We start from the raw sequence: 144,179 nt of genomic DNA on the forward strand, positions 1-144,179 counted from the left end.
TGTTTCAAAATACAAAGGTACTTACTAAGAATGAGGCCTCATCCCTCAAATTTCCATTTTGCTTTTAGATGGCCACATTGCACATTGAGTGACTGACTTTGTGTTATTGCAAATGAAATAAAAGAGCACATTGTGGGGTTCTGGATGTAATTAGAAGGGGGAAGAAACTGCTTTTTATCTAAAACAGTCGCTCTGACGTTGTAAGATAGAGAGACTCCTCCCTTTTTCAGCACAAAGACAAGGTAAGGAGAGAGTGACTTTTTCTGACCAGGAAGTTCAGAAGCTGGGAAAGAGTCATGGCTCTGAGGCAGAATAGGCTGGCTTGCAAGGCCTCCAAAGGTCACCATGCTTTCAACATAGAGGATGCTGTGCCGGGTGTTTGAAGACAAGCATAAGAGTGAAGTGTCTTCAGAAAAAGTGGTAACATAGGTCTGGCTAATTATTTAAGATGGAGTGATAAAGTAGCAAAGAAAGTTGGTTGGCAGGAATTAAAAAAAATAAAAAAATCAATGGAATTATAAATGAACCTAGCATGGCAGGGACAAAGCTTTGCAATGCTTTTTACAGTGGAAATGCTTCTTTGGTTTTCTTAGATATCTTTGGGATTGTCAGTAAAACTAGCTAAAAGAGAATTGTCTAATGCAATTTAGTTAGACTTTCAGAAATCTTTGACATTGTGTCCTGGTCACAGGGCACACTGAGCTGCAGTAGCCTTGCAGTGCAGAAGTGTAGCCCTCTGGTGACAGGTTTCCTTCTCCTCTGTGGAAGAGCAGAGCCCTGGAGCCCTTCACCCCTGGACTGGGCCTCCACACAACAGCCTCTCCACAGCCAGCTGCGGGCACAAGCAAAGCAGGCCCTTGCCAACATCATCTGACTGCAGGGCAATAAAACAGCTGCCAACACATTGCCTAATTTTGCCTGGAAAGTCAGCCTCACTGCCCTGCGGGAGGGCATGGCGCACAGAGGTGGCACTAATGGCTGGGTAGGTGGCAAGTGGCAGATCCGGGCTGACAAGCGTGACTGCATCCCTAACCCCATTTTCCTGCCCACATGTCCTGGATCAGCACCACAGGCTGAACTCTTCAGCACTTAGAAACCCTTTTACTTGAGAACGGGTGGCCAGTATCCAAGTGAAGTGACTCATGTGCATCCTCCTCCTTATTTAAACTGAAGTCTTCCCCTTCAAGCTTTGCTTGTTCCATGAAGCCAAATTGCTGTGTTTCTGGAGAGGGGAGAGCCAGTCCCCTGCCCGTATCTGTCCTCTATGTTGCCATCTTCACTTCTTCCCAAGTAACTACCTCATCTGCCTCAATATTTTCCTTCATCTTAAATTTGATTGGGAGAAAAAATTATTAGCCCACTCAAAGCCAGGACTGAAATATTTCCCAGTATGGATTTTCCTCACTGTGTTCCAAGGAACCACTGGCACTCGCTATTTTTGGCACCATCTCTTCCTTATGTTCACCTTCTGGTGGTGTCCCTCCTGCACCTGGCTCCCTTGGACTGAGCTCAGACACCCACTGGACAATGTCAAGCAGGCTATCTGACATGCACAGGATGGCCGGTTGAGTGAAAGAAGGAAAGAACTGGAAAAAATCTCAGAATAAATTGTCAGCTTTTCAATGTGGACAAAACCATAACTCTATCGGAGGACCAATATTTTCTAAAAATTTATAATGATATGAGAATGGGGATAATGCTAAGGTCAAAAAATCTGACATCTTTTCCCTAGTCAAGGTTAGGGAATTTGAAAAATTTAAACTAAAATGCAGTTGTAGAAACAAACTAGATCAATTTATCCTGTGAGGCATATGGCTGCATCACTATTGCTTGTTAATGTAATCACTAATTCACTCTTCTGAGCCACGGATCAAAATAACAATATTATTTTATTTTAATTGTAAAGAGCCAACGTCAAAACTGCGCAAATGGAAAGAAGCCATTTTTCCTCCACTGTATCTGGTTTTCTGGCATCTCTTTTATCACATGGAGTAACTTGGAGCTGGCTGAATTGCACTTCTGCTGAAACAACCCTATAGACTGTAGCAGGATAACAGAACAGCTGGGACATGTATTCGCCTTGAACCAAGCTCTTCCAGGTTTTTAACTCCCCTCCTCTCTCTTCTATCCCGCCTCAGCATGTCCCAGGCAGCCAGAGCCAGAAACAGCGATCTAGAAAGAGCTGCCCAAAAGCACTGAGACTGGACCCCAAAGAAGACTAAACCTGAGACAGTGGGAAAGGTCTCTGCTAGAGAAGCTTGAAAAGAAGGAACATAAAGAGTTTTAAATTAAAGAAAATTTGAGTTACCTTTAAATACATATCACAACAAGTGGGAAAAAAACAAACCAAGCAACCCAGCATACGTTCTGTAGGAGGTAAGTCTTTCACACTTGCGTTTGCCCTGTCAGAAAGGGACTCTAATTGGATCTGGATCTACCCAGTTCCAGGTGTCTTCTGCCTCGGGTCCCCAGAGCTATTTGTTTGTTTTGCTGGTGTGTCTCAGCTTGGCAAAGTGTCTTGATTGCCAAGTAAATGTGGATTCAGCTAGCTCTGACCAGCTCTGGCATTTGAAAAAATCCTTTTTCTTCCGCTTGAATTTCTCTGCCAGCTGCCCGCGAATCAGGATTTCCCAGCCAGCAGCTCTTGTTTTTATCTGTTTTCACTTGCCTTGATGTTTACCAGATTGGACTGCTTTTATCTCTGTTAACCCTACATCACTGTGGAGCTCCAGTATTACACACCCTATGTGGCTTGGCCAGTGGGCCAGCACAGAAATAAATAAATAGATAATAAATTCACCTTATTGAGGAAACAGAGAGGTCTAAAATGCTGGCCAAAAATAACACAAGTATTGGTGATCTCAGGGAAGAAAATAACTAAAAGGCCAAGTGAAGGTATTAAAAATCAAAGCTTAAAGTAATTGACAGCTCATTGGACTAAATCTGAACTCTGCTAAAATTCTCCACCAGATGAAAACTGTGGTATGAAAATAGTGCTGAACAGCTGAGAGCAGCACAAGCTGGCCTGATTTTCTCTGGTCTTAGAAGCTGAATTGCTGCTAAGAAGTGCTTTCATTTGTAACCTTAGATACATTTTACAGTAATTTAGACCAGAAGGTCTGATTAAAAATGTAAAGGGGAGATTCTCAATCTTGAAAGGGCCATAAAGGTATTCTGAATAAGCACCAAGGGATCATTTCTCATTTCCTCCAGTTCCTAGAAATCATGGGGATGAAGCAAAATTTGGAGGAAGGTGTGCCAGTATATTTTTAAAATTCTGTTCTTAATCAAGTTCAACATAGTTTCAAAAGTAATAGGTTACATCTAGTTCTAGCTAAAAAAACCCCCACAGGTCTGGTCGCTTGTCAGGTCAGTGTTCAACAGAGACTTCAGGATATTGGTGCCCTTTCAGTTAAAGGAGGAAAAGAAGCTTCTAATGGACTTTGGGGTGAGGATCAGGTTCAGTTCGGCTCCTTCCTTAACGTGCTGTGTTCAGTCTCTGGAGCTGCAGTGGAGGCATCAGCCCTTGCGACCCAAACGGCTGCCATCCCCCCGCAAGCGAAAGCTGCCTTTGACTTTCCGGTTCCCTCAAGGGCTCAAGACAGACGCAAGAAAACCAACTTCCCCCCCCCCCCCCCCCCCCCCCCCCCGATAATATGGTAACAATTAAAACACACCATTTGAACTTTTCGCTGTTTTATTGGCCTCACGCACTACACACATTTCATTTACCTGCACAATGAGAACAAACGGTTGCCTTCGCTACCCGACGTTTCGCCCTTCTCACCGCCGCGCAAACGAGCGCCCTGGCGCAGCGCTCACTGGCATCGCTCGGCGCCCCCGCACCGGGACCTGCTCAGGTGACGCTTCACGGGCACGGCTGCCCCCCGCACCGCGGGGCCGGGCCGGGGCGCGGCGGCCCGCAGGCACCTGAGCGCGGCGGCTGCGCGGGGGGCGAGCGGGCGGGGCGGCGCCGGCCCGGCCCGGCCCTCACATGCGCGGCGCCGCGGGAGCCATTGGCCGCCGCCGGGCCGCGGGCGGTGCTCTGGGCTGCGGAGCCGGCCGCCGGTGCTGTCCGTGCGCCGAGCCATGCGGGTGCGCGCCGCATGCGGAGAGCGCGCTGCAGGGCGCTGCTAGGAGCCGAGCCCGCCCGGCCCGGCCTCCCCCTCTCCGCCCGCCGCCGCCCGCATGGCAGCGCCGCGGGAGTAACGGCCCCGGAGAAGGACCGTGTCCCCGCGGCACGCACGGCCCGGCCCGGCCCGGCCCGGCGCGGCCGGGCGGCTCTCGGGCCCCCCCTCCCCAGCCCGCGGGGCCGTCGCTGAGGTGAGGCGAGCGCGGGGCCGGCGGGGGGCGGTCGGGCAGGCGGCGGAGGGTCCGCGGGGGAGGGGGCGGCACCGGCACCCCCCGGCTCTCCCGCCCTGCTGCCTTCTCTGTTTTTTCTTTATTCCGCCTCCAAACCGGCCTGGATCGGTTTGCTTGTGTGGCTGCCGGTGCGCCGCGGGGGCACCGCCGGCCCTCGGCGCGGCCGCTGGCGGGACCCCGAGGAGCGGCGGTGGCTCGCCGCGGTGTTTTCGCCCGGCGGTGCCCATCCACGCGGGACGTGCCGGCGTGTGCGGGGGGGCGAGCGGCGGCGGCGGGGCCAGCCCCGGCGGCGGGCCGGGGAGTACAGCGTGCCACGGGGAAATGCGGCTGAGGGAAGCGAGCCCCCTCCCGAGACCGGCGGCGTTCGGCCCGCGTGGGGACCGCCGGCTGCGTGTCTTTTGTATGGGGGCAACTGTTCCTTGGCGTTGCACCACACGCAGATTAAAGGGGCCGAAACCGGTCCATAAAACACATCTTCAGGACAAAAATATAGCCCTTGTCAGAGAGTCATCTGTGTCTCTTCGAGGCACGTCTCCTCCCTTCCCCCTGCTCCCCGGTATGTGGCAACACCGACTCCTGCTCCTTGAGGATCCCTGAGCCTGGCACAGCAGCTCCTCTGTCTTGCAACCTCCATTTCCCCCCCGCCCCGTCCCCGTTACAAGTGCTGCCACTGCTGTTGAACAAACAAATTCAGGCACAGAAAGCTTGTGGCTTGCCCAGCATCCTTTAGGGAAGCTGGTCTGCAGTCGGTGGGGGGATGCAGGCTGTGCATTTACAGCACGCCAGCAGCCCGTGGCAGTTTCTCCTCTGGACGCTCCCAGTGTGTAAGAGCCATGAGGTAGGTTACTCAGACTTGAAAATGGAGGACGGCAGTGGTAACCAGCCTGTTGTTTGGTGGAGTAAGTCTCAGCAGTACTTCCTGTAATGGTGGTGCTGAAAGTGATGTTTCACTTGGCTTAGCTGCTGGTGCAGAGCGAAACATCTCCAGTACCAGCTTTGGGGTACCTGCTACTCATTAGCGTTGTCAGTTACAGCTTTTTTTTTTTTTTTCTCTTTAAATAGTGTAGAGAAGTATTTTGGGTTTTTTTCAGCATTTTGTCTGTTAGCCATGATAGGAAAGGATCATCTTTTCTGCCTCTAAAACTGAAGGTGGGGAATGGCTATGCCCCCTTGTTTGAAAGACAGGGCTTTAGGATGTGAGAAATTTGCAGGAACAGCACTGAGATTTTGATCCCACAGCTCTGAGCTATCAAAAAAGCACTCTCATCCCAGATGAGGTAGCCAAGTCCTTTTCTCTGTGGTTAGTTGGTTTGGGTTTTTTTTCCTTACCCCCTTGCTGGTGGCAGAGGAAACCTCCTTTCTTCAAACTTAGGGGTAAGGATTGGTTATTATAGAAGGTTGGTGTTATGTTATTTGCTCTTGATTGTCATCTTAAATTAATTCATCAATCCTTGCTCACGGGCCAGGATCCTATTCATTCTTTGTGATTTACAAATCCCCTATAAACCTTTTATTGTTAGTTGAAACTGATTTATGAGTTCCTGACCTAGGAATATGCTACTGTGGCTATATTTTCTGTACTGAACACCATTTTCTCCTATGTTTCTGAGCAAGCATTGCCTTTATAGTAAACTCATTTGGTGCTCAGCCTGTGTCTTGCTTAGTGTGAAAAACAGTTGTCTGTTATGTCTGCTCTATTTGTTTTCTTGCACATAATAAGCAAGGAATATTTAAATAATGTTACTTGGAATTGAGATTACTTTGATAAAGATCCAAAGTTTACAAAGGCTACATAAGGTAACATGGGGAAGGGAGCAGCATTAAGCAGTAATTTATTTTGTAAGACCCAGATATGCGCAATATATATCTGTACCAGTTCTGACATCCTTGGGGGGACGGTAATCTGTCCACTGTGCTCAGACCTGGAGGAGGAATTCTAAAGCAGCAGCACCAGCAATGGAGAAAGTCTGTGTGCTGCCCTCATGGGAAGGTAATTATTAATAGGAACAAACCTGTATAATAATAACAATGCAAAGAGAGTGAAAGCACTTAGGTGCTTGCTGTGGAAAGATTAACTTGTGTACGTTGCATTAACACGTAGCCGCACACATGAAATATAGTCCTTGTATTCCAGTTCTTTCTTAGCCCTGTGTTCCCATTGTCTCAGACAAGCCTCTTTCTCTTCTGTGACAGTAGGTAGGTGGTGGTATGGAGATACCCCAACTGTACATCCTGTGTATGGGCAGCTTTCTTAACTGTGTGCTGAGAGACTAAAAAAAAAAAAAAACCTAATGTTGTTGGCAATATACTTGCAATAGGTCCCACCAGTGACAGGAGGATAAGAAAATAAATGCCAGTGGAGAAAAGGGTACACACATCCCTGTGGTCAAAAGCACTCGAGACCATGTGTGTTGTGTCTTAGTGCAGTTTTATAAGAAGTGACTGTACTGAAATTTCCCACCTTGAAGTTAGTTTCTTCAATTTCTCCAGGTCTTCCTGTTCCTTATGTGTATTGAGGTCCCGTTCAAAGTCTGCTGAAGCCAGTGGGAGAAAGTGGATTTTGCATCAGGGTTCTGTGCCAGTGGCTGAGCTTCTTTTCCCCCCTCATGTTCTCTGATGGCACCGCTGCTGTGTCAGTTCCTCCTTTTTGTGTGTACTGGTGGTCTGGCTTCCAATGTCTTGCAGGCAGAGTGCTGACTCAGCACCTCAGCCCACAGTTTCCCTTTGCTGTCTCCTGCACCACTAAGAGCCAGAGGGGAGTTTTGATACAGGTACATGGGCACTGTGATCACTGAGGATGAATTAGTGTCCTGAGGCTTAAAGCATTTAATCAGTGTGGGGCTGATGATGGCTGTTTTACTAACAAGTAGCTTGAGTCACAAACGATGCCATGGGGGAACCCAGTAAGCTAGTTTCTCAACTGGGTGCAAACAAAAGGGAGTTTCAGAGTTAGTGTTTTACCAAATAATGAACACTGAAGGTTTTTAATTTCTTGTCAAAAAAGCAATCTGTATCTTCTAATTAATTCATAAAATTGGTGTAGATCCCTAAATATTCGTAAAACACAATTAGCAGTATTTACATTATACTCAAATATTACTATATAAAGTGTAAAGAACAAAAACATGTTATTTCATTTTCCGCTGTTTAAATTTCTCCATTTCCTGCTAGCACTGAAACTAGACTATACAGTTCTCCTTTTTTTTTTCCCCCTTTCTTTCTGTTTTATTTTGTTTATTTGTTGTCTCTTGTTGGTGGGAAGGTTATATCCTAGGAAAAAAGCACTATTGATTTATTAAGAAAAATGGAAATAATTTTCTTCAGAAACCTTACATTTAGATAAAGATTTGTCAGTGCTTTTGTGTCACTGACATTTTAAACATTTTTTTTATAACAAGCAGTGAAAAGTCTGTGGAGTTCACCATGCAAAAACTTGTGCACATGACTAATTGTCCACAGGTGTATAGTCTGATGAGCACGCACGCATGAGTGAGGTTCTCTGGGATCATGGTAAGGGTGCTTGATCTTGACACTGTTTATTCTTGGCTGTGATGTTGAGCTGCTGTGGGCCTATGCTTGTATTTGCCAGACAAGGGCTGAAATACAGAGAAGGATGTTTGTGAAATACAGTTTTCTAGCAGCTACCAGCATTGTATTTGTAAAAGTGATTATAATTACTGTTTCAAAGCTATTCTGTACCTCTTATCTTGAGAACACTTTGAGCCGTGTTTTTTCAAAGCTTGACTTGCTTTCATTGAGGATGGGTCTGGCTCGAGATCTTTTGGTCTAAGCAAATTGAGTGCAATTTTCTTTTAACCATGTAACAAAGAATAGGTACTGTTTGCTTGCCAAAAATTTTTCCCCTCAGAGATTCCAAACAAATTTAGGAAAGAGCAAAGCCAGTATTTCTAGTGTTTAACTTTTTGAGAATCATCTTGGGTTTTGGCATGTTAAAAAGGAAAGTGCGTCACAAGTCAAGTTGGCACTTTCTAATACCATCGGTAATACTCATTTCCGCATCATTAATTTTAACTGACACTGCTTCAGTCTTTCTCTCACCACAAATTTCTTTAATTAAAAGAATTGGAGCTCTTTCCACTTATTTCTATATTGTTTTCATCTATATTCTTCCATTCTTGCAAGAGCAGGTTCCTGTCCCCCTTCAGGAAATGGATAGGAAGAAAAGCTCAAAGACCTTCATGTTGCAGCTGCTAGAGTGTTCAGGGAGATATCCTTGGAAGGAGGAAGCTTGTTTTCTTGGAATCAGGCCAGCAAAATGCCACTTTTGCCCAGTGCTAGGCGTCAAACAGTAGTATGGGAAGAGAGTATGGCTGCACCAAGGACCTGTTTGTTGGCACTGTTTCAAAAGAAATACCTTCCCTTTTCTTCTTCTTCCTCTTCAAGTATAAATCAGGATACAAAAACATGTTGTTCAGGTAGTCTCAAAACTGTTTCTAGCTATAATTTTCCTTCTTTCCACTTGAGCTCGTTCCCCAGAAGTGATTTGTTCTGAGACTAAAATAGTTGTGATATTCAAGACTTCTGAAACAATCATACAGCCACCCTTAGGGGAAGAGGAAAGTTATTCGTTGCTCAGATTTTTTTTTTTCAGAGACCCTTTTCTTGGTGACTCTGATGAAGAAGCAGAAAAAATGACCAGGCTGAAAGCATGTGGCAGTCAGCAGTGGGTGAGGATAGCAATTACCTTTATTCACCATGGTCCTGCATTTTGTATTGTGTGATCAACAGGAAAAAGAAATGGTCCAGTTCTTGTGACCTGCGTTGCTCCTTGTTAGTGTTAAAAAAAGAACCTTCTCTGTATATGGTCTTTTTGTTAAAAGTTAGGCGTCTCGGGTGTTCTGTCTTACGAAGGTCTCATTTGAAGACCAGGAAAATGCAATGGAAGATTTCTCAGACTCGAGGCGCGGGCATAACAGATAATTAAATGCTGTTGCTACCTTTTCCTTTCAAACATCTCTTCAGACTGTTTGCTGTACGTTCAAATTTTATAAAAATTGCACAGTTCCCAAACAGGAGTTTTAAAGTCTTTAAAGTTTTAAAGACTAGAGATTCACTTGCTTAGGATTTTTTGGTCTGAGTTGCATCTCCTGATATACATGATCCGTGTATGTCAAGACCATGGTTGGGGCTGCCTAAATACAAGTGTCTGTTGCTGTTTTAGGTATTTTATCTGTGACACTCACATGGGGCTGCTAAATACGATGAGACCTACAGCAGTGTTCTAGAGCATCTGCTGGAGACCAGCGATGCTCTAGGTGGACCTCTTCCTTAGATTTATTATGTAAAAATACACGTGGAAATGAAAAACACCAAAAATGAAGGCTCTTTATAGGCCTTGCAATGAAGAAGCGAGGCAGGCTCCTACCTGCCCCCATGCAACTGAATGGCTACAAAGCCACAGCCAAGGTGCTGTGTTAGGGTTTTTTTTCTCCCTTGGACTTCATTCTTTACAAGTCAGCACTGAGATAAGTTTCTCTATAAAAGGTGTTCCTGATTGCCGTTGGGTTCTACAGAAGTCAGGGCTGCCGCACCTCTAGTCCTCTAGTGTTTTCAAGTCTGGCCAATGCCACAGATACCAACATGCCTGCTAAAAGCAGCCTTGTTTTTTTGGGTGGACTTTGTTTGAAGCACATTATTCTCACTGCAGTGATTTTCCAATTTGGGATTATAGCTCTAAGGAGAAAACAAGCCCATGGGATGTGTATATATAAGGCCAAATGCCGGGCGCTGCACTTTGTCCACAACAACCCCCAGCAGCGCTACAGGCTTGGGGAGGAGTGGCTGGAGAGCTGCCAGTCAGAGAGGGACCTGGGGGTGTTGACTGACAGCCGGCTGAACATGAGCCAGTAGTGTGCCCAGGTGGCCAAGAAGGCCAATGGCGTCCTGGCTTGCATCAGAAATGGCGTGGCCAGCAGGGACAGGGAAGTGATCTTACCCCTGTACTCGGCACTGGTGAGGCCACACCTCGATTACTGTGTTCAGTTTTGGGCCCCTCACTACAAAAAGGACATTGAATTACTCGAGCGTGTCCAGAGAAGGGCAACGAAGCTGGTGCAGGGTCTGGAGCACAGGTCTTACGAGGATCGGCTGAGGGAACTGGGGTTTAGTCTGGAGAAGAGGAGGCTGAGGGGAGACCTCATTGCCCTCTACAGCTACCTGAAAGGAGGTTGCAGAGAGCTGGGGATGAGTCTCTTTAACCAAGTAACAAGCGATAGGACAAGAGGTAATGGCCTCAAGTTGCACCAGGGAAGGTTTAGACTGGATATTAGGAAGTATTTCTTTACAGAACGGGTTGTTAGGTGTTGGAATGGGCTGCCCAGGGAGGTGGTGGAGTCCCCGTCCCTGGAGGTGTTCAAGAGTCGGGTTGACATAGCGCTGAGGGATATGGTGTAGTTGGGATCTGTCAGTGCTAGGTTAATGGTTGGACTAGATGATCTTCAAGGTCCTTTCCAACCTAGATGATTCTGTGATTCTGTATATGAGTATGACATCTGAATATCTATCTGTTCTTCAGCCATGGCAGGATAGGAAGGAAAGGAAACTTACACACTTTCAGCTGGTGTGAGAACTTGTATAAAGAACACCCATGCCTGGAATAACCCTAGTGCAAGCTTGCTGAAGCTGTGTGTGCTAGAGATGGAGGCAGTTCTATAATCTTGCAGTACCATAAGGTCAAAAGAGAAGCTGGTAACCTCAGGGAGATCTTTCATATACCTTGATGTGTGCGCATACAAAGTTGACTGTCATATTTTGCTGACAAAAAGTATAGTTTGTCTGTCTCAAATACACTGATTAAAAACCCAGGCTTATACAACACTGATTTGCTAATCATTGAAAATAACCTTTCAGTTCAAAAGCTTCCTCTGTGAATATTAATATTTTATACAGAAGTATTATGTAATAGACATTTTGTTGCCTTTGCGGTCCTGCACAGAGGAACACATTGTTAAGCTGATGTCATTTGGATTGTTCAGTATAAATTTGTCCACTAAACCAATGCAAATGTCAGTGAGTGATTAAAAAATCCTGCATATTTGTACATAGTGTTTTGTGTACAGATCATGGAAGGGGGAATTATTTTGGTCTGACAATCTTTGCATTAAAACTTGAGTGAGAAGTGTGAAAGGTAGTGCACTAGCTTGCTTTGTTTTCAAGGACCACTACGGTTACGAACACTTTCCACATGCATTAGCAATTGCCTTCATCAAAGATGCATCTGGAGGAACCAGACTTCACGCTTAATCTGACTGGTGTTTAAAAATACAAACTGAGAAGTCTACATACAGGGTTCCTCTCAATGGCTGCCATCCAGAAACTTTCATGTACTTGCTTTCTGTCTAATTAAATTAAGAAATAAAGCTTAAACTACCTAGCTTAGAAGAGGAACTGACAAAAGGGAAATGAAACTTTTCATGCGCTTGAGTTTTTAAAGTAACGTTTGCTGTTTTATAACCCATACTTAAATTTTTTCAGTGTCTTACCTCCTTGGCATTGTTAGCAGACAGAAAGGCAAGACTGGCTTGATAGTTTTGCTCCTCTCCTTTCCTGTCCATCTGACAACAAATCTGTTGGCTCTTGAAACAAGGAAGCAGAGGAATGCAGATACACAAATGCTCGTTGGTGCTGCAGAAATTGTGAGTTTGGTCAGTGCTAGTGTCCCAGTGGGAAGTGGATAGGATAGATAAAGAAGATAAAGGGAGAAGAGTTGTTCTTGGAAAAAAAGAGTGGACTGAGACAGAAGTGTGCTACTAATCAGGAAAATGAAAAATGCAGTGGTTTGGACAAGACTCTATTTCCAGTGGTTAAAATTTGTGGTTACGCTTTGTTTATTTTTAGTGTAATTTGATTTAGGATGTACCTAAATTGAAAGGTGAATTCAAGAGTGTCCTTATTAGCATCAATCAGTTTAACTGAAACAGATTTTAAACAAAAAACTGATGGGGCCAGAGTTATAGCAGAACAAGAGTAGTAAAGCCAGAAAATAAAAATGAGCAGCATGCAAAAATACAAAAGAAAATACTAAGTGTGGCAAAGGAAAGGAGATAACAAAATTGTTGAGGTAAGTGTGAGTAAATATAAAAGAAAATCTTAAAGCATAAAGTTGTACTGTTCTGCGCTTCAAAAGTGTATGAATTCTGTTTGTTTGACTGAGGGAGTCTCATCTCCAGAAGCAGGGCTTTCATCTTTCATGCTCGCAGCTGAACCGCCAAGTTCTCCCAGTTCGCAATCAGCTTGAAAGCATGTTGCAAAGTAATAGACCCCTGTGTGGACATACGTATTTTTTACAGCAAATTTAATGGGCACCTATAAACTTACAGGCTGAATTGGTACAAGCCTGGTTTTGGCTGAATAGTTTTGCATCTGCCTCATTTGTGTTGTAAAATCACAGTCGGTCCACGTGCACAGCAGCCCAGAACAGCCTGGTCACAACCAGTGTGCAGCTGGTCAGTGCAAGGAGCACCTAGTGCTCCTCCTCTGCAGTTTCTTTTGTGAATAAAGAGAGGATGGTGGCTCTCTGCACTCTGATAGGTGCTGATTTCTGTCACCTCATCCATGTTAAGGCTTCTTCAGTGTCTGATTATTTACCTGCTTGCTGTCTGAACTTGTGAGAGCTTAGATCTGGCTTGCTATCTGCTGAAGAATATAATAGCAGAGCTACCATTAGCAGTCCCCTCTCTTATTGCCTGTAGATCAGACAGTGGGTTACCTATAGCACTGGGAAATTTTGCCAGCTTGCCTGGCAAGGTTTGATTTGTTAATGTCTTGGTTATATTCCTGCCTTCTGCAACAGAAGAGAGGAAGCAGGGAGAAGTTTGCACATAGCCCCTGGCTCATGGAGGGGGGAAGAGGAGGTGGCACAAAGAGAAGGAAAGAATTAGAGGGAGCTCCTGAAATAAAGCTGCAGCGAGGCCCTAATATGGACAATTGACTTGTCAGGGAGCGGCAGTGGGATCCTGTAGGCTCCCATGGAGTAGGAGCAATGCCTAAGGTGCTTTCCAAAGGGACTGTGGTTTCAAGACCAGCTGGAGCAAATTTGAGCTCATGCTACTGCTGAAAGGGGAAGTCCTGCCTTCCTGCCCACCCACCTCTGCCTTGGTGGGGCAGGATGCTTCTCCCAGGCACACACCAGGGAAGAGAGTGGGCGTGTTAAGCAGCAGGGTGGCCACAAATCATCTTAAGCTGATTGCAAAACCTCACTCAGAGATAGCAACAAAATCTGGTATTTATCTGGTTAGGTTACATGCTGCTATTGATGATACTTCTGCAGTAGGATTCTGTGCGGGTTTGGGGTTTTTCTACTCTCCTGATGGCATGGCATTTTTCCTGTGTGGTGGTTTGTTGTTTTTCTTATGCAGTAGCAAAGGAGGAAGATGGCGTTTTAACCAAAGTGATTGTCAAATGTCTGCTGTTGGCTGGGTACTTGGAGATACGTGTAGAACTGAAAATCATTCAGCTGTGCTGAAATTAAACCTCTAATGACTAGAACTGCTTCACCTATTTTATTAGTTGATTTTTTTTTCAAGATCTTTACTTCTTCCCCCAAATACTGTGATTTCCCTCCTTCTCCTTTCTTTATAGAATTCTAATAATTTGCTCTGTAAGTGCATCATCTGATTTTTTTTCCACTCTGTTAGCAATGATTGTTTCCCTGTTAAATGTAACCCCCGTTAAGCACAACAGAAGTGGTGTTTTCCTTAGTGGAAAAAATGTTTGATCAAGTGACTGTACAAATGAAGGCAGCCACATGTAGGCTACAGTATATAGGACGTGGCATTTGGAGGTTGAACATGTTATGCCTGAAGTGCCAAGTGCCTGACTGTGATTCAGATAAATGTGATGCCAACACCCCAGTGTAAATGGGGTGTAAATCTTTCCTTATGCTGAAGGGGCCTGAAAGAAAAGAGAAGGATTAAAGGGAATGAGTGCCAGAGGGGACTAGGTTATAAGAGAAGTGGTACACGAGCTCCTTATTTAATTTCCTTCATACCCACTGTCCCACATACCGACTATAGCAGTGGGTGTGTATTCTTGTATCAGAGCAGATGTCTCTATAAGTAAGATGTTGCTTGATTTTAATAAATTGAAGTTGTCACTTCAAAAATGGGAAGGGGAGCTGAAGGAAGAAGCATAGAGAATTCCTCAGATGGGATTTGGAACAAAATCTAGGAGGATTTCTGTGGGGAAGATTCCTTCACTGGTCTTGGCTCTGCCCAAGCATCTGCTTACACACTGATAGGATTTGTAGGAGAATTTCTGCTTTAGGTTGGGTGTTTTTTGTTGCTGTTTCTGTTTTAAACCAAAATCTTATGAGTGTGTGTTTGTCATTTGTTTTCTTCCACCTCTCCTCCAGGTATAATCCAACTCGTGCTTGGTCTGTTCTAGGAAGGGGGTGGTGGTGGTGATGGACTTCAGCAGTCTTTCAGGCTGTGATACAGTTCTTGAGGACAAGCTGTCCTGTTCTTCTATGCCTTACCAAGTGTGGTGGTGGTTCTCTTCAGCCTCTCCTGACACCTTTCCTTAAACACTGACGCGTTTTCAAAAAACGCAGCCCTCCTACTTTGGAGGTGGGAACTGCCTTTGCCTTCTGTCTTCAAAAATTGTCTGTTGCCTTTGGGGTGGCTGCCGAGGAGGGGTTGGAGGGCAGAGCTCTGCTTAAGCCTTCTTGTGTAGGTCTCTGACCTCGTGGAAAAAAGATTACAGAAACAGCCAAGGTGAACGGCCCTGTGGCTATGAGAACATTTTCTGTTAGAGTGCCAGTATGATCCAAAGGTCTGTTCTGAAACCTGCTTGCAATAGACCTTTGTAAAGTATCTACTCAGAATTCCCCCCCCAACCCTGCCGTGTATTTAAAAAACAACAGTCTCCGAAAACTCTAGTTCCGATGATGTATGCTGCGAAAGGGGATTTAATTCTTCCGAGACTACTTGACCACCCTGACCCCTTTGAAGGAGAAGATTCTTCAAGATGTGTATTTTATTTGCATTATTTGGTGGTGTCTTCCACACCTCCTTATCCTGGGTCTCTACTGCTGAGAAGAAATCTGGAACAGCAGGTTCCTGCTGACCTTTAAAATGCTCTCAGTGGAAAGCATGACACAGGGCTTTTTCCTGTGGGCTTCTGAGTGCCAGCGGGTGCCAACCCTGAAAAGGCCTTGGAAAATAAATTAAGAGTGAAGTGTGTGTTGGTTGAGGTGTGGTTTTTTTTTTCTGCAGTGGCTTGGGAGCAGCTCAGGTGGGTGAGTGCACTGTGCTTGGCACTGGGCACAGACCCTAACGACACAGCATCTCTCTGCTGCAGCTGCCGCTGGCGTGGAAGCAATGGGCTGGTGGCTGAAGCAGGGGATGCAGCCAGTTGCCTCTGCCTTTGAGACCTGGCTGTGGGGCGTTCCCCGTACTGGGGGCTGCTGCCAGCCAGGCTGGGGATTGCCAGTCTTGCAGCGAGCGCCCTGCTGTGCTGGTGTTTGCACCCTGGCAGCAGCGTGCAAGAGTCAGCAGTGCTAGGAAGGGTTTGGGCACGCAGCAGCGCTGCTTGGGGTGCAACCAGGGCAGGAAAGGCGCAAGAAGGACAGCGAGGCAGTGGCGGCCAACGTGCTGCACATGGAGAGTCCTGTAGAGTCGTGCGTGTTGCTAGGGGACTCATTTCAGTTGTGAAGCAGCATCGGTCTACGTAGTGGCTTTCTCAGTGTTTGTTGATTGGAGGCAATTACTGTAAAATACTTGATTTATAATGAGGCATACTTAATAAGCAGCAAAGTAAAATAAATACTCATGAATTACCTGCTGGAGTCTGGCTGTTTGCTTTGCTGAGTTGTTGCTTTCCATCTATGGGCTCTGCTGTGCCCTGGAGCCTTTGAGCGGCTGGTGGTGAAGGCAGCTGTGCTGGGGTCTTGACTGGTGAAGTGTTGGGCTGAAGGAGGAGAGGGGAGAACCCTGTTTCTGCTCTATTTTGTTCGTCGGGGGGATAGAGGTGTTTTCCAGAGGTTTTCCAGGCAACTCATTGACTCAAGACAGCCTGCTTACCTGGCACACTGCTGTAATGCAGCAGTTCAAGTGTGATCAAAGCGGTTGTGTGGAGCATGTGCAGTGTGCTGCTACCATGTATTGGGGGCTGGTCTGGCTTTTATGGTGCTGTAGGGAAGCAGTGGCGTAGAAATAGCAGTGCTCTTGGTTAAGTTTGGATGAGCCAATGTGTTTAAGAAAATATGTGGGAAATGGCAAACTGCTAGTTTGAGGATCTCCACTCTTCAAGAAAAGGACAACTCGTTTAGAGTATTTCTGAAATTATTAAAGTAAGGGTGTGCTCAGCCTTCCCAGAGATCAGGCACTGATGGCAAAAGGATCACTAACGTTCTGCTTCCATGTGCAGAGTGGTGTTTCTCTGTCACCCCACTAGTGTCAACACTTTATTTGGCCCCTTTGATTCACAGCAGTTTGTTTTTATACAGGAAGAGTCTGTGGTGCTTGTCAAAATGAGAAAGTGACCGTCAGCACCTGGCTTGGTATTCCCATCACCAGAGCCTCCTGGAGCCAGCACTCAGCCCAGCTGAAGCCGGAGGAGGAAGGAGAAGCACAGCCTGATCAGGTACTGAGCTAGGAATGGGAAAAATTGTCTGATGCTGAGTTCAAGTGAAATTGTGGCTGATCATTAGTTATAGAAATAGAGTTCTCTTCCTTAAAAAGTCTTGCTAATATATGTGATAGGATGGTGTCCCAGTAACAGCAACCACATCATCTGTGGGCCTAGCATGGGTGCTTGAGTTCTGTAACAGATCTGAGGTAAACATAAACAAATGCAACTTTGTGTTTTCTGGGGTATTTGATTTACACATCTAATGTGCAGTATGGCTCAGTATGTGTTTGCCAATACCTGTATCCATGCGCTGTGTGAGTTGGAAAGAGTGGACTAGGAATACTCTTAAGAAATGTTTGAGTGTTGAAGAGCAATTTGATGTCTTGAGGAAAGAGTTTTTCATCGGTTTTATTCTCTGTTCTAATAGGGAGATAAAAGTGCCAGCTTTTGAGGAGCACAATGTAATGCAGCCACCAGAGCACAGAAGGGTAGCAGACTGATGGGTTTTAAGACAAAACCAACTGTCGGCTTGCTAACTGTTTTTATTTGCTGGGTTTCCCATAACTGTTCCTGGAAACTGGTATTTATTCTTACATTCACATCTTTCAGATTGTCATACTTAAGAAGTCTTAAGTTCATCTTCTAGGAAGACAGTCAGAGAAGTTTGAGATTTTGGTTTATTATATTCGATTTATTTTTTGCTTCTTACATAACTGTACTTACCAATTTATGTGGAACTCCTGCTCTGAGGACCATGTTCTGAAAAGACTTTGCATATTTTTATGCACCTTTAGAGATTCCTTAAGAACAGGGCTACTACTTACGTGTGCTTGTACAATGCTTGGGATGGCAGTAGCCTGCAGTTCACTTCTAGAGGGAAGCATTCTTTGAAGAGGCACAGTGTTTTTCACCTCAAGTGATGCTTTCTCTCTAGAAATACCAGCATCTGTCCCTTAGACTGTCTGAATTTATTAGTCACATATTTATGTTATTTTTTTATTTGACCCAGGTGGAAACAGTGGGGTTTTGTTTAGATGATCTGTTAAGAAAATTATTCCTAATATTCTAGGGGTAATTTTCAGCTCTGATTATATCTTTCCTTGTGTGGTTAAAAAAGGGAAGTCCTTTTCTGGCATGCATTGGGAATCCTTCACTTTTTTAGCTTGAGAAATAAAAATCAGCATTTATTTGATTCAACAACCAGCTTCCTGCTTCCCAAGGAAGAGATAGCGGCTCATTTGCCTGCAAACATCCCTCCTGTGGAGAGTCTTTGTTGGGGAGTTAGAGGAAAGCTAGCAGCTACTAGTAAAATAGCTGCATAGCAGGATGAAGAGGGATTATTGAAGCATTACTAGGAAATTCATGGCTATGTGCAAGACCTTATGTGCTCCACAGACAAGCTGACCTAAATTCTGCAGCCGGGCCTTACTGGTTGCTGCGCTGATGTGATGTGGCAGGCTGGATAACCTGTAGCAGTTCTGTTTTTTTAAAAAAAAGGAGACAGAGAAGATCTTTATTTGAGTAGGAACACAGATAGGGCAGTCTTGATAACTGTACTGAATCTATCTTAAACTTTTTTGTTGTTTTCTAACCCACCCTTCTCTATTCTTAATATTGAGTACTTTTGAGGTAGTCAGGATGAGTCTGTGTTATAAAGATGCTCATTAGGAAGAGTGGAGAGGTTGTTTACTCCTGGATGGGGTACATGGATGGTTTTACTCATAAGAGGCTTTTACAGATGGTTTGGAGTTTTGAGATAGGTTTTAGCAAAGAAATAGTGATATGTATCTTATCAGTAGTGAAACAGTTAACCCAACTGACACTTAGTCATGTCCTTGGGGGGTAGTAGGATTAGTATCTACTTGACATAAATGGAATGACTTGCACCTATGTTTTCAGGCAGTCTGTTTGTTTCTCAAGATTATACATTATACGCTAAGCAGGGCACAAAAATCAAAATAGAAAACAATGCTGTGTCTCAAAGTAAAGTTGGTTGGTTTGACCAGTGTGCAGAATTTTACTGCTGTTACTTCTTGTAGCAGGATTGTGACTTTGCAGTTTAGTTTTTGCTGGCACAAAGCTGGTGTGATGGCAGTTGCTAGTTCCTCCCTTTTTCTGTGGACGTAAGCTAGACTGATGCAATGCTCTCCTTTGCCTTCACCATTCCTGTGTGCATGCTTTCATTACCCAGTCTTGCCACTTCCTCCTGAGGTGCCCCTATGGCTATGAGAGGAATTTTTCTGATGGTGCTGCTTAAAACAGGTCCTATGAAAGGAATAATTTATGCAGGTAGAAAAAATTCACAGCCACTAGAAGGGTTTTTGCTTGCATAGTTGGGAAGCAAGAAAAAAGAAGTATCTTGGCTGAAACAACTAAATCAGAAGAACGTTGAAGTGTGGTTAGGGGCTTTCCTGTGCAAGTGTTCTGGTCTGGTTACTGTGATGGAGTGCATATGTATATATATAATATATTTGTCTCTGGAAACCTCTTTCGTGGGAGCATAAGCTTTAAAGTCTTTTGAATTTTTTTAGAGGAATTTCTGCAGCTGCAGAATCCTGAAGCGCCAGGGGAAATAGTGATATCCTAAAACATAGCTGGTTTGTTTTAGATCACGTTTCATTGATGTGCTTTTGATTTGTTTTAAGAACAACTTGTCTGTATAGGCTATTTGTTTACTATACACACATAATAAGCGGCAATGGAGACTTTCTTCTTGAAGTAGGAATGAAGGGACCCAAGGAAGTATGGATTTGCTTAGTTACTTTCATTTCTTGTGTCCTGCTTTACTGGCGTTTTGGCATGTAGCTCCTCTGTGCGGTGTGGGACTGTTCGTTCTCCAGAGGTAAGCAAATCTGACGTATTTACTTGCAGTGCATCAGCTCCCTCTGTGAGTTAATTACAAAAATGTATTGATACCAAGCTTAATGTTAGGAGGTAACCTGTCAGCTTGCTCTGATCTGTTTGTGGAGTGCCAGCTGTAGCTTGTGCCGATGGTCCTTTGTATTTCATGTGTTTGAGCTGTATGAGCTTCTGGCAGAGGCGGAGGGTGAGACTAGGAGTAGCTCTCTTGGGAAAATAAAACCAATTTTTGACAAAATCAAGATCAGGTTTTTGACAATGGCTATCAAAGGGCAGACAAAAGGTGGATGTCCTGAAGAGCTGTGTGTTTCAGTGTCCCCTCCCGGTGGGGTAGGGAGTGCTGGTTCCAGATGTGATGCAAATGGCAGACTTTCCTGGACGCTTGCCTGCAGTTCAACTTCTAATGTAATGCTGAGGAATGCTCCTGCCATGTTGTAGGGGCTCCCTGCGGGTCTGCCTGCTCCCATACCGAGTAATACCGATGTTGGTATCGGCCGCGGTTGGCATGGTGTTGTCAGCGAGGGAGGAGGGCAGGGCAGGGCTGCCCTGCGCCGGTGGCGGCCGGTTCCAGCCAGCTCCCCAGCTGACACCACGGATGTGCTGCATGCCCAAGGGGAACCAGGAGAGTCCGCAGGGACGGTGACCAGCGGAGGAAGCGCGACGTGCCGGCCCTGTTGCCTCCCTGCCATGACCAGGTACAGTGAAGGGATTGGAGAGCAAGGGCAGTTTCCCTCATGGTGTGCATGTGTGTTTCGATACCAGAAGCAGTAATTAAAAGGTTGTTAATTGACAAATAAAATAAATGGGTTTAAATTTCTCCCCAACTGATAAACTGGTTTGTGCATGCAACAATGTTATTGCCAAGGCTGCCTCAAGGCAGAAGTAAATTTTTCCTTTGGTGTAGATATAGATGTCACTTTGACCGCTTCTTTGGAATGAAAAGGACTTCTGCATACCTCGCTCCGATGTTACAGTTTTCATGTCAGGTTATCTTTTCTTTCTTCCTGTCCTCCCAGCAGAATTTTCAATGTTAACGTTAGATACAGAAGCTGAAAAATAGCCCTAATTCAATGGTTTTTCACTGGTTTTGCTCCCATATTTCTTTGCCAAGGCAGGAGATGTGCCCATTACTGATAGCAAAAGCCAGTCCCCACAGCCACACATCTGTGAGCTGAGCTGCTTCTAGCCAGCTTGTCCTGCAAGCCTGAACCTGGCCTGGCCGCAAGTGGTGGTGCCGACGGCAGCACGGAGGGGAAGGAGATTGCGCTCATGTGTGTTTGCAGGCAAACTTGCTATAGCAGAGAAAAATCTGAACGGGGTCAAAACACAGCAGTGCTCTCTTTAAACCTTCATCAGAGTAATGTCATGTTGCATGTTTTCATGTGTATGGACCTGTTTCCTACTGGATGTGTACCAAATTCAGTAGGCTGCAGTAATCTTAGCTGTGTGTTTTGACACAACATGATATTATTTTGAAATATTTACGTGCTCTCAGTTCTCAACTGGAATCTCTGAAGGTGCATTTCCGATAGATGGGAAGCGATTCTCAACACGTGGTTGCTCCCTCAAGCTTTGTCCCTTCTCTTTGGTAGGTGATGCGCTCTTGAAAAAGGGAGCACCATCACAGTGTTCTTGTTCTCTTAGAGGCTGGCTGCAAACACTAGAGCTCCAAATCTGCATAGTGAGGTTCAGCATCAAAGGGTAAGGTATGTCAATCCTTTTCCATACCTGACTTAGTTTCACAGGGAGGTAAAACAGTTTCAACAGCTGAGAAACCACAGAAGGGATTGGGCTGGGATGGGGAAAAGTTGGCCTTTCCAAGACCTGGTTTTCCTTGTGGAGATGCACCTAACATGTTGTCTAGTAATGCTGTATTTGCACCTCTTGATGAAAAGGACATAGCATAAGAAGTTGGTGACATTATTGCCTGCTGCCTCAAACAGTAAAGATGGGGGGAGAGAGAGATTTGCAAGGGAAAAAATGAACAAACAGCTCTTTGTTGCCCAATTATTTTAGTGCAGCTGTGGTTTAGCTGTAATATTGTGTTACTCTGTCCACAGCTTTTTATGGGTCTCTTTTAGAAAAATTTTACATTTAAATAAATAATACATTTCTCTAGTTTATTATTTCAAGTGCTAGAGTTTGCTTGCAATTATAACATTCCACTGCCTCCGGTGATTGGATATATAAAATCCTGGCTTTTGTTGCTGAGCAGTAAACTCCCAAACTTTCCACTTCTCTGACTTTGCATTTCATGAAGTAGCTCTTGCTCGGTATATTATTGGAAGCTGTGGAAGAGTTTTCTATGCGTAATTAGAATTGATTTGGTCAATAAGGCATCAGTCTTCTTCCCATTCCCTTAGCTCTTATGTTCTGCAGGAGCTGGGCAAAAAAATGTGATTTTTCTGCTCATAAACTGAATCTGCTACCTTTTGAAGTAAAATGTTTTTCCAGACAGGCTGCAAAACAATTTTTATGGGCAGTTCAAGTAATTACGTAAGGAACTTAATGATTGTTAACATTACTGGTGTTTGAAATGTTAGGGGGGAAAAAAAATTCCATGAAAAGAAATTTTGTGAAAAGAAAATTCCAGATAGCCCCTGCTCCTCACCCCCCCACCATGTGTTGTTTTGAAGTCCTGCTGTAGTTAAGGAGAACACTGCCTAGGGTTTTTTTTCAGTCTTTTCTACAGAAGCAGCATGGTGATTTGGGGCTTTAGAGGCAAAGCTCAGCCCCCACCCTAAAAACCCCCAGATTGTTGCTTGCACCAGAGCTACAGACGGGGGTCTGGCGGTAGTTTGCAACTGGATCTGGCAGTCCCGCGTGCCTTGCCTTTTTGGCAGGTCGTGCCGCATGGTGGCTTGCTGCCTCCCATGACACTGGGCTGGGATGTCGGTAGTGCTGCCGGAGGTTGGGAGCAGCAGGCATTGCTGTGGCGTGGGGGAGATGGGGAGGGCTGTGGAAATGGGGCTGTTGCATGGAATTTTCTGTGCATGCAAGAAGCAACGGGCTGTGATAGAGCTAGACAGTCCCATGTCAAGTTACCTTTCAGTTGATGAGTAATGGCTGTTTTTTCCTAAGTCTGTGTACTCCCTAGTGTCTGGGCAGCAGCTGATTGGTGGTAACATGCAGTCAGGATTCACAGCAGTGCCAGTATTTCCTTTTCAGTTGAGGGAATGGAATGGAGAGCTGCGGGGAAGCTCTGCAGGGTATGGATAAATGTTTGGGAAACGGCAGCGGTGGGTGGTGATGGAGCAGAGAGGTATCAGAAGGGACAGCAGCGTGGAGCAAAAAGCATGAGTAATGTTACGGGAATGTATTGGTCCCCTCCTCCTCTGGATTATAGTGTCCCGGTATGTGTATTTAGACTGAGACAATCTGGGATAACTGGCTGTCAGCTTAGTAAAATAATCAGGTTGCCAAGAACTCCATCATCTTGTTTAGCATAATTTCAGATTTATGGCATATTTGTCCATCTTTAATGCTGCTAATTTAAGATATGCAAATGTAATTTTAGCACTCTGTCTGTAGTTTCTCTCCCTACAGTTCATGTAAATTTTTTTTTGTTTTGGTTTTGCACCCCTGCTCTGTCTCAACCAGGGTTCAGTCTGAATGCAACAACTGAGAAACATTTTTTCTTTCACTAAAAGGTTGTAGGGGATGGGAAAATGAGAATTGGAGCTCTCATCCATAAGCATTTACCAAAGCTTATTTCAACAGCCACTTGTCTTTGTTGTAATAGCCGGAGGTATGCCAACCTAAAAAGCCCCAAATCTGCCTTGCTTTGACATTTGCATAGATCCTTGTATGCAGTATCCTAATGAGGGGCAGGGTTACTTCTGTTTTCCTTGTATGTTGGATAGCACTTACGTACATCGTTGGTAGAACTTGGGTGTTTTTTTGCAGTGTCATTGAGTTTCTTTTACTTGCGTGGGTTGCTCACATAGCTGTGTTAGTGGGAAGACAAACACTTGAAATAGAAAAATATGATGAGGCAAGGGCTATCAAGTATGCATGTATTCTGTACCTTGCATGCTGAGGCTCTGACCTACTTGAGGCCTCTAGGTACTTCTGCAATGTAGGTGTTTAGCAATGATAAACTGCAGTGTCTGGCAGAGGGATTCAGTGTGCAAGAACAACACCTGAAAAAAAAAAACCTATAATCCTTTCCCTGAAATGAGCCAGTTTCAAGGTTTCTGTTGTTTAGAGAGGGGTTCGACAGGGTGCTTCCATTCAGTGTATGGCATGATATGCAGTGGCCAGTGCTTGTTTTGATACTGGTCAGCAAAATAATATTGATAGAGCTGTCTTATTTGACCTATTTTTTTTCTTGCATGTGTGCTGCAGTAATTCTTTGAGTGTGTATATATATTTATTTATTTTTTTTCAGAAATAGTCAATATACCAGGAAAAGCCCTGGTCAGTGAAAACAACAAAGAAGAGTGGAAGACCAGAAAGCCTCCAGATAGTCCATAAACAACAACAACAAAATGAACTATACTGTGGTCAAGGTCTTGCTTGCAGCCAAGGGCACTTGCTAAGGGGAAGATGTGTTATGAGAACTCGTCAGCTATCTTTGATTTTTGAATGAGGACAAATGTAATTGTGTTCTCCAAATAAATGCTTGAAGTAGCCATGTTACTTAGTGTTCCTTATGGTATTAAATGGCTGAGTTTCACAACTTGTCACAAAAGGCCTTGGAGCTTATTCTTGGCTTTCCGGACAGTCTGATCACAGATGATGGAACTAGGCAGGCTAAAGGGTCATGGCATTTTAGCAAGAGATTCTCTTAAAAATAACTCAATGACCTTTTAGAGTTGGAGGTATCCCCAAGATAAGCTGTTCCTGATTGATCTGAGGCCAGGGATATGAGTGTTCCTTGCTTATTAAATGCACCAAACATGGATAGATGTGTACAGGGTTAAAAGGCTGTGTGGATCAGCACTGATTGAAAATGTTTTCTGAAGTTTGAATGGGTTAAACAGTGTTACTGATGTTTCTTGACACCTTTTTTGAAATATCATCTACGATATTAGAAGAGTATTTAGGGGATGGACTTGTTTTCATTCTGTACAACTGGAGGGCACATAAAGAATGTGCATCTTGTTTTCAGAGCAGTCATAGACCAGTCCTCAGGAGCTGACTCACTGCTATTTTGTAAGCAGGGTTTGCCTGCCTTTCATGCGGTTCTGCATTTTTCCGTTCCCTAGTCCATGGTAATTTAGATCATAAGTGTGCTGGTGTCAGAAAGCCTGCTTACTACAGTAGTATCTTATCCCCATGTGCGTGGTGTGTACTCAGTCTGATTTGATATTAGCAAACATAACTTTTGATTATTTCATTTTTTCCCAGTTGGGTCTTTATCAAACCATGGTACAAAAGCACTTTCCCTGCAGCTGTCTAACATGGTCATTAATAAGCGATTATTAATCATTTTGAGGAGTATTGTATTTAGCCTGTTATTGTTATACTGTCTCACTTCTATGGGCTTGTTTTCAATTTTTTCCTGCACAATATTTGAGACTTCCCTGTGTTTCAGATTGACTTGTTCCACTTGCATTTTAACTCAGCTTTGCTATTGGGATGCCATGCTAGGGTGGGACTGGGAAAAATAGGCCGCTGGAAAGAATCAGAGAAGGCCATGTGAGGCTCCATACAACTTGAGCATTCAAGTTAAAATTTCTAGTACGTAGCACACCTTGAATTATGACACTGGATTCCACTACTGACTTTCAAAATCACTTAAGCTTATTCTCACACCTTAGTAATACCTGACCTGTCATGAATAAAGTGTTATTTTCCTGTGATTAATAGTAACTTTTTTATTACTTCTTTTTACTTGGGTCAGTTGGTTGGGGTTTTTTTTCAGGTTTTTTTATAATGGCAGCTTAGGAGGTAAGGTGCCAGAAGTCTTCAGCATTGTCGTCATTTTTATTTTTTAACTAAAAGCTTTTCTGAAAATATCTGTGTACCGATATGTAAATCAAACTCTTTCAAGAGGTCTGCTACCTGTAATTTTTTTATAGCTTTGCTAGGTTAAAGGTGGAAGGTCTGATTGTTTTAATTGATGTTTTGGCAAAATTTGTGTGGCTGGAAAGCTGACAAGAGTCATGTGAATTTCATGTTACTTCTGCATGATTAAAATCAATGGCATCAGTGTGGGCTGCCACTAGAAATATTCCCAGTAAAACCATATGAGACTAGGGGAGAGAGAACCCAGCAGACTTTTTTCCTGTTCCTCCTATTCCACTGTAGCCCAAGGCTGAACATAGTAAAAGGGAAAAATGGAAACCATTGTCATGGAAAAAGGGTGGAGGGATACCACTCTTCCTGATAGTAGCCAGGAGGCTGTGAAGAGGGGAGAAACAATAGGAAGCTTTTCGTTTCCTGGGTGGAGTTTCACATTTGACACTGATAAGTGGGAGCCTGATAGGAAGGCATCGGGCTGGTAGAAAGGCAGCACCTTCCCTGGGAGCTGCTGGACTTCAGTCTGGGTGTTCCTGCAGGAAACTCCACCCTCTTGTTCTCTCTCTGGTACGTTTTCCAAGCCTTGATGTCGTCTTGTTACTGCTGGCAAAAAGTTGCATGTGTGGGAGATATGCAAATGTGTTGTAATGTTCTGATATAATTTTAGCGCAGGAAAAGAGCAAGCTCTGTACATAGGTATCGCCAACTGAGCTCCAGTCTTGCAGCTTAGTTTATTTAGTAGAGCTGTTAACTCTGAAAAGAGGTTTACATGGTCGTGGGGTATGGGATCAAGTTCTTAATTTGTAAGTTTAAAAAGCAACTCCTATCAAGACATACTTCCATAAAACTAAATTCCTTTACAGACAGTAGGAACTGTCTGTGAGTGTAAAAGAATTGGATCGTTCAATGGCATGATTATTGAGCATTTCTGATGTGAATTCTCTCATTGCTTGCAGTGCATACTGTCACCAGAAGAATACTGGCTTTGCTATGAAAAACTGACGTGGACTTTATCTTCTCTTGTTTCTCTCAATGTAAAAATTCTAAATACTGTTTTGCATTATGGGTTTTTTTGTGATTTTTGTTCTTTCCAGGTTCAATGAGAACATGATCTTTTTGTGGGAGAGAGGAATGAACTTACTAAAATCCTTTCTCATATGCAGGGTTAAGTATTGCACTCAGGAGGGTAATGTTCCAGTGGAATTGCAGTCTTCTCATAACAATTTAGACTTTGGTAAAGAAAGTGGATGAGTCATTGCAGGGGTTTGATGGTTGAAAAGACTGATTAATAATTAATTTTATAACAAGAAGCCTTTTCCTCTGTGTTCCAGCTTTCAGCCATTCAAAAGATCATCAGATTCCCACGTGTAGTTTAGCATTTAAGTACTATGGACATGTTTGTTTTGATGTCTTTCCCTGAAGTGCAAATGTTGCTTTTTCTTTGCTTTCACTTACATGTTATTTATAGAGATATAAATGTCAAATTTGGTTCGAGTGTTTTGATGAGGTTACAGCACTTTGAACGAGCCAAATGTTCCCATTATTTTGCTCTGTGTTAGGGTTAATTATATTTGCTTCATAACTTTTTTTGAGTTGCACTGGTATGCTAGGTGCTTCATGGGTAAAGGTATTCCAGTTTTTCAGTGTTTGTATGCTCTTGCATACAGGTTCATTTGCTTTTCCTCAGTAGGCATTTGTCAGTCAAGGCCTTATATTTCTACAGGTTTGTGTTTGAGCTGAGTGTCTAACAGGAAACCCTAGGTCCATGGTACCTTTTTGCCTTTATATGCTGGGATAGTGGTAAAAGTGGAGAACGCTGTGGACTACAGTGTGACCCTAAAGGGATGACTCAAAACTGGCCCTTCGAATTCAGTTAAACTACCATAAGTAATCTCTATTTGAGGAGTTTTTCAACTGCAGTAGGCCAAAGACAGGGGGTCAATCATGAAAGGCATGGAAGCTTTAGCAACCTTTTGGAATCCTTTAAGATGTAAACTGATACCCTTTGAGTCCTCCTGTCTGGAGCAGATCTTTGATACAAGGTAGGTCTTGTGGCTCTGATCCTAGAAGAGGTAATAAACTGGGTTTTGTCTTTTTATTAATTAAAACCATGTGCAGTCCTAGGCATTTTTGGTCCTGAATCTTGAATGTTTAATGCATGGTGAATGTAAGCCAGGGCATTTGTTTGCTAACAGTGTACAAAAAGCCACTCTGACCTTTCTTTCATTTTTATTTATTTATAAGCATGAAAGGTGAATGAAAACGTGTAATAATTTTAACTTGAGCTGTCGTTATCATTAGTAATTTAAACCTGAAGTGCTTCACATTTTCAGTTCAATGGTCCCCTTGGTCATTAAATTATGACTTCTCCAAAAAGGAGATGGCTGTCAGATATTTGTCACTGAGATGTAGCTACAACCTTCTGGTGTTGGTGTTTGTGACACTGCATTTTGTCAGATACATAGGGTGCAGCAGCTGAACCTTGCACTTTTCAAGGCCTGAATCTGTGAAGAGTTGTCTAAATTTTCTGGCTTGCAGATAGCGATACACTTTGGCCTACTTTAACCGTGAACTTTAATTTACCTTAGTCAGAAGTTAAGATTTAGTTGCACTGCTGTATAAATTCTTTATAACAGTTATCGTGTGGTGCAGAGTTACTATGAGTAAGGTTTTCAGACTGGAAAAAAAGAGTGTGCAGGACTGCTTTGCAAGGATAGCATTGGAGTTAGAATCCAGTTAGTTTTGTAAAAACAGGTTGTTTGACTTTTGTAATAAAACAACCATTTGCCTTGGCAGAAGATATGGAAGGGGAAGGCTTTTTTTTCTTTAATTTGTGTTAAAAGGATTGAAAGTGGGAAATGTGGGGATGATGAAGAAACTTTAGCTGCAGGGAAAGATAGGCAATTTTACTTATAAAACTAGACCTTGAATGCTTGTTTTACTCCAGTGAAACCTCCTTGGGTAAATGTCATGAACAGGTCAGAGTTGGGTGTTCACCTGCTGGATTGTAGAGAGAGGAGGACAGGAAAGCAATTTGCTCTTAAGGGGTGCTGGGAAGAAATTGATGATTTCATGGCTTCCAGTAGATAACAACTTGCTCTGGTGGCAGTATGGGCAGTGGAATTTGACAAGAAGTGGGAGGGGAGAAGGATATGTGTGACTAGCATCATGGAAGGAAGAAGCAGGGTCTGGAATTCATAGTCTGACATTTTTGAATGTGTGAAGTAAGCCAAAGGAAGCTAGTGGGTGTTGGGACATGACTGATTTGCTCCAGTTTGTAGAGTAGGTGTGGACAGAAGGACAGCAAGAAATCACTGGGCTCTCTTTTAACCTAAGAGGCAAAAAACTGTGCAACTGCACTGGTCAGAATGAAATGTCCCAAGGCACCCTGGTGTGCTCTAGGTCCTGGTGTTTGAGCCTGGCAGTGCAGCTGTATCCAGGGCACAACTCCAGAGCTGCTTCACTCTGGATTCCTGCTGTTGGAAACCACCTAATGCAGAGAAGGCCTAAACAGAAGTAGTTGGGGTTACATTTGCCTTTCCTGTGGGATCACTGCAGAACCCCTGGATGGATGAGATAGGGGTCAGAGATGACCTGTGTTTCCTCCAGACCTTAGTTTTTCCTACTCATAGACTAGCCTGCAGAGAGAGTTTTGTGGGTTGAGCAATGGTGCTGTAAGGGGATTCTGTGGCAGAATGGGTGAATCTGTCTGTTGAAACTTACCCCAGCGAGCAGGGCTCACCAGGGCAGCTTGCCTTGTATGCTTCGCTTCATCCAGAGCCTGTAAAGCAAGAGTTAACATACACAAAATAGTGGCTAGGCAATGGTTTTGCATTAAACTTTGGTAACTTTTGTAACAGTGTATCTCCTGCTAATTATGTCACTGCTGAATAGGTGAGAAGTGAGATTTTTTTTCTTCTTTTTTTTTTTTTTTTAAGCTGAACTGGAAATAGTCCCTATAGGTTTTCAGGCTTGGCCACAAGAACGTTACTTGTCATGCAGTGTCACATCAACTGAGATATCCTCAGACAGTAAGCCTGCTTGGATTTTCTGACACTTGCCTTTCTCCTAGTCTTGTCACAATTTCTCCATCATTCAGCCTGACTTCTCTTTTATGTTTGGGTTATGGGGGTAGCAAAGCCTGTGAAACATGACTATCCATGAAAAGTAATACTTTAATATTCTTTCAGCTTTTCTAATAGGATCATTTTTCACATGTACATTTGCATTAATAGCAGTTGGCTTCTCGTTAATAAATACAGTGCCCTGTGAAAATAATGGGTTATTAGGTTTGGATGGGTTCCTATGGTGCTCTTAGTGATGCAGCTTTCACTAGCTAGCTGTGCCTTTGCTTGTGTGCACAGCAGAGTTGTTTACATGTTCAGAATATGCTAGAGGCAAGGAGAAAGGAACAGCTTTAATGTGATGCAGCTTAGATGCTTTGTGGGGGAGGCCTCAGAATTGTTCATAACAGGATCAAATGTCAATCAATGTTTCAGGAAGAATAAAGTTACTGTTTATGAGAAAATTGAAGAATAGTTTATTACATGCTTTCCAGCTATCTTAAAGCCATCTATTTTTTATCCTGTCTAGGAAAATGTCCCTCTCCTGTGGTTCTTTTCAGTCCTGTAGAGTATCAGTGGTGCCTAGTAGAAGCATCTATCCGAACCACTCCTGTTTGGCTCTGGCTGCTTCTCTGGGCTGCCTTCGGTAAGGAAAAAAGTAAGATGCCAGCTTCTTTCAGCTCTTCCATGAAAAGCCTGGTGAACATGTTGTTGAGGGTGCTGCTGGAACATTGTGGCTACTATTAAATTTGGTTCAAAGGCAGATCTGGCAATTTACTGGCTCCATAGAGAAAGAAAACAGTTAACTGACATCAAGCCATGAACATGAGAAAATGGCTTCTCCCTTATTGCAAGGTATAAAAGCTGGAGGGAGAGGACAAAGACAGAGGAAGTGGCTAGAGAGGACTGGAGAAGAAAACAGCTGAAAATCTCCTCCTCTCTCTCCACAGCTATTTTTTGTCAGTGACAGAGAACTGTGGGATGAGCAAAGCTGATCTGTATCTGCAGTAGGCCGTGGCTCTGATCTGAAAATGTATCCCCAGGAAAAAACAATGAGAGCCTAGCTGCGGGGGAGGGAACATCCGAAATCAAGGCACTTCTCTGCTGGATCTGAACCTGCAATTCCTATTCCAGGCTGCTTTGTGTTGTATTCAGGTGATGCTTGAAATCTTACAAGGGGCTGTCACGTTTTGTATTAGATTGTGCCCCGTGTATCAGCTGTTGGGGCCGCAGGCTGGGGTTTGGGAAAGAGCAGCTGGGGGATGCAGCTTGCGTAGAAAGGGTAGGGATGGAATGGGGAGGGAGGGAATGGAGAGCAGTCTTGGGAAATTGTGTCAGAATAAGAGACTTTTCAAACCAAGGCTTAGGTGCCTGTTGGAAATGCTTCTCTAAAACAAACCTGGCAAATACACAGTCATGAATTTATTTACCAGATTTCAAGGTTTTCTGATTGTGTGGTTTCTTGCATTCTTCTTAGAATGGTTTGGTGTTGAACCAGCATCCCAATGTGTTGTGTTGTCTGGGCCTGTCTCCCAAGGGAGATATTTTGGACAGTTACTCCTAAGTAAATCCTGTGTGTGGTTCTGGAGTTAAGGGCTTGTCTTCACATGCAATTGAGAAATTGTTTGAGTCAGCTGAAGGTGTGAATTTAAAGTTAATTGCTTCAACTGCCCTACCCTCTCTGATTCTGGAAAAGAGCATCTGAAGAGGGTCTCTAGCAGTTTAATCAATCAATTTTTTAATTTGTATGGGTTTTGTCTCTTAAGTAGTAATCCAAAGTGCCTTATGCAGACAAAGCCTCAAAGTGGATTATCTTATGTAGGAAGGCAGTTCTTAAGGATTTGGGAGGGTTTATGTGGATGCAGATGTATTACTAGTCAGGAGTAGCACTTGTATTTTACAGTCACTGTACTTTCATTTGAATTTAATGTGCAAGCAACTCCTTCAGACTCTGCTAACCTTAAACAGAAATTATGAGAGGAATGTGAATTGACTTTAGTCTTTTTGATAGACCTTTAAAACACTGTTACGGCATCTTAAAGCTGTCATTAACTGTGTGATGACTGAGACTTTCAGTAGAAACTTCTAGGTCACATATTTGATCTTTTGTAGTGAATGGAATGTACTTAGGTGGGTAGAGCTGCTGATTTCTTGTGAGACTTTCTAAGCTGATGGGGAGGAGGATGAAGGAAGTTAGAGGAGTACGAACCCTCTCAGCAAATCTTGGACTCCCAGCCCAAATTTGAGATTCTTCCCATCCCATACAAAGCTTTTTTAGATATGTGTATGAAGCAGAGAACTTTGGCAAAATCTGGATAGTAGAAAAAGTCTGAATGTTTTAGTATCTGAGGCTTTTGGCAACCTGCATAGTTATGTTTACCTCAAGCCTGAGAGGAGGGGACAGAGGAGTCCAGCACAGGGAGTGTACGCTTAAGACTGAACTGTCTCTGCAGACTAATTTAGGGGGAATTTGTGACAGAAGATATGGGTAGGGCTCTTCCTTCATTTTGTTTTTTAATGTACTGCTACAGTCTTTTTCGCCCTTCTTCACTTTCCATTTTGCTATTTTGTTAAGAGGAGGAATGACTGAACTACTGTATGTGTTTCTCCTTAGTCATTTTCGGTTGTGCAAAATAAGTTGCAGTGGCTGATGTACAGCAAGAACCCAGGTTATTTCTGTTTCAGCTACTGAATTTAGACTTTTGCTAAACATCATAAGGAATTTCTACTCTAAATACATGCAAGTATGTGTGGAAGAGTCCATCGTGTATGCTGAATGGCAGAATTACATCTGTAGACTGCTACCACCACGCTTCCAGGATCAGTGTGTATGAATATTAGCATATATATTTAAATAAAGTTGTGAAACTGGAAGGTTTTGAAAGTTTTTCCTACTGCTGTAGCAATTACAAAACCAAATGTTGTGGGTTTCTTGCTGAATACATTAAGTTTTATTGCCATGTGAAAGACTTCGTCCTAGAAGCTAAGGACTGATTCTGTACTAAAGTTCAGTTGGCTCCAGGTAGAGTGTAGATGCATCCACCTTAGGCAGATAAGGAATGTTGTAGCTACGCTCAGAGTGCGTGTGCTTTGCACTGCTTTCCTTCTCAGCTGAGGCTGCTGAGGAGCACTGCAGTTTCTGTGGATGTGCCACATTGGGATAGGACTGAGGTCAGTTCATTTTGCCTTGTTCATCAAACAAGCAGCAGGTGGCTGGTAGTGTGCAGAAGCTGTTAACATGGGTGAGGGTCGGACTGATGAGAAGAAGCCTGAATGTGTTCATTGTCTAGTCTGGTTGACTCACCAAATTGGTGACTTGCTAAATGCCTTGCCCTTACAGTCAAGGAATATGAGAAATTAATATAGATTTTTTTAAATGCTTTTTGAGGTGTCCGAAATGGCTAATCAACAAAGATACAGGTTTGTTTCCCTTTATGCACTGTTTTGTTTTGTTGCTTCAGAGGTGCTGAACATCCTGTTGGCATCATGGGGAGGTGTTCAGTGCCTGGGAAATTCAGCCCATTGCAGGTCAGCTCTTGTTTCGGCTCTCCAGCTGAGACAGCTACTACGGACTTTGGTATCACACAACTGGAAGTTGGGACCATCGAGCGTGACCCAGTTACTTACAGGGCAGCCCCAAAGAAAGTATACTTAATGCTTCAAAAGAGCATATTTGTCATCATGGAGAATTTGATGTTATTGTAGAGAGGAAAATGTGAATAGAAACCAGAGATATCTGTAAGTAGATACTAGGTAGTCCAAAAGCTGAAAATCTGGTTTAAAGAAAAATGACAGCAACTACACTAACAGCCCTCTGGCTTCAGGACACATCTAGAAACTTCAAAGCGAAATACGGTAATTAAGGGGACAATGGATACATGAGGATTAGTGCACGTTAGAAGTTAGGAAGTAAGTTAGAGAACTAACTTTGCATATTTTCTACAGCTGAAATGTGTTAGGAAATAAATAATTCCAGTTACTAGATGGAGATAATAAAGTAGCTTATGCGAGAAAAGTAGAAATATTTGTTAATACTGTTCCATATTTGGGAAGGTGCAGAATGAATGCCATTCCAACAGAGAATTAAATCCATCTTAATGAATAAAGATTTATTACCTTCTAGAGATAGACATATGTAAATCATCAGCACTATGATTGTTTTAAAGAGCTTGCCGAAAAGTCTGCAGGCCTGCAGACAATTTTTAATAACTGTTGGTATTGAGGGTCTTAAAATTAACTGCGCTAGAATAGACAAGGGAAGGGTGGGTGACAAATTTAACCATATTCCAGTTAGCTTGACATTAATCCTCATCAAAATATTGGAAAAGTTAATGTAATATTTGATTGATAAAATATTAGACAGACTAATATCTGACTATCACTTCAAGGGAAATGTCTTAGCAAAGGTGGTAACATGCTGGAAACTTAAGTTGTACTTGAGAGATGGACCTGCATGAGGTGTAGTAAAGCTGTGCCTTCAAAAGGCATCTCATGCAGGGGCAGGGAGACAGTCCAACCTTTGCAGTCCCCTACTACTCTCTGGCTCCTTCCAAGTGCTGTCTATAGTTCCCTTTCTCAGCAACAGCAGAGATAGTCAGTTAGGACTTTGACATACCCCATTGGGACTCCTGTCCTGACACGTTAGTGCTATGTGGTATTGCGAAAGTAAATGAATTAAGAACTGACTAACTGATGTTTAAAAGTTAGTCATTGGTGGTGAATCATTATCAAATGGGAACGCTTCTAGAAATCTGTTTTAAGGATTGAGGTGAGGCCAGATTGCATTGAACCTTTTCATCAAGTACCTGGAGACAAGGACAGGATCTGTACTGATACAACTGGCAGGCCATATCACACTAGGCAGGGTGGTAAGCAAGGACAAGGCAGCTTGTACAGAGTAATCTGGGTATCCTGGTGAGCTGTATCAATGAGAATTGCATTTTAATATAGTCTAATGCAAGATCATGGCATCTGCAGCTGTACTTCAACATAGTGACAGGATAGGAGCTTGGGGAGAAGGCTACTTGGGGGTACAGTGAGTAAACAACTGGACATGACTGTCCTCTTGTAGGTCGGCAAAGGTGTATAAGTTTGGGTGTATAAGTAGAAGGGGCGATGGGCAAAAGAAGGTGAATTGTGTATGATTCTGGGGTCATGAGCAGCCTGTTGAAAATGGGAGTGAGTTCAGAAAAGAGTCAGAGGGGATATCTGAAGGCTGGGTGGTGTTCAGGTACCACAAGGAGAGACTGAAAAACTCATTCTGTTGCTGGATCTGTTGTTTCTTGATAGATAAATGGGGTGACTTGATAACTGGCAGGAAGCACCTTCTGAGGGAGAGCACGCTGGAGGTTAAAAGGCTAACAGGAACGGGTGTAACCCAGAACTGATGGCTAGGAGCTGAAATCAGGCAATTGGAAATAATACATGCATTTGTAACGGTGAGAGAACGTAAGCACTGGAACAAATAAATGACAAAGGAAAGTGGTGGATGCCACCCAAAATGTTCCTAGGACTGAAAGCTTTTCTGGAAGTGTTATGTTAGGCAAACAAAGGTTTGGCTTACAGTTACATGTAGTCCTCTGGGGTAAATACAGGACTAATTGAGTATAGTGTTCTGTGGTGTCCCTCTGGCTTCAGTAATTCATAGATGGGGCTATACAAAGCCGCAAAACAAAAAGCTCCTCATGTGCTGAATGTTTGAGTACCAGCTGGCCTCTCTGATAGGAAGTACGTGTTGTGTGTGTGTATGTATATGTATATACATACATACATGTGAGGCATATACATGGATTGTGCCTCTTGGCCTGAGTTCCTCTGTCATATATTTCAAGAGCAATAGAAGAAATTGGAGTCCACAAGTGGTTGCCAAGAGTTTCCTAATCATGCGTATGGTTCCTCACAAACTCAAACCGGGAAACGGGTGCATTTCCACTCTGCTTATGCTAGAAAACCAGGTTGACATAGCGCTTAGGGATATGGTGTAGTTGAGAACTGTCAATGTTAGGCTAATGGTTGGACTGGATGATCTTCAAGGTCTTTTCCAACCTAGACGATTCTGTGATTCTGTGAAAACAATGCCTCTTTTCAGGGTCTCTGGAACTGATCTATGTTGCATATAACCAGTTCTGGAATCTGTGCTGCTCTTCTCTTGCAAAGTAGTAGCTCATATCTTTCTGTTCCTCTTCTTGAAGGTGCATCTGAAGAAGTGACAAGAAAAAGTAGAATGGAATGGAGTAAGTGCAGTGAGAGGCTCACAAGCAATGAGTTTATAAGCAACATTATTGAGGGTTTTTTTTTTTCTTGGTGTTTGTTTTTTTCTTTTTATAGTGGACAATTAACCTCTGGAACTCGCTGCTGCATGATACTGTTATGGATAAGAATTAATATGATTCTAAGGAAGGGTTAGGTACCTCAGGGAATTAAATTATTTAGTTTCATATAAATCTATAAAACCTCTTGTTCTAGGGTTTAAAAACATTTTGTAAACAATGGGGTCTAATATAGTGGGCAGATCATAATTGTTTACTAGGAAACTTCGTTTGCTGTAACATCTGTTTCTAGCTACTTTCAACAACAGGAACTGGTGATTCAGAGGTCTGTTTCTAAATTTGAGAAGGAACGTAGTGCTGGCTGAAGGAACACTGAGGGTGTGTGTACGAAGGGGAGGTGGTGATAAAGGGAGAACACACCCTGCATGCTAAAATGTGTCATTGTGGCATGCCCTGTGACTGCAGGGCATACATGCTGATCTGCTAGCAGAATGTACATGGATCAGAGTAATAAACTGGTTTTGAGCATTCAGCTTTTCAGAGATTATACTTGTACAGTGTCCCTCCATTGTATTTGAAGTAATTGATCTGCAGAGAAAATGTATGGTCTTTATTTGAGAATGGATGTCTTCAGAAGTGGAGAGAAGAATGGGATGAAGCAAGGAGATCTAAGATGTGGAAGGAAGACGGCCTAGCTGTGCTTTTTGTCCAGCAAAAGTCTCCAATTTATTAACTACCTCTTGACACTTATTTTGGAGAAGTTCTTAACCTGGGAGTTACAAATGTTTCAATCTTCATTACTTTTCCTTTTTTTCCTCCCAAGGTTATGTGCAGGCGCATACAGGCACACCCACAACTTTGTGTATGACAATTGCATCTGGTAGATACTAATGGGCAGAAATTGTCGATGGGGAGGTATAGGTACAGGCATGGTGACTGTGGGGGTTGTTTCATGCTTCTTCATGGTCTCCAAGCACTGGAAGTAGCTGCTCAGCCTTGTTGGCTGTGTCTGCCTCAGTATGCTCCTGAGATGTCATCTGAAGAGCAGAGAGCTCTTCTGTGTTTGCCACTGTGTCCACACAGAAACACATGTACATACTCAAAACCAGTCATCTCCTGGATGTCTTGTGACCCACGTCTTTGCATTGTCCAAGAGTCTTGGTGGAAAGGAATCTGCAGAATTGCAAAGAGAGGGAGGGAACTCTTAAAACAAGAACATCAGAAGAATGGTAATGCAATAAAAGTTGCAAAACTGGGGCAAATGTACAAGATCAAGCATTTTAGCATCTCTGTCCTTGTAGGTGGGAATGGTTATTTTGTAGTTATGCCATTTGTGGATCAAAGATGGGACCAGTGAGTGGACTCCTTTGAAGCTCTGTTCAAGGATAAAAGTAACAGCTCAGTCCTACCTCCCTGGGCTGCTTGTCTAGTTTAATATAGCACTAATCTGGCAAAGCATCAAGTAGGGATACTGGACCTTGGAACAGAGGAAAATACAATGTTACAAGTCATAGATGCTATGAATTGGCTCTCAAGAGCTGCATCAGGAAGCACAGTTGATAAGTGTGATATTTTGGGGCTCTTGTATGAATGCCATATTTTTTCCCTGCATGCAGTCCTTCCAACACAAGTTAAATTCTTTGTTGTAGAAAAAGCTAATTTTTTTGGAATGCTGAGTCTGAAACACAGATGATATACTGCAGTAAAAGACTCTCATGGGATTTTTTTACGAGATGGATTTTATTTGTTAAATGAGTTTTCAGTAGTTCTTCAGTACATGCTATTGTATTGCTTGCGTGATGTCTTACAGTGTCACTGGTTTGATCTAGACTGTGATGACTGAATAAATTGCATCATTTGCTAACTGTGGAAAGATGGCTTGATCCGTAAGACACATTTGTGTATATGTGCGTTTTGTAATGTAATTGTAAATCATAAATTAGAGATTGTTCAGTTAATGCCAAATACGAGCTGCATTCATAGTTCTTGGTGTTCTGGTCTGCCCACGGGAGTTCTGAGAGTCAGAGGGAATCATAGAGGAAACTGAAGTTGCTATTGTACTTTGAGGGGGGGGAAAGTAATGAAATAAGTAATGTAGTCTAAGACAACTTGAAAATGGAGACTTTTAAGTGGTCTTTGGGCTTATACCAAGGAACATGCTGCTGGCGTTTTGGTTTTGTGCATTAGAGGAAAGAAAACACTAGAAGTCCCTTGATTTTCATCTATAGAGAAATAACTGCACTTTGCTGCTGTGTTTTGGCCATACTGGTTTTGGCGGGGTTGTGGTAACTTATAGTTTTATATCTTGTGGGTTTTCAGTGACTTAAAATACTAAGAAGAAATAGTTTGTCCTGCAGTAGTTGGTGAGATGGCGTTACAGTTGGCGGGGGGACCTTATCTGGGAGTTGGAGGATCAGATCTGTAGTCTGTTGTGACTTCGCCAGTGACAGCTGTCTTGGAGGAGGACTGGAGACTATAGTAGGTGGCTGTGGTGACATAACCTGGTTGATGGTTCCTTGCTGACCTTTGTCTTGGACTATAGAGGTGTAGAGCTCCTAATTAAAAAGCTTAAATGCAAGTCTAACCTGGAAAATTGAATATTTCATGTTAATCTGCTTATGCTTTTGCTCATTGCTAATAAACTTTCGAGTCTGTGCTACAGTGAGGGGTAGAAGGATATTTATTCAGATCTCTGTTCAAATTGCAGCAATTCACAAACAGCAACTCAGAAGCAAGAAATCATTTTATGAAACTGGATAATTTCAAGCATGCCATAATCACATGATTTTTTTTTTAACTGAAGGCAGTAAAGATTCCCTAATAAATGAGTCACAATAGCATTATTGCTCCTATTTATATAACTTGAGATCTTGTAGTCTAAGCCTGTTGGCCTTTACCTCTGTGAGTGTTTTAATTTTTGATGAGGGTTTTGTTTTTGTTTTAAAGCCGCTTCACAATTACTCATTTTGTTTCTTGTACATATACAGCCAGTTGTATCTTCTCCCTTTAAGGTTGGAAGTAAAGCTCTATTACAATTTGCTTCTCTTAATTTGCCAAAGCAAGTATCAGTGAATATGGCCAGCTTCAGCAAGTAAATCTGCACAGCACTAAGAAGCGTTATCCCCAGATTAACTGTATGTGGAAACCTCAGCTACACTCCATGAAGAAGAGTTCCAATAACTGCAGAAAAATAGTTTTATTTGTGAATTGTGCACCCACATGAAAATAGCAAAATTTCCTGCTAATTTATGTCCTTCAATGATATCTTTGTTAAATGACTTTTCAGAATAGAGTCACATATTAAGGAATAATTCCAGCACACTGCTAATATTTGAAGACTTTTTTAGGATGTCTTTACTTTGTGACTTTTCCTGTAGTCAAAGTGTTGCTAACGTAAAAGATAAAAGATTTATTCCCATTTCTAGCCCATGGCGTAGACTTAAAGGTTCTTCCTCTTATAACTGGTCAAGCTCAAAACTGTGCCTTCCTCAAACACTACCATTTTATACAGTATGAAATCTGATGCAATTCAACTGATTTTTTTTTTGAGCTGTAATCTTTTAGAGACAGGATTACACAATGCATAATTTAGTAAGGTTTTGATATAGAGTAGAAATTGAACCTTTCATGCAATATAAATATCAAGTGCTAGCAGAGTCTAGCTCATTGTCCAACAATCACTACTTTTTTTTTTTTTTTAAATTTGAATAAGGAGGAACTCTGACCAAGACCCAGGAGCTGAGCACTGCATAAGGAGCATAGAGCATACAATGCAAGTATTGTGAAAGGTAGTGGCATCCGATGCATTGCATGATGAGACAGAGAGAGGACACCCCTAATGAGTCAGGAACAGGATTGCCATAATGGTCTGTCATATAAAGAACGTTTTAATCCAACAGTAGCTCTGCCACTCATAACAGAGCAAGCAGCACAATAAGCCATTAGCCCAGTCTTGGGAGAAGACTACAACTTTCCATCAAGCCTAAAGAATGATGTCTGTTTGACTGCCAGCCGGCTGTTGTATTGGCTTTTCCCTCTCTTGGCTTCCAACCCAAATAACAGCCATCTCATGCCTGCTTACATGTGGTGAGCAAGGATCCAACTTCGCTATTTCTGCAAAGGCCTTGTGATCCAGGGCTACTTCACTGTGAACATGGGCATGGCTGTGTCCATGTGCAAAACCCACAGCTTGCAGCGGTAGCACATCACCTGCCTTCTTAAAGTCACCATTTTGGGTCTGACCTGCAAGGTCAATCGGTGCTGTGTGTGGATGTCCCAAGCTTTGTGATGGGGATAGAGAATGGTCCTTCACTTTGGCTTCCTAAAGCAATTCTGTTCTTGGGAAACTGAAACCAGTGAAGGCTTAAAGAAATAATTTAATTAAGTTTTATTAATCCAAAGTCACTTGGTGGTTTTATATCTGAGAAAGGTGTTGGGATTTTTTTATTGTTAGCCTTTGAGGAACTTGAAACAAAGATTTGCTGTTCAGCCTAAAAGTGAACAAAAACTATCATAGAGTCCTGGGCCTTGATAACATTTTTCTTATTTTAAAAAAAATATACTTGAGGCATAATTTGGCAGGCAAAATTCTTGGTCAAGACAGGCTGTTACAAAACTTTGTAATGAATTAAAGGAGTGGTTTTGTTCATGTTTTGGTCTGGCCATGACAAATCCTAAACTCTTAACTGACAGTTTATGGGAATATAGTCATATGTATATTATTGCTGTACACCCACATGCACAGGCAGTAGTCCAAGTGTGCAGATGAGATAACAGGAGCGTATAAATAAAGCAGTTGGCTAGTTGTCCTAATGTTCTTGAGTAGATCCTTGTTAAAATAGTGCCAGTCAAACTTATGAATAGATCTTGTGTATTGAACATTACTCGCATTCAGCTGCTATGTGATATAGGTCACTGTGTGGGCAATTTGTGGCCATTTTGTGTTGAGTCAACAATTTGAAATGCAAACTCAAAGCTCAAGTAATCCCTGCTGTCCCCTGATAGTTGCAGGTTGCCTCTAGGCTACCCTGTTCCAAGAGAGGGGTGTTGGCAGGTCCGTAGGGTGGTGCCACCTTATCACTTGGGAACGTGAGGAGGTCTCTGCACGCCTGTGGGAGAGGAACACTGTGGTTATCCTGTCTTCCACCACCACTGTACTGGAACTGGTGTTTTCTGGCACTGTTACAATATAAAAGCAACATTTGTTCCATTGTTCCTGCTTCATGTATGTAAGTGATGCCCTGTCCATCACACGTGCCTATAGAAATACTGCTGAAATTGATGTTAAAGAACAATTTGCCTTAGGACAAGTCCTGAGTCTCCACCTTGTTCTGCACAGGACACTAGGGCAGCAAAGGGGGCTGGATTACACTTCTTTCTGAAAGCCTTGCATATGCTCAGTGGAAGGCACAATGAGAGCCAGGACTGGAATCAGTGGTCATGTACTTGCACAAGCTCAGACTTTCTGTTTCCTCAGTTTTTTGAAATCTTGGCATGCTGGTGGAAGGGCTAGAAGATGATTTAGAAGGGAAGGAGCCGCCTTCTCCCAGGTCAGTATGATGCTAGTGCTACATCCAGAACTTGCCTTGCTGGTTACCTGTGCTTGCACAGAACATCCTGGGGACCTGACTGGGGCCTGCTGGAGGATGTGAAAATTACCTGGTCTGGCTATCTATTGAAACAATGGCAACAACAAAACCTGACTGTTTTGTTTTCCTCTAGTTAGAGGGCAACTCTCCTTTTATTTCTGTAGCAGCTGGGGAGTGGCTATTGTGCTGCTTCAAGTGAACTTGCCAAAACAAGTTAAAATGGCAAGCATCTGCGGTAAGGGGAAGCTGCCTGCAGAATGAGAAAAGCTGCCTCTGGACTGATTTCCCCATTTGGCCATGTAAGCAGATAGCACGTTGGCTGTAAGGCAGACAGAGGTAACACGGTACATGACTGCATGTCTGTGAAGGTGGCTGCCAAAAACGTTATTGACAGTGCGTGGGGAAGGCTGTAGTAATCATGTCAAGGTGATAAGAGCTAAGGCAGGAGTGGCAACTGTCTGTAGATGGGATTGAATAAATTGTCTCCTTTCTATATTTTTATTTTGTTTATTTGAGTTGAAGTGAAGTACATGCTTGGAAAGCTTCATTGTCTGTTTTACTGGAAAGGTAGATTTAGAGAGCTGTTATGTTTAGTGCCTTATTTTTGAGACAGCATCATCCTCAAACCAGTGGGAAGGGGTACAGCTAAGTATATTGGAATGCTCTAACTGTAAATGGATTTATCTGGACGTAATGTTAAGCCTTTTCAAAGGCAACATTGCATTAAAATGTTAAGTTTGATTATACTTTTAATCACACTGCTATCCCACTTTTTCTATTTTTTCTGGAAGCCTGATGAGTTTTGGTTTTTTGCTTTGAATTTTACGGCCACAAACATGCTTGTCATTGCCTAACAAATAATCAGTTTTAGATTGTGAGCCTTCAGGGGCAAGGGTTGTCTGCCCAAAGTGCAGAGGTTACAATTCCAGCTGGAGCATTTGGGTAAATCATAATATAAATTTAGCAATAGTAAATATTAACTTGAAGGCTGTATGGATCTGGTGGTGCTGGTCAATGGCAGCGAGCAACACAACTGAGCCTTACTGAACCTTTTTGCAGTGTTGGAAGCTTTCTTGTTAGAGCAGAAATGCTGCAGTCTCAGGGAAGGCAACAAGTCTTTTGGAATATTCTTTCTATTCTTAAGGCAACATTTTGAATGTGGTTTTGAGAAAATAAAGCATTAAAAGGAAGGAGGTGATCTGAACTCACCAGCAAAATTTCAAAACAGCATCCAAAATGTATTGTAGCATAATTTTTTTTCTGTAAAGTACCGTGATTGAAGTACACACCCTGAACCAAACAATTATGGGACTAGATGGACTAAGTAAATAGCTTACCTCTTACAGAAAGCAGCTTAAGTTTAAGAGGAAAAAGAAATATAGTAAACTTAAATAAATCCCTTTGAGGATAAGTGCTTCAGCTGCAGGCATTTTTCCTGGCATGAAACCACTGGAGATTCAGCTATTGGAAGCTTGGCAGGAATGTGGTAACATTAATAAGTCATCCTTCATCTGTTGATCAGAGTTTTATGAGATGCCATTGTTGTTATCCATCCAGCAGGATGTCAGAAGCGTAGAAGATCTCTTTGCTTGATAAAGAGCAGGTAGGGTTGGGAGCAGGCTATCTGTTGTGCAGTGTCTATGCAGGGTGGTGGGAGACAGGATGGTGGGAGGGGTGTTGGAGGCTGCTTAGCAGTTATCTTGAGTAGTTCCTGTGACATGGCTTTACAGCTAGCCCTTGGCTTGATTTAGGAAGTCTCCCCTTCTCCCTGGGGAGAAAAGAAGCTGTGTGACATTTAAGTAGAACATAGTTTGACTGTTGTCCCATAAAGAGTTGGAGAGACTGTGTATTTGAAAACTGAGGGTGCAGCCTATTTACTGAGCTGTAAACCTGCCTTTTTTTTTTTTTAATCAAGGCAGGTCTACATTGGCATAGTGGGTAAAAGGAAAAGTGGAATTCAAGTGTGCTTTTCCATATCCTGATTATCAGCTGCACTTGATGCACCTTTCTACTGCTCTTGCCACGGAAAAGATCTTGGCAGAAATAGAGGAACTCTGATGTGCGAGTAGGAGGCTGGTGTTTACATGTAGCTTCTTGTGTCACTGGGTGCTTTTTGGTGTTGTGGGTTTTGTGTGTGTGTGTGTGTTTTAATTTGCTTTTGTTACCTTAATTTTTTAATTGTGTGACCTTTCCTAGATCACTTTTAGCTAATGGACATAATGGAAGTGTCACTGCAGGTACTTGAAAATACAGTAACTCATACATGTGCAAATCTTATATATGAAACTTCTGTTTAATGTGTAACCCAGTGAGAATCACTGTTTGCTGTTCTGTCAGAAGAGATGAACCAGCTCAGGTAGGGAACAATGGAGCCTGTTCTTTAGTTAAGATCTCCATGAGGATGCTATAAATGTTCCAGTGCAAGGTCGCTGGGATGTCCATTAAAAATAAAAAGAAGGAAAGTATTCGTTGAAAATAACTTACTTTACTCAGTAAACCTGCTTCCATTCTGATGGGAATACAGTTTAGAAATTAAGTAAACCTAGATTTTTAGTACATTGAGTTAGGGTGGAGAGGTCATTTTGCCCCTTAAGAGGGGCTATTAAAACCTGCAGCAACACAAACTTCAGTGACAGATTTCTTTTTCTTTGGTAGGCACTCCTTCCTATTCTTTAGGTATGTTTAGGGTGTGTGGTTAAAGGTACTAATATATCCTGTAATGAGATTTGTATCTTTACATTCTGTGGCTTAAAATCACCAAGCTAGCAGCTCTATGCCAAGTTCAATTTCTTACCGCTTTTGAAGTTGCCCCAGTTCCAAGTGAATCCAGAACAAGATGAGACAAAGACTGGCAGCGTGTGTGGCTCCACTGGATCAGAAAGGAGTATTTTTCAGAGGAATTGCGTGAGTTGCTGAGTGCCATCTCTACCTGAGATCAATCTATTTCATATAACAACCTTTGTAGCTGTGTGGACCTATTTATGTATAAGCAAATTTAAATAACATCTCAGGGTCTAAACCATTTTCAGTGGTCCTGTTTTTCAGATTTCTAAGCTAAAAAGGAAATAAAATTTTATTATGTTTTCCTTTTTTCTTCCAGTCATTTTAATTACTTTTAAAAAAAAAATCTGTATTGCTGTTGGGTTTTTTTTTAGTGATAAAAAGCAGCCTCCAGGGACTAGAGTTACCAGATGTGCTTTTATTTTGGCGCAGCTTGCTTTTGCATCTTGATAAATTCCCAAAGTGCTCTGGTCAGTAGAAGTGCCAGATGTTTACTGTGTGTTCCTGTACTTCTGATAGTGGCCATGAAAACACTGCAGAAACATCACTGCCTAAAAGATAGGGGAACAGCAGATCTTGAAATGGCAAAGGGATTATATGTTTAACACTTGAGTGCAAGCAGCTGTTGGAGTTTATTGGATGGTGTAACTTCTAATTGCAATGTATGTCCATGTCAGCACAGGTTAAAATCAAATGCTGTAACTTTCAGTTGTGTCTGTACTTGAGTAAAAGTGCTTAGTGTTAAACTCCGGGTCTTGCACGCACAAGTTAGGCTGCCTTTTCAAGATTACTGGTTTGCGTATGTTTTAGAAATTCTGTGAAATGAGATACAAAGTGTCCACTCGCTGGTTTTGCTCTAGTCTGGCTAGGTAAAACAGAAAATGCTGTTGGAAATCTGATCGCTCGGCCGTAGTGATGCTACTTTGATCACTGGTGATGTGCTGCCTTGGATAAAAGACAGGTGAATCAGTATTGTGTAAATAACAGCGGTTGTAACAGCAATGTAAGGTTTGGAGTGCGTGTGCCAGGGTACACTGAGGCATGTTCTTTGCCTTCATCTGCAAGGTCTTTGTTACTCTGCAGGGTTTCTGTTCAGGCAGTTGTGCTATGCAAGATTCATGTTCTTCCCAAGAGAAATTGCCTGGCAAATGCCTGTGCATTCATGGACTGTTACTTACAGATATGAAAAGCATAAGTTCAGTATTTACCCCTGCTGTGGTCTAGCCTCATTAGTCATCTCTCTTGGTTTCTTGCATGTTGCCTTGCTAGGTGGTTTGTTTTATAACTGTAAAATCACATGTGGTTAACTGACTTGAACTGTAACACATATAGTTATAATACTGAGCTCTTTAGCAGCTACACACACCCATGCAGAGGGATGCTGAAGGACCATTCTTCACTCTTGTTTCCTTCTTCCATCTCTTCTCTCACACCCTTTATGGTCTCCAATGCTACTAACCTACGCAAAGTGAGGATGGAGCAGTGCTGCTGAACATTCAGTTTAGGATCTCTCTGAGCTTTTCAAGGTCGAAAACCAACAAGTTGTATTCTGAAAGATATTGAGCACCTGCACTGCACTCTGAAGCCTGTGGATAAATGTGAATAAAATCTGAAGCTTGTACTTTTGGTCAAAGCAGCCCTCTTGTAAGAGCATGGCTCAGGAGCACTGCGGTAGGCAAAGTGGGAAGTTGCTCATTTTCTCTGTCTTATGGACACAGCACTTACGTGTGGCAAGTGCAGAGTTGAGTGTGTTAATAATCTTTGGGTGCTTTGGGGGGCTACTCAGAAGTACAACACTGGGCTCCTGTTTTGAACGTCATCCTTAAACAGACCTCTCCAGTCATTTACAGCAAGGCAAGAGTGAGGTATGATTTGAGAGTTTATTGTTAGGGAAATGATGGCCACTAATACTGCTCTTTAAATATCATGTTGATTACAAAACCGTCTGTGTAGGAGTGGTATATAGCACTAGACCTTCAAAGAGCTGATAAACAAGGAAGATTCAGTGTAAACACTTAAATAGCAACATTCAAAAGTAGGTTAGAGTGTTATACAACCTGAAAAAGACCGGCTTTGAAGGGCAGAATTTTTGAAGATTTGAAAAAAGAAAAATGTTTTTTATAGATTTAATTTTTGTAAATGGGTACTAATTTGACATTGATATAAAGCAAGAATCTTGGGTTTTGTCTCCAACTTACTGAAGCCTAGTATTTCTGTATGCAGTCTGAGAGAAAATAGCTTTTGATGATTTTTCATTTACCAAATTACTGTCAGTCAGGTTAATATTGTTCATAAAGATTATGATTCCTTAGTTGGGGAATTTATTTCCAGTCTATATCAGAGATAATATATTCCCTTTAAGGGAAATTCCAAAATTATAGCTGTGCAATTTGGGCAGTGGGATGGGGGAATTGGAGAGATGGGTTAGTTGTGGGGGGGTTTCTTTGATTTTTTTTTTTTTTTCCTCAATGAGTGTATGAGTGGTGCTAATTATCTTCCTCAATCATGTAGTATGTTATTAAATAAGAACATCATATTTTTCCATATATATTTATATAATGAGATTTAGATATAATTAAAATGTATTGTAGAACTCTTATTCCTTAGTTGGAATCTTTTTCTCCATAGGAAATCTCCTTTCAGCTTTGTGTTCGTTGCTTTCTCCTTATTCAGTTGTTACCCATTATGCCCACAGAGCATTTTGTGGTACACCATCTCTAAAATACTACCTTTGGGATGACATGCAATTAATTTTAAGAAAGTCAAATCATACAGATAAATATCCCATCCCATAGAAATTTGCTTAGCCTGGAATATCAAATAGGCCAAACAAATAACAATTTGCTTAGTCAAGGGGTAGCCAAACAAAAATAAACCAACCCAGATCTTGCAGATTGATCTAAAACTGGTAGATTTGGTCACTGTCAGATGTTTAGGGAAGAAATAGTGAGCGGGAATTCTTGTCATTCTGATTTGGTGGAAAAAAAATAACGGAAATCTCTTTCCATGCAGTTCTTACGTTAAATCTGTTTCTGATCTTCCTGAGTCAAAAGCACTAATCGAGAAGTATCCGATACTGTAAGCTTCACTGTAGTCCTTGTATTCTGGTGTTAATGTTCTGCAATACCTTCCATCGCTGAAGAAGTAGCAAAACATTTCATATAGTGAAGAAACACTATAAAAATACTTATGTTGTATTTTATTATGGAATGTTTCTTGGGCTTTTCAGGCAATAGGGGCACTTAATGCACAAATCCACGCTTAGCTGAATTTGGAGGTTTGATTTGCAGGATACTTGAGAAGCTGTAGTCACAGTTGTACCTAAAAGTGGTTTTGTAACTTGAGTCAGGTCAGGTAGAGCAAAGCACAATAAACCTCCATGGAATCAAGCAGCTGGGAGTTAACTCTTTTTTCAAATGGGCTGCTGCTTCTCTACAGCTATCCAGGGGCAGTGCCTCAGTCAACATACTAGGAGCTGCAAATTGGGCTAGGAATAGTTCCCAGCTAAAGGAGCAGGGACAATTTCCCTCTATTACTAGATCCCAAAGCCTACCTGTGTTTTGGTTAAACCTCCTTTAGTTTGTTTTAAACTTCTCTGAATCTCAGAAATTGAATAACCAGTGCAGGTGATGAATGTGTCTGTATGCTCAGAATGCATAAATTCATTCAGTCTTTTCTGAATGTCTTTATCTACTATTTTACAAGGACTCTGGGGGTCCTTACGCTCAGTTCTGTGGGGAAGTAAAAAAGGATGGTACCATCTTTTTGATCTTTGCAGATTGTCTGTGGAACAATTGATATTTGCAGCATCCTGGCTAAGAGGAATCTCATAATCCATTCTTATCACATTAAGGTCTAATTGCCTGCCTTAATAGGATATTGCAGAAGTAGAAAAACAAAGGAAGTAGAAATGGTTGGTGGAAAGAGAATAAAATATACAGCGGAAATAAATTTAAACCTATGGTCACTTGATCAAAAGCAAGCTAGCAAAGCCTTTTAGTTATGGGAAAACTTTTCTTCTCCTTAATTTCCTGTGGGAAGGGAGAAAACAATTTTGTTCATGGCAGCACTTTTTCTTTTCAACTAGAATTGTTGGGGCTTTTTTTTTTTTTTTTTTTAGTAAATTCTTGACCAGTTGTGGTGACAAGGCTAATTCAAGAATCTTTTTGTTTCCTGAAACAAAGTGGGCTTGTTCCGAGTCTTGGGAACCTGAAAGTAAAATGAGAGGTTCATATGCTACAATTCTGTTTTTATTTGTTTGTTCTAACTTTGAATTTGCTTTAACTTTAAAAATGCTTTTAAAACAGGAGGGCCAGTGAATTACAGGGGCAGACAGATGAAGTTTTTATCAGTAAGTACAGGAAGAAGTAGGATGTAAATAAACATTAGTGACATACCAATTTTCTGCTTCCCTTCCCTCTAACTTCTGTATTTAAACTGGAAGAGTTTCTTTAGAAAAAACACCCAATACATCTACTTTGTGTTTCAGCATTTATAGTCTGACATATGTCAGAAAAATTCACGAGGTGAATTCTGAGCTCTATTATAACTTTTTTTAAGACTAATGAAAGGATTATAATTGGGTAAGAAGTATGGTTTATGAAAGTAGTTGTTCCCCTTGCTGATATAATGTTGGCCTGCAACTTAGAACAATTGTATTATCATTGTTGATTTTCTTTTTTTATATTCTGTTTTCACTGTAACTTATATAACTGCAAAATAAACAAAGTAGTTTGAGATCCATATCACATTAGCAGTGAAAAGGGAGGTAGTACTATGCTGCTTTCAGAACTTTTGAATTTTTCCACCTAAGATCTTAGAAGGTAGCAAGAAACAGCTGTGCTTAGAACAGTTGCATTTCTTTGGGCTAAATAATTTTATTTTTTTTCCAAGAGAGAGAATGCACCCAGTAGACAGCTGAAACTAATGGATGGAACTGGGAGAGGTTAATGTTATCTTAGAGTGTCATCCAAGTTATAAAACTGGAGACAAAGGGTTTGGGAGGAAAAAAGGATTATTTGCTAAAATTAAAGGTCTTCCTTATTTTGTGTAGCTGTGCAGCCCTGAAGATCATACTGCAATAGGCTTGAATTAAAATCTGTTCTTATTAAAACTAAACTAAAATACGCTGTTTTAAAAAGGAGACTGTGTCCTGACATTCCGTATTGGGAATTAATAAATACTTCTCTTCAAGAACCACAGTTTTCTAGTTTTGGGTCTAGATCTCAGTGTGTCAAAACCTCATGTTCTGCTGAGCCTTAAGGTCAATTCGGTGCCTTATAAGCCCTGAAAAGGGCTGAAAGAAATGCATGTTTTTACCATGAGAAAGACATTTTGGCTTTTCAGCTGTATAGTACTTTGTTCTTCAGTTTGAGCTACCTGCTTTTACAGACTTTCTTGCATCAGGGTTGTGAATAGAACATGCACTGGTCTTGTGGGAAGACCACCTATCGCAGGGATTTGCGGACTGCCTGCCAGACACAGACTGGCATTTATGGTTTGGGGTTTTTTTTCCTTTTTTGCCTTTTCCTTACTACTGTGTCATCACTGCAGCTTGTCATGAAACCCCAACCTCAATCTGTCACCCTTAAAAGGAGGGGAAAATTAGCAATGAAAATGCTGTCTACCTACTCCAAGGAATATTCTGAACACTGGGCTTTAGAAGCAGGTTTTAAAAGCTTTAAATAGTTTAAATATAATCGTGGAATAAAGAAAACCCCAAAACATTACAGTACTGTAGAGACCTGTTGTTCTGAGTACCTTTTAATAGTTTGATTTCTAAGCATCCGCAAAAATAAAAGTTAACTTCTATGGTTATTAGTTTAGTAAAATCAAACACCAATACATTTAATGATGGATTTAAGAGAAAAAATACGAAATTTATTCGCAGCCTGTCAGTCAGAATGTGTCTTACACTATGTGTAGGTTTATAGCTTTTCATTTTGGTTTTCAAGACTTGGAGCATTTAAATATTTTAGACATGTGAGGACAGAAACCTGTTTTCAGCTCCTGGAATTGATTTTTTGCTAGCTAGAAAAAGGTCTGCCTCTCTTTTATGAGACACAGTGTTAGACGGTAATGCCACAGAGGGGTGTTTTGTGTTTTATAACTGCTAATCTCTGCCAAAACAGCAGTTCTTCTGTGAGTATCAGTAACTTGAAAGAAAAGACATGTTCAGAGCACTGAATGTGGTACTTCTCAGTGTAAAGCTCCTGTTACACCATGCTGCCTACAGCCTCACAAAGAGGATTACATGGGCTGTGTTGTGTCTACTAACCCTTTGTGAAATCATTTTGTGTGTGTGCAAGACAGAGGTCTGGTAAAGGTGATTTTTAGCTTTAGCTTTTTTTTTATTGTTCTTTTGAAGTTTAGCTGGAACCACTTTGTGCTCTCTCTCATTTCCATTATTTCAGTTGCTTAGAGCAGCCACTTCTGCAGCTCTTGGGTTTTAGTCCATTATCCATGTGTTCTTATGGCAGAAGCAAGAAAATCACCTTCATTCTCTGACAGGAATTCTGCAGGTTGAGCCCCAAACCGCAATGGAGTAACTTCCCATGTAATTAGCTAGTGCAAAGTTGAGGGAAAGGCTAGCCCCAGAGGAACAAGCAGTAGCAGCTACCCGTGTCTGTTACAGCAGTCATCTCATTCCTCCTTCCCATCCTGCTTGCCTCCTTCTACCTGCACATTGCATAACTCTGTGTGCAGAGGCAGGACTGCAGAAAGCATGCATGAGTTCTTGCTAAGCGTTTGGCTCCGTGCTCTCCTGTTGAACTATTGTACTAGTAACCTAGTGGACGAGAAGTTCTTATGGGTGCCAAGGTGGGTGAGACCACAGTGAAAACAGCCTGAGATCCTTGAGAGCATCCCTTCCAAACAGCTTCCAAGAAGCAAAAAAATCCATGCCAGGACAAAAAAACCCTTCTGCTTCTGTCTTGTGGTGCTGTCCTGGGCAGGTGGCAGTTCTGTTTTAGGAATAAGGAGGGTCCTTTTATATTTATCTGTTCACATTATTACAAATGACTAATGCTATTCTTTTGCACACGATTGTTATTTAAATGTCAAAGGTAGGGCAAACAGTAGTGCTGTGACTGTCTAGGTAAGCCCTGGGAGACATTAAAGAAAATGGGAGTTTGTAGCTAACTGCAAGTAAAGCGCTGTGAGGCTTTGATGGCTGTGGGGTGTGTTACTTGTCCTTCAGCACTTCCTGCAGTCACTACAGCCCTGCAGAGGTGTGTGGGGAAAGGCTCAGGGACAAGTGCTGCCGGGACGAGGCTCTTGTGGAGCTGGGAGAACTGCAAGACCCCTGACAACTTGTGTTGCTGATGAGGGAGGAGTATTTGACATTCATTTGTCCACTGGAAAATAGCGAGAGCTGGAAGTTCCTTCTACCCATTCCCTGAGGAACTGAGCCTTAACTTTTACATTTTGGCAGCTGTGCCAAGAGCACCAAGATGAGCGCTCTAGTGAGAGAAGACCCTCTCCTCTCTGGCTGCCTTTACCAAATCCCAGGCTAGGTATGCAAAATTGGTAAAAGCTCCTGGGAGTTGAGTGTGGGAGGCCTGTGGTGGAGAAGACACTTTCATCATGAGCTCCATGCCAGGTTCTGTAGCAGCAACCACTGGCCTTTCCTGCTGACTGAGATCATGGGAGCTGCTTGCACTGGTGCAGGCAAGGAGAGGGGCTAATGCATGCGTTTGACCATATAGGCAGTAAGTAGCTGATATTTGAATTCTCTGTATAGAAATGTCTGTTATCTTCTTCAGAGGCTAGAAATAATCAAACATTCATGTTGTATATTTATGGCCTGTGATGCTGTCCTTTACAGTTTGTGAGGTGCGTGGCTGTACGAATTGGTATGCTACAAGTTAAAAATAATAAATCTGATGCATCTTTAAGCTGCCTGATTTGATCTCCCGGTGCTCTGCTAAGCTGTTCTTCTCCCAACCAAAGAGAGCCAGACTCTGTGTGGTAATGTTCATCCTGTCTCCTTCCCCACTCCATGTGTGCACACAAGCTGCATATTTTACTTTAGAAATGGCAAATTTGGGTCGCAAGTTCAGCAGTTAAGATGATGATTGTACCACATCCTGCTTGCACAGGAAGCTTATTTTTTAAAAAGCTGATAAGTTGAGTCCTCTAGATTTTGTCAAAACAAAAAGCAAAGCAAGCTATTTAAAGCTGCAGAGAGTTTTGCATTCTCACATGATCAGTTTACCACTTTGTCTCACAGTGCGTAGTTTTAATTTAAAGTGAAAGCCTTGCAGCCTGCTCCTGTGCTACCTGGACTAACCAGCTCCCTATAATCACCAGGCTGTGATGATAATCTGAAAAAATTATTTTTTCCATTATGTTAAGAAAAAGTTGTGTGGGGTTTTTTTCTTGTTTAGCTGGGTTGGATTTTTCTCAGGAAGGATTATTTCTTCATTAATTGGGGAAAAAAATTTATGCAGTACCATTTGGTCCAAGGAATAGGCGATAACTATTTCTCACTGTAAAACATCCAATCACGTTAAAAAAATTGTGCCAAATATTCACGTAGTAACTGCAACACTTTCACTTGTGCAGTGATACTTAAGGGAAAGGAGCCAATCAATCTGGTAAGCAATGTGGATGCTCGATAGAAAGGAGTGGGAGACATTGACTGTTATTGTGTTAGATGAAAAGAAATAAGACACCTTGCTCATAATGCAATAAGAGACTTAAAATGTGCTGTGCAAGTCATGAGCAAGGTGCAAAGCATTTAGCAAATGCTGTGTTGTTTAAATGCAAGGTACTACGAAATAATGTTAGTGCTGGATTTCACTTGTTTAGGCTGAAGCAATCATTTTTACAGAATCAGATTTTGTGCAGTGTAAGCAACTGTTGCTATTCATGATATTAATACATATCAGCTACAGCACTTTACCTTTCGGGTGTTTCAGCTGCGCAGAGCAGGCCTTGGTACTTGTGCTGTGAAGTGGCAAAGATACATAAATATCATCTGTCTTGAAGTGAGAAGACTTATGTTTTGATGCTAAAGTATCATTTCAGTACACATCCTTCGAGAAAAGTGTTGAGTGGAACAATGTGTGACAGGCAACAAAGCATAATGAAAACTGGAACCTTTTGAGGATCTGTGTGTCGTGGTGTGATTGTCATTAAATGGTGGAATAACCTGCTCACCAGTCAACGATACTGACTTTGGTTTTGTTCTCTTGTAGGAATGTTTACCCTTGCAGAAGTTGCATCGCTCAATGACATCCAGCCAACTTACCGTATCTTGAAACCATGGTGGGATGTATTTATGGATTACCTAGCTGTTGTTATGTTAATGGTTGCCATTTTTGCTGGAACCATGCAGCTGACCAAAGACCAGGTGGTCTGCTTGCCAGTTTTGCAGTCTACTGTAAATTCAAAAGCACAACCCGGCACATCAGGGAAGGCTGACTTTACCACTGTTGAAACAACCACTGGTCAAGGAGAAGCATCATCAATGAGAACGGTTTCCTTCGGAAGTGCTCCTACTGTAACACCTGACATACCTCTGAGCGGAGCTACCTCTTCTCAGTATCAACCCACTGAATCAGGCCAGGAGCTGAAGAAGGAGCAGAAGGATTCTTCAGGCCGTAAAACAAATTTGGATTTTCAGCAATACGTATTTATTAACCAGATGTGCTATCATTTGGCTCTTCCTTGGTATTCAAAGTATTTTCCTTATCTTGTTCTCATTCATACTATCATTTTAATAGTCAGTAGCAATTTTTGGTTTAAGTATCCCAAGACTTGCTCAAAAATTGAGCATTTTGTGTCTATATTAGGGAAGTGCTTTGAGTCCCCTTGGACTACAAAAGCATTGTCTGAAACGGCATGTGAGGACTCCGAGGAGAACAAACAGAGGTTAACTGGTGCCCAGTCCCTGCCCAAGTATGTTTCCACTAGCAGTGATGAAGGAAGCCCAAGTGCCAGCACTCCCATGATAACGAAGTCTGGCTTCAAATTTTCAGCTGACAAGCCGATGATTGAGGTCCCCAGTGTCACTATTTTAGATAAGAAAGATGGAGAACAAGCCAAAGCGCTGTTTGAGAAAGTCCGTAAGTTCCGGGCTCATGTGGAGGACAGTGATCTGATTTACAAGCTCTATGTTGGTCAGACTGTTATTAAGACTGTCAAGTTCATATTTATTCTCTGCTATACTGCAAACTTTGTCAACACCATCAGTTTTGAACACATCTGCAACCCTAAAGTGGAACACCTGATTGGCTACACACAGTTTGAATGTACACACAACATGGCTTACATGTTGAAGAAGCTGCTTATCAGCTATATTTCCCTCATTTGTGTCTATGGTTTTATCTGCCTCTACACACTTTTCTGGCTGTTCCGAATACCTTTAAAAGAATATTCCTTTGAAAAGGTCAGAGAAGAGAGTAGCTTCAGTGATATCCCTGATGTCAAAAATGATTTTGCATTTCTCTTGCATATGGTAGATCAGTACGACCAGCTGTATTCTAAGCGATTTGGTGTCTTTTTGTCAGAGGTAAGTGAGAACAAACTACGGGAAATTAGTTTAAACCATGAATGGACTTTTGAAAAGCTGCGACAGCATGTTTCCCGCAATGCCCAGGACAAGCAAGAGTTGCATCTCTTCATGCTGTCAGGGGTCCCCGATGCAGTGTTTGATCTGACGGATCTGGATGTGTTGAAACTGGAGCTGATTCCTGAAGCGAAAATCCCAGCGAAAATTTCCCAGATGACAAATCTTCAGGAGCTTCATCTGTGCCACTGCCCTGCGAAGGTCGAGCAGACTGCCTTCAGCTTCCTTCGGGACCACTTGAGATGCCTTTATGTGAAATTCACAGATGTTGCAGAAATTCCTGCGTGGGTGTATTTGCTCAAAAACCTCCGTGAATTGTACTTGATAGGCAACTTGAACTCTGAAAACAATAAAATGATAGGGCTTGAATCTCTCAGAGAGTTGAGACACCTTAAAATTCTCCACGTGAAGAGCAATTTGACCAAAATTCCCCCCAATATCACAGATGTGGCACCACATCTGACAAAACTGGTCATTCATAATGACGGCACTAAGCTTGTGGTACTCAATAGCCTTAAGAAAATGACTAATGTTGCGGAGTTGGAACTGCAGAACTGTGAACTGGAGAGAATTCCCCATGCCATCTTCAGCCTCTCTAACTTACAGGAACTGGATTTAAAGTCAAATAGCATACGCACAATTGAAGAAATAATCAGTTTCCAGCACTTAAAAAGATTGACTTGTTTAAAGCTGTGGCACAATAAAATAGTCAACATTCCTTCCTCCATTACCCACATAAAGAATTTGGAGTCTCTTTATCTCTCCAATAACAAACTCGAATCCTTACCAGCCGCAGTGTTCAGTTTACAGAAACTTAGGTGTTTAGATGTAAGCTACAACTCAATTGCATTGATTCCAGTGGAAATAGGTTTGCTTCAAAATCTTCAGCATTTTCACATCACAGGAAACAAAGTCGACATTTTGCCAAAACAGTTGTTTAAATGTGTTAAATTGAGGACTTTGAGTCTGGGACAAAACTGTATTACCTCAATCCCAGATAAAGTTAGTCAACTGTTGCAGCTGACTCATCTGGAACTGAAGGGAAACTGCTTGGACCGTCTGCCAGCCACGCTGGGGCAGTGTCAGCTTCTCAGGAAAAGCGGGCTCGTGGTGGAAGATCACCTCTTTGATGCTTTGCCCTCGGAGGTTAAAGAGGTGTTGAATCAAGACACAAGCATTCCCTTTGCTAATGGGATTTAGGCTGAGGTGAAATGCTCTGGTAGCTGACTTCCAAACGGCAAATGCTAAAAAGTATGGCAATTGTGAGACCATGCATTTTAGAAAGCAGAATTCCTTGGAAGGCAGGACTACTAGCAGGATTGGAAAGAGGTGTAACCGAGTGTTCAATGTTTGAAGTGTTTTAAAAGATTATTTCCAAAATTTTTGAGAGGATAAAGAACCTTAATAATCTCAATTCTTTTTTCCTTAAATTGTTTGTAACTTGGATGCTACTGCTTTTGAATGTTTACAAATTTGCTTGCCTGCTTAAAGTAAATGATTAAATTGATGACCTTTTCTTACTATGCAAGTTATTCCTTAAGGTCTGGATTTACTTTAGTGCATTATGGGGGGAAAAACAAGGATAAATGTTGTCTACAGTATGGTTTTAACAGCACTTGAAACACATGTTTGATGTGTGTTGTTAGCGTTTAGCCATCCTCAGCAAATGAAACCAGTTTGGCTGTGCTTTGAACTGCACCAGAACCACCATTTTCCTGCATTAAGGTATGTGGTTTGCATCAGGCCAAGTGTGTTTACTTTCATTCTTCATCCTCAAGGCCTCGTGTTGTTGGGAGAGATTTCTTCTGTAGTCCAGTGTACTACTCCTTCACACGGGCAAAGACTGGTCACATTCCTGCAGCTGGTCTCCCCCTCAGCTTCCATAATGCTTCTCTGTCCCACGCAGCTGTGGGTGGTAAAAGGGAGAATACTGCCACTTGGCTTTCAAGTTGGGGATAGTTTTGGTATTTGAACTGTTTTTCAAGGTGACTTTGAAAGCCATTAAACACCAAGTGACTATACTGCTCATGTTTTGCTCCTCTTCTGAGTTTTGGGAAACTCAAAGCATTTTATGAATTGGTGATTGTTTTGTTTCACAGCCCTTGCTTAGAAACTGGGGTGTGTGCTCCATTCACTAGACTAATGACAGAGGCATAAGAGTTATAATTTACCCAAACTTGATTTAACTTTATCGCCTATTGTGGTGTGTCTTCCACACCTGGACTTTAACCATAGGACCACCCTTCTCCCCCACCCCAGTCTAAGTAATTTGATGTTTTTGAACACTTACACACTGTTAGAAAACCTTAACTGTGTGCCAGATAAGTCAACAAATAAAAAAGCAGACAGCAGTGAGCGTGGGATTTTTTTTTGTTGTTTTTTTGGTGGTGTTTTTTTAACTGAGTTTGCATTGCCAGAACCATTAAAGAAATATAATCCATTAAATCTGCAAAATCATCAGTTGTAAATCTTGGCCATTTACATTCCATGTGTGCAGAAAAGAAGTACTATGCTGGGAGATGATTACATGATTACTCATGGTTTAAACACAATTCCCTATTGTAGTGCGGTCAGGACTGAACTAGTCTGTAGTTCAAGGGACTGTTCTTCTCACACAGAAATCCTCATGCACAGCGATTTCTACTGTAACTTCACCAGAGCTGCCCTGACTTACACCACTATTAACGAGGGGATAGTTTAGGCCTAGGGGCATTGAGCAGTCAGGAACATTTCAAATACTGCTCTTACAAATCTTGCACATTTTATTGTTAATCATTTACTGTTAGTCATGCTGGGAGGACTGTTCTCAGCTGTAGGTAGCAGTCTCTGAATACATACCTACACCATATGTTTATGTATATCAGAAGACCAGTTTATGAATAGTGGTTTTCCCACTTCTTCTGGGGATACAGTCTGTTTTCCACTGGCCAGCAGGTAGTAAACTTGGGATGTTGACAGTTCTGCAACACCAAGTCACAGGTTTGGCAGAATACTTGCAGTTACTGATCTGTCCTCCACTGGGAAATTTAGTGCTAATCCTCAGAATTTTTTTTAAAGTAGAAGTTAAGGCTGCAGTGGATTTTTTTTTTTTAAGAAACTCTTTCATGTGTTTATTTTTTGCACATAGATCACTTTAAAATTGCTGGACTATTGACTCTTTAGAAAAACTGTGGAATATACTCTTGGTGTATGCTTTGTATTTGCTGTTGAGTGTCGTTTCAGCTTCCAAGAAACTGTGTGTAGGAGGGAGGAAGAGTTGGAGGATGACAAAGTAATTAAAATATTTAGAAAAATAGTTCTATTTTTCATCTTCTTTTATTTTAATAGCGGAGTTGCACAGAATGCGGCCATGGATTGATCCAGCTTTTAAAAGCTTCTTTTGGTGTTTCCAATTCTCCTACTGTCCCTACTGATGTTCAAAAAATAAACCCATGTCCACTTCATATGAGTATGGTATACATAATTTAGACCACTGTTTTGACTAGTTATTAGCTAACTGTACTTCTTTAGACAACTTCCTACAAAATAAGTATATGTTAAAGTTAATTTCAGGCTTGTGATGCTTGCTCAGCATAAACTCCATTCTTGTTTTTAGGAGAGCTTTCTCAGAGTGGGGAAGAACTGCCCGCTGTCCCCATGTCGCCTCCCCCCAGTCCTTCCTCCACTTTGTGACTGTTTATAATGTTCCTATTTCCTGCGTATCAACTGACACAGTCTTGCTTTAAAGTCTTGGAAGTTCATCTCTTTTCCATGTAAGGCATGTGAAATATATTTTGCATTTCTACTTGATTTAATAAATAAGATGTTTATATCTTCCTCTAATCTATTTTTTTTAATGGGGGAAAAGTGTGTTTTCATAGTAAAATTTCTGATTTCAAGTATCTTATGTTGAACTTGTTTTGCGGTGCCTATAATCTAAGAAGGAAGAGGTGTGAGTTGCTGCTCCTAGTAAATCCTGTAGGTATGGTTTCTAACTAGAATACAGTACTTGAGGATAGGTTTTTTTCTTTTTTCATGTACATAATCTAAATGACCTACCACTGTTTTTATTTGGCTAGTGGAGCTTTGCAGAATATATCTATGGCCCCGGAAGAAAAATTACTGTGTTCATTCAGATGAGAGGAAATAGGAAATTGCCCATTCTGTTTGTTCCTGCCACTGTGAATACAGTTCTGTGAAGATCCTTTAGTTTTCCAATAAATTGTCCTTTTGGAAGATGCTTCCCATGATGCAAACAGAGCTATGGCTGTCCTGGGTAGGCATCATGCCTCTTGATGTAAGGGAGGATGCTGACACTCGTGAAAGGCTCTCTGCTGCTAAATAAATGGCTTTGCAGTCCTGAGCTGCCCTCTCTGTAGCAAAGGGGGAAGCCTGGACACTGTAAGCCATGTCTGGTTATTGGAGATCTGCTTTGTAGACTGTATTTTTAATAAAAGTCTTACTGAAGTAGCTGTTCTGTATATTGTGTTTCTGTGGATGCGCACAGAAATTAGTGGCTATATGAAGGCAATGGGCTAGACTGTGATACCTTTACTTAAAGTCAAGTTAAACGAATGAGGTGCCTCTACAGCTGTGGTGTTGACCATCATTCTGATTTCTTGCAGGAGCAGATTTTGGCTTTCAGACTTCTTGGTTCTCAAGACAGGGAGCTGCACAGGGACCTGACAGTCCTGAGTGTAACTCTTCTGCAGCTCGTTGTGAACATGAAAAATGAGGCTTCTTTTGGGTCTGTGGGATATGAACCCATGAGGGTGATAAAGATGAGAGCAAAAGCCTTGAATTTGCAGAAGTGTCCCAGTGTTGATGGCAGAGCCATAGGGCACAGTGGCAGTGGGCTGAGGGTTGCTTATGTGGGCTGCTCTCGCCCAGTGTGATGGAATTATTGCCTGTGCAACAACTGGCCTTGAAGATAACATGGAGCACGGCACTGTTCTTCAGTCCAAAGCAAGGATGGAGGTTAAACCCATGACTTGAGACCTACTTTTGGTTTTGGTACAACCTTCTCTTTACCTGGGGAGAAGGACATTAAAAAGATTTAAATTTCCTGTCTATAAACTCAGGATTCTTTAATAGAGGTAAAATGCATGAATGATTGTGAAAAACACAAATCCTGTAGAAATGAGATCATGTAGAAAGATTCAAAAGGCACAGGCAGTCTCGTCATTAGCTGCATGGCAGAGCCCTATCAATGCGTTTCTAATGCGTGATCCCAGAACAATTTGATTTAGACAGCAAACTATCATAGGCAGGAGTAGAAGATATCTCAAGATGTCTTTACGCCTGCCACCCTGCCTCTTGCAGGAGTAACTCGTTCCTGCCAGATGCTTCGCAAGATGTAGGCATGGGTTAGTCAGTGATGGAGATTCCAACCTCTCAAAGCAAACTGTTTCCTTAATAATCTTCCCCGTTGAAGAAACACAGCTACAACCTTAGCCAGACAGCAATTGCTGATGCTCCGTTTAGGCCAAACCAAATGATTAGAAATGTATTAATCCACTTGCTTGCAGAAGTACAGACGGAAACAGGTTTCTGTGTGGACACGTTGTGTCCCAAGCACCCTGGGAGGACTGAAGTTTGGGATTCTTTTGAAAAGAGCTTTGAGACACAGCTAGCATCAGTTTGGTTATAGATATAGTGCAAAAAGTTGCATTCTCCAATGATGGCAAGGCCATCCGCAACCATTTTCACCTCTTATAATTGAGGCAGCTACCAACAGCATCCATATTTGATCCTGCATACAACTGAGAGCCAAAGAGAGGTTATTTTGGATCACACCAAATGTGTCTGCAATCAATTTGTGGTCCTTTACATTTACCTTTTCCCATTTTGGTAATATATTTGACAACAGCCACTGGTTAGTCCCCAAAGCCAGTAAAGAAGATTGCAAAGGCCGTTGTAAGTTAGCCAAATCACTAATTGAGGTAGCCAATTTGTTCATTATTAACTCCAAATCGATACTATTTAAAACTTCCAATCCTGTCCCCAGAACACCAGTTAGATTTCTCTGTGTTTGTCTCATGTGAAGAGTTTGTCTTTGCAGCCAGGTTGTCCATCGCTCATAAGAGGTCTTTAGGAAAGGTGAGCAAGCTGGCTGTATTTCAAAAACATTGTTTTGCATCAGCAATTCAACTCGTTTGAGAGACCATGCTGGGTTAAACATTTGTTGTTGGCCCGTATTTCTGGTTACATACAGTCCAGTTCCACTGGTGCAATGCATTTTTGGCTGGTCTGCCTCATCTTAGGCTGGTGGTTGACATCCTTGCCCTTACAAAGCCGGGTAAAGCATGGGTGGTCTGTTTGTTCAGATAGGCATTTTGTGAAGGCATTTAAATAAAATGTTTCTCAAGCAAGCTTGCTGTAGGAATATGCAAGGTGATCCTTAAGATTACCAGCATTGAATTGAGATAAATTCTGTAGTGTTTTTAATCTTGGCATTAACCCCTTGCCTCCCACTGTGAATTGATAAAATTTGCTGCATGAACTACTGATTAGCTTACAGGGGTCCCCAAATGATAGGCAATTTTAGCACTACAGAAGAGTTACAGTTCAGGCTGCCCACTTGTGCTTGTACAGTGTGTTCAGCACTTAAATCGAAGGCATCAAACACTGATGTTGCAAAACCCTGTGGGCTTATGCTGTGACCAATTTCCCAGGACAGCAAATCATTCCCCATGCTGCTAAGGGGAGGGAAAGCTGTGTTACTGACAACAGTTGTTTCTGTAGCAAAGATGAGGCTTTAGAATTAAGCACAGAAACAGATTTTCCAAGCTGATTACAAACATGCACCCATTCCATGATAAAAGTCATGAGAGATGTTGTTTCTGCAGAGAGATGCTGAAAATAGTTCCTGTAACTCAGCCAGGCATGGGTGCAGAAGTGGCAGCTCTTTAACGCTGCACATCAACACAATACAACTCAAGTGAGGATCTTTAAAACCACACGAACTGGAGTTTGGCCAGGCTGCATCTCTCTCCCTTCCCTGAAGAGAACAGCCCCTAAGCCCTTTTGCAATTACTACAACCAGGACCTTTGTTCTGTCTTGCCTCCAACAGCACGTTGCCCCTTGATGCTGGAGGTAATGTAGGGTTATTGGTTTAATAATGACTGTTTGGGAAGAATGCCATCTTCTAAATTAACACCACAGTTGCTTGCAGGAAGTCTTCCAGCACAGAGCAGGTCTGTTCCCATAAAATGAACATGTTGTGCCCATAAACAACAAAATCTTGAGTTGAGACTGGGTAGCATAGACCATTAAGAATAAATGCATGAACACGTTGCTGTTCTGCTAACCTGTTCTGGGTAGTTTGGCTGCTTCAGGTGGTTTGTAAAAGTGGATTTTAAGACCTTTTCCCTAATGCCATCCTGCAGTGTCTCTGGAGCCAATGTTGCTGGCCTGGGGCAGGCTAGCTCACCCCAGAGAGTGTTTTTTGCTGGAGCTGCCCCACAGAGCTGGGGTGGGAGAAAACCTGGGTGCATGGCTGCTGCCAGCACCCCATGGAGGCTGCCCTCTGCTGGGGCAGCCAGATTTATCTCACTCCTACTGAGGTGTCATCTACAGGAGATGCCATGTGAGATTGTGTCCTTAGCTACAAAATAAAGGGAATGCTGTTGAATGAGACCTGTTGCCAAGCGTCTGAAAGATGGGGATCATGATAATAGGAGGAAGGGCAGAATAAGGGGGAAGAAAAGTGGGAATAAATAGTCCTGAGAGGCGGTAGAGCCCCCACCCCCAGTTGAAAATTTCAGTTTTAGGAAGACTGTAAAATCTAGAGTGCAAGTTACAGCTGCTCCTGCCTAGAGCCAAGCTCAAACCCACAGGGCACCCTTTGCCTTTTTTTTTTTTCTTTTTTCTTCTGTCCCCCTTGTTTCTTAGGCAGGGCCTTAGGGTACCTGCACGCCTGCTGCTTGTGTGCTCTCCTGCTCCCATGCAAGCATTGTGATAAGCTCATCCTTGCAGAACCGTTAATGCTTATCCCAGTGTGGCCATACCCGGGGCTGCTCCCCTGCCCTGGCTGCACGCTCGGCACTGCTCTGCAGGGAAACCCCAGGCACTATCGAGGGCCAGAGTCTAATCTTGGAGCTGCAGCTTCTCCTTGTGAAGGAATTCTCCCTCCTTCAGCTAACAGGTGATAAGCTGAGTGGGGCAGAGCCCTGCCAGCACAGGGAGGCTGAAGCTCCCTCCTGGCTCCCAGTCTCCTGCTTCAGGGCCACTGCATGGAAGTGCTGCAGAGCAGGTGGTGCTGGGGCTGGTGGGGTCCTGTCCACCTCCAGCTCTCACACAGCCCTGGGGGAACTGTGCTCTTCCTGCAGACCTCCGAGGAAAGGGTTTCCATAACATCCTTAAGTTGCAATTTCCATAGGCATCACCAGGGCTCCTGCTGTTGTGTGTCCTAACAGCCTCCCCTGTCTTTGTTGGAGATGGAGTTGTGTGTTTCCCACCCTGTTCGTAAAGGATGCAGAGAGCACCTAATGATTGTCACAGCCCCCTCTGCAGTGAGTGCTTTTTCACCACCCCTTTGATTTTTTTCTCTGCCCTAAGTTAAACCCTTTCCTTCAGCCTTTCTTCATATGTTGTTTGGGTGTGTTTTGTTTTGTAACTCCTGTTGCTCCTTCCTCAATCCTCTCAGTTTATCGAGTTTGGTAAAAGTAGTGGTGTCTGTAATGGGCTGTGGCACCTGGGCTGAGGCCTCCCAGTGTAGAGTCACTGACCCTGAGGACACAGAGCTGGAACAAGATTCCCCAGGAGCAACAGTGTCACGCTGTGCATCTGGGTTGCCCAACCCTCCTGCTTACCGTAACCTCCTGAGCAGACGGCTCTGCAGAAAGCCTGACCGCACCAACTTCCTGGTGTCCTCCAGAGAAAAGGAATTCGGAGACAGTTTTGCAAGGTGACTTTGGTATGATGGCTGAGCAGGGGAGAGTGGCAGGGTGTCACACGGCCTCAGAGTGCCTCTGCTCAGGGGCAGGTGACTCTGCCACTGTCGTTTGCCGTTTGGCTTCTCCAGGGTCCAGGGGATATATCTGAAGGTGGCGGTTGGTCTCCAAGCCCTCTCACACTGTAGCTGCACTGTAGCTGCAAGGATGTCCTATGGATGTAAAGTGCTGGGCAAATGGAGACTCCAGGTATATACCCAGGTCTGCTGGGCTGTAACGTGCAACAGAGCTGGAAACAGAGCTCTCAGGACATCGTTTTAAGCTATTAAAATTGGGAAATGTGCTTAACAAAAGGCAAAGGCCAGCTGGGTTGTAAATTGATCGCTGTCAGTATTGATGCTTATGTGTATTTGAGACTTAAGAAAATGCCACCATGTTCTGACGCAGGAGAATGAGATACATTCTAGCTGTCTTTGTACTAAAATCTAGTTAAGTAAATTGGCTTTAAAATTGAGTGTATTAAATGGGTGTGAGGCGGCACTGTCCCTGCAAGCCAGCACTAGTGTGGGTGAATATTCACACACTTAGTACTTGGGAAAGTTCCTCAAACCTTTAAAGCTATTTTATGGCTGAGTGTGTGTCCCTCTCACTGCAAATTTCAGCCTTCACAGAGCATAGGTTTTTTCCCCAGGTGCTGGCTGTCTGCCAGCCATCTCTGCTAGATAGAGGTCAGCTCCAAATCCACACAGGCATGGCGTAAGGAGCCTTAGCACATCCTCTCTCAGGGATCATTCCTCCTTCAGTTTCGGACCAGTACAGCTGACAGGCTGCAGTTTTGAACTAGAACTGTACAGAAGAGGCCTTAATTAAATCATTTTTCTGAAGTAATTAAAAGACTGCAAAATGATCATGTAGACAGCAGTGCTGCACCACGGTTTGAAACTTGCCTTTCTCTTCCCCACCAGGCAGTCAAGCTAAGCTTGGTCACCTCTTCCCCAGCAGAGCAGGTACGCTCCCAGATGGGGTGTCTCTGCAGGAGTTACCCCACAGAAGAATTACATCCACAGTGAACAGTAAGTGCATCTTCAGAGGAAGGCATTCCAGGTTACAGTTCCACATAGACAAGGTCCTTGTGCCTGTGGGGCTTTGTTTATTGTTGTGCTTGCATTGATAAGCCTTAGCAACATGTTTAACTCTGAATATATTCATTTAATTAAATGCTTTTAACATTCATTACAGGGCTGCTAATTGCTGACTCCCCCAGAGAAGCTTGACAGCAGACGGAGTGGGGTGTGAAACACCGGTGAACAGCCTGAGTGGGACTCAGAGGATCCCAAAATGAGCATTTTAGCTTTACAATCTGCTGCGCTCTCCTCACCAGACTGAGAAAGGGCTGACTTGGAGGCGACCTCAGAGATCCAGCATTGCTGCAGTTTTGTTAGGCTGCAATCAGTGCTCCTGAAGAGCCGCTGCTGTTATTAGCAAAATGTTGGCAGTGTGATTAGCTCTGTGCAAGACTTAAGTTCAAAGAAGCTTAAAGGATAGACAGACACAGACTGGACTTAGGCACTGCATATTATAAAACTATGGCAGTCCTATGTGATGTGGAAAAAGGTGTGTAGACACTGGTTCTCCACTTGTTATCCTGATGGCCGCACCACTTGCAGTGCTTAGCCCCTAACGGGCCTCGGCGTGAGCTACTGCTCCTTGGTGTATGAGTGGAGCAGGCCGAGGTGGCCGGGAGGGATTCCCCGTGCTGCGATGTATAGCAGGGCTGTGCAGGTTTAGGAGGACTTGTGATAAAAATGCCCTGAGCCCCAAGGCCATTGGCCCTCAGCAGCCCCACTGCCTGCAGGGCTGGCTCTGTTCCTGTCAGTAGCTGTGAATTACACATCTTGGGAAAGAACAACCTTCTACACTCGGTTTAGTACAAAAGTATTTTGGTGTGGTGCTGTTTTGGAGGTTTGCAGCTGTGAAACTCCTCGCTACAGAATATTGGGAACGCTATGTGTTTTTGTAGTCTCAAGAGGATGCAGAGGAAGTTCATGGGAGAGAACTCTAGGGAGGATTAGTGAATACATGGAAACCACCTCTGCTGTGGCACGGCTCTGGCTTTTGCCCTGGTTTTTCTATTATCTGCAGCACCTCCTTTGGCTGCTGTCAGAAGAGGAGGCTCTCCAACACAATGCCCTGGTGGAGAGCAAACCGCTGCTGCGTGCTGTGCAAGCCTCCTTCCTCCCCTTGGGATGCACGGCAACTACAACATCTGCTCACATGTGGGAATGCAGTAGCATGGCTGCTAGCCGTGGGCATAGCTTCGATTCCTCCATCGTGGCAGCTTTATTACAGGCTGCTTGGGATGACTTTCTGTGATAGAAAAAGTAATTTCTCTATCCTTCTCTGCCTTGCTTTTGTCCATCTGCCACAGCACATACCCCTTTTGCTTTTCCCAGACCAGCCTGTGGTGTTGTCCAGGCCCAGAGGCACCTTCTGCCTGAAGGGAAGAGGCATTACTCCTTGGTGTAAGCTCCAGCCTTTGATAGATACTTCTTTGGTTGTGTCACGCAAACAGGCCCAGACTGCAGCATGTGCCCTAGCTGCTCACCTTTGCCCTGTTCAGGAGGCTCCTTGCTGGCAGCGGCCCCTCTCCTTCCTGCCCTGTGCAAGATGCTCCATCATTTGCTAGTTCCTCAGTGGTCTGAGCTTGTACAGCCTTCAGAGGCTGGCCACAGCATGGGCTCCTGTACAGGAGACAGGGAAGGAGCTTCAGGTACTGCTGGCAGAAGATACTTGAGTCCCACACCTGCTCACAAGGGGGATGAGGGACTGCCAGATACCCCCAATTTGTGCCAAAGACAGGCATATGCCTCTGCTCTGGCACCTGGAGGAGAGGAAGGGACGAACAGCTGGTGCTTGGCTGTTGCTGATTTTGTGTCTCTCCAGAGCATTGTGCACAAAAGGACCCAGATGGGGCTTCTCCACCTCACCTGCATGCTGGGGGTTGCTGGGGGGTGTGCTGCATTTCAGGGCAGAGCAAGCCAAGAATTTTGGAGCTCTCTGGAGCTGAGTTTTAAATGCAGGGGTGTTTCCAGCCTAAGCAGAGCAGGGCGGCTCTCACGCTCTCCTAGGGCAGTCACCATGTTTGGAGATGCAGCTCTTGTTTCCTTCTTCGAGTTCCCACACAACTGCAGTGGCTAAATGGCTGTCAAAGGCCAGGCTAGTGGAAATCTGTCTCTAACGTTGCAGAGTTGAAGTCAGGCACAGCTTGTGAGATTAATGTGATGATTACGAGAAGTTTGGAACTGGTCCTAACACATCACAAAAAGCAAAGAAATCCTGCAGTTCAATGTGCTGACTGTTCGCAGGACTGTTCTGCCTCTCCACCACTCAGCATCTGAAGCTCTGTCATATAAAGGATAGGCTTAAATGAGCTCCAGTGAAACCATCCTCCAAAAAACCTGGGATGCTTCTCAGAGGTTGACCACTAGCTGGGGTAGAGGTGAACTGTTTCTGCCCTGATCCCTCTTAATGGACTTTTTTCTGGTTTCAAAATGTTTATTCTCAATTCCTTTGGCTTCACATCCAAAATGATTCAAAGCTTGTTTTTTCCAGATGCCACTTTTGAAAACTGCACACTCAAGCCATTGTGCACAGCAGCTCCAATTTCAACCTGCTAAAAGTTTGACAACAATCTCTGCAGTCTTTATTTTCTCTTCCCTGGGGCTTGGGTTTTGTTTGGGTTTTGAGGTTTTTTTTCTCTGGCAGAAATGTCTTTGTCAAGTCAGACTGACAGTGGCCTATAACTTCATTGTTGGATTAAAAGACATATGGCATTTGGAGTGGTCTTTTATATGTTTCTGAATCCCAATTATTTCCTTGTAAGAAACTACAGGCTGTCCTGGAGCTGCTGAAATGAATCACTTGGGTGAACACTTTTTCTTCTTTTTTGCTGCCAATTTGAAATAGTAAAAAGTCTGGCTAAATCCTTCCTCCCTAATGAAATCTGGTGCAAAATTTCTGCTCGTTTGGAGGATCATTCTACTGCAGCACCCTAACAGTGTGTGGGAACCATTTTCTTCCTGAAAGGATTTTACTGCACATTTATGCTAACTTTATCAGAAAAAGGTACCCTCTAAGATTCCCATCTGAGACTTCAGCTGTTTTGGAGATGCTGCTGTCCTTCATTAACTAATTTGTTGGTTTATTGAAACCACAGACTTACGGGGAACATTTCTGTGCCAGACCTTCTCAATGGGCTGGTTGTGCAGGTAAGTGCTCAGTGCTGTAAGGGTTGCACAATCCAGCCCTTCAGCTTCTGTAAGAATATCCTTTTACAAGCTCTAAGATCAGGAGAATTACCTGTGATATTTTTACTTTGGTGCAGTTCTCTTTAGCAATGAAGGATTGGGATGTTTACTGGGCAAACATCATGGCTTCAAACTCCTGCAAGTGAAACTGCCTTTATTGATTTTCACTGTCCAAGGCATGCCAAGAGCAAATATAAATACAGTATAGAATGTGGATCTTCCAATGCCATTTGGGGATAAATGTTGTTTATGAGGACATGAGTAACAGGCAAAGAAATGTGCTCGTGGCTGAAAAATTTCCAAGCTTTATGTTGTCCCTGTCTTTGGCGATCTGGTTCAGCCAGGGAAATAGCAGCGAGCACCTGGCTGGTCAGCCCTGCCCTGGTGCCTGGATCCAGAACTAGGCAGGGAGCAGGAGTAAGGCTGAGAAGGCAGGTTGCTCCTTGTATCTGCTCTGTGTGTTTTGCTGAAGCCTTAAGAGGAGAGCCAGCCAATTATACTCGTTCATTTGGCGTTGAGAAGTGGACACTAACCTGCTGGTAAAAGATCCAAGGCCATCAATTCATTTTCATTTCCTATGCATCAGTTAGATGGTGAGAGTATCGATTAAATCCAAGAGCTAGAATTGACAAAGCCACATCCATGGTTGCTGTTATATAGCTTTGCTTTTCTTGTGACTTAGAGCACCTGGGAAGTGGCTTTAAAGGGACAGCTTGTGTGTCTTCTTCGAGGAGCGAAACTGTGAAGGTCCATGGAGAGAGAGTTGCTCTGGCACAGCCCTTGCTAGGCTGTATTGGTCCTGGGCAGGTGGGATATTACCTTGGTTGTCGCAATCAGTTTACAAATTTCTTTAATTTGCTGAAGGAATCAGGCCTGACAGGGCTATAGGACTTCATAAAGAACTTTAACTTTCTTTTTCCCTGTCCTTACTCAGATCTTCGGATAAACATAATTTGAGAAGGCACGAAGCTCTGATTCAAAACCCCACATCCTATAGCTGACATCCTAGGCAACTCTGTCCCACATTTAACAGCAGTCTGGTTTCTGTGTTTTAAATAAATACATGGGGATCTCTGACCTTTTCACTTGAGTTAAACTTATATGCCAAGGGAGGGTATGATCACAGTGCAGGGTGATGTTCCAGTGCTGCCTTTAATTTGGCTGGTCTGACTAGCAGTGGCATGGATGTCAGCAACGGGTGTTGAGACTCTCTACTTCAAGTGTCTGTAAAAATAGCTTTCCTAATGTTGCTGGCATGGCCCTGACTGTGCACACAGGAACCCCACCTTCACTTGCTAGTAGGTGGCTCTGATTCCCCATGCTTCTAGTGCCAAGGAATTTTGCAATTTTTTTGTGTAACTTGGATGGAAAGTGGTATTTTTGGATTTTTTTTCTGTGATTGCTGCTTTCTCTCTCCTTCCCCTGGTATATATCTTGGAGAGTTTATACATCTTAATGAAATTATGCAAAGGGGAGGCGTTGCCCAGAGGAAAGGAGAAAGTGGAAAAAAATGATATAAGCTTCCAGAAATAACATGGAAACCATCTTTTTTTTCCCTGTAATACTGAAAGCCTGTTCTAGTTGAGCAAATTAAAATTGTTTGCAGTCATACCCTGAAAAGACAATATAAGTGTATGAGTATCTGCTAGGAATGCCCACCTGAGTGGGACCCCCACTGCCACCAGAGAGTTTTGCTGGCATAGCTGGGGGGTATTCCAGGAGACAGGCACTGGGATGGCCCCTTACAAATGCCATCTGATGAATCACACTCTTCTGAGGTGGTTGGGCAGCAATGTTTGGCTCTGCATCTGAACTCCACTGAACAAGCACAACGCAGGAAAAATTCCTTATACATAATAAGAGGAAAAAGCTAGAGCCAGTCTAGCCCGCGTAAGTTCCTGGGGCAACCATTTCACATGTGGTCTCTGAACCACACGGAGCTGGAGCTGGCCTTTGTATGTGGGTGTGAGCTGGGCTACCAGAGCGCTTGGGGCCAGTTTCAGGCTTTACCCACGGTGTATCCATTTCTAAACCCTGGTATTTTGCGTGCAGGAATGCGTCAGGAGTCAAGGTAGACTGACTGCTTCATGTAGTGCTAATCCTGGCACTCTGAAGCGCCAGGCCCTAACAGTATGCTAGATGTATATGTTTGCATTTGATTTCTGTCTCTCATGGAACCTAAGCACGTATCCCTCGCACTGTAGCTCTCTGCTAGCTCACCTGTAGTTGCTGGAGCCATACCTGGGAAAGAAGAGAGAAGAAGGATGAGAGATGTATCTCAGCCACAGGGAAGACCTGGGCCAGAGCCCTTAACAGAGCCAGTTCACCAGTGCCCATGGCTGGAGGTGACTGGGCTGGGTGGTAAATGTCGACAGGAAGGGGGATTGTATGAGTTTCTTTTTTGTTTGAATCCTGATTTGACGTTTCTGTCCCAGAATGTTTAACATACATCACTTAAAAGGGAAGAATACAAACCTTCATGGCTCCCTCCCATAGCTACTTAAGATACTTCTGGGCTTTATGTGGGGGAGTCACAGTGGTGAGACTCATAAACTGGATGAAAGGACAGGATCTTTAAAAGCCCTCAAAAAGGCACCTGTGCAGAAAACCCGTGTTGTGCATCTGTATTAAGATCTATATTCACAGTTAGATGAGGTTATCTGCACTTAAAAGTGCTCCTCAATTGGGACCACAATGAGGCTTGCTGGAACGGCATGTCCAGAGGTATATGACCTTGGAGCATGGAGTTGAGTGAAATCCACGTTTCACTGGGATTTTTGAGAAGCAGCCAGTGCTGGTTTCAAAGTGCTCTCAAGTATTGTGGAGGGAATATTGACAGACACTGCGATCCTCATACTGATGAATGCACTCAGGCTGTGGAGAGCATCTCTACATTCATGCCAGGACTTGAGACCTAGAGTAACAAGTGCAATGGAAGAGAAGGAGGAGGAGGAAGCAAAAGCTGATACTGAGCAGATGCTTTCTATCATTTTCTGGATGAGCGGCTTTGGGCTCAGCAGAAGCAGCTGTCTCCTGGCGAGGCAGAGCCACGCTGCAGAGTGGAGCAGGCAGAGTTACCAGGGCAGAAGTCACCTCTCAGAGTCTGGAGCGAAGCTTCCCAGGGCAGAGCTGGGGGCATACAAGACCTCCAACAATGTCGAGCCGCTCATCCCCCTGACACCCTGGGACCTGCTGCTGTGGCTGCTGACAGATGTGGGAGGGTGTGGGGGGGTGGCACAGCACCCACCATTTGCAGTGAATAAACCTACCCCTCGCCTCCAGACCAAGGCTCCAAAGCGGGTTTAACAGCACAGTTATTGAGCTAATAGTGTGTAATCATGAGACGTTTCACAGAAAGCAGAATGTTTGGATGTGAGGCTCCCCAGTGCAGATTAATTCAAAGTACAACAAATGGGAAGCACAGAGAAGCATTATTTTCAGCATTAAATTTTCAGATTGTACTAAACACCCACTACATGCACAAACCTGATCCAGAAACGTGCAGCATATGCAGGTTTTATGAGTCTTGAATGGTAAAGTGTTTGCTGAAATTTCTGTCATCCTTGAAGTGCATGGGAAGTAGCATGCATGCAGTGTGAGAAAGAGGCTGTAGCTATTTTTTTTCTCTTACACATTTTAAAGGATTTGGCATATGTTCCTTGTTTTCACAAAACTATGCAGCAATTCCCCTATAAAATGTCAGTAACCTGGAAGTAAGGTGTTACGTGAAAGTTTGACTGTGTGCCATGGTATACACACTGTATCACAGCAAAATCAGATAGCGATTTTCCCTTTCTGTGCTATGGGAAAATACCTTCTGCAGACCAGCTCCTTCAGCAATATTCACCAACATAACACAATTTAAGGAAAGAAATGCTGAGCACTCTCATGGCAGGATGTCTTGGGCCACATGGAAATTGTTGCTGGAATGAACTACTTTGGAAATGCAGGAAAAAATATCTGAAATGTTATGTCAAGCCGTATGTTGACATTCTATCACAAATCTTGTAACAGTTAGTTTGCTGTACACCTCTGCAATTTGACTCAAGAGAGAACATGGAAACCTGAGCTTTAAATAACAATAAAAAAAGATAAATTAAAAATGAGAAAAAATATTGCTCAGAGTCACACTGAAAAGTTCAAGCATAAAGCCCAAGAGCAAAGACTCAGAAAGTGGCCTGCAAGTGCAAATAGATATACTCTCAACCTTTCTTTTTTCCTCTTTTTTACTTATTTTTAAACTCTCTGTGAGTTCACAGCAGATTTGAGGATGGAGGCACAGGAGCATGGGCAGATGTTCATCTCTGTGAACAGTTCCTATAGGCAGCCCACATTCTGAACTCTTCTAAGTTAACTGCAGCATGGAAGGAGACATGCCCTGTTCCACCCATTTCCCTACAAAAGCAGTAACAAATATGCTGCCATATCGCGCTAACTGTACAGAGAGAGAAGGCCAGACGTCAGAGTAGACACAGCCTGCTGTGTGTTTTCTTTTGCTCCTGTGGCAGGGATGAGTTTCCTGTTTCTGAAGAGCCCCCTTCATGGTGGATTGCCTGGAGTAGGCCCTTTCCCATCTGGGGCTCTCCTCTTCACGCTTCTCTTTTTCTTTCTGTAGCAAGACCATGGATTTGTCTATACAAACCATAGTCACAGGGAGGACTAAAGACTGAGATCTTTGGCCTCAGAAGTCCTCAGCCACTTGAGCTGTATGAAAAAAATCACCCAGTTAGTTATTTTTTCCCTAGAAGATGACATGCTTTTTCACATCTCTCTTGTCAGGCTGTGGTGGTGCAATTCTTACCCCTCCTCGCCCCTCCTTGTTGGGCTGCTTGGTGCTACCTGCGATTCCACCCACATCCCCCAAGCTATACACCAATCTGTGGAGATAAGGACTGATAACATTAACGAGAGCCTGGCTCCTGCCCCTCCCAATTGCTCAGAAACGGTTATAACGGTCCATCATCTCCTAATGGCCTGGCATACCTGTGCCCTGGATGTGGTCAAATGGGAACAATAACAGAGTTGCACATTCATCAAATTCTTGTGTAACTGCTGGAAGGCACCAGAAGGTATTTGACAAAAGTCAATTATCTTGGACCGTATAAACTGCGACCACCAGGGAGACCCTTTGAGGTCTTCTGGATCGCAGTGGGCCTGTCCCTGAGCTGGGACACCTCTCGGGTACCAAACCCTTAAGGTGTCATCTGCTCCAGACGGAAGGCGAGAGCGAAGTCCACCCACTCGAGTCTCAATTATCACCCGTTGAGGAATGCCGAGGCATCGTGAGTATTTGCTCTAAACTCGAGAAGGAAATTTTCTTTGAGCTAGCTTCTCTTTCACCCGTTCTTTCTCTGTGTGTGTGTGTGGGTACGTACCCTTGTTTCTGTGTGTGTTTGTCTGTTTTGTGTTCATTCTACTGAATCCAAACACCTTTGTTTCTGTGTATGTGTATGTCCATTTTGTGTATGCGCATGTATATATGTATAAATTAAGGTACCATCAGGTAAGTTAGTGTGAATCTTGTCATTTTAGAATCTGTGAATAAGTCGCTTTTCTTTCTTTCAGCATTCCTGAATTATTTTGTAATAATAAATTGCTGTTAGTTATTAATAAACCTAGATTTCTTACTAAATCATTACCGTGTCAATACTTTCATCCGCCACACAGGCATTCTTGTCTTCAGTCACAGTAACGGTATCCTAGTTAATGGTGACTTTTATTTTAAAGGGGCATGTATATAAACGTGGCTTTATACTCTGAGATAAGTTGTCTGACTGCTGCTGTGTGCTGCAAGTGTTATTTATCTTCAAGTTTTTTATCTTGGAATCTCACAGTTTCTCATACATGCTGCTTCTACCTAAAAAGTGTTTCAAATGCATATGCACTGGCCAAGCTTTCTAGGAAAACAGTGTGAATAAGCCCTTGCTGTGAATGGCACATTGCTATTTCAGCTACTCTGTAAGAGGGCATGTGCGTAACATCTACTTAAATGCAAAGTTTCTTGTGAGGGAACTGGGTTTGTGCCCTTTCTGATACATAAGTATCCATACAGAAGGGTTGAAACATATTGGTAATGAATATGTTTGTGTTAGTTATGTGTTGTTTGGCTTGCCTTTTTTTTTTTTTTTGGAAGGACAGGGAAGGTTAGGCAGGGGGTATGGCACAGACATCTCTAACATGGGACCAAACAGGCAAGTAATAAGCAACTGAAAGAAGTGCTGCAGGACATTGGTGGTCTGACTGACAGTAAAAGGGCAATGAGCAATGACAAGTCCAGTTCTGTCTTTGCTTAGGGCACCTAACACATGTCTGACTCGCCCAGTGTGGAGGCTACAGGGCAAAGAGCTCAGCCAGAGTCCTACACATCTCCAGCAGCACTTTCCTGCGTGATTAGATAATAACTAGAGCTGGCCTCCAAGGAGTGTAAAGTAAAAGTAAATTGTAAATCTAAAAAGCAATAAGCATAATTGCTCATAAGTATTTGCATGCAAGAAAAGTAAGGCACTTCACTGATATTTGCCAGTTACTAATAACTTCCTCTGCACAGATCCTTTTTCCTCTAGGGCTGTGTGATAGTGAAGCTGATATTCTTTCTCTATTCCCAACCAACCAGCAGTTGGAAATCATGCCAAAAATCAAACCAAATCCTGAAATGGGTTCTGCTACCCTCACTTCTGTGTTTCACTGTGACCCAAAAGTTATAGCAATAACTTTTTCTGGCAAGCGTCCACTGCTGCTTGTGGGATAGCAATGGGGCTCCAGCAGGGCTATAGAAGCATGTGAGCTCCAGCAGGTCTGTGCTATGGCACATTTGAAAGCTTCTGGTCTTTCCTGTAAAGGAGCTACATGAAGAAGTTTAAGTTCGGTTGACATTTAATAATTTTTAAGTGGTCATCATAATTAAGTGTTTTTTTTTCTAGTAGGAAAGGGTAACAAGATTAGTATGTTTCTGCAATAGGATGTTTCCACTCCTTCCTGCTGAATTTTAGAGCATTTTTTATGCTTCTGTTGTACAATATATACATACAGAGGCCATAATATTTCAGCTTTGGAAATACCATATTATGGCTCTGATTTATGCTGTGATGATAGACATAAGAGCCCACTGAAATCAGCGTGGCTCTGGATGGTTACCATGGTTCTTCTGCGAGGCTCAGATGAAAGATCTGCTTCTATGTTAATATCTAAGAAGAAACAAAGGGAATTAGATTTCATGTTCTAGAAAGAATCAATGCAATTTTCATATTCCTGCCCCACTCCCCATTGTCCTAAAATGCAAAGAAAGCCACCTCTTGAAAATGGCAAGTGTCAGTGGAGGGGTATGTTAAAAATTTTTAAAAATATATTCCACTGCTGTGAATGCTGTTTTAACGGCACTGGAGAGATGCACTGTTGGAGAGATGTGCTCCTGTAGATTTAAACATGTCAATCACACCTGCTCTAAACAGTTAAGAGACAGAGCTTCCATCAAAGGCCAGAAGACACCCCCACCCTTATTGTCAATGAGATTTAGATCAACTCCACTGCAATGAAATACAGAGGATTTGTTAGCATTAGGCCTCCACAATTGCTAGTACCTGGTTGCTAACCACAGTTGTCAGCAATTGATAGTAATTTTACAGAATTTCTTCAGGTTTGAGACGATGCTTTAAATAAAAGGGTAGAAGAAAATACAGCACTTGGAAAGAGGAGGAGAGGGTGTGGGTAGTTACAGTACTGAACTACAGAAGAGCTGTATTTCACAATAAACGTGCTGCTGTGTGTGCTCAGAGAAATCACTGATTGTTCTTTTATCCCTGTACTGCCCTGAAGAGTTTTAAAAAGAACGAAGAAAACTAAGGAAGCAGCAGAACATGAATTCAAGAGCAGAACGGGATTGCACAGGGAGATTCTACGCTGAACTGAAACATTCATGTTTTGGACCATCGAGAATGAATGAAGTACAATACTGGTCTGTTCCCTTTCTCTTCTTATGTCTCCATTTTGTTTTGCTTTGCTTAGCTTAGATTTTTTCTTTTTTGGAGTCCTGCAGGGAGGAAAGAAGGAGCCTTTGTTTTAAAAATCCTGAACCCAACAGTGGCCCATTGATCATAATTAAGTCTAAAATAATACGCTTTTGCTGACCTGTTTGTATTGAATCCAAAAAATTGTGTGTTATACCTGCTGTAGCCTTGGTCTGCCCCCAGATCCAGTTTCTTCTCCCTGAGGTTCTGGTTCTGGGACAGTAACTTTAAAAGCCCAAATATACCTGTTTGTTTGCAAGGCTGCATGTGAAAGCACCTTCTCTTCTGTCTGGCGCCTGAAGTGCTTGCTGGGATAAGAACAAATTTTTCATAACCGGATGTTCTCTTTGTCACGTATTTTCTTTTCTTTGACAGACTGCTGTCCCCATAACAACCACCTCTGTTGTCAATAACTTCCTCAGATTGTGAAACAACACACAGGATAGCGGTAATTCTCATAATAACACTGGGGGTTGTGTACAAATGCCATGATGTGCATGTGCCCAATTCAGAACTTCCTGAAGTCTGTATGAATCTCTACTGATTTCAACTATCATTGGTTTCTTCAGGGGCTGCTTCTAACCTTTTGAAGTCAGATTTTTAATATGACAAAATATAGAGGCTTAACCCTGTGACTCTTGGTAGTCTAGTATGCTCTAATGAGTAAATATGCTGATGGATTAGTCACAGAACAAATATGCTTTAAGAGAATAGTGGAGAGATTCACAAAAAAGATGACCTTTTCGCATCAAGTCCTTTATCCTACAAATGGGGAGTGTTAGGTGCCTTAGTCCTACTTCTGCTCATTCTCAGTCTGCATCTTTACGGAGACCCACACCACACATGCAGGCAGCGTGCATAGCCCGATCCTGGTTCTAAGGATGCGTGCTCAGGGAAAACCCCTTCAAGGGTCTCCCAGACTGCTCATTCGACTAACCAACTAGTCTGGCTTGGAGTTCATGAGCAGATCACATGCACAGACACAGAACAGAGAACACAATCACATGGAAAAGAGTTAAAAACAGAATTTAGAAAGAAGTAGGACAGACAGTAGCAATCAGTCACAGGGCTCAGCCACACAAACATTGACCAGCAGCCTGCTTACATGCACACAGTTCTTTTTATTCCGTTTCTCAAATCCACCTCTATCTTTTTTGTTCTTCCCTGAGCTACCTTTGTTCCTCTCTTCCATGTCTTTGGCCTTTTTCCCAAACATCTCATAATAATCCTATATAATTTTAACAGTGTCCTGTTCAATCTCAGTGTTTCCCTCTCAGACACCTCATTATAAATCTTGTTCTCCTTTATGCAATAGTCCCCTTAGGTTGCATAGCCTACAAGAGAATTTAATTTATTGAATCCCTCGGTAGGTTTTGCACCAGAGAAACAGCTAAATCATTTACCTTTGATAGTCTTAGGAGTAGCTGATTCAGAAGTTTTGCACCAGGGCAACAGCTAAAACATTCACCTTTGATAGTCTTAGGGGCAGCTGATTCAGATGAATCAGGTTTTCTGGATCTTTGTATTTATTTTGAATAACCATTAGCCAGCTATTCCTGCAGTGATCACAAATCTATCTATTCTGCATGATTTCCTCCCTTCAGAGCTGCTTACTCAATAACATTTTCATTACCCATCTCATCTGGCCCAGCCAGATGCATTGGAAAGGGGTGAGAATCCACTTAGTGCATTCCTCAGCAACTCATCCTGCAGCAGGCATTGAGTCCTCAAGCAGAGATGATACTTTACAGTTTTGACTGCTGCATGTTTCAGGCCACCTGGGAAAATCAGTTTATTCCCACCACATTTGCATTGCATTGTTACCTAGGATAGCTTTTGGATTCTGTGCACATATGTGCTATTTTTTAATTCCTCGCATTTTTTATTTTGCATGCAGCAAAATGCATAGAGCTGTGCCCATGCATTTCCTTGCACGGGAAAAAATTTCAAATATGTTTTTTTCTTGAGAAGAGTCAACATCTGTGCCAGGTTGTGGTGAAGTGGCGGGCAGGCCCAGTGGCACTGGCAGTGGATGCCTTCCAGCAGGAGCCCCTCAGACTGTAACAGCCCACGGGCTGGCCTGCTCCCATCTGCAGGGCAGCGTGATGCTGCTCCTTGTTCTTGTCACCAGCACAAGACTACGACCAGATTGAGCAGTGCTGTGCAGTGCAAAAAAGGCTGCAGAAAAGAGGCCGCTATGTTGCAAACGTGAGGCACACAGCCCTGAACGTATAGGAGAATGCTTATTATATAAATCTTATGTTCTATGCAAGAAACGTCTGGTCTGCACCAGGGTGCACATGTGAAGGGATGGGTGCACAAACAAGTTGGTACGAGGGCTATTTGGACCTTGAAATCACTGCTCTGCCCAAGCATAATGTATCTCTAGCTGAGAAGTCAGGGTGAAGCCGAAGGAAAGATTCCCTTTGGCGGGGAATAACCATTTTCTCTGCATGTATTTCTCCTGCGATGCTGGGGAGAGGAGGGAGCTGAGAGCTACCGCAGGACAGCTCATCAGGGAAAACTGCCGGCTGCCGTGCAGCACTCGCTGGAGCCCGTCTGAGGTGCAAGTACATTCGCATCTGCTGCCATCCAGAGCTCGGGGAGGGAAACTGCCTGACTGCTCTGCCGGACTTAGGTTTTAGTTTAATACAAAACTTGGACTCTGGACCTGGGTGAGTCAAATCTTCTTTTCCTTCAATGGGGTTTTTATTAATTTTCAGATGGGAAGAAATTGGAAGTTTTTGATGACATCCTGTCAGCCACTCGAGACCGAAAGGAGCCCTTTTTCCTCGACAAAATCAAACCCCAGGAGATAGTGGCTGTGCCCACCCTTACAACCTGAAACTTCACGCACAGCTTGTCCTCAGAGACGTTTTCCCAGGTTTTCTGTACCAGATGTGCTTATCGCCATCTCCCTCACATGCTTCCCCCCCCCCCCCCCCCCCTTTTTGTTTCTTTCAGGGTTATATAAAACATTAAGAAACTGTAAGGAACGAAATACTCTCTTCACACAGGACTTTGGGGGTTTTTTTTGCACAATGATGTGTCTGGGGCAAAGTCTGTTTCTTCCTCAAATCTTTGGCTGCATAGAGGAGCACACTGTTATCTTACAACTAACTTAAAATGAAAGTCTGTGTTTACCTGTGTTTCAATGCAGCCTGTTATAGGTGCTGAAATACATTGTTTTGGGATTGAGATATAAATCAGCGTTAGTAGGTTAGGTTCATTGAAGGCGGCATTACAGGGGTGGCATTGCTTAAATAAGCGTTTTATTTTGCAAAACCATTTGGCTTGCACAATGCAGCAGCCCCCGTTGGAAGCTGGCAGGGCCTCCTCACGCCTGGGGCTGTGGAGCTGCAGGGAAGCCACCTATGGCTCCCTCCCACCAGGCCCTGCCTGGCTTCTAGCTCTGCATAAGAATAGATTTTGGTGCACCGAGGGGTGTGTTTTCTGCAGCGGCCACTTCACCGGGGCCCATGGAGGGGGGGGTATGGGAGGGCAGAGATGCGGATGTTTCGCCACTACTAATCCTGGAGCTGCTTCAAGCCTGAGAGAGCGTAACGCCAGAACGCAAAATGGCGGCTGCCAGGGCCCAACATGGCCGCCGCGCAGCCTCCCTCATGACCCAGCCGATCCGGGGGCTCCGCGCCAGCGCCTCATGCGGCGTCGCCGCCGGTCCCGGGCCGCTTCTCTTTGCAGGTCGGCCTGCTCACGTGACGCGGCGCCCGGGCCAATCGCCGTGCGCCGTGGCCGCGCTGCCGCGCGCAGGTCCCTCCTCGCCGTGGTGGAAGGCGCCATTGAGAGAAGCCGGAGTCGTCGCCGGGTTGCCGCGGCCATCAGCCGTCTGGGGGAGCAGGGCCCGCCGCCGCCATGGACTACGGGGAAGGTGAGAGCGCACCCCCAGAGCAAGGGTAGGGCCCGGCCGCCGCCACCGCTGCCGCCGCGCGGCCCGGCCGTGTCTCAAAATGGCAGCGGCCGCTTTGTTCCGCGCAGGACGGAGTCCCCCCTCATCCACCTCCTCGTCCTCCTCCTCGCCGCCCCTCCCGGGTTGGGGGAGCTGCGGCGGCGGCCGGCGGCGGGAGGGCTGCGCGGGAGGAGGGCCCTCCCGGGGGGCGGTGCGGGCGGGCGGGCGGCGCGGGCGGGGGCGGCCCTCCGCGGGGCGAGGCGCCCTGGGGCGCGGGGCGAGCGGGGGGCGAGGGGGAGGCGGCGGGCGGGGGCGGCGCGGGCAGAGACGGGGGGAGCTCGGGGCGAGCTCCGTGAGGGGGTCGTGTCAGGAGACTGGAGATCCGACAGGAGAGAGAGCCGCCTCTTGTTGCGGCTCCCTGTCTCTCCCCTCCAGCTTTTGCTAAGCACTAAGTCATTCTCACTGACCCATCCTCTCCAGCTGAAGACAGAGATTGGAGATTCCCAGATACCCCCATGCATTGTGGTGTGAACATGCCCAGTGGGTCAGTCTCAGGTATGAGCTATAAATACGTCTAACCTGTAAAAAGCGTTGGGGCTGAACAGTCAGTGTTGACAAAAGCAAAAAATCAAACGGGTTATTAAAAGTACGTAACATGGTTTGACTGCACATGTTGTTTTTCTGGAGGAGTTATAACTGGCTGGGAGCGAGACTTGATTTTCATCTTGGGCATGTCAACATGAACTCCTGCACGTTCCAAATCAAAATTGTGAGATCAAGGAGTGGGGATGGGGGGGGAATACAGACTTTTCTTATGATGATGCTTTTTTGCATAAATCAGTATTTTGTTTTCTTATGGACTACTGTCTTTGATTCTTACTACCTCGATTGAACAGAAAGAGGATGTTTCCCCCTCTTGTACAGACATGGAAAAAACAGAACCTGGACATACTTGATTTTTTTCTTTTTTTTTTTAAGTTTACTTTAAAGTTTAATTTAACAGTTTGGGAAGGAATATAGAAAGCATATAAAGTAAATGTGATACAGCAAAAGCTAGCTCTTATTTTTACGCTACCAAAAATACCTCATAGATACAACAAAAAAGAATGCATGTATTTTTGTAAGATTATTAAGGTTATGAGTTTAGTAAGACTCAAGAAATTATTTGACATCTCTTGCCAGCACATAAGCAAGTACTAAAAGAATGTTAGTATAAAAACTTTACCATAAACTGTACCCAGGCTTCATTTACAGATGTCATCAAATAAGTGTTTGTTGTTGGATCTCTTGATACTCTTCCTGGCTGTTACATGCAAATAACAATAATCCAGACACATCTTTGATTGCAGTATGATCATTTTTATGATACATTCCTTGAGTCTTAGCTTTTTTGCCAATGATACTGTTTTGCATTTATCTTTCTCCATAGTAAAATAGTTAAAGTTATGGCCCTGTTTTTTTAATCTTCTGTATTGATTTCTAATTAAATGTCCTCTAGATTTTTAGTAGAAAAGGTTTTTCTTAAGTGGCAGTTCAAGTATTTTGTTGGAAATTTCTCTGTAGCCATTAACTAGAACCTGCTTTTCTGAGATTTGATGACAGTAGTATTAAAGTGAATCCAGGCTTATCCTGTGGGAAGTAACCAATCAAATGTATGTTGTACAATTAGATTGTTCCTTTCATGTACCTCTGTAATAATAGTTTTCATTGTGATAATTCAGCTTTTTATTATTCATAATTAAGTTTAATTATGATGTATGCAGCTTGAAACACTTAACATTAATGTTTATGCATTGTATGTACAGTAAGTACATTATATATACAGTAAGTACAGTAAGTAAATACATTAATAAGGCACGCATAAATCTTTGTCTTACCCCGATTCTGTACAGTGGGCTAAAGGCTATTTTTTTAGGGGTCCAGTAGATGGCGATAGAGGATGGATGTAGAGAGTTTTCATCTTTGCCCGGTTTTCATTTGGGTTCTTGGCAAGGTTCTTCCTGTTGGAAACTTTTAGCCAGTGTGAAGCACTTTTCGTTGGATGGCTGATGACCGCTGTAATTCCACCATTGTCCCTTGCTGCTACTCGGTTTGAGACAGAGACGACATGGCTTGTGGAATAAATTCTGTTAATGTTAATAGAAATATTACTGACTATTCATGTTAATATTTTGATTACTGTAACTTATGCTTTTAATCTGCAAGGAGAAATGGCTTTTGCTGCTATTCCTAAAATTCATCTACATTGTTGGATTGGTTCCTTGTTTTGCATGGGACTTAATGATGTGTTAAAACTTCAAGGTTGTGATCTTAAAGGAGGCATAGTGTTATGAAAAATGTAATGTGCCTGGAGAGAATGTTGTTTAGTATTGCACAATGGATCCTTAAACTTGTTGTAGTCATTATGGATTATGAATTTAAAATATAGGGAAATTTAACTTGTTTCAAACCAGTACTTCTGGTTTTTTATTGCTTAAAAGTTATTTTTATTTTACTGAAGTTTTTTTTAATTTATTTTTTATTACTGCAAGATCTTTCTTCTTTCTCATCTTCCTAGCCTTTTAATGTGCTCCATAGGGAGAACACTAATGAAAATTGTTTCTTTGTGCTGTGAATACAATTTCGATGTTCTCTATTCAAAAGAAAAAGCTTAAAATCAGAGTCCTTTGTACCAAGGGATTCTGAGTCTTATCTACTACATGTTTAACTCCCTAGTTATTTTCCTAAGGAAAATTTGATTTTTCTTCACTATTAAGATTTATTTTGCAGCTATTTTAAACGATCTTTCCACCAGATAATGGCCTTTTTTTTAAATCCGAAGGAATACATATACATTAACATTTTAATTTGTAAATGGAACTTGTCTTTTAGTGTCCCATTCTTTTTTATTTTAGAGGTAATATATCTTTTTTTTCCCTTTGACGTAACTCCTCTTCCCTCTCCCCTGCACCAGTAGACTTTTAAATATGATCTAGAAATGAAAAGTGAGATTGTTCTTTGCAATTCTATTTCTGTACTTCAGTTCAACAGCTCATTCATCCACACTGTATTTATACAAGGGGCTGCGGATACCAAGACCTGATCTATTTGTTCAACAAACTCTGTTTCAGATACTTTGTCAGTGCCTTTATCAGTGCAGATACTTACTCCTTCGTTTTTAAACTTTAGGAGCAAATATGAACCACTTTTTTTTTTTTCCCTCCTCTTTTTCACTCCCTAGTATTCATAGATACACAGATACAATATTTCTTCAAAGGTTTCTTTGATAAAGTTACTATTTAAACTTAAATGAAGTACTACACTTCTAAAGTCTCAGTTTGAGACACTGCAGTTCCTGGTGTTTTTTCTCTAGTGCTTAAGCATGTGTTCTCTTACTATGTGAAACCAGTTTTGCAATCAGTCAGAATAGTTTGCGCAAACAGGCAACTTCTGCCTATCTCCACTGGTAGTGACAGCAAAAGCTAATGTAACAGTGAATGGGGAGCAAGTTACAGGCAGAGAAAATTGATCTGTGCAGATACAGCTTTTTTAATGCTTCATGTCCATCTGTCTTGCTTTAGTTAGTAGAAGAATCAAAAGTGTGAAAGAGGCCAGTGCGAATGGATTTTGATATCTGTGCTTGTGAGGTTTGTCAACTAGTAAGCTATTTGCCTTGAGATTGTAATAATTAAAGCTGTGCGAGTGATTATTATTGAGCTACTACATTCAAAAATTGAAATAGTTTTATTTTTGTTCACCTAAGTGAGTATTGACTGTCTTCTTGTACATTTTCCCCCTTTTTAGGATAAAGCCTATCTGGAGAACAGACTTTCAGAGTAAAGAAAAGCTTAATGCCTGAAGAAGTACTGCACTTCTTAATTTGAATGCAGTATCTTTGTCAAGCTCTGGGCATGAAGTGTAAAATCTATAAATCTTCAATAAAGTTTGCAGCTGACAGAATGACTGAACCAGGAGGCCAGTGGTTGGAATGATAGCTCAGCAGTCTGGAACAGTTAATGAAATGGTTGGAAGGAGATCATAAAATCACCTTCATTAGATCAGGTCAAAGATATGTCTCTCCCACCTCACCAGTATCCTGTATGTCACTGTCCATTTGGGGATGTGGAAGGAATAGTACAAGTACTGCTTTGGTATATTTATATGCCTTCACTGGTTTGCAGCTTGGGACCTTTCTGAACCAGAGACATAGTCTTTGTGTTTAACATCCTTTTAATTTCTTGTCAGTGGATTTATCCACTTTTTTTCTTAAATCCATGCAAATTTCTAGTAACTTCTTGTCACAGAGCAGTTCTAGGACTTAAGTATCTGCTTTGTGAGAAAGGATCAAATTAATTTTTTTAGCTTGTTATTTTTCAGTTTCATTTGCTACCTCCAGTTTCTTGGTAGAAGAAAATCATGCAAGTGATCATCCCTCTTCACTTTCTTGTACCTTTTGTATCTCCTGTTAAACCTTTTCAAACGTGAGTGTATTATAATACAGGTAAATGCAGTGCAGTGAGTCTGGAAAGGATGAGTAAGTTGTTCACTGTTAGGGAGGAGATGGTCATGTCTTAAAGGCAGTGATTTGAGGATTTAGGGACTGGCATAGTTCTACAGCAAGACTGCTGATGTGAGATGACATGAACTGTGGATGAGTAAGGACAGCGTTGAGCAAAAGTGGTTGTCAGAAGTTATCCTGTGCTTGTAAAACATTTTAGTATTTCCTTTCATGCTAAAAATTTTAGACTAAAAATTTATTTCTAAAGTATGCTTCAAACATTTTCTGGAAGAGTTCTTCTGAGTGTGAATGTTTTTGTGTTTTTTTCACTAGTGAACTTCTGGTATATGGACAACACTGGTCACTAATTACTACACTGTAATAGAATTAGATTGCAGTGGCAGAGATCTTGCAGTATGTTGTGTTCTTCCTTGTTGAATGATTTGATTCACCTCTTCAAGTCTTAACCTAATTATTTTTGTGCCATCTCAGGGTTTGTAAATAATAGGGAGCAGGTGAAACTAAGGTAAATTATTGGGTGCTTTCTGGTCAGATATTTCAGTTTTCAGAATGTCAGTGTCTTTTGAATAATATACTGTATCAAAAAAACCTCCTTTTTGTATCTGGGATCATGTAACCTTAATTTCTGTGAAACTGAATTTATTTTATTGACTACCTTACTCTTTTTGCATCTTTATGTAGGCAGTCTTGAGGGTACTCCATTGGATTAGGTGATAGATCATTCAGTCACACCAGAGAGGAATATTAGATGCTGCAATTGGAAGGCTCTGCCATTGCTTTAAAGAGTAACTTTTTGCAGTTTAAGTTGATGCTGTGTGGTGCTACATGATTAGTATTTTGAGAAGGTTTTTTTTGTGCTTTGCTACAGAATCTTTATTGCATGCTTGAAATACGGAAAGGTGCAGTGTGACTTCCATGTTCAAAGTTTTTTTGATTCAGAAGTATCACTTTTAATTTTTTAGAAAGTACCTATGATCATTAGAAGAAAAAAAAAATCAGGAGGAGATCTTAATTTGTTCGAGTCTATTCAGGCATGCTAAGAACATCTGTGTAAAAGTGATACAGTCAGCTCAATACCATTTGCAGAATTCTTGTTTACGGATGTGAGAAAGTAAATGTCAGTGGCTGCCTGGTGCTAACAAGAAGCAGGTACAAACAGGAAATGATATATATTTTTTCATCACTACAGTTATTTTCCTGGAATGATATGCATAGAGAATTACTATGTTTCTTTGAACAGGAAAACTTAAGACTTCAAGTAAGCCTATGGTCCTGTTACCTTCTGGAAAAGTCAATGCTTTACACTTGGAGATTTTGAAATGTATAAAATACTCTTGTCAGAGTGGGCAAGTCTTGGTTTTTGTTTTTATCCTTCCTGTGTTCACTGTTTTTCTTCTCTGCTTTACCTTTTCTGTGAGGCTTGACTTCCCTGACTTTCTCTGTATTATCCAGAAGTTAGTGTTGGTTGGTACAGGGAAGCAGTTTTGGTCACTAGAATGCCAGTGAAGTGCAAATTGAGAACGTTACAGGAAGGCAGTGGATCATACTCGTTATGCAGATCTACGACACTGTTTTAGTGCTTTGAATTGGAGTGGTTCTTTAACCAGAACGTTTACATAGGACTTCCAGTGTTGAGGAGGATGTTGGTTCTTTTGCCAGACTTCATTACAATATATAAAGATGTCATGAAGTGGCATCAGTTCAGCTATGAAATACCAGTATCTTAGTGCAGCTAGTGAACTGCAACTCGGTGGTGATTTGGGTGGATTTTTGTTTGTGCTAGATGGGAGAAAATTCTTTTGTTTGTAGCTTATATATAGAGTCTGCACTGCAGTGTGACAGTTTGTAACCTTGGCCCAGAGTCTCTGTCAGTGTGAGTGAAGGTTTCTTAGGGTGTTGGATAGAGAAGGCGAATGCCCGTGAGCTGTGTGTATTGTTAAAGGGTGGGAAGTAGTCTTAATTCTCCGCTAACTTCTGACATGTTCTATGTAGGGCTTCTCCATTTAATTCTCTTAATTTAACTTGCGTCTGAATTCCAGCTGATGAAACGATAATGCTGAGTTACCCACTACTGGGAAAAAATATGAACTTGATTTCAGTTAAGAGGTGCTCAAACGATGACAAAGACACATGGCTTCCCTAAGCACAGTGTCAAAATTGGTTTGCAACTGGCAGTTTTGTATTTTGTTTGTGAGCTCTGTGGCAAAGAGTAAACCTTTTACTTAAGAATTTAAACTAGATTAATTAATAAGACTTCTTGCTTGCTTTCTTTATAAACATTTTTCTGCTCTTTTTTTAGACATGGACCGTGATTATGGGCATGGAGGCTATGGTGGCCCACGATCCATGGACTCTTACCTTAACCAATCTTATGGGATGGAGAGTCATGGAGGTGGAGGCGGAGGAGGTGGTGGTGGTGGTAACAGGTAAAATAATCCTTCAGTTGTCCCAAGATTTGATCAAATCCAATTTAAGTTTAAATCATTCTGTCTTCTAACTTAAGTGTTCCTGAGGCATGTTGTTATGATTTTGTATGAACACTTCCGTTCTGAGTCTTCATGTTTGATAAATACTGGCAAATACTAAACTGTAAGAGCTAGATTCTTGTAATAATCAGCTTTTTTGTGGAAAAGTTTGACAGTGAAACAATGCGTCTTTGAATGAAAATGGAAAAAGTTTTATTTTTCAGTAATGGCTAGCAATTTGTAGCTGATTGGCCTGACATACCATTTCTGCCATAGCAGACTAGACCTAACTGGTTTAGTGCCTTAGACTGAATCTATCAACATTCCGTTTTCAAGGAACATTTAGGGTGTGTGTTCTTTGGTTTGAATGTGCAGTGCTCAAATGATCTTGGTATTGAATTTGAAAGTCATGTCCAGATTATTTCATTGGCAGGTACTGATTACACTCAAAACTGTGTGCATGTTCTGGGCTGCTTTGTAAGATGGATTGGTCTCAAAATAAAAATTCTGATGCAGTGGTCTTAAGTTGTGTATTTAATGCTAGGATACTGTTACTCTTGCTCTTTCAGATAAAAACAGTAGGGAGCAGCTGATTTGATTAAGGTCTTAATATCGTATTCAAAGAAGCATGCTTTTCAGAGTAGTGATTCTATCTTGGAGGAAATAAAATGTGAAGAAAACTTAGATATCTGATGGTTTTCTTGTGTGCGCCCTTGAATTCTTGTCTGGCTGTAGCCAGACTACTGTATGATTCTTGCTGTAGTCGCTGTGGTGCCACTGGGCAGGGACAGTACTAAGTAGGAAGGCTGGAAAAGTGTTGTGTTTTGCTGCATGGTTCTGTTAAACATTTTATTTAAGTATAATTTGTTTAATGATAAATGTTAAGATTCACTTAAAAGTCTGAGCAGAGATTCAGGAATGAGCTGTACCTACCATATAGTAATCTGCATATGATTGAGGTTGAATGACTACTTGAACACCGAAATGTCTCTTGCCATGTAACGTTAATATTGTGCATGGGCTCTTTCTGTAGAGAGTGTCATTTTCTGTGTAGCTTTAGGTCTTCTGAGACTATTTTAAAATGAAGGCATTTACTTACTGTAGATACAGTTAGTAGTTTGAGTCTGTTCTAGTTTATATTTTATCAGTCGAGGGGTTGTCTTTCCCAACTCCTGCTGAATCACCCTATTATAACCCTACAGGGACACTAATGTGTTTCCCTTCCAAGTGGTTACAAATATTGTTGATTTCTATCCTAACACACATCCCCCCCCACCCCCAGGCAAAGCGAACTCTTGGTATATAACTAAAGATTTCAGCTTCTGGTTACTCTACTCTGAAATTCCAAGGACTGTTTGTGTCCACTGTGCATGCATTGAGTAGAGTTTCAAAATCCTGAGTTGCTAGACTTAATGGTCTGCAGGTGAAAGATGGATACACTGAAGGTCATGAACTCTTTGATTGGGAGACTGAATTTTACAGGGAAGAAAATTTCCAAAAAATACAAATATGAATGGAAGAGCATGTGTATTTTACGTTTAAAATTAGAACTGTTGAGTGTTTAAGACTCACATCTGTACCACTAAAATTTTTTTTACTATTTTTTTCCTCAGTTCAGAACTAAGCCACCTTTTAACTGCTGTTTAACTGTTAGACTATGAGGGCATGATTTTGAAGAAAGGGTAGTTTGACTAGCTTATGAATGTCTGCAGGTGATGATGTTCGTGAGACTAGGGCTGGGCTCTAATAATGTTTAATAAATAAATGTTGCCGAAAATTTTAAGTAAACAAAGTTCAGGCATACTGAACTTTAGAATTGTTTGTAGCAAAAATGGCTCAGATAGCTTTCTATCTGGTCATAGTGTGACTTGCCCAGCCCTAATCAAGATTAAACAATAACACAACTGTACAGACCAGTTTAGTAATAAATTGATTTTAGTTGATAAATGTCACCTGATAACTTGTCTTTTGAAATGTATAACATTAGTAAGCTTACTTTTTTTTCTCCTCACTGTGCAACTTTTCCAGGTTTGGACCTTATGAGTCTTACGACTCCGGGTCTTCTCTGGGTGGGCGAGATCTGTACAGATCTGGCTATGGTTATAATGAACCCGAACAAAGCCGCTTCGGAGGTAGTTATGGTGGTCGATTTGACAACTCCTACCGGAATAGCCTTGACTCTTTCGGAGGTAGAAACCAGGGCGGGTCTAGCTGGGAAGCACCTTACTCCCGTTCAAAATTGAGGCCTGGGTTTATGGAGGACAGAGGAAGAGAGAGTTACTCTTCCTACAGCAGTTTTTCTTCACCCCATATGAAGCCTGCACCTGTAGGCTCTCGGGGGAGAGGAACGCCTGCTTATCCTGAAAGTGGATTTGGAAGCAGAAACTATGATGCTTTTGGAGGACCATCAACAGGCAGAGGCCGAGGCCGAGGAGTAAGTACAGAATCTTTTCAGATTCTTTTCACTAGACACTCTTTTAAACCCTTTCAAGACCACTGCTTTAAAATGAATGCACTGTTCAGTACAGTGTGGGTTTTTTGTCCAAGCAAACTATCATGGTTGACAATGTTGTTTACCCCCTTGAAGCTTCTTCAAGTAGAACCCAGTCCCTCTTTCTGTTGAAAGTAATGAGTAATAGAAGACTAGTTGATAAGGTTTGTTAAATCTCTCCTTTTGTTTGAAAGGTGAAGATAAAAGTAATAGGTTTGGTCTAAAAGGGATTAAAAGGACTTGCATTTTTCCTTGTAAACACTAGCATCTTTGCTGCTGGTGGGGAAATTCTTGAATATTGTAAAAGTTTAATTCAAAGTCTTTTGAAGTTTTGAGTAGGTTAAAGGTGCAATGTATAAGCAAAAAATAAAACCCAGGTTGTGAATGCTAGAGTAGTTTTTGTTTCCTGTAATGGTAAAAGTTTTAGCTAATTCTTTAATATGTTGAACACATGCTTTATCAAACATCAAGTCTTCTTTTAAGCTTAATTCTTACTCTGACTTGTGTATTGGAAGGGTGACGGGGAGGAAATGGCAAAGGTGGGTGGCTAGCAGTTACAGTGATTCTTTTTCAAAATTAAAGCATGGTTAAAGGGGCATCATCAACTTGAAATCAAGTCCTTTCACAGAATTGAGAGTAATTTCCAGATAGTGTGCCTAGTCCTGCTACTTGTAGTTATTTTGTTTTGAAGACTTATGTTCTAACTCCTTTTCAGTGGATTCCTTTCCAGTGTAGGATGTAAAAACTGTATGTCCAAGAATCAGCAAGATTAACTGTACACAAAATAGTGGATCGCAGTTTGGAGAAGCAATGCTTGATGATAAATGAGTTAAGGGGGGAAAAAAACCCGAACAAACAAAAAACCAGAAGAGGATTTAAAAAAAATCCTGACAGAAGTACTAACTTTTAAGTTGATGGTGTCTCTTTATCTTGGTTTTATAATCCCAATTCTGATCAAGTTTTTTTATAAGCACGAAGAGTTCAGTGAACACTTTTCTGCCTGTGCCTCTAGGTGTAACTTATCTTTTAAAATTCTGAAGTGTGCCATATTTCTTTGGGAAGCAATTCTTTAGCATTAAACCATACAACTTGTTTGTAGCTTGAAGTGTAGAGGAAGATTATTTTTTTACTGGGTCTTTTAAATGCCTAACTGTGTGGTGGTTTTGTTCCAGAAAGTTTACTTTGCAGCATTCTTGAGTACTATAGTTGCCATATTCAAATTTTAGCTTAGATTTGCACATGGCTGCTAGCTAGTGTGTAGCGTGGTATGAGAAATAGATTCTAATCTTTATGTTTCTCTGCTTGTGAAGCTGAAAGTGTTAGGTTCTTAAGCTTGGATGCCATCCTTTCAGAACTCATTTAGATCTGAAAGTTTTGTGCAGTTACAACCAAGTAGCCTTATTTCTTTTTTGTTTTGCTCTTGAAATTTATCTTTTTAGTCTTTTATGTAATAAAGGAGAATGTAAAGGCTAAACTACTTACCATATGTAAAATGCATTGCACCTTTAATAGATAGACTGTCTGTTTAAAAAAAAAGTACCTGAAATTATCCAAGTGCATACTTCATGTCAGATTTATATGTGTACAGTGTAAATGTACATGCTAGATAGTTCTATAACTATTTCAACTAAATAAATTAACATGGAGATCTTGTGCATGGACTTTGATTAAGAAAAGTGCCTGTTTTGGTACATTCTGCCTGTCATTCAAAATGTGTTCAAAAAAAAGTCATATTTTTCACAAAGTATTTGAAGTTATTTTTATGTTCTTTTAACATAACAAAAACATTGAAGTTATTTTTACATTCTTTTAACTTTGATAGTGTAATACTAATTCTCTTCTCATGGCAAAACAAATATTTCTGCTTATCCGAGTCACCCATCCAGTCAGTGGGCTCTCTTCTGCCATTTATTAATCAAATAAGTGAGTTAATATTAAGAAGTATGTTAGAACTTCTGAAAATATTGCAGCTACTTAAAATCTCTCTCTTCAGATCACTCATTATTCCATGCTGTCAGAGGGGTAACTTTCATAAACAAGTGTCCACAAATGACTGTACAGCATTTTAGAAATAATAGAAAGGTTTAGTCTTTCAACTGAATTTTCATTCCTATTGCTGCCATGTTTTTATATCACTCCCTCCAGGCCCAATTTTTAAATTCTGAATGTATTGAACTCAGTGTAAAGATAAAGAAAGAATGAGCTTCCTTCAATTAATTGCTGTTTCACATTGGACAGCAGCCTTTACTTATTTTTCAAATCACTGCTAATCATTTGGCATAAAGAAGTTTGCTTTTTTTTTTAAAAAAAAAAATTTTTGACTACTCACTGAAGTGTCAAAACCTGGGTTGGTTAGCTCTGTTTTCTCCCAGAGGGAGAAGTCGTTCATCATCTAGAGAATCTGAAGAGAGGAGCCAAGATGTTAGGCTGAGATATGAACTCAGCTAGACGTGTTCATTGTCTGGACAATGGTTCTGAATAAGCAGAAACACAGTTTTTACATATGTATTCATTCTACTGGACAACACCCACAAAGCCATTGCATAACACAACATCAAACCAGGAGCTTAAATTTCCCCTGCATTTTGCTCTAGAATGCAGAGTTTACTTAGTTCACAGTTTTATTGTACCAAGTAATTGTTTTATTTTCATTGATTTCATATACTAATACTTTTCTCTTAATTTCACAAATTTTCAGCATATGGGAGACTTTGGAGGAATGCACAGACCTGGAATTGTTGTTGACTATCATAACAAACCCAGTCCTGCAGCAGTTGCTGCAAGAGGAATAAAAAGAAAAATGATACCACAGCCATATAACAAACCTGGTGGGACATTTATCAAGAAGCCCAAAATGACAAAACCTATTTTGAAGCTGAGCCAGAAAAAATCACCTAGTAAGTAACGAGTGCTAAAATTAACTTAAAATCACTATTTTTTTAATTAATTGGGAATTATTTTGGTTTAATATTCAGAAAGAAGGCTGTATGTGCGGTTTTGTAGTTCTTCGTTTTCTACCTTTGAAGTACTCCACAATAGATTTTATGAATTTACTCCTCTAGCTCTTCTACTGCAAAGATAATTTGCTGAATGAAATTGATTATTTTGATGTGTTTAAATATGTGCTGCTGAAGACTGTTTCATTCAGACTTTATAATGATAACTTCCTAGAGGGAAATTTTCACCACTGAAAATAAATAATTTCATATCTCAGGTTGCCTTAAGTGACAATGCCTGACAAATATTAAAATGTGCCCTTGCATGAGCCTTGGCCCTGCTGTCCAAATACTTTGACAGATATAAAAAATAGTACATCAACTACAGTGCAGCTAAAATAAAGGGATAAGGTGTGGGTGGAGAGGAGAGGGAATGGTGGGCAAACTGAGAAAACAGTGAAAATTTTACAGAGTAATTTATGAAAGGCAGAGAGAGATTGCTCCTTCTTGTAAATGAAAGGCTGTAATGAAATGTGATAGATATATGATAGATAAACTGGAAATATAAATTGCAAAGTACTAGTGGCGCTTGATTTGTTTAGCTTCCATAAAGATGTCCTACAACTCTAGTAATTTAGATACTGTAGGCAAAGCTGTAGGAAAAAAATCACTAATGAGGTTTGAATAAATTACTTGCTTTGAGGGAATGTAAACTTGAGTATTAAATATTACGAACAGTATGTACATCAGTCAAATTTTAGTTTTTTGTGCTTCTAATTTTCTCAGTAATTTGGATCTGCAGTTTTTTATATAGTTTGGTTTCAAATCACACCTGAAAAACATTTAAAATTACTTTAGCTCAAAGCTTGCAAAGTATATGCACAGACTTGGCAGAAACTTCCACATTAAAATTTTATTTTTGATTTTGTAATTCTAGTTTACTGTGTTACAGAACTGTTCCTTTAACTTTAGAGTACTGTAAAAATTTCAGGCGTTGGGCGTATAGAATATGTTCCTCTGCCTTTTGTATAGGGAACATTGTTGCTGGACTTGCCAGCTTTGTTGTGATGAAATGGCATCTGTAAAATACACATCCAGGTGTACCAGACTTGCATTTCAAAGTTCTCCCTCTTAGCTCTTCTCCTTTCACTACTTTTGTAGGTTCTCCTTTTCTGAACTACCTTCAGACAGAGCACTTCTAATTTATTATCTGTTCCCCCACACTGATTTCCACAATCCAAGGACCAATGTACTACATAATATTGAAGTTACTTTAGAAGTGGAGTAGATAATGCCTATTAGAATGTACTTTTAATCAACCTGTCTTGTGTCTCTGAGACTGGGGGGAAGAAACTGTTGGTTGGCTTAACAATTTTCTGAAACCTTTAAGTTTCAGAATGCTCTAAGCCATATCATGTAGTTGAAAACTAAAAGTGGGCGACAACTAATAGAAAATTGGATGCAATTGGAATACAATATATGTATGAAAATATATCTCAAAATTATATTGTCCTTTCAGTCTTGCCTTTCTTATTTTGTGGAGTTAGATATAGGTGATAGCTTCTAGAAGGCTATTTAGTTTATATTGCTAAGGAAAACTGTTTATACACTTAGTATTAATACTAAAATATGATAAATTGTAGATGTAGACTGTCCTAGCTGCATAACAAGATGATTTTTTTCCTAAATGTGTTATTGCCTTAAAATGAATTGACAGTGACAGCACTTTTGCATTATTTATTTCTTCCTCATTTTATGTTTATAGACATGAAGACATCTTTCCAGGATTCTACTATAGAGGTAAAGATTCCCAGAACTGGAAAATACTTGTGATTCTTTCAGACATTTGCACAGTATACCTTAAGGTGTATAATTATTAAGCTAGAGTTATAAAAATTAAGCTCTTAAGTTTAGAAAAACTTATATTGATTTTTTTTTCTTCACTTTATGTAAAACTGTCTTTATTTTAGTGGCAGCCTGAAATCCTTACTGATTTTGAGTGAGAGAAACAGCTTGTGCAGATAGCCTGGAAAATGAATTTTAAAGTGTATTTGTAGACCCTGCCTATTGTAATGCATAAAGAGTTGTCATATGAATACTTCTCATGTTGTCATAGGTAGTCAGCCTGAGTTTGTACACATATGACTTGCTTGGGTGGGTTGGGAAATGAAGTAGAAGATGACAGGGAGATTACTAAACAGTAGTGAGGAAGAATGGATAAGATGCACATCAAGGAGAGAGGGTAGATTAAAAAAGAACCAGTGTTAACAGATGTTCTCTGATGGGGTACAAGTTAATTCTCACCTACAGAAAGATCAGTTGCAACAATATGTAAGAACGTGATTAGTAAGCTAACTCTGTATATATATGTGTGTATATATATATTGGTTCCAAGCTGAAGGACTGAAATGATATTTTCCTTCTTTCTGAGTGGAGGTATTAACATATTCTCAACTAAGTATTTAAAAGTCTGAATCGGAAGCCAGAATGTGTAGAAGACAATTTTGATTGTGGAACTAATTCACAAACACTTCAAGGCCTTAAGGAGAAATGCATACTTGAAGTGTTTGTACACTGATAAAAATAGCAAGTAACAGATTATTGGAAATAAGTTGCACTGTCTTTTTCTGGATTTAGAATGGCATTGCTTTGGTTTTTTTTCTTATGAAATTTATGGATTTGACTTTATTAGGAAATTGAAGTGGACACCAGTGGTGCGGTAGTAATATATGAAGATTTTACGAGAGACGCTTATGATCTTGGATATCAGACTTTTGGAGGTAAGTCAGTTTGCTTTGTCAGGTAAGGTATTGTAGGTATTGTATTTGTGTGATTTTGAATAGATTAAGTAAGCGTGTATATATGACCTCTGGTAGTTACTGAGTAGCATGAGTTTTTTTCTAAAGAGTTTATAAATTCAGGCCATGGAGAAGATTGTAACGTCCACCCATCACTTGTTTGTTCTTCACGTGTTTATTGTCTCTCTGCTTTCTGATCATCTCTGTACGTTGTTGTTTGACTTGTTTTAATTTTTGTGAGATTAAATGGACTTCTATGCTTACTGCCATTCCATTGCTTAAATGTTGTTTATCCCACTGGTTCATCAACATATCCTGTGTGGCTCATCCCACTGGTTCATCACACATATCCTACTATCTGACCAACCTCACCCTTAAATCCTAGGTGAGTCACTTCTATAAAAGTTTATTTAGTTAATTTGGAGAGCTGCTCTCAAGCACACAGGGTTCATTTCATGTGCAGTCTTAATGAAACAGGTTAATTATTAGTTTACATAAAATCAGTTAAAGTGTATATTAACTGTAGTGATTTCAAACACATACACAAAGAAATCCAGTGTTAAGGCTGAAACTATTTTTAGTCTACTTTCCCTGGTGTGCTGCCCTATTGCGTATGTATTATAATCTGGTGGTAAGGAGTGCTGGAAATTGGCAGCCAACTGATTAGTTTCTTTTCTTGAAATAGTAAATTTTAAAAGGAATTTTTTTTAACTGTGTGGGTTCTCTAATTTTTAAGAGTTTGCATAAGTGCACTGAAGGAAAGTGGGAGCCATTCTGGGGAGTCCCAGTTTATATGTAGATTCAGGTTTCTATTCCCCAGCTTGTAACAGGATGAGCACTGGAATTTGTGAGCTTGAGGGGTAAGATACAGGCCATTTCACTCCACAGAATGTCATACCAGATGATTTTTACAGCAATAAAACAAGTGATCCTTTGCATGTTTCCAGGGTTGGGGATAAGGCACTAAGTAAAATTTAAATCCTGAGATCAATGATGGGAATTGCTTCTGTGGGTGGGTGGTTGTTTTTTGTTTTCATACTGAATTTAAAAAAATACATACCTTTTGGATAGGAGTTTTTCTCCTCTCTGCATCAGAGTAATTTTTGAAACTTTCCTACAAAATAAAAAACCTTGGGGTAATTGGTAATGAAGTGTAAGCTGTTAGTCAGTGGAAATGTTTTCAGTACTCAGTGACGCTTCAGAACCACAGACCTTTTTGCAAGGTTTTTTGTGTTTGTTTTTTTTTTTTTTTTTAAATTATGCTGCTGTACATTCCTTTCTGTTGCTGTTTGGATGGATGCAGTTTTCATGGAGGCTGACCTCTCTCCTAAGGTTGAACTGCAAAAGAAAACTAAGAGATCCTCTTTTTCCTGCTCTAAAACTACCCGCTGAATAATACTCTAATGTTTCCCTTTGTCCATAGGCTTCTAAAGCTGACATAGGAAAGGTGAACATAAGTACACTTATGCAAAAAGTCAATGTCCTTAGTCTTTAATATGCAAAGCTAATTTCTAGTCATTTATTTGTTTGCACTCTTATATTTCAGGTGATATTTAATGAAGTTGTTCTTTAAAAGCTTGGTTGGGTTTTTGTTGTGTGGTGGGATTTTTTTTGTTGTTGTTCCCCCCCATCCCCCAGCTGGCTCTTCCTTCACTGGTTTATTTCTTCAGCTGAAAATCTTTGGAACATTTTTCTTTGAAATCAGGCAGAGTCTAGTGGGGAAAAGTAATAAAGTTGTTGAAGTTCAGGTTGGGTACCATACCTTAATGAAACACTGCCTTGACTCTTTTATGAGAACCTTTGACTTTGGAAACTGCCATCTCAGCAGAAGAGAATGGCTTTAGATAGTTTCTTTTTATGTAAGGGGATTGTAGCAATGATGCTCTAAAACCGTGGAGAGTTTTAAATAATCTGTTTCTCCCCATGCACCCCCAGTACCCTTTCATGGTTACTGACTTGAAGCCTTTAATAACTAGGGCCTAACTCTGACTTTCCTCACTTTTATAAATGTAATCTAGAGTGTAACCCCTTAACTACTAAGTTTGCATTGTTGGAAAGCAAATATTTAAATTGGTTGTCTTTAGAGGAGGAAAACAAAACTTCTACGGCATTTAAATAAGCCATTGAACCACTTTGGTATAGGATCTTTCTCTGCATTTTGAGGTGTTTCTGGAGGAGACAGGGAAGACAGATACTTTTACTTGGCTTTTTCTTATTTGTTGGGTTTTCTTTTTTTGAATGTAACATTTTAAAATCCTGTTAAGATGGCAAAGGAGAAGTTAAAAGTGAGGAAGAAGAGAAGCGGCGAATTGAGGCCAGAAGAGAGAAGCAAAGGCGTAGAAGGGAAAAAAACAGTGAAAAATACGGTGATGGATACAGGTTTGTGCTGTAACTGCTGTCTTGTGTGCAGTGTTTTTCTTCCCCTTTATCCTTCTGTAAGAATATGTTTTTGTTCCTGAAAGCCCCTTTGGACTGATTTCAAGAAAATAAAATGCAATGAAGAAATGAGCAAAAAAACCCTATGCTTTGCCACCCCCCAAACCCCCTGTCCCCAAAACAAAGCCAAAAAACTAACACAGACAAACTCAAACCAAAGCCCAGCACCCAAATACTGTGACTTAGAAGAGTGGATGTTTCACTGGACGTCTGCTGTATCAGAAAATACACCATTTCCTAACCCTTTCTCCCTGACAGATGAACCAATGCAGAGACAGCTTAGAATGGTACTGCCTTTGAAGTATATGTTTCAGTTAAATATATATTTATGCTGACTTAATAAGCTGTTAGAAATTTACTTTATTCTGGTTTTATATGTAAGGTGAGCAGAAATTATAGCAAAAATAAGTAGATAGTTCGGTAACTTTTCTTAGTTACACAACTACACTAACAACAGTTAGCCAAGCGGGCTGATGGCCAGCACTGTACAAAACGATTCTGTGTCAGCATGGTACATGATCATAGCATTAGTGCCTGTTCCTCATTGTACAGAGGAAGCCATATTGCCTTATAAAGATTATATCATTTTGATGAGCTTTACATTAATTCTTTTGACTAGCTGTAGTTAGGAAGTTGTGGACTAGCCTGACTATGAGAAGTACTAGAAAAGGTGACACAAACTAGAAGGCTGTTGATAGATATACTCACGGAACAATGTGGCTTTTAAATGGCTAGCTTCTGATTTCCACCATTTTCACCTTCTGCACAGATAATTCCTTACTCAGACTGGCCTGATTTATATTTGGTTCTTGTAGCAGTTACCTGTAATGGTAAAATACTGAAATTTTGTTTTTTCTTTTTCACTTAGGCTTCTTTAAACAATGCTTTTCCCATTCCTTTTCTGATTAGGTTTGTCAAGTCCTCATAGTTTTGAGGAGAGAAGAAAGAATGTTTCATTAATAGTAATATTATTTAATGTATTTATCTTGATAGAATGGCATTTACGTGCTCATTTTGCAAATTTCGAACATTTGAAGAAAAAGAAATTGAGTCACATCTAGAGAGTGCAGCTCACCAGGAAACATTGGATCATATCCAGAAGCAAACCAAATTTGACAAAGTAGTGATGGAATTTCTTCATGTAAGACAACTGTTTTTTGATCTATATAATACTTTTACATTAGAATGTAATTATAATTTACCATTTATCTTTAAAATATGCTTAATTTATCATCATTATTCCTTTTGCAGATGACTTTTGGCACAGCATGTATTACTGAAAGTTGATGCAAATTCAGAGTCTGTAAAATGGTGTTACTTTTACAATTAAAAGTAGTGTCTTAAGAAAGAGCAATTACTTGCTATTTATTACAGAGCTATTCTGAGTAATACTTTGAGTATTGGAATATAAACAATGGTACATCAAATGTTACATTTTTTTTTTTCTGATTCTCTGTAGGAGTGCATGGTGAATAAATTCAAGAAGACAGCTATGCGTAAGCAACAGACAAGTAACCAAACGGAAAATGCTCAAGCTGCTGAAAAAGATATAATGGAAGGTGAGTAATGTTTTTTATGTGAAAGTAGATACTGTGGACCTCTACTTGTCCTTTTCTCCTTTCATTCTTCTTCAAACTTGATAAAATGTTTGGATTAAAATGATTAATTTTCACACCTTTTCTGTACCTGGTTGGGATTCCTTGCTTCATTTCTGATATAGTATGGAATGTAAGCAGTGGGAAATAACAAACCTTATTTATGTTGGCTACGCAGGTAGCCTTCTCAGAAAGTAAGATAACACTGTGCTAGGTACCTGACAAACAGAATTATGTGGGCTTTGCCACAGTCTTATTCTGTATAATGCATGAGGACTAGCAACAGGTGGATGCAGATAGATTGAAAGAGAGTGTGTAATAAAGCAGCAAGGTGATAATGGTCAAATACGATGACAAGGATCTGGGTAATCTAGAGTGGGATAGTTGCTGTGGTTGAGGGATGCTGACAAAAGGAGTTTGAGCACTTTCTTGGCTACCCAAGATGCATCTTGGCCTGAATTTTTTTCCCCTTGCTGCCCTACAGACAATTTTCTAGAGCATTTTGTGTGTCCCTGCCTTGCTGTGCCATATCTTTCTACTTTATCCTGTGCTTCAGGGATTTCAAAAGATGTGCTAGAGCCAGGGGGGACATCTTTTGAGTACCTTTATATTAGGCAGTAACTGTATTCAAATATTACCTTAATTCGAATTTAAATGTTAAGAGCTACTTAAAAATGGATATAGCCAACGTCTTAACAATCTCCCAAATTCTTTTTGTGTACTTTCCTTGAGTACTGGAGGGCCTATTTGCCTTTATGATCAGAATGTCTGTTGACAAGCTAATATTTAAAATTGCAACAGGAACTGGGTTCATGTGCTTCTTCCTGGTGGTGAGGGGAGACAAGGAAATAAATTAGTTGCTCTTATGAGGGGTAAATTAAATCTAACTGTTTTGGTGAAGCTTTGTTTCTTGTATCAAAATGTGTATTAAGGATATTTAGTTATTGTTGATTTTAAATAGCATTTTTGAACATTAAATAGTTCAATTTGATTGTTGTATTGCTTTTATTTCCCTCTGTTTAGGCAAGTAGGTGTTCATATATCATAAGCTCAGAGAGCAGACATAATGGCCTAGGTTTCATATATAGTCTGTGGAGAGCAGGAGTTGTTGGAGTTCAGAGAGCCTAATTTTGATGCCTGAATTTGGGTGAATATTCCCCTATGGTTCAGTTTGACATATTTAACAACTGAGAGCTCTAATTTTCTCATATAACACAACCAATTCCCTCTTCCACTTCACTGAATAACACATTTTGTGTTAATGATTTGTTGCGTCTTTGGCAGGGGTTACTGCTGATGACCATATGATGAAAGTTGAGACTGTTCACTGCAGTGCTTGCAGTGTGTATGTTCCTGCATTACACAGTTCTGTTCAGCAGCACTTAAAATCTCCTGATCACACAAAAGGAAAACAGGTAAGATATGTCATATTATTTTAAAAAAAAAAAAGGCAAGCGTGATCTAATAGTAGGTAAGAAGCATTATGGTACTTGATGCAAGTAATTTCTAAGTTCTTGTTAGTATTACTTGTTCGCTAGAAAGCTAGAATGTCCTTGTTACGCTTTGTAAACATCATGTCTCATGAAGTAGCCAGCACTTGAGCACCCCCAGTTAATGAAATGTTGGTGTGCTTAATAGCTGACAGTCGTTAAGTCCTGAGAATGGCTTTTTATTCTACAGGAATTTTTTTACTGCTATTAAGTGTTGGAAAGATTTTGTTATTCAAATTGCAAAACATAATACATATGCTTCCAGAAAGATAACAAACCTGGTGTCTTTTTTTTTTGCTTGGCTATTATCTTTTTAATTTGAAGAGAGCAGTTTAGAATTAGCAGTAGAGTATGGTATTGGTCCCTCTTAAAATTTATAATGATATGCTTTTAAGGTTGGTAGAAGGGTTGAAAGAGTAGTGTGAGTGGAAAAAAATCACAGTTGTCATGGTAAGCAAGATTGCCGAAGTAATGTTTTGTTTATATATGAGCTTCTGTGATTATGAAGTATCATAGAATGGTTTGGATTGGAAGGCACCTTTAAAGGTCATCTAGTCCACTGCCCCTGCAATGAGCAGGAACATCTTCAACAATTTCTTAGGTTGTGATGGAAAAGCATACGTGTTATCTGTAGATGAGAACAGGTAACTGGTTGTAGACAGGTGCATGGTTGTAGTTCATTATAGAAGCAAGATGTGAATATATCCTTTGATCAAGCTAAAGCAACAAACTAAATTTAATTGAACTTACTATGTGGTTTGGACTTAGATGCTAAGAATGAGCATTTCATGCTGCAGTACATTCACTGTTTTCCTTACAAAAACTGACCATGAATTCAAATTTGTGTGACAATTGTCACACAAATAGGTGTGTGATAATTATTCACTGTAAAATTTGTTTCCTAGGCCTACAGAGAACAAATAAAAAGGGAGAGTGTTCTTACTGCCACCAGTATCTTGAATAATCCTATAGTCAAGGCACGATATGAGCTGTATGTGAAGGTAAGATGTAAATGAAAAAAGTCATCTGTAAACTTCCTCCATGCTGATGGAGTTCAACCTCAGTGCTCTGTCTTCTGTTTCTGCCTTCTAGGTAGCTCACAGATTGAATATACTTTTAATGTGTTTTGCCAGTCTCAGACAATGTCATTTGCAGAAAAAATGACCACCTTCAGATTTACCAGGTTTTGATTTACCATTTAGATGTGTATCTAGTCAATTTTTAATTAGATGCTCTTATTAAAAAAAAAATAAAAAAATCAAGCTTCAGGAAAGCATCAGCAGTGTCATAAACTTCTTATGTAATGCTGACCATAGAGCTCAAAACACATTACAAATGACTCAGTCTTTATGTTTAGAAGCAAAAGCTCCGGTGTGTGGCTTTGTACTGAAGTACAGTGCACACACTATTCAGCAACTTTTATTCCATAGAATTTCTAGGATTCATGGCAGCACAAAAAATGAAAACTTACAACAGTAACTGTCATGATGGGAGAATTTAAAAGGCGTGACAGCCTGTGTTGCAGATACATGGCCTGAAAAACATATGTGAATTCATTTTAGCAAAATGTATAGTTTTTTTTCTTCTGGGCTGGTGAAGTGACAACTTCTGTAGTACAATTGTTAGCTATTTCTGGCAGTTGCTTTTAACTGGTTTATAATTTTGTCTGTGCCCAAACAGTAGACTCTCAGATGAAGCCATACTGTGGTGCAGAAACATGACAAGATATAAGGCAATGCAGAAGTTAATTGTGATTTAAAATGTCAAATTAGTCATGTCCTGCAAAATTAGGTATGGTTGGCTGTGTGAGTCAGTTTCAAACGACTGTTCTTAGTTAAGAAAAGGTAGCAAATGACCAGATACCACAGCCTGGCACATCTGTGTGTGTTTGTAGCCATCTCTTCTGGTGTTCCTTCTGGCCTGGTATGCCTGTGCATTGTCCCCTGCAGCCCCCTCAGGGGGGACGACTGGTAACAGGGCCAATGGAAATCTGCCGTTGATCAGTTGGAAAACTGAGAAGGATAAAATTTACAAGATTGTCTTCACAAGGAGACCACTGACAATTTCAGAATGTTTAGCGCTGGTATTTCCTGGGATGGATTGAATTTAGTACACTTTCAGCAGCACCTGCTCAGTGAGATGTATGCAGAAGGTTATGCAAATCCTTCTCATCCTTTTCCAACTGTATAATCAACTGTAGACTGAAGGAGTCCAGTTTTATTAAACAGCATGTGATGAATCAGAGCATGTGATGCAGACATTTGGTGCCTGTAGTCTTTCAAGAGAGGAGGAAATCCTTGTTATGGCCAAAAATAGATTGCTTTGAGATGAAGGGCAGACTGGCTTGGGGAAATACCTGTCCCCACCCCCAACCAAAAAACCCCAAAACAATAGAACAACAAAAAAACCCCAAACAAAACCACCCTGAACCCAACATTGTTTTGGAAAGTGTTGTCTACCCTGCATATGCAGCATGAATGGAGGAAATTCAGAGCAGGGAAGACCTGTGAGGCTTGCATAGATTTGTACCAAGTCACAAAGGTAGGTCATCAACATCACATATGCCTTTGACAGAAGGAGAACAAAATTGCAGCTCAGCAACTCCTGATATTTATGCATCCCTATGGATACAGTTTGACATGAGCAAAAAAGATTTTTTTTCTTTTCTATTACACTGCTGGATTTCTCTGTGCATTTTGGGAAGCTTGTTCTTTTAATGTGTGGTGTAGAAGAGGTGTGTATCCCAAATAAAGTTGAATTAGGGAAGGCTTTTTTCTGATGAGGTCAGTGCTGCCTTCTAGAACCACAATCTACTAAGAGTAGTAGTCATCCACTCTTTACCACAACCGGTATTTGGGACCCTCCTTCCCCCATTGTGATTTTGTATGGAAAAATTCTGCTTGAGTTATTTTGATTGTCTCATGGACCTACTGAATAACTGCTTGGAGGGTGACAATTTAATGTAATTTGGGTTGATTGGCTGCCTGACACCTGGCAGCAGGTGATCAATTTTGAGGATATTTGCTTCGTGTTGCATTGTATAAGACTTCTCAAGGTTGAAGGCTCTGGCTGATGTTTGACTGAAAATGAGGGAGTGGATCACAACTTTTGATCTGGAGTAAGATCAGCAGTTGTTATTGCTTGTCACCTTGGCCACTTCTTTTGAGTAAAATGCCATTCTATCTGTGACTTATTCCTCTACCCAACACTTAAGAAAAAATCTCTTTTGCCCTTTGATTTAATCTTCTCTCTAGTTAGAGATGGCTCCACAGGTTGGTTGCTATATGTGCAAAAGGAAAGAAAGCAAAGAGATGCATTCATTTTAAACAAACTTACAGTCTCAAATGTGTTGTTCTGCAAACACTAGACTTCCATTTTTCTTTAACTACATGTTTCTAGTTTGCACTGTGAAAGCTGAAAGAAAATTTTTTTTGGCTGTAAACATTTTCAAATATTTTCATATTTAACCACTTAATTATGAAGTCAGTTTTAGATTTTCAAATTTCACTGCAAAAATCTTTTTAAGAAATAAATGCAAACTTGGTAGTATTTACCTGTACATGCTAAATAAGTGCGCACACTTGAACTTGAATCTTTCAGCTAGTTCTGTAAGCTTGGATGTGTCAGCTGTAGCAAAGGTGTAGAGGTTAAATCACCTCTGGTAACTTTCACTGAGTTAAGTTATTTTTTTATTTTTCTTTTTTTACATGGTAAAGGTGCCTGTGGTGTCCACTGAAAATAGAAGGATCTATATGAAGTTAGCCTAAGATAATCTCTTGTGTCATTTGGGGGTTTTTTGTTTATTTCAAGCCATTTGCAACTAGTGTCCAATTTTCACAGAAGACAGCTTCAGTAAATTAGATGATGTGGCTTTAGAAGTGCTCCTGGTGTTTTATAAAGGCTCTGATCTTTGTTATGCTTCTGGTCAGTGACTAGAGTTACAAATGGAAAGGAAAAACAAAGTTCCACATAGGGTTTGACAACAGTTGTTAGTGCCACAGCTGATGATGAAAGTAACAAGAATCATAATGGTGGAAAATAGCCTTCCTTAAAGGTGCCCTTCTTAATTTACTAATGCAGCTTCCTTGGACCTATTAGTATTGGAATAACTCTGTCATGTGTATCATTCTTCCAGTCTTCTACTGGACCCTACTGCTAGGACAGTCATTTTCTGTATCATGTCTTCTGTCATGAAATGCTTCTTCTGTTCCCTGTACTGCTGCTTTGGAGCATTGTTGGAAACTTCTCCATTCAGTTTCCAGAAAACTACTGTACCAAAACTGAAGGTTTCCAGTTGTAAAAACTTGCATGTGATCTTTATCATCCTAATATAGTGCTGGTGACCATCTTTTACACTATGTTATTCCATGATTTCTTTTCATTTCCTGTATTTGAAAATCCAATTCAGTGCTTAAATTAACAGCATATTGTTTGCATCCTGTCCTTTGCATGCAAGGAACTTTTTGTCTTAATCTCTTGTTTGATACCTTCGTCATAGATATTTTAATCAAAGAACCTTGAAAGGATTGTTTCTTACCTTGGCCGTTGTTTTAAAGAGCCCTCTGTTTCCCTAGTGTTGGCCTTGTGTGCTACTCTTTTACGCTTCCAATGTACTCTTTGTATGTTTTTTTTAAAGTTCTTAATTTCTCCTTATTCTCCTACATCCATATTGTAAAAAGAGGGGGAAATCTACCACAACCCACCTGCTGGCCACTCTGAAACAATCATCTTAGAAGTCTTATGAACCTGTAGCAAGTCTCTTTATAAGGAGGAAAAAAGGACCATATTATTTCTCAGGCAAAAAGTTGTCACTTGATGAAGTCATAACTATGTCTAATTTTGGACTGTTAGAACTTCCTAGATAGAATGATGTCTGTACTGGAAAGCTGCTTGGATATTGCTCAAGAAAAGCATCATAGAGGTTGACATTTTCTATCACTGTATTCCAGGACTGATTGATCATGTGTATTAGTGAAGGGATTCTAAAGTTTACTAGTTAGGTAGGCAGACTTTGGTATCCTTTTGGGTCAGGTTTGAGAGACCTGTTATAAATAGATATAGAGAGTGGTTTCTGGAATCAGGAAGCTTTGGTTGTAAATACCAGTTCACAGTCTTAAGCTTTCTCTGCGATTTAAATATTCTAGAGACAAGGAACCTGAAGAATGCATCTCTTGGGAATAAACTACTTATCTGCTTGTGTTTTTATGCTCTGTAGGCATCATAAAGTCTTTCTGCAGCAGTTCAGTGGTATGCCTGTGTTCTTGTTTTCTGGATTTTTTTGTTTTGTTTTTTAAAGCCATCTGGGAAGATGAGACCAGTGTGGCTGTCAAAATCAACTAGCATCAAAATTGGCTCTGCATGCTGTGCTGGATGCCTCTGATGCTACATCACTGGAAAAGAGCGCAGTCGTTAGAATCTTCCCCTTGAGGGCAGTAACTTTTTCCTTAGTTTGAGAACTTGAAAAGTGCATTTTTCTCTGAAAAAACAGTTGGGGAAAGCAACTTAATTTTTTTTTTTGGTGTTGTTATTGTATAGAGATCTGTTCAGCCAGAAGTAGTGTGCTGAATCCAGTTCTGCTAGGTTAGCCAGAAGCGACATACTTGCCTCCACAGGAATGAAGCGTAACAATTTTCTGTAGCTTGTCCCCAAGAGTCAGGGACAGTCAAAAGTTGTCTGAAGGAGTGCGAAAGTAGTCCGTTTAGAAGTGCATTCTTTAGCTCTAGTTCATCATTATGCCTAGCCTAGCCATGAGAGGAATTTTAATCTTTCTTTTTTTATCAGACTTATAAAAGGGCTTCTGATATCCTTGTGAATTATTTACAGAGAAAGGCCACCTTTTGTTTTCTTGTGCTAAGAAATGATGCTCTCTATTAGGCCATGTGAAACTCTTTAATATATCTGTCTTCTGTTTAATGTCTGAGCATGTATTTGAAGCTAACCAGGTGGCATATTCTTAACTCAGCAATTAGCTTGTTTCTGTCTGTCTTTGGAAATTCTTGTTCCTGTACCCAAATGTGATTGAAAATATTTGGCTGAACCAAAGGAAAGTGGCACTAGAAGCTTTGCTGTCAGAGGTCTGTTGCACTCCTGTCCAAAAAGGAAAGTAGATAAGTATAGTTTTGGGCAGTTGAACTAATCCTTATTGAAATAGGGTTTGGATGCTCAGTCTTTTTTATTTCACAATGCTTTCCATTGATGTTGGAATTGAATTGGTTTGGGCGCTCGCTTTTCCTTATGTTGTTTTATGAAACTGTTTACTGAGCTAATAAATATTTTTTGGTATTTCAATGTTGGACACTTACCTGTTCAGTGAAATACTGCTTGGTATTCTGTAGCCCCACGATGCTCGAAAGTGATAGTGGATCATCTAAAAGCGGCATGAGTTTTACCTGAGATGTGGAGTTTTCTTATTTCCATAGGGCTCAAATAAGTTATGACACCAGCTTTCTCTATGTACTTGACCATTTTACCTATGAGAATCTACTTCTAAAAAAGCCAAACTTAGTATTTAAACTTCTTTAAGATACTACTTTTACTCATGGGGTTTATACATGGCAGTTATGCCTTTGATTAGGCTATGAGTTGACTGGGCTCAACAGACACTGCCATCCAAGTGCTGTAGGCTGGCCATTACAAAGTGCATGCATAGAATTATCCTGGGACTTGGACATGGTCTCAAAGAATTCTGCTTTCTTTGGGTTACTCCTTAAATCTGAATTTATGATTTTAGAGTAACAGTGAAGCCAAGTTTTTGCTTAGTGGCATTTGCTAAATGTTTTTATAGCTTTCTAATTTTTCAGTGATTTGTAAGCCACCTGGAAGACCCTACCTGAAAAATGTAACAAGTAAAAATATTTAAGCAAAAAAAGGACAAGGGGCCTAGTACTCAATTTTTCTTTTGGATCATCTTTTAAATGATATTCTTGAAATCCTTATCCTAGTGTAGTTAGTGCTTGGTGTCATATGTTCAGATCAGATTTACTCTGTCAGATGTTTGAATGTGAAAGGAGTTTTAGTGAAGAAACTCTTAATGCTCCATATTGTTACAGTTTATTAAACAAGTGAAAGCTGAGGTATGTCTTGTACTGAATTATGGTATGAAATAGAGAAAGTATGAAACTAGAATGCCAACATATTTAAAATACTTTCTGAGAAGTCTGCTTGATAATTTTTCTAGATTCAGTGGAATGAATTTCAGGCTAGTCAATGTAATTAATGCTAGATTCCTTTTTTATTTACTGAAGAGTTTGCCTTTTTGATAGAATTATTCAGAGTGAATAAAGACTGTAAATATGGAAAAGCAGAACAAAACTACTCCATTCAGATTTGATTGGGGAGAAAAAGGAAGCAGCTGTAGTTCTTAATAAAAACATGGTGAAACTTAACCGTGTAACTTTGATTTAGTGAATGTTGAAGTTAAACTGAAGTTTGTGTGTAGTGTACTTCGGCTTTTTCTCAATGCCATTTCTACTTTCATTGAAACAGTTTATTGGGATCCCAGTTTCCAGTGTGCATAAAAATGAGGTGTTGCTAATTTTAAATCAAATATGTTTTGATTTTCTTTAAAAAAACCCAAACCCTATTAAAAAGCTGTATGAAATGCCATAGCATTTCTTAGTGGCTGCCCTTTTCACTGAAATGATGAATATTATTTTATGTTTGAAATAAATATCAAAGTGTTTGTTTTCCATCTGCTTCAGGGTGAAAATCCTTTTGAAATTAATGATCAGGCTCAGGAGCAGCAGACGGAAGAAGAAGACAAAGCTGATGAGCCAGTTGAGGGTGAGGAAGAAGAGGAAGAAGAAGAGGAAGAAGAAACTGAAGAACAAACTGACTTCACTTTAGACCACACTGAAGATAACTAAGTGCAAGAAAATGAAAATATATTAGGGGGGCAAAACAGCTTTTTATTTCTGCTCTAAAGTGGCTAAGACTTTTTAATAGTCTCCGATGAAGTTGTTGAAGATTCCCCACCATATGCATGCATTCCATTCCATGGAAAACTTGTTTATATAATTCCTCTGTGTTTCTGATTTTGTTTAAAATGAAATTAAGACTATTTTAGTTGAGCTTTTTATAGAAAACTGACTGTTAAAGCTGATTAAAACATTGTGTTGTATATTTTTTTAAGCATCCTATTTTTTTGGTGTGTGTATTGAAAGTTGGATATAATAATTTTTGGTCTAATCAATTGAAAAGAAAGGCGGGTCTGTGGGGTAAATATATTAAATGCTGTATGGCATAAGCTTATCATATTTACCTCTTAGTACAGAATAATTAACTTCAAAAACTGTGCTGTTGAGTGTGGCTGTTTTGGGGACTGCATTGCACTCTGTATAATAGAGTATGTGTTATAATATGCCTTGTAGCTTTTTGTGATAAGATGTACCAGTTTGTAGCAATAAAACACTTAAGAAATGTTATTGTTTAAAGTGTCTGTAGTTAAGTATTTAAAGTATTTGCCCATGCTGACTACCAGATTGGTTTCAAATCAAATCTTCATTGATATTATGATTGAAATTATTTAAAGTTTGTAGTTGCATCTTGGTGACTCATGTTATTTATTGTTGATTTTTGATGTATTCGGACTCCACCTACCGGGACAGATAAGCACTTTAGCCTTTATAGTGTGCCTAGGGGAAGCATGCTTTCAGTTTATTTACATGCTGTGTACTGTTGTCTATCTTAGAAATTGTATGTAAGTACACTTGTGTTTTTCCACAGTTCCTTCTAACTAAGCTTTTGACTAATGAGAACTGGAAATATCTGATTTAACTATGTCTAAGTACAGCTAAGTAATTTGCACAATTTTTCCCTAAATGTGGTAACTTAACAGAAGTAACTTTACAATGTCTTGTGGTCATTATGGGGAAATTTTTTCAAAATCTCATCATATATGTAATTGTGCACACTTCTGTTGGAGGACCTTTGTGTTAATTTGTAGCCATCACTGTATACAGGTGGTATAAGCAGAGAGTGGACAGAGGTTAGATAGAATTAAAATACTTCTAATCTCAAATGCCAACCAATTTGGTTTTTTAGTGATCTGTTGTAGAACTGGGGAAAGTGTACAAATATTACAGAGGAACACTTGATTTAGATATTAGTCCACCAGAAAGTCTAGTAGCAGTCAACTCTGAAGAATGCTGTGTATTGTAGTCATTTGTGTTGCCTTTTAGTGTGGCTTGGAGAGTAGAAAATACAACATTGTGAGGAAAGAGGAAACTGAGTTTGGTGCCTTGACCTTTTGTTTTCTATGTGGCTTATATTTTTCCATTTAAAAAAATCAGCATGGTTTTAAAAAATCAGCATTGTTATACCTTTAAGTGGGTTAGCTTGGAACTAAAACTTACATAGGTTGATTGAAAGATTTGTTGAGACTCCAGCTGTTTGTACAGTATCTCTTTTGGATGTGTAAGCTTAAAACAAGTACTTTCTAGATCTCTAAGCACTCATTCTTCTGTTCTCCATCTCAAGGCTAAGATTAAGATTCGTATTTGCATTACTTTTAAGGTGTAATCTCCCCTTCTGCCTTACAAGCTGGTCACTCAACTATTTATGTGTTCTGTTTGTAGATCTCTTGCCCTACAAGAGGAAGATGCTGATCTCTTCCCAGACAACAGGAACTGTGTCAGTGTTCTAGAAACTGGCGAGAGCTTTAGCCTGAGAACTTGTTTGCAGTAGTTAAGAGAACTGAGATGCTGCCCAAATTTCTGCACGTGGTGGGTTTTTTGTCTTTGTCTATGGCTCCTTTACTAGTTGGAGAGAATTAAGTTGCTTCTGAGTAGCTAAAATAAGGTGTTCTACCTAAGATCTTGGTACTTTATTTCCATTGGTGTAGTCATTTTATCCTTAGGATCTTTGAACTCTAAGCATTCTTAACTTCACTGGTAATCTAAAATACGTACTACTTCTGTATACTGACAGTTCTCACCTGTAAAGTCTGTTGATAGTTTAAACTTAAATGACAGGTTGGGGGGGAGGGCAAATGCTGGTTACCCTTTTCTGTAGGCTTAGAAGGAGCTTTTAATTGAGTCCCTGGGTCCCTTTTGTAGCTAACATAGGAAATTAATTTAATTTGATGAAACATCAGTAACAAAGTATAATTTCAGAAGGAACGATGGCTGCTGGTTCCAGATGACACAGATTCCTGGTAAACTGCGGCCTGCCCCACCATCCCCAAACTGAGTGGGGATTGCATTTGTTTGTTTCAGAATCTCAGAAATAAAGACCACAGTTCTAGCAGTTCTGGATGATGGTACCTGCTGGAATATACAGGTATATTTATTTACACATCCCTGCTAAGTGGCCTTTCCAGTTTCCTTTGCATTCACCAAAGACTAGCTATGTGCTGTCAACTTCCTGACTGTTTATAAATGTTGGTTGCAGTAACATATGCCTCTTGCTAAATACCAAGAACCTTCTTGGAATTTTGACTATCCCGAGTGATACAGTTTATAAAACCACAGACAATTTGGGAGCATAGTTGTATCCTGCATGCCTAAAGACCAGGTTAACTAAACAAAAGATCGGTGTAAAACTGGGCTTGAAATGTATTTGTTGATGGTTCACGCTCCAGATGATGACTGGTAACTAATGGTGTTTCTTGGAGAGTCAATTGATTAGGGAAGAGCAATTAGATGGAGTTTAGACAGCTGGTGGGTATAGGTCCTACCCTGGAACCAGTATTGAAATGTTTGACAAGGAATTTTGCAGTTGTTAAAAAGTGGCATCAGGTGATGTTAAGTATTTCAGGATGTTTAAAAACATCTGTTGGGGAATAAAAAAGGCTGTCCTAGATATTGCTCTAATCCTGTTCCAGTGCATGAGCTGTAGAACTCTTTAGTGTCTTGAGTGGAATCAACAGAGAATGTGTGGTACCCTGATCTAAGTAGCCAAGATTGCATGGAATGTTTCAGGTGAGGATTTATTTTGCACAAGAATTGCAAGGATTTGACTTTCACAGTGATAATAATGTTATTTCATTTCTGTTGGAAACACCTTTTTTATCTTTTACAGGACACTGCTTAGTGGTGTGTTGGTTCGTAGTTGTGCTGAAGAAATACATGCAAATCATTTAATGCTCTAACTACCTCTTTCTGGAGCTAGAAATTAAATCTTTTTGCTATGAGAAATGTTGAAAAAATATTCTGTGGTTTTTTGTTTGTATGTTTTTTGTTTAGGGTTGAACTTGCAAGGTAGGGAGTATAGTACAGTACAAAGACATAGGGGTACTAATCCTTGCAATGTACACATGCTGCTAACTACCATATGTGTGTGTTGTTATGTGTACTGCAGCCCAAATGCACTAGGCTTTTAATACACAGTTATTTTTTGCTACACAGTGTAACTGTAGAATGATTAGCATCACATGCATGTAGTATTTGGCTTGTTTTCATGCTACGCAAAGGATTGAAATCTTGAAATAAGCCTGTAGATTCTCTTGCTTTGGTGCTTCCTGTATTGCTTACAGTTAAAAATAAATTAAATCAGTTTTCAGCTTGCTGAAATATTGTAATATCTGGCTTGTTCTCATGTGATGCGGAGGATTGAAATCTTGAAATGAGCCTGTAGATTCTCTTGTTTTGGCTTTTCCTGTATTGCTTACAGCTAAGAATAAATTAGTTTTCAGCTTGCTGAAATATTAACTATAAATTTTCTTGCTGTCTTCTGCTAACAGACTTCTACAAAAAAAATCAAGCTCTTCTTTAAATGCCAATCTAATCTTCCAGTATTTTTGAGATGTTGGAATGCCTCCTGCTCTTTTTAAGCACCACTAAAATAGAGTATCCAGACCTTTTCTTCAGTTGGTTATCCGTCCACTAAACGAAGTTCTCACCCACTCAACTTTTAGGATTTTAGGGAGAAATTTATTGTAAGGAGTACCCATAACCATCAGAGAGTTGGGTCTCTCCTAGATGCTTCCTCCCAGCTTAAAAAAAGGAAAGGCTTGGAAAGTCCCACATCCTCTTGGGTCTTTGGCCTGCAGTGAAGTCCCTCAAATCACGTGAGAGGGCTGAAATTTTACATCAGGTTTGTTAGCAATGAAGGCTTGTTCTGAGTTAAGTATAAAAATGAATAATGTATCTGTTTAATTTGTTTTTAAGGTAATTTCTAAAATTTTCCTACATTTTTAGGCTTACAATACTGTACTTGCTTTTAAAATAACTATAACTGTACTAAGTCCTGCAGCTCAATTCACCTGTCTTTAAACAGATTTGACTGGTTTTAAATACAGCCAGCCAATGAATAAGCCTTTCTGTATAAATAAAAATGTGTATAAACTAAAGTCCAACATCTAAAACAAAAGAGCTTCTGATCTTACTCTACAAATCTAAGCTTTCCTCATCCCATCCTTTGGTACTTCAAAGCTGATGCCCACAGGAAAAGGAATAAATACCTAGAGGGTGAACTGGAGCATCAAAATCTGCTGAGGCAAAAACATGAAAGAGAAGGCTTCTTAACAAGACCCCAAGACCCCCTACTATACTGTGATTCTGATTTAAAACAAAGTTCTGCCTGTATGCAGACGTATGGTGGTTTTTTTTCAGGATTGAAGAATACTAGGTGCTATGGGAGAACAAGGAATAAATACCCTGCTTGCTTTTGTGGTCCCCTTCAGGTCAAACATTTGAGTCTTTGCACCAAATGTGCCTGTTCTTTTTATGGAGACTTGCCATCCTCACTCCTCTTTACCCCATACATCTTCCTTGTGGACTGTAGAACATGTGTATTCCAAACTGTGTCTGTGTTGGTAGGGATTCTCTATATGCCCAAAGCTGTGAAGGTAAGTCAAGAACGGTAGGAGCTTTTGTGGGATCCCAAAAAAGCTAAGAATGGATAATATGGTGGCAGAAGGAATGCATATATTGTGAATAAGCACTTTAAAGTGAGCATTTGTCAAAGGTTAAGAGCAGAACAGCTGTATGGACTTAGGAAGAGAGCCACACATGTCTATGTGCTCCATTTAAGAAAGAACATCTTGGTCAATGTACAATACTCTTCAATCTTCTCACTTCAGAAAGGTCATAGGATAAGATGTCCTTCATCACCAGCTAGTAACATTGTGGTTCAGATCGTTTTATTTTCTTATTAGTCTATAAAGTTGCTGTATCATTAAACCATCGATCGGTAATGTTCCTTCAAGAGTACCTGTAAATCACTCTTCCTCTTTTCACACAGAGATCACTGAAACATGTTGGAGCCTGTTTGAATTTCCCAGAACATAGTGAAGATAAGTGTGTAGTTACTGCACATGTGGCAGTGGGACAATTTACAGTTGCCTTAAGATCTAAATGTGCTTTATATTGTCTGAATATTTTACTCTGTGTTAAAGGCATCCATCTGGAAGCTAATTACTGAGGGATAGGACACTGATATCAGATCAGCAGTTTGTTTAGGATGCAGTCAGTTTACTTGGAGTACAGTGACATACTCTGTTAAGATTTATAGGGCTGGAGAGGACCATGATTGTGTAGTCATCCTAGCTAATGTCAGCTGTGTTTTGCTTGCTGATCAAACATCTTTTTGTTGGGCTAGAATATGTATTTTAGAAAGCTAATTTATTTTAACTTATTATTCAGACAAGGGCGAATCTTACACAATCTCTTCCACATTTTATTTTAGAAGCCTGAAACTGATTTCAACAGTATAGTATGGAGCTCCATATGGCATTGCCCTTATTTTCAGCCTTTGTGTCTATTTCTGTAACTTTTTGTTTGTTAGTGATAAATAACACACTTGTTAAATGCCATAGTAAACAAAAAGGGGGGGGGGGCAGGGAAAGGAACAGTCTTATTGACTACTAAGCAATCTGTGATGCTACAGGAACATCTCCTCCCATGGGTGAAACTAGTCTGGCAGAGACCTCAGCTCTCATAACTTTATAAAACATAGGTTTCTCACCACGTGTCTCTTATGTGTTTTCCTTTGGGAAAAGTGAATAGTCAGTTCAGGTGTTGTGAAGCTAAGTCAATGTTCAAGAAGTGCAGTTGTCTGTGGAGGGAAGGAGTTTTCCAGTTTAATTATTGGTAGTATTGATTTGTGGAGTTCAGCACTGGACAGATGTAGTTGACTTCCTTAGTTGTGAAGGCTTGTCTAGTAAAAAGTATGGTGCCCTTCCAAGAAGGAGAGATGCTTTGTCTTGTGTTGTGCTAGTTCTGTATGTGGAAATGCACAGAATGTGAGGTGGGGTCAAGCAGGGCTGAAGGTCTTACAGTATTACTCCTTAGAGCTTATTGTCCAGTCCTACTCTCCATAGGTATCATGGGGGCTACTAAAGTCATTGGGATGGAGTAATGTCTATGGCCTATCCCTCTTCTTGCCCTGCAGACATCTGCTGAGTGTCTAGAACAGATAGGCAGATGTTGTATTTCTCCCTAGGTTTCTTTAGGACTATGTATAGGAGTTAAGGTCAGATCAGGTTGCAGGCCAATGTTGTAGCAGTTCCTAGTGAAAAGACTACGCAGGATCTCTGGAGTGTCCCAGTTCTGAATCTGACTGAACAACCTCTTGGTAAAACACGACTGTTGTGTGAAATGGGTGTATATATAAAGGACTGGGCACACAAGCCTTCCTACTTGTGTGTCCAGTCCTTAAATACTAAGTTATAAATTTTTCAGTGAAGGATTTAATTCTGCCACTGAAATTACTTTGCACCGTTTTGAAGACTGTCAATAGCATGATGTTAAATAATGTCCTAAGTGTTTTTTATGTACAGCGGCAATTATAATTTTAAAAAAATATACCTCATTTCATCTACTGCTTGTCTGAAGGTAAAACATTCTGTAGGCTGTACTGTTACAGTGCGCAGCAGTCCTAATGCTGGAGTTCTCAACCCACTGTGTACCAAGGGGTTAATTTGTTTCCATCACTGGGGATTTGAATTGCTCGTCAGTGCTGAGGTCACTGTCACTGTTAAATGACAGATGTCTTTCTGAAAATCCCTTGCATCTTTCCTTGTGATGTAAAGTTCAGTGACTGCAATAACAGGGTGTTGTTCTTTAATAACTGTTAAATTTATTCTTTAGAGAATTTACAAAGATGTCCTATTGCTCTGGGAGAGCTCCCTTGACGCCGAACTCTGCATTTTCTTTTTGCATAATGCCTACAGATTTAGAGCCACTGTACTCCCAGTTGTATAGCTTCTGTATCCCTTGTTCAGTGCTGCTGAAATACTCGTAAATCTCCTTTCTTCTAGTGGCTTTGTGCAGCAGCTGGGGTATGACAATAAGGTCCCTGATCTATAATTCCAGACAGCCCCTGAGGGTGAACAGATCGACCAATCCTCATCCCCAACGTAAGCCCAGGGAACTCACTGTCCCTGGGAGGTAGTCGTCTAATGCTTTCTATTTGTATTCTGCATGAAACTCTTCTTGATGCTGGACTGTTGTTCACTTAGAGAATTACCCAGTGCACAGTATATAAACTCCCACTAGAGATTGAATGCATGTAAATAAAGCATGCCTTAAGTCTAGCATAATGTAACCTTAAGTGAGAAGAAATAGACTCAATCTAAGCATCTCGTAAGGCTACATTCACTGCTCAGATCTGCACAATGTAGTCACAATCTGCATTTCTGTGTCACATGGATAAGAGGTAAGGAGGACAGCTGTATAGGTTTTCTAATTCCAGGGATTTACTGACTTTTTATTGAACTCTATGAGAATACAACACTGACTTTTTAAAATAACAGCTGTTTTCTAAATACTCTTGTGAAATAGCAGCATTCACATTGTAACAGGAAAGGACATAGTTTGACAAATGTGATTGATTGATTGACCTTTATGCTACACATGCTTCATGAAGATGTTACTTGGTGTTTGCACACCACCCAAAAGCCTGGCAGGCATTTCAGAGTACAGACAGAAGATGATCCCTATCCTACAGCCTTTGCAATCTTCTTATAATCTCTAGCTATATTCACTTCAACTGTATTATTTTTGCAACTTTCATGTCTGTATAGCAGCATTGACGTGTATTTTAACTATAAATTATTTAGAAAGGATCTGCTTGAAAGCTGATACTCATTTTCTCATAAACCTCCATCATCTGTTTTAAACCTTGAGATTAATGAAGTGTAATGGGCTATTTTTAAATGCAAGGTGTTACGCATATGTTATCAGCCTTCGGTTACACTTGGCTTATCCAAGCAGTTTTAGTGCTGGCACAGTTGTCAGACTAACTTTATTTTCTGCAGCAGCTTTAAAGGAGATTAAACTGCTTAAGTTTAGTGATTTGCTATTTGCTGGAAAAACATATTCAGTATATGGAAAACAACAGTTGCATGTTTGATAAAAGTAGTATGCTCTGTGCTAAGTCCCCAGTGCATCGAGGCCAATGGCAAAGTTTCCATTGACAGCAGCACCCAGCCTGTTTTAATAAGATCAAGTGTTGGACACTTCATCAACACTACTCTTACAAAACTGGTAGTTCTTCTGATATTATAAAAATACAATTCCATACATGCTCTGTGAAAGTTAATCCATAAAGAAAAGATGGAACCTTAATGGAACAAAACTATTCTCTTTTCATGTGTATTTTCACATTAGTTTCTTGTGCATATTTTTAAGAACTGATAGTCTTCTCTCCAGCTCCTCCAGAAAGGTAACAGGACACTGGTCTGTCAGAAGAAACAAGAATATCTAGCTTAGAGGACAAACCAAGGGAAATTCAGAGTCATGTTGACTTGTGTTTCAGTCTTATTTGTAAAGATGGCTCTACATCTATGGCCTTTAGCCTATCCTTCCTCAGATGGGAATTCAGGAAGGCAGAGAGAAAATCCTGATAAAGTTTAAGTGTCTCTGTCCACAGAGACTCTATTTTTTATTTTAAACAAAGATTCAGTTGCCCAAATTGAATATGGAAGTGTATAAATTCATCCCTAATAAACTTGAATTTGTACTGAAAGAGTTAAAGATTATTAAACTTCAGTAGGCTGTTTGAATTAAGGTGGGTTTTGTTATCAGATGATCTAAATTAGTTTCAAGCTCTGAAAGTAAACGTAAAATAATCATTGTCTTTTTAGTCTTCCTTAATTGCAGCAAAACTTGGCAAGCACAAAGTCCTAGTGAATGTAAGAACATGTATATAAAACAGTTCAGAGCACGCAAAGTTCTGTGCCAGCGCACGGTGGTTTGCTAATTACTTTTGCATGAAAGCTAAGCACTCTGCTTGTTGAGAAGATGGACGCTAGTAGGTTTACGATATTTATGTAAGTGTATGATGTAATTAATGTGTTGTTGGTTAGCTAAAATGAATTTTATGTCAACATTAATTTGTTTTATCCTTGCTGCTCTCAAGAGGCTCCTTTTAGCTGGATATTCATGACAATATGATTTTTGGGACATTAACTATAGCCAAAATAAGGAAAAACCTTCAGCAGACAGAACTAGGTTGCTTCCATTTCACAGATTTTTCAAACAATCTGATTTTCATTTTGTGTTTCTTGCAAAAATGTTCACAAAGACTTTATGAAACTAATAACATTCTAAACATTTTTATGGTTCAGATTGATTTTTAAAAAAGTCAACAAGCATTTCAAAATGAGATGTTTCAAATGTAAAATATCAGGTAACACAGGAAGTTTCAAATGTAGTAGGATTTTTTGTGAAAGCTTTGCTCTTGTGAAGAGGCATTCTTTCAAGCAGATACCAATAGCTTCCTGCTTTATGGAAATTGTGGCTGTCAGAATGTGAATTTTGCTTGATGTTTTTCTGCATGCTGTAGCCCTTACTACTACTTCTCATCCATGTCATAAATATTTACCAAATTTCCCTGGAAGTATGCTTAAGGAACATGGCAAAATCAGAGGCAGCTAAATTCTGCATCTTTGATAGGATATTATCTTTTCACTTCCTCTTTTACTCTATTCAGAATCTTTTTTGTCTTGAGCCTGTGGAGGGTACTATAGTGGTACTCCTATTGTGGTAATCATTCTTTCTACATACTAGCTGTGTTTAAGCAAATGTTAATTCTTAGGTTGATGTCAGTACTGTAAATCAAGATCAACTTATTTTCTCTTCTGCCTCTCTGATTCCTTCCCCTGTCACATTTCTTTTACTGCTTATGGTCTCCAATTTCTCATCAGAGTGGTATGGGTATTTTATACAGCAGTGACTTCTTCTCCCCCTTCCCCCAGTTGTTCATTCACTATTTTTTTCAACCTTTGAATCAATGATAAATGTTGCTAGAAGTGGAAGTGTGAACAGAGAGGCAAGTATTAATCTTTGAAACAGCATACAAAAGGAGTTATCCATTCTTCAGCTCCTCAAACTTTTCTTAAACTTTTTTCCCAGTATTTTTAATGTTGAGACTGCATTTAAATCCAGATGCAATTACATTACTGAACACATAAGCCCAAACAGATCCAACTTCAGCGTACCTTTCATATTACAGAAACTAAAGTGCCTGAGATTTTAAGTGACTAAAAGACACTCAAAATGCAAAACAAGAATGCAAAGTTGCACGAATGAGCAGTTTCATTTTTATTTCAGACCTCTGCTCACTTCCTGTAAGATATTTTCAACTGTTTAGTTCTGGGACCCATATTGTCTTTCAAAATGGAGCTTGGCCGTAACTACTTTCTTCCAAGATTATTGTGGAGTTGTTTTTCATAACCCTAATTATAAGGGGCTTGATTTTTATTTTATCCTAAGTTTAAGTCAATGTCCATATTTTGTAAAATTATTTTGGACTTTATCGGCAGACTGTCATAGAACCAAGCTAATTAGCCTTTTTTAACATTACAGTAGAAGTATACAAATGCAGAATGTTTGTAAGATGTTTCTCTAGTGATATTCCCTAGCAATATTACACTTTTAGTTTTGTTGAAGTTGCATGATGGATTACAGTTGCGATGATACTACTATAAAATCCTTAACTGTGTTCATAAAACTTACTGTGTTTGTTCCTTTCTGAGTGGGTCAGAAAAAAATCATACTCCCCTCACAGGAGAACAGACTTCAGGTTGCTCCGATTCTATCAGTGGAGGTAAAATACTTCCTTAAAATCATAGCGGTTAGGTCCTTTGCATTGACCTCTAAATTTGGAGAGCTTCAGTGGGTTGGGGAAGGAATACTTCAAAGAGTTTTTGTTCTGGTACTTCTAGTTTCTTTGTTTGACTGCTATTTGGGAGTACTGGTACTTAACAAAACCCCAAAACAAACAAGAAAACACCAAAACCCAAAAACCTTGAATAAATGGTAGTATGAGAGGAAAGTATTGCTCTAGAAGTAACTTAATAGGGGTCAAGGGTTCTCTGCTTGTATTTAGATCTTCAAAGACTTCTGATGTCTTGTAGAAATTCATTTAGTAGTAGTTAAACTTCTCACTTGGATCAGGAAGTTATAAAAGTTCATAAAGCAGCTGAAAGTATTTTGAGATTCCAAGAGAGAGCCTACCACAGAACCACATATTCTGTTGCTACCATGACTTTAATAACCCCAGGACTTCTGTTTAAATAAAGTGCCTACTCTGTACCTGTGTTCTTCTGTTGAAGATGCTTTAATTTAATTCATTTTCCATGAGAAAAAGACGTGCTTGTTCAGTGTTTCAGTCCTTGTATATCTCCACAGTTTCCATTCAAAAGTTATTTTGTGGCATGTGGAATTAATCTGATTTTTCAGTTCCTTTTGAAAGCCTTGCTTGCCTTTTTTCTTTTTTTTTCTAGGAATTTCACAAAAAAAGGAGTTGTTTTGTTGTTCTTTAAAACAAACTCAAGATTAAAAAAAACCCCAACAAAGTCTCAGTTGCCAGGTCTGTCTGGCGCTCTGTCTTAAGGCTTTATAATGGAGCCCACTGGTATAGTTTTTGTGCAGCAGCGTGGTCAATAAAATGAGATCCCAAGTGAATTTCTTAGAAGGCTTTTTATCCTCTACGGTGGTAGGCAGCAGAGCCTGGTGTAATCCTGAGATGATCAGTGTTGATTCGTTAGCTTTGCCAGGGCGTAGAACTTAGACCATGACTGAGAAAAGGCCTTCTCGCTCCCTCTTGCTTTCCGAATAGCGTATGCTCTTCTTATGTCTTTATAAGCTGCCCAGAGCATGAGCTGTCTGTCTTCCTGCCAAGCTTCTCAGAAGTTTTGCTGTTAACCCTAACAAAAGATAACTTTTTATCTCCATGCAGATTCCTTGATTTTAATAACAGTCAGATCTGAAAGATTGTTAATGTTACTGGAGTAAAACATTTTGGAACAACCATCAATGGGTTCTCCTTCTGTGTGAAGGAGGGCTTTTGTCAGAAAAGTAAATCAAGGGTATATCTAAAAAGGTATAACATCTTGTTTTACTTCATACTGGTTTTCAAATAGTAGAAATAACAAAGTGGATCTTGCTTGTGTGTTTATATTCCCTAGATTCAAACACTTCATTATGTTTTAAAGTTAATGCCGTACTCTAGATGTTTGACCTGGTGTGCTGTAGTGTGTGGTACAAGTAGCCTGAGTAATTGCCTTATTTTAGGACTTCACTAAAGTGCAGTAGACCTTCATTGTATTCCATGTATGTCTCGTTTTGACTAATGGCTTCAGTTACCAAAAGGTGAGTTGGGCAGGGGATGGAAAGTGTGCTTAGCTTTTAATTTCATATAAGCAAATGTTGGCTTATCCTGTTTGTTTTTAACCATCATGGTATTAAGGACAGTGTGTCAGTCTCCCGATTTGATAGAACTGGGGACATGGGAGGTATTCATTGGAAGGTCTTAGTGCACTTCAATGAGAGGGGAAGGTGGATAGGCTACTGAGGATTAAGGTTTAATTAAGTGGGCATGAAGGTTTAAAAGGTTTAAAAAGGAGGGCTAAAACTGTTGCCATCTAAATTAACAGTGACTTGAATGCTGTAATGATTGTGCTGATTCTCTGGTCACAAGTGTTTAACACAAACGCAGTTTGGATATCTGATGGAAGAAGGAAAGGGAGGTTTTCTTTTGTTTCAGTGATTTTGGTCATAGATGTTCATCACTTTTTAGTGCAACAGAAAGAAAATCTACTGAACCAGGGGCTCAGACTGATTCCTTCTGGGTTTTTTTTGCAGATCTTGCCTTTCATAACAGAGCAAAACCCAGAATGTTTGATATAGGCTGTTATGAATGTGAGACTATAGGCTGTAAGAGGAAACGGTCTGTGTACCACTGTGAGAGAACGCAGAGGTAGAAATGTGGCTGTTGTCCTGCATGTGCTGAACACAATACTTGGCAGAAAAGAAAGAGTGGCTTTGGCCTGGGGGAAGCTATGCTGGTAGCCCTAGTAATGGATGATTAAATGAGTGATTTTGGGGACAGTGACTTCCAGCTGAATATAATTAAAAGCCTTTAGCAATCATTCTTCCCACAATGATTGTGCATTCCATGTTTAATCATAAGCAAAAGAACCGGTTGGCTGGGTTTCTTGTATTTTCCAAATAGTTTTATAGTATTCCCTCATTTAAACTCAGTAAGTGGGGACAATATTGGTGACTTTGATTTCCTGCTTGATCAAGACAGATTGTGTAATTGTACCTGAGTTCTGAGCTCTTTGGTATTCTGTGAAAAGTCTGGGACTTTGGACATAGTTCTCATTTTTCTGTCTTCTCCCACAGTCTGGAAATTGACAAGTAGAGGGCAGCAAAGTTCTATTTTTTTATGTAAAGTTCAAACCATTTTTTTATTGCAGTGTTTTTTATCACGCTAGATAATGATTATGTCAGTTTGATGCGTTGGTTGATGCTCTTTCTGAATGAATCAAAACTGATATAAAATTTTCAATTAAGGAAAAATATTTACTAAAATACAAGTAAATTTAAAAGAACCTTGCCTGCAGTACAATTCATCTGGTTGTGAAGTAGCTGCAATACAGAAAATAAATAATTTGCAAAACCAATTGAAGGACAGCTTTTCAACATCAGTAGTGAAAAACTTGTGCTAGTTAGCCACAATCTATAATTACAGACTATGTGCTGAATTGTATAAATGGAAGCAAAATGAAGTCACACACAGATACCTCCCACTTCAATAAAGGATGAAAAAATGAAAAGGAGTCTTGCATGTGTGTCTGGATTGATTTTTGGATAAATGCCCCATCTTTGCTTTATTTATCTCACAATGTGAAATTATTCATATTACTCAGGGGTGGCACACTATTCTCCTGTGATTCCTTAAGTGGAGTTATGAAATGATGGCATTGAGTTTGAAATCAGTTACTCCTCCAGCATCAGTGCGTGAGCTGTAAACATTTCACAAGAGGAACAGAAGTGTTAAAGCAAAAGTGGAAGTTAATTCTTACGAATTCATCCAGAAGGGAATACCCCATGCAGTACTTCAGCCATTAATAATGAATGTTGATCATTAATGCAGAAAGTAGAATTTACTTCATTAAATGCATTGGAACATGTATTTTTATCTTTTAGAGTGATTGTAATGTTGTACTGTTTTCTGGTATTAGTATTGCCTTTTACTGTACAATGAGCACGCAGTGAGTTTAAGAGACAGTTTGAGCTCAAAGCCCTCGATTGATAAGGAAGATCGGGGTCTGAAACTGGCAAGAGTCATGCTTTACTGTGACTTTATGATCTGAAACATATCTACCAAAAAAAGTCCCAAACCCGTAAACCTCTATTCAAATGTTCTGGCCCATATTCAGAGTTAACTTTCATATCATGTAGATTCACTGAAGATAGGGAATTGCATAGGTATGTAAGGACTTGCAGTGGCTCACCGGCTCTGAAATGTTCAGGTTTTGTACAACCTAATTGAAGCTGTCAGATTAAGGGTAGTTCCTCAGTCTTGTCCTTTTTGCCCTCTGTATGCATACTTGAAACCCATGCTTTCAGCTGTGTGCAAGTTTCTTTTAGTTACATCTTAGGTAGCTATTAATATGTCTTCTTTGTTCATAGCGGATTAATAAAATGCAGGGGAAAAGTTTACAAAGTGGAAAAAGCGGGTGTAAGTTTGAAGGTAGTAAATGCAAAGATGCTGTCTGTCCTTTGCTTATTTCAGGGATGGAAAGTATTTTGCAGGTTTAAATAGGGAGACAATATTAAGATTCCTTTTAAATTTTTTTGTTGTTATTTTTGTAAGTTTCTGTCAAAGTACTGCTATTGTTTTAAACATATTGCATTGATTTTTATCTCATATGTGCTGGGATTTTCACTGCTGTCAACAGGTGCCTGCTTTGAATCCCCTGGAAAGCACAATTTGGCTTCCACAGTCTTAGTCTTGCCATGCTTTAGAGTTTGGATTGTGTTTTGTGTTCCCACTGTTATTTGTTCATTCATCAGTGGCTCCTGGGGAACTGTATACTGTGCTTACTTTTAAAATGCCTTTTTGAAGGACATTAAATTAGATTTTCGTTGTTCTTCCTTCATATGTCATTCCTCTTGCATCTCTCCCAGACAAAACCTTGAAATGTTTATTCTGGCTGAAACTGACCCCAGATTATTGCAGACATTTTGCAATATCTCCTTTATCTAAACCAAGTTTTCAGGCATGTTACGTTGAACCCTATCACATCTGGATAAATGAATCTTAAGTTGTGTCTAGGTAACATTTTGATTTTAGGTTTTAAAGTCTTATTTATGGGATCAATAAGTTCTTAGCATTATTGAAAATTAATACACATTTGTAATTGTGGTATTGTCACGTGATTATTTAAGTGTTAGAGTACTGTTTAAGTGTTGGAGTAGGAATAGTGAGTATTTAAGTATTAAGATATTTATTTCATGTTAATTCTTCATATAAGTGACAAATATTTGGATCTGTAAAAGAAGTCATGAGAAATGAGGCAATTTTGAGCATGATGCAGTCATTAAAAAACAATCCATAAATGAGAAAAATAACAGTACCTAACTGGTGGCATTGTAGTGGGAAGTTATGGATATCTGAAACTTGAACCTTTGTGTTGTAACAGCATAAAGCAGCCAAATTGGATGTTTTAATTTCTGTGTGGCTAACATTTAGGAAATATGATTAATGAATTTTTAATGCATGCATTCGTTTGGCCTTCTTTTAAATTTTTTTTTTTTTTACAGAAGAGAGGAGGTTAAAGCAGAGGACTACGCATTGCTGCTTTGAATCCAAGGTAAGTTTGAGACACACATTTTTATGATCAAATTGTATCATCTGAAAATAAGCTAAATTGAAAGACTGAAATACCCTTTACTATGTAGTATCACAAAAGCATAGCTGCTGTAATGTGCAAAATATTGCATTTTTTATTGGCAAGCTAAGTCTGTAGTGCTGCTGGTAAAAAACAGATTGACATCTGGTCATTATTTCTTATCAAGGGTGTTTTACTTGTAATGCTGTTTGACAGCTATATTCTAGGTCTGACAGCATTGAACCAGCTTAATTCCCACTGAACTGCTCTAAATACGTGGTATTGCAATCAGTTTAACAACCCCTGGAGGCAATAAAATCTCTCCTTTGAACACACACAAGGGGAAGAAATCTAAGATTTATAAAGGGCAGCAAGTATTCAAGATAGGGGCAAAGTTTATGTGTGAGCCTGTAATTGATGTTTCCTTTGTTGGAAAAGAAAGCTTGAGGATGCTTTAAGAATTAATCTTTAACAAGTTCTAATCTGCACTAACAAGATCTGCTCAAGATGAGTGAGAGAGAGATATGATACCAAGAGTTTTGTCAGATTCAGCCAACGATGAAAATTCAAAGGTAGTGTGTAGTTCAAGAACATTTTTGAGCAGATAAGGAAACTTGACAGTTAGATGTGAAATCTGGTAGAGTTCCCTGCTGCAGGTGAATGAGTGCAGAACTTGTAACCTAGGCTGTTGTCTTACCATATATCCAGGTGAGCGTTCCTGTGGCTGCAAACACATCCAGTTACCTGCTGAACATACAGGATAGGTGTCTGTTTAGGATTGTTTGTCTGCTTTTGTTCTTGTAAAATGTAATTTGGCAGATAAGGCAGTGATAAAACAAGGGTAGATGCTGTTGAGCTTATTAAACAGTATCTTACCTTCCAAGGGATACCCAGTTCTTTAAAAATTATTGTATTGGGTATCACTCATCAATAAAATGTAGCTGCCTCTAGGATGAAAGATGGTATCTCTCTAAGAGGGTATACTGACAGTCAGGCTTTAGGAATAGGAATATAAAAACATTTTACTTAATTGCAATTGGTAAATATCTTTTCTATCTTTATATTCTGCTTTATGTCCAAAAGACATCATGAGAAATTTTTTAAAAGGCAAGTTGCAGCATTGTTGCAGAAAGATGACTGCCTTCTCTGGATTAACTATTACTTCTTTCACTGTCCCCTGGGACACGGGTCTCTTGTGTGAACGTTGCTACCTTTGATCTGCTTAGTTTATAAGATCTGAAGCAAGGTGTCAGGGTGAAGGCCTGATCATGGCCCATAAAGGGAAGGAGGGATTGGGCCAGTGGAGGACGATGACAGAGCAAGAATGTGGATTACTGTACTTTAACTCTCGCAGTCCATCCAAAGTAGTAAGAGTATTATGCAAAAATATAAACCCTGCCATTGTCATGTAATTTAGTAAGATACTATTAATGCCATAGGAATGTGTCATTAAAATGTATTTTCCTTGCATATGTAGGAAGAGCGTTCTGGGAAAAGGTTTTCAGAGCCTTCCTGGCTTCCATTTGCAGAACTACACAGGGTTAAAGCATAACTGCCTGAAAGAGGTCTTTGTGTTCCAGGCTACCACCTGACCACTACTTTTATATCTGTAAAGCATCAGTTGATATGGGGAGCTTAGGGATAGTTTCCCTAGTGAGGGGGTGCGATAGTGTTATTGTAGAGGGCAGGAAATTTCAGGTTATCCTAACTTGTGAGAAGAGCTCTACATATGGGGAAAATGAGCACCTTTTATCTGATACCAGAGAAGATGGATACTATCATTACACTGGGCTGTGGAATTGTATCTTGGGTGGTATCCACTATTGCTGTGACAGGCAGTGGGAACTTGAACAGGTAGCTGTCAGACTTTCCAGGCAAAGATTCAAGCAGTGTGCAGTGGTATGGTGGACAGTGTTCCAGCAAGAACAGCAAGTTCCTGAATGTGCTGTTTTCCTTGTTCAACGCTGCCATAGATTGATGCAGACAAGATGAGGTTCTAGTAGTTTTCCCTCTGATTTTTTTCCAGAGGTTAGAGAAAACTTACCTGAAGTAATTTGTCAAAAATATTTTCTTCTAGCTCTGATGTAGAGATCATCTTGTTTTAAGTAATCATGTCCTGTAGCATTTTTGTGGCAGTAGTTGAGATTTGGGGCTGTCAGTCTGCCTCAGTACTGATTCACTTTCCTCCAGAAATGAAGGTAGCTGCCTTTTATTTAAGAGTTACATTAGCTGGCACTTGCATTCCTGTACAAATTCAAGTAAGTATCTGTAATGGCAGGATAGATGGTTGCAGGTTTGATGCTGTAATTGCTTGCATTTAGTTTTTCTTAATCAACTGTAAATCTGATAGTCCAGAGAAAGGGGTCTTTACAGGAAGAGGCCACCTCAGTATCTGAGCAATAGCTTTTGTTTTAATATGGAAAAGGGGAAGAAACAAAATCCCTCTTGCCTGTGATGAATAGGTAATTACAAGGCAGCATTTCTCTACAATTAAACCTCTAATGTAACAAAGTACTAGTAAGATGCTGCAAACAGCTGGGTGTACCTTCTAGGAATATGAAAATTAACTTTGCTCCAACTAATGTCAATAGAACTCCTGAGAGTTTTCATCAGGTAGAAACTATCAGGTGTTGATATCTTTTCATGTTCAGTTACATTTAATAGGTATTGTCAAAAATACTGTATTCAAAGGTTTGACTGCATTCCGGCATGCCCTTAGCCACCATGCTGCTTCCATTTGAAAAGCTTCTTTTCCTCTATTACCGTTTTTGGTTTTGCAGACTTTTAAGTTGGTTCATTAGGGGAGTGCTTTCATTTAGCTCATATTACTGTTGCTGGGTGTAGGGCTCCCATGTAAGCCCAACTGTAGAACAGTCTTGATCAAGTCATTACCATGATTATCAGATACACTCTGTAACACAGGTTGATTTCATTTGGCAAAAGATGCTACTGATTTGCTTTTTTGACTCCTTTTTTTTAGTGCTCTTATTCTACTTTCTGTGAATAATTTAGCAGTGTAGTTCTATTCATGAGTTTGTTCATTATTATAAAATTTGTTAGATTATTTTCTTCTCTTTCTCTTTATGAGGCACTGAAGATAGTAAATAATTGAGACCTAGGTGATTCTGTCTTTGTTCAAGCACAGTGCCTTTGCTTTTCGGGTTGTTATTATGTTCAAAAGACAAAGATCTTTTAATTGATTGAGTGTTTATTGCCAATAGACACAAACTTTAAAACTCCTGCCAATACAGGCTAGTTTTAAAGAAAGAAACTTCACTGCTCCCTTCTCTAATATTACAGTTTGGTTAACCCTTTCATGCCCAGTAGTTTTGCTTTATCCACGCACACCCTACGGGAACAGACTGTCCCTTTCTGCTTGACAGTAAATAGTATTAGCAAAGAGCAACTGTGGTACTGATATAAAATTTACTGTAACATATTTATTTTTTATAATGCAACACTTGTGTTATTCCAGAAGATTTTGTAATCTTTTACTTCGTACTACTTAGTCAAAAAATTAAGGAAAAAAAAATGGCAGATTTTGAACGGGTCTCTATTCCTTCATGTGCATGAGGAGGGTTCTATCCTAAGTAATTAAAACCAAATTAAGTAGAGGCACTAAATCTTCGTCTCATAAATGAAAGTTTCAGTAGGGTGAAATTGCATCTCATTGGTCATAGAATGAATTATAAATGAGCTAGTGAATCTAGTGGATCATTTCAAATGCCTAATCTTAGTCAAGCAGGTAAGTGAAGATGGCTATAAATTGGGTTAATTACTGTAGCTTGAGTTTTAGCTCAACAGCTCTTAATTTCAACTTTCAAAGGCTACACAAACCAATTTTGTACTCTTAGATTATAATGAGCAGTCTTTATTCTTTAATCAGTTCATCCAGTATCTGGCTGTCTACTGTAACATTCCTTTGAAGTCTAGAAAGATCTAACATAATTGAAGAAATGTCTAACTACTTGACTCTCTCTTTTTTAATATAAAGGAATTAAACATTAATCAGACTTGTGCATCTCAATTAAGCCAATTAAAATTATCACAGAATGTAGTGCACAGAGCAATAGGTAGCTTTAATGTTTGAATACATTATCAACTTTTACCTAATGTTCCTTATTTAGGATGTTTGTTACTCAAAAAGGAAACGCATGCAACCCATTAAAGAACACTACCATTGTTTAAAAAGAGTTTGACTAACTTAATTCACTTAGTGTAACTGCCTACATTTATGGACAAGGTATGTTAAAATTTGTTACATTTAGTTAAAAGTAATACCATGGATTACTTTAGGTCTTCCTGTGCCAATCTGATTTCCATAATTTTTTGTGCTGATTGGGTTTTTTGTAAGAAAAATATATACACTATATCTGAATTCATTTCTGTCACAGGGAAGTATGGTTTAGTCTTTACTGGCTGAAGTATATATGCAAAGTCCATATAATTACTAATAATTTGTAACAAGTGTTAATTGATAAACAACTCCCTCTGGTAGCTTAATTAAAGCTGTAGGATAGCAAGGCGATTTACAACTGGGATTGATCTCAATTAGTCAACAAAATCTGTGTAGTCTGTTCAAAGAAGAAGGAGGAAATTTAGCCTAGCGAGGCTTTGGGGATTTTGTCTTCTAGTCTTTTTTTTTTTTTTTAACAAGAGAAATAAAATCACAAGTATAGTAATGTTTTCTGCAGTGATCTACCTATTGTATACTATGCTTATCTTTTACGCTACCCAGCATTTGTTCTTTCATTTGTTTGTTCATTGTCAGGTTACAGAACAATATTCAAACATTTCTTTTCATTATACACAATGCAATAAAAAAGTCATTTCATACAGAGATGTACATTTTAGAATAACACCCCCAGGAGACCACAAACTAGAGAATGAAAAACATTTAAAATATGTCAGTTTTTGATCTTACTTAGAGATTTGTTTATAAACTGGCATTATGCAGCCTTAATTAAAAGATAACACAGGAAAGATGGCATTAGGGAATAACTGGATATGTGGAAGCACACTGATCTTATAAAGTCAGCTATGCTGTTTCAGGATTCACTACTCTTTTATCATTTGGACTGATAGTAAGAATATAATCTATGAGTACTTGAAATTGCCCCTGTGGAATAAAAAAAAGTGTCATCTCTATTTAAACTAGATCACAGACTGGCTGCAAACAGCTGCTGAAACATTAATTAATTTGTTTGCAAATAAATCATGGATATGTACTAGCTGAAAATACTGATATAAACAAGCATGGATGTTGTGCTGCTTAGATTACCTATGGATCCCTGGTTTGCCTTCATTTTTTAAGATAACTTCATATGCACCAGCAAAACCAACACAGAGACCAAATAATCTGGAAGAGCTGAGCCTTTTTATTAAAGTTGTCCTATAGATATATCGATGTGCTGAAATGCAAATCAGTTCCAGTGCTTTAAAAAACACACATCCATTTTACATTTGTGTAGGACTGAACCTCATTTAAGAAAGATTTGTTAATCAAAGAGAATGAAATATTTTAGTGGAGGCATATGAATGTGGGTTTAACAAGTTTGCAGCTAAAAATATGGCTTGATGATTTCAGCTGTGCAATTTATGTTCCTCTATCTTGAATGCTCTTTTGGTAGCTGTGTGGCATCCTCTATAAATTCTGCATTACTCAGTACCTGCTTTTCATATACCATCAAGGATGCTGTTTAATGTGTATGGATTGCTTAAAGAAACAGGCTAAATGCTAGCCTTGTCTCTTCACTGACCTAGAGCCCAGGCAGATGTAGCCAAACTTGCACTCCTAACAACACATGCACATCCTTGGGGCTAGCCTTATAGCTGTTACGGTGCTTCTTACTGTAAGGGCAAATCCTTGACTCTTTCCAGTGCTGCCCTAGGCTCTGCATATGGTAGGCAAAGAGGAGGAAGATGACGCTGCAGGCTTTGCCCTCTTGACATAAGCTTTATTTTCAAGAGTGGAAAAAATAAAGGTTAGATTCTGCCAAAGGATGAGACTTGCATATGTAATATGAACAATACAGGGAGGCCTTTGGATACTAATAACTAACCTTCAAGTGACAGGCTGCTGTGCTAAAAAACAGACATGTTTGTGGAGGTGTGAGGACATGGCCAGGGAAGATTGCGTGGCCTAAATTCCATGTTCTCAGAGAATCTTGTTTGCATCACCGAGTTGCTGGGGCTGGCTGTCCTACGTACATAGCTGTTTTTCTGCCTTTTATAAAAGGTTTTGTTTCGAATTTTTTCTAACATGACATGTGTCCTTTTTAGTCTTTGGAAAATTAAGTGTTTGCTAACAAGAAAAATCACATTCTGACATGAAAAAATAAAGCTAAAACCCTGGGGAAAAACCAAAACTATAGAGGAGCTAACGCTGTGACTTGATGATGATGTGCATTTGATTTCCTTTCTCCTTCTAGGGTATATATTTTTTGTACACTAGTTGAACTGTCACATAGAAGACTCTATTCCAAGGCACATCCCACTATCCAGATGTTCTTGTCAGTGGAGGAATAGGTTTCCCTAAGTTTGACTGATAATTGCTAGAGCAATATTGATCTTTGGCATCATGCCTTAAGATCTCATTTTCTGTAGATAGTGCAAGTTCTAGCATTACTTCCAAGAGCAGTCTTTGACTTTAGGGAAGGTATTCCTGCAAAGCACTTGGGACATACTGTTAGCACCCAGATACCTGCTTCCTACTTCCTTTCAGCCTGATAGCAAAAGCTTCAAATCATTTAGTCTTTGTACTTGAGTTAACTATGTTTTTGCCTTTTGCTTGGGCTCTCAAGCACTGGCTAGAGCATGAGTTCTTTCCAAACTCGAAGCCTGTTAGGGCTTTTTCAGAGGTTAATGTGACTGCCTAATAAAGTATCAGTCATGTTTGTTTACCACCCCTACCCCAAGGTTCACCCACCACCTGCTCCAAGTTAAGCTGTTCAACTTCTTGTGGCATAGTATTTCTGCTAGTCTGACTCTTCAGTATCAGTACCTGTCTAGAAGTCTGACTTTCATATGTTTAAGGAAAGGAGAAGCTTCCACTTTATTTCCACCAGTAATATCAGCGTAGCTCTCTTTTTGTGGAAGATCTGAACCTTTGGATTTTCTTGTGGAGTGAGGAAGTGTTTGTCTGAATGTGCAGACAGTTAACTGCATTACCTGCAGGCCAGTTACCTGAGGGTAGCTGTGTGCTCTTACAAGTTCTGTTTTTACATGGAGGATGGTGATGGCTTCAGGAAGCCAATTTATGATCCCTGGCCAAACTGCTCTGTTAGAGCAGGCAGAGTGGAGAGAAAGGTTTCAATGATAGTGCTGTTAAGAGAGATTTTATTAATGCTTCTGTATTTCCAACTGGAAACTCTCATGAAAGTTGTAACTATCACAGTTTCTGATCAAATTAGGGAAGCACAGATTTTGAGAAAGGTCTTTTTGTTCCCATATTATTTAAGAAAGCTGAATTTTCCTCTTTTTTTTTTTGGTCTACTTTTGAACTTCTACTGTATATACAATCATTTTGGATAAAATTTAAGCCCACTTGTGCTCATAACAGATAATAAAAAGCAGAAGGCAGCCAGGGATGAGCAGGGTTTTCAGCACCACTAGCACTGAGAATTTTGACTTGCTCATCTGACATTCCTGTTTACTCTACACCATTAGAGTTTTTGGCTGTTATGGTGACTAGATTCAGATGTAATGTCTCCTAACCTAAATATAACAAACTGTTGCAGGGGTGGAACTTCACCATGTGCTTACCATTTGAACTCTTCAAGCTGTCAGCTGACTTATGGGATGGGCTCAAACTGTTCAGTTTATCATGTTAATCTTGCCACAGTCCTGTATAAGGCTCCAATATATAGCTGTCAGGAAGGAGGCTGTTCCTACTGTCTTAGATTTTAGCATTTAATGTAAACAAGAAACATAAACAAGCCACAATATTTTGGGAAGAGGTGATACCAGAGTATTAACCAAGCAAAAATCCTGCTTGCTAGAATGAGTGTGTCTCCCTTGAGTTCTTCTGGTGCTGAAGTTCCTAGTGCCAGTGGCACTAATTATTCAAGCCTTTCCACTCTTTGGTTCATGCTGAAGATACTTACCTGGACTCCTGTATCATCTTGTTCTCTGCAAGGTCATAATTTAAGGTATAGCTTGGTGCATCTTGGGCTAAAATTGTGTCGTCTTCTCAGACTTGACCCCTCTGTAAGTGTCTCAGGGCTGATTTATTGTATTTTGTTTGGATTTTTGGGTGTAGGTTTTTCTCCCCTCCTTTTTTTCCCCAGTTTTAAGGGCTGTACTTATGACTTACGGAGACTTCAGGCAAAGCTGGAGCAAGAGTTGGGGGTTCGTCTTGGTAACTTTTCGAGTTATTCTGTGCTGCTAGTTACTTCGAGAGCGTAGTCACCGCTATGATCATCTTTTAAATGCTTTATTTGTTTATGTGCTTGTTTCCAACCAGTGTCCCCAGTTCCACTCTCTTTTTCCATCTAGGAGCACAGGGATCCATCCTCCTGGCAGCATGACCCACAAGCTGTCTGGAGGGTGTTACTTCAGGGTAGGTGACAAGGCGGGGACTCTTGAACATGCTGCTAGACCATGAGGAACTGTACTTAGGACCTTAACGCAGCCCTCCCTCTGGGTTTGGCTGCTCGTTGCAGCTAATTATAATTGTAAATTTGCCCTTAAAATCAAATTCTGTTTAAAGAGCAACTTTTGCCTTGGGGCAGCCTTGTAAGCAGAAAATACTTATCCAAAAAGCAGTTTACTTGGCTTATGATTTCCTGTAATCCCTATATTGTTCTCTGAGATACTTGTATGAGAGCAAAGAACTGCATTCCACGGCCTAGCCTCTCCCCTCCTCTCTTTGTGCCTGTTTTTGTACAGAATTCATCACCTTTTGTTTTATGGTGTCACAGCCAGTTCCCATAGAAATGGCTGGATGCTCCCAACCTTCATGTCTCCCAGCAGGATCTATCTTTCAAGCCACCACTTCCATAGAGCAGTGGTTGGGGCATGTCTCCTCAGGAATTTAGGCTCTTGGTTCTTTCAGCATAGGACAATTTAGGTAGAATCACTTTGCCTGTGACTAGAGCTTATTCTGGGCTAAAACATAGAACTTATTTAACCTTGTGGCCACACTACTTACTCCAGCTTGGGATCAAGAAGCAAAGGACAGCATCATGCTTAACTGAAGTCTGCCCTAATCACTTGACTGTCTGAAGTCCGGTTCACTATTTGGAATTGGGACAGGGTTATTTGCCCAGTGATATAAAGTCCTGTGCTTTTTGGGGAGATCTAAATAAATCTGAATGCATGAAGCTATTTGTGCAAAATAGGCCATGGAATAATTGAGTACATCAGGTGCAACTGCTAGTCCTCCAGCAGGTCTGGAATATGGCGTTTTGAGCTGCATGGGTCCTTGCTGGGGAATGAGCCATGCAGCTATTGGCGCTCGTCAAGAGGAAGTAGAAGGAATAACTAAGCTTAGCTAACCTTCCTCATTATCCCATTTCTTCCTGATTCATAAAGAATTGAGTTTCTGAACAGTTTTGGCTCGGTTTATATCTTTGGTTCTTGATTAATAAGTTAAGGATCAACTAATGGTTTCAGGGTCAGTCAGAAATGAAAATACTAGTATTCAACCACAGGATTAGTTATGTAAGCTAAAATGAGAATCACTTACGTAAGTGTGAAAGTGTACATAGACAGTACTTCAGTGCAAGATTTGGATGGTAGCAAGCTGAGAATAAGTAAAGAAAAACATAATTAAAAAATAAAAAGGCCCCCAGAATGCCTTTATGTTCCAAAATGCCATATGGTCAATTGCTTGGCATCATCTTCCCAAGTATGCTAAGCAGTACTCTACAGGTTGCTTAACATCAGTGCCCAGACAGGAGGCAATGGCTGAAATAGCATGATGTGAAAAAGGGAGCAGCTTGAATGCTTCTGTCCACGTGTTAGCAGTCAGGCAGCCTTGGATTGTCGTTGCTTCAGAATCTGATGGTTGTGTTGGCGTTTACTTCAGTAAGAGTTCAGTAGGAATTGTTTGAATGTAAGTGGTAGAATGATGTTTTAACACTGTCCTTAGCTTGGGTGGCAGAATTTTAAGAAAAGTCTGTTAAGGTTTCAGTTTTCTTATTATTTATTTGCACAGTGAGTAATTATCGTTCTTGTCATGGGGGCCAAAACATACATTAAGCTACTTAAGGAATAAACAAGACTCATGAGTTACAACATATACTCAGAATAATGCAGGGAAACAATGAGGGATATTATTGAAGCAAAACTAATTTCTGTTCTTGTATAACATTCTGACCAGAACAGTGAAGGACATCACAAATCCATTCATTTATTTCAAAATTTGCAAAACAAATCCCTTCTTACACGTAGTATTTGTACAACATGAAATTATTATTCAATAAGTTGACATTTTAAACCTATTACTGCCTAAACCCATCTATTACTGAGCTATTCAGAGCACTAAGTTAACATTTACCAGAACATTCATCCTCACATCATGGAGAGATCAAGCTCAAATCCTTTATTTCATATTCAGATCTTGTTGGGTCAGGATTGAAAACTGCTACCTTTCTGATACTTTACTGAAAAGCCACTCTGAAATCCACAAAAGAATTATTATCAAGTTACTGCAGTTATTCAGCTAGATGTTGACTTTGATATGTCAACTCTCTGATCTTTAATAGAAAATTGATGGTCTTGCCCTGAGGGTCAGTCATATGCATGACCAGGATAGGCCAAGGTTTGCATTAAATTACACCCAGCCTTGCATTCTCATTCTCTGGCAGGCAAAGTCAAACAAAGCCAAATGGATCCCTTGTTAGTTTTGTTTTCTTCATTGTTTTGTGTTGGCATATGGATTTAATTCTGTAATGGGTGACTGCTGGGCACAATCTGCTTTATTGATTTTCTGGGGAAAGTTTTTGTAAGAGCACCCGGAAGTATAATAACATAAAAGCAACTGGTGCAATTTTTGTTCTTGTTGCAGTATGTGTCTATTATAGCACTTACTCCACAATCGATTGTGTCACAAGAAATCAGGTTAAGCTTGTGTTCCCAGAACTTGCTTCCTCCAGCCACAGGCTGAAGTTGTCAATCCCACTGTGGGTTTTTTGGTTCCTATAAATTTTGTAGCTGTGGTGACTGCAATAAATCATGCAAACTTTGGCCCTTTTTCAGTGCTGTTGGTTGTCAGTTCATACAAAGTTGCATTTTTAACTTGTCTGAGGAAGGAGCGCAGTATGGCAAAACTAGGACATCTATGGTCTGGGACTGTTTCGGATTCCAGCTTCTAAAGTGTCGGATGAAGCCACAGGGGGTTGGGTGAGCTACCGCTCCATGCATAATTTCTTTGATGGCTGCAGATGAATATGTTGTGTGGCAGCAACTAAAGGAAATGAAAGAAAGGGAATATGTTTTCCATTAAAAAAAAATAAAATACTGTTCTTCAACTTCTGTTTCCTGCAACTGCTATTATGTAAACACCACATCAGATATGCCTACAGAGACTTGGATGACATAGCAGCATCTTCTGGTCTTATCTGTAGCTTCCTGCAAGGTACTTAGGTTTACTGTTCAATCCATGCTGTTCAAAATAATGACAGAAGGTGAACATATCTACTTTCTTTTCTCAGAATGAAGCAAAATTTTCATACCAAATCATCATAGAAGATGATGGACAAGTTTGGACGTATGCCTCTCTGGATAATGGCAGCAGAGAAAGTCCCTTTCTCAGTGGAAGTTGGCTGATACAGTGGCCAATAAAGCGGGCTTTGTCTGGGCTGTCACATGGGGCATCTGTGCATTAACTAGAGTGTCCCTTTCCTCATGCAAAATCCAGAGAGGAATCACTTTTTAGAGATCTTACCATTTTTAAGTAGGCTGATCACTTAAAAGACTTCATTAACAAAACTTGTCTGTTGTTTGTGTTGATTCTGTGGCAGTGTTATTTTGTTGGCTAGCTTTTTCAAAGCCTTAGCTGGGAGCCAACCAACTCTTGCTGAAACGCAATAGGATCTAACGTTCAGAAAACCTAACTGATTTAGGAAGGCAAGTCTCATTGACTTTCAGTAGGACTTACATGCTTAAGTCTCTTAAAAGCTTCTGCAAATGCCAACCTTGGATTTGAAAGCCAACCTTGGATTCCAAACATACGTGCTAAGCACTTTCACAGAAGCAGACTGTTCACAGTACACACTGTAGGACCAAGTTATTTCACAACAGATGCATATAAGGCATTTAGCTGTTTAAAAAAGGGTGTCAGAGTTCAGATTCGAAGGAGAAGGCACAGCCTAATGTGAGTATTAATACAGCTCTTAATGCCAAGTTAAGAACATCAGTGAATATAGAGGAATGATTTTTAGAAATAGCCCTTGTTACTGCTTTGATGTGAATCTCCTTCATCAAACTCGGAATTAACTTTGCTGAAGTCAGTAGACTTTTGCACCCTTGTAAGTGACTGCAGTCAGGCAACCCTCTAACTATATATGCTATTATAGAGCAAAACATACAGATTATAAATAACATCACAGGGAGACTGGGTCTACTTTATCTCTGCAGTAATTCTTCTGATATGCTTTGAGTTACATCAGGATAAATTTGGCCCACTGAGATTAGTATAAAAAAGCAGATAGTGTTTCTTAGCTAGAAAGGTGCATATAAATCCCTGTATCTCTAACTTTGATCAGCTTAACACTCAGCTTTCTGTGAGAATCCTTTACCTTCTCTCTTATTTCAGAGCAGCTAATGCTGGCAAATGCCTGTTGGACCTACAAAATTACAGTGCTGTACAGTGGAGGTGCTGTGAAACTCCCAGAGCATGGAAGTGATGCTTGGATCAAACTGTGTTTCTCTTTCTCCTAGTGTATGAAATTGTGCAGATGACTCCTTCAAACCTCTCTTTCATTTTAGAGCCTGATCCTGTGACCCACTGATTCCTCTCATCTCCCTTTAAAGCTGGTAAGAGTTGAAAGTGCTCATCATCATTCATGGTGCAGGATTAGGCCCTTAATTATCCTTGGAAATAATCATTCCCTTCTGGGTGATGAAACGGTGGTGTATCAGCCTTACCTGGTGATGGTAATATATCTTCATGTTTGTCTTAAAACACCTAGCTATAGATGTCACTTTGTCAAGACAAGGAAAATTTCTGTGTTCGCCACCCCCCAACATCGTACACGTTATACAGCAACGTATGGCACCAGCCTGTTTTCGGTTTGTCCCTTAGGAAAGAAAAGATTGTATCCACTCTTTAAAATAGCTCATCATTTAATACTTTTCTGTATAATTAGGAAATGATGTTCATCTGACAAAGTACATTCATTAAATAATTTCAAAATAAGCCAGAGGCATTGTTTAAACCTAGTGTCAACATAAACTGTAAAAAATGTGCAGAATAGTTAAATTTTAGCCAAAAGTATATGTTAATGGAGCAAGAACACTAAATGTTTTTTCTGCTTTTTAAGGCATCGAACTATCTTTTAGTGCAAGTTCTGCCTCACAGCCAGATCTGGCCCCTTCTTCACCCTAGCCCTTTCATCTCCCTTTGTTCCATGTCTATGCTGAGACTGAGATTTTCCCACCTCTCTCAGTCTTACTGTGGCTCTGAAAGATGATTGCCTTCCGGTGAAGCCCTTTCCCCTTCTTCTGTACCCAAGCTCCATGTTCAATGAACATCAAAAAGCCTTATCATACCCTGATGGTTTAAATCTTTAAACAGAGAGTAACAGCCTGAGTACATCCAGACCCCTCACATCCTATAGTCTTGTCACTATGTGTTCCTGCAACAATTACCAGGAGAGGGAGGCTGCGGAGTGAATCAAGTAGCGTGTGTTGTCTCCCTGGACTCCATGCTGATGCTCTGATCAGGACTTCAGCAAAATTCTGTTTGAAATGAGAATAGACTAATTTTCATCAGACTCTTCTCAGAGGAATCCCATGTGGGCTAGCATGCCAAGGGTCATCATTAGAAAACTGCCTTCAAAAGAGCTGAGGTTTCTTGTGGCAAAGCTTTCTCCCTTTACTAAATTTATAAACATTTATGTAAAAGTGTATACATTAATTGTCAGCTTCCTTGTATGCGTGCAAAGTAATGCCCAAAAACATACTTGAAGAAATACACTTGTAAAAATAGCCCAAGTAAGGACAAAAATGTCCTCATTTTGACTGAAAATTCAGAATACCGTGATCAAAGGATGCTATAACTCCCAGCTGTTCAAAGGGACTTATATTAAAAAAAAAAAAAATCAGATGTGACCAAGAATAGAAAATAACTCATTAAGAGCTTAACTGGATGATGACAGGTGAAGCCATCAGTTGCTTAAACAGTGTAATGTTTTTCTAAGCAGTTTCTGTTATTTTTCTTTTTTTTCCCCTTAGAATCAGTTTATACTTTCTAGAAATAATGATGAGATCAAGTAAAGTTTGTCAGCTATGGAGAATAAACACATAAGTCACTGGGCTGTGCAGTAATTAAGACATCACTTTACTGCAGTTGCATTTTTGTAAGCATAGAGAAATTACTGAATTTCTTTTACACTTCCATTTATCAATTTTTTTTCTGAAGTAGTTGCAGTTTTTAAAAGACAAAAGAAGGGTAATGGGAAGTCTGTAAGAAAAAGAATGATCTCTGGAAGTTTTAAGCCTTCAGACATAAAGAAAAGGTCTTTTCTCTGTCTTTTGAGACTTACAAGCAATGAATTGTAGGTGGATATGATTCTCTCCTCATTTTTATAGCCATTGTTTAGCTACTACAGTGTTTGTAAAATACATTAAAAAAATCTTTATAATTCTCTTAAGCCGTTTAAATCCCTTTTCACTTTCCCCAGGCAAAACCTGATTCACTTGCATGTTTTTGGGCTCTGACCTTCACAATGCTGATCTCCCAACAGTAGTAGCCAGTTTCTTATTCTTTAAGTGCTAGAGGAGTCATGAAAAATTCAGACACTGGGTTTCCCTGAGACCAATCTGGTGGCTTTGTCTTTGTGCTAACCGCTGCTTTCTATGCATCATTCAAAAGGTACATACTGTTGTCAGCCCCTGAACTGCTACTTGGTGTTAAACATGAATATTTGTAGCTTAGCAAGGGACTAAATTTAAAAAAATTAATATTTTACAACCTTTGAGAAGCATTACTGGCATGAAACTATACAAATGAAAGACTGTATTTGCGAAAAATGAAAACTTTCTTCACTGGGGCAGTTCTAAACATTACGAGATTTGTTTTGAAATAGCTGTGATTGCTGGACTTTCTTCTGCATACCCAGATTATGATTGTACCAAAGAAAATACTATAGTGGAGTTGTTTTTTCCTGTATACTGCAGGGGAAAATTCATTCTGTGCATGTGCCGCTAATCCTATCCGACCAGAAAGCAGAGAAAGATGGTGTATGGCTTATTCCAGCTACACATCAGAGATACATCCAATGGTAAAATTGCCTTTTTCCACATTTCTTAATTAGAAACAGAATCAGCTTCAACTAATAGAATCTCTTATTAGTAACAAAAAGAATTGCTGGCTCTCTAGTTCAAGTGGCATATCTGCATAACTTATAGCCTTAAGAGCTTATAGAGTCACTCACACTCCTGGCAGAATGCCTTTTACTCTCCCATATTAATGAGTTGTTCTAAATTTAGTCTACTGTGACAAACTAATATTAATACAGTATTTTATGGCCCAGAGCATTGTTAATGCATAAGAATGAAACACTGAATCAAAGGAAGGGGAGAGGAGGCAAGATTACTTAGTATGATTGTCAAGATATAAGATAATCCAACTATGTAGATATTAAGACTTAAATATAATACTCTGCTTATAGATTTATATTATGTGAAACATTTTCTATTATTTTAAATCCTTGCAGTATTAGTTTCCTATTTTCAAGGGTTTATAACTTGGCCATAAAAATTCGCTCTGGGCTGAAACGTGGCATGCAAGGTCTTAACCTGGGAGCATTTTTTTAAGTAAATTTTCAAACAAATCTGTGTTTGTCTTTGGTAGGAGTGGGACAACAGTCAACATACAGCTGTTGGCTTTAAAAACTTTCATGACAGGTCTCAGAAAACAATGGGGACTAATAAGCAAAGCCAAGAAAAGTCTGTGATAAGATTTAATTGCTCTTTCACATCATTTTATTTTTTCTTAATTGCAAAATATTAACAGGACAACATATTTGACAGGCAGTGCTTCTTTAGATATCAGAGTTTCTTCTGCTGAAATCAAGGGAAGTTTTGTCATTCTGTCAAGGGGAAATAGGATTGGATACTCTTCTTGGTAGCTGTTTTGCAGTGATGATTTTACTATCTCAGTATTTGCTTAAATAAATATTTGCATGAATATTATTTAGATATCCTTTTGCAGGAGAAAAAGACTTCATGCAGGATTTTTAGGACTTAAGTAGCTGTGTGTTATAAACACACACGTGTACATACGTACAAATACATTTCATCTGTGCAACCTAAAGCCAAGTCTGAATAGAGCTGATCCATCTACTTGTGTAAATTAAGATGAAGAAAAGCACATGACCCTGACTGATGGGAGGAGCTCTCCTCTAAACTATGCCAAGTATGTAGGATGTCTGCCAGAATGCTGCCAGTTGTGAGGTCTATCATGGATTTCCATCGTAAACAGTAAACAACAGACAGCAGCTGAGCAGATGTGGAAGCGTAAGGTCAACAATGGATTGTATAAGGTGCCTGCCTACATGTGCCATTACTGAAAATTCACCATATATGAGGAGGGATTATGAAGTCTTTTGACTAGCTAATGGCACAATGGGTTTTTTATGAACAAACTTTGGAAATGGTATACAAAAAATAATTTCTGATGTACTTTGGATCTCTGACCGAAATATTTGGGAGATAGAATTTAACCCCTGATTTGGCCTCTCTTTTCTCAGCTTTGCATGGATTAGAAAGTTTTATCTCCAGTGTTTATAGGGATAAACAGATTTCTTAAGGAGTCTTGAGCAGATATGAACCCTGAAAGGACTGGGATGTGCAGTTCAGATGCACAGTAGGTCTTGGAGGAAGACAGTTCTCTCAGCCTCATCTGGGTTGTGCTGCAGAGCTGCCAAGATGGAAGTTGTTTTTATGCAGGTGAAGAAATGTTCCATTTGACACTTTTCTTAAGGAAATGTTTAGAAAAGTGAATCTACTTTATGGCTGCTGGTGTGAATTTAACCCAGGTTAGTTAAACTGCATTCAGTGCTGTTGTGATGTGCTCCTTCAAAACATGCAAAGCACCTGCATTCTTGGTTGTGGGAAAGGAACTTCCCCTGTGAATTCTAATTAGTGTTTCTGTGAGCAGTGGTATAACTTCCAGTTGGTGTTATTCAGGAAGTAAAAATCTCTCTAACTCCAGTGAAGTTTCTGTGGACAGGGAGATTATGGAATCAGCAGGTGTCTAACTAGCACAGAAGCCCAGCACAAACAGGGGTGTTAATTTTTTGTGCTAGTCAGGAAACAGGAAGTGTGCAGACGAGCAGAGGAATGAGGAACCGTTGCTCTCCAGCTCTTTCTGCAGCTCTCCATGCTCTAGGAGGGAGTTGGGTATCAGAGTTGGGTGCATGGTTCTGCCCAGGGCCCCACTGTCAAAATAATGACAAACAGTTTCATGGGCAGTTGCAGATCCACACCTGATGGGAGGGAGAATGGCAGAAGTTATGTGTAAGTCGCACAGCTTGGGTAATGGAGAGAGTAGTGGTAGGGGGCTGTAGTTCGCTGGAGACAGATTTTAATGATCTACTTCACAAACTGGGCAGAATCATTTCCAGCACAGCTCTTCTTTGGGCACTGATTCAGTCTTCGTAAAACCTCTACGTGTTGACAGAGAACCACAGGCTAGAATTTATCTAAAGCTAATGTAATTTGGAATAAAAGCACAAGAATTGGCACTAGGGATTAGTTACCTTGCATATTCTGTTGCTCTAGTTGTACCCAGCCGCTAAGGTGGGTAGGATGCAGCCAGGGCTGGTTGCATCCCATCCCATAACATTGGGAGTCTTTCTGCAAGAGCAAAGTCCTATTTATTCAGATTTGCTTCATTGTGCAGGTTGCGAGTACTTTCCACATTACACAAATTATGGAGTTTGTTAATCATCATATGCCATAATTAAGTCTGTTTAAGTCTACAGTGCAGTCTATGGATTCCTTTTAGTGGGTGTTTGGGGAGCAATGGATCAGCATTTTCCTCACTCTCCCTGCCAGTACTAGGTCTTTACCAAGCAAAGCTAATGGTTCAGCCATCTTCGTCCCTTGAATCCTGGTCATGTACACATTCACTGGAGAGTAAGCAAACTGTCATTTTGGGGAAGGAGTGTTACTGAAAACTGTCTTGTTGCCTAGAAGTCGGGATGAAAGGAAGGCAAATGCAATCTGGTGTCAAAACTGAAAATGATTCCTGCGCTTGCTTTGCAGTCTTATAGAAACATAAAATAGATTATTGAAATTCTCAGTATTTGGATAGTATTTTGGTCTATCTTCTCTCTTTTATCTCCTGCTGGCTTTAATTCAGTCATGCAGCTGCATACTCCTGTGAAAAATCCTCTCAATGGAATCACATCAGAGGGTCTAAGGACTGAGTGGCCCATGCAAGTTATGAATGAACAGTCGCTGTCAGTGCAGCATTTGTGTACAGCACTGTCATGATACAAAGCCCTGATTTTGATGCACCTAGAAGATAATTTTACGTGGTAGTGATTTATATTCTGCATGAAATAATCTGAACCAAAACTTAAATTTTTCATTTTCTTGAATATAATATTTTCTCCCTTTTCTCCCAGTTCTTGTTGTTTGGGTTTTGTTTTTTTTTTCCCACTATTTCTGGCTTTTTCAGATGTAGGTATAAGGATAAAAGCAAAGGAGTCAGACCTTCAGTTCAAAAGTGTACCCTGGCACCATGCATCTCTGTTGTGTCGTGTTTTGTTTGAGAATCTTCGAAGGAGACTGTTTTTTAAGAGGTAATTGCCAAGCATCTTCCAAAAGCGGGACCTCTCAAAGCTGTATGAGGGTAGCCACCCAGAACTGGATGCCCTTAGATTTGCCAGCTCTTCTGAAGTCTTGCCATTCTTTGGCATTGTTTTCATTTGCAGTGAAAATCTTCAGGTGTGTTGGTAGCGTGAAAGAAAAAATTCCAGCAGCTGTCAAGATCTGGTTACTTCCCATGCATAGAATGCTGATACTTCCCATCTTATGAATGAGTATGTTACTAAGATGGATTGAAGGATGAGGCTTCAAA

General features: G+C 40.5%; 2 protein-coding genes and 1 long non-coding RNA gene across 5 annotated transcripts in view; all 3 read left to right on the plus strand.

Annotated features, from left to right (window-relative positions):
* The first annotated feature begins 4,070 nt into the window (after positions 1-4,070).
* LRRC8D (leucine rich repeat containing 8 VRAC subunit D) lies at positions 4,071-58,870 on the plus strand. The gene is made up of 3 exons (XM_074876457.1): positions 4,071-4,323; positions 16,829-16,965; positions 53,682-58,870. The coding sequence occupies exon 3, from the start codon at positions 53,684-53,686 to the stop codon at positions 56,252-56,254; it is 2,571 nt and encodes an 856-aa protein (XP_074732558.1). The 5' UTR covers positions 4,071-4,323; positions 16,829-16,965; positions 53,682-53,683; the 3' UTR covers positions 56,255-58,870.
* A 21,103-nt stretch (positions 58,871-79,973) lies between these two features.
* ZNF326 (zinc finger protein 326) lies at positions 79,974-109,277 on the plus strand. Of its 3 annotated transcripts, none has more exons than XM_074876458.1 (13): positions 79,974-80,127; positions 80,626-80,700; positions 86,943-87,069; positions 89,137-89,542; positions 92,298-92,496; positions 94,301-94,335; positions 95,228-95,315; positions 97,598-97,712; positions 98,763-98,910; positions 99,229-99,328; positions 100,649-100,779; positions 101,760-101,855; positions 108,555-109,277. In XM_074876458.1, the coding sequence occupies exons 1-13, from the start codon at positions 80,112-80,114 to the stop codon at positions 108,717-108,719; spliced, it is 1,701 nt and encodes a 566-aa protein (XP_074732559.1). In that variant the 5' UTR covers positions 79,974-80,111; the 3' UTR covers positions 108,720-109,277. The 3 variants fall into 3 exon arrangements, with proteins under 3 accessions (XP_074732559.1, XP_074732561.1, XP_074732560.1); XM_074876459.1 differs by lacking the exon at positions 79,974-80,127 and adding an exon at positions 83,929-84,186; XM_074876460.1 differs by lacking the exon at positions 80,626-80,700 and having other exon boundaries at positions 79,978-80,127.
* Positions 109,278-137,714: 28,437 nt separating this feature from the next.
* The window catches only part of LOC141946528 (uncharacterized), a 7,975-nt gene continuing 1,510 nt past the window's right edge, over positions 137,715-144,179 (plus strand). The window contains exons 1-2 of the long non-coding RNA XR_012629863.1: positions 137,715-137,902; positions 140,267-140,370. This is a non-coding gene — a long non-coding RNA (uncharacterized LOC141946528). The remainder of the gene's footprint in view (positions 137,903-140,266; positions 140,371-144,179) is intronic.

The sequence above is a fragment of the Strix uralensis genome, chromosome 8 (genome assembly GCF_047716275.1).
Source record: "Strix uralensis isolate ZFMK-TIS-50842 chromosome 8, bStrUra1, whole genome shotgun sequence".
NCBI lineage: Eukaryota > Metazoa > Chordata > Aves > Strigiformes > Strigidae > Strix > Strix uralensis.

Coding starts and splice junctions, on each gene's coding strand:
- ZNF326 (XM_074876458.1), top strand. Junction 92,497..94,300: donor GAGCCAGAAAAAATCACCTA/GTAAGTAACGAG, acceptor TTATGTTTATAG/ACATGAAGACATCTTTCCAG. Junction 94,336..95,227: donor TCCAGGATTCTACTATAGAG/GTAAAGATTCCC, acceptor TGACTTTATTAG/GAAATTGAAGTGGACACCAG.
- LRRC8D (XM_074876457.1), top strand. CDS start 53,684: ATGTTTACCCTTGCAGAAGTTGCATCGCTCAATGACATCCAGCCAACT.